The following is a 144179-nucleotide window of genomic DNA, read 5'->3' as shown; positions in this document are numbered from 1 at the left end:
CCTCTTTTTTTTGAAAATAGCATAATTTGTACAGATTTCTGATTTTCAAATGTTACATGCTGCTCATTGGTTCATTGAATGATCACAAATTCTTGCATATTCAACAAAATGTTTGTAAAATGTATGCATGCATAATTCTTCAAAATGCAAAAAGAAAGCACTTATCGATCAAAAAAAAGGATTTGTATTTGTTGGGATTGGCAGCTCTGTTCATGTAATTCTGTGCATGAGCAGAATACTCTCTGGTGAAGAGGAGATAAACCACTACAGTCATGGGTAAAACATAGTTGTTTTTTTATAAGACTTTTGTGGGAGATTAAAAACCCACAATCGTCATAGTCAAAGGTGTTTTATTATTTGTTTTGTTGAAATACTGTCGCTGCCTTTTGTGTGTTCTGAGGTACAGGAGGGTGAATATTAAATAATATAGACCCGTCGAGTTGTAATACCATACAATATCAGAGGGATTGGAAGTTGAATAAAGTTCAGTCTTTCAGCGGAGCAATGGTAGGGACATGACATGCAATACAGAAGTATCCTCTGACCAGTTGTCAAATTTGAAAAGAGTAGGTCAAAGTATGTAGAGGAGTTTTTATTTCATACATTGATGTAAAATACAGCATATGATTTCAGCATGAAGCTCTGTACTGATTAAAAAGAAGATGATTGTAAAGTAAGAAGCTTGACTATCAGGCCAAATTAAAATCCAAAAGCGATGGTTCTGAGTGTTTGTTTCCCTTTGTGATCTCTTTCTCACCAGCTAAATACGAAGGAGAGAAGGACCAGCTGATAAAGGGCATGAAGAGTGTGGAAGACCAGCTTGAAAACATCTTCCCAGGTAACCATGGAAACATTCATCATTTAATAATGATGAAGGCAATGATGATCAGTTTGGAGTGGATATTAGTTGTGCTCATGTTTTTATTTGTCAATACAAAAATATCTACTCGGAAACTGAGTGAGGTTGAAATACTTGAAAAATCATCAGAACTTTCAAAAATAGTTCTAATTTGACAACCAGTAAATTGATGATTTGTAAGGCTCTTGTTCACATTTTTTTTTTATTTGCAATGAAATAAAATGGATCATTGATGTATGTGTGTATTTTATTGATAGGATCAGTTGATGAATTAAGAAAGATCTACAGCACTCATCAGAGTAAGATTACTGAGAAAGAACATCAACTTCAAGAGGTAAGGCTCTATAATGAATAGAGCATATTGTATACATTTACAAAGTAATAATTGAAATGTTTCTTTCTAAAGGCTGGCTCTGATATGACGCAAAACCGCAGCGTTTTTTACGATGACGTGAATTGTAAAATACGCTTCACGTTTCCTATCTTACAACACAGAGCTCAGTGAATAGATACAGGAACTTTGTTGCCCACAGTTTTGCCTTTCATGCACATAAAGAAAAAAAAGCCTTAGCCATTTTTGTTTTTGTTTTGGGGGGGTGTTTCTTTAAAATCGGTTTACCATGTTGCATCTGAACAAGCCTTAAGTTATCAGTTGTGTTGAGATAAATTATTATGACATGCGCATATAGACATACACAAGCACGGTCAAGAGGTCAGATTGTTCAGCTCCAAAAAGCTCCCTCCCACATACAATCTCTATTGGAGGGAACTGTTTAAAGCCCCATAAAATGACCAACCAATCAGGAAACAACTATCCCTACGCTGCTAGCCATGATTTAAAGGGAGTGGGTCGTCAGTTTCCATGTGCACACAGCGAACCCATAGGCCTATCAAGAAATACCCCCGAGTCTCTTCGGATGAGGGAAAAGTGAGATATCATGACTTTGGGGAAATGTAAGGCATTACAGAAGGCCTGTTGCTCATCAAACTGCAGGCCAATCCTGGTGATTGACACATGTTATTGGGTAAATACCCAACGGTGTTGAATTCCATGTAAGAGCCCACTCCTATGCATCTTTAACTTCTTAGGTGCCACCTGGTTTTGGATAGTTGTCGTATGGCAAGCCGTTTTAATATTTATTCATATTTCTTGATATCAAGAATTAAATTTTTTGATATCAAGATTTCTAGCGCAAAAGTATTGCACAAACTCATAATTGATTTCAAGCGCAAAAATAATGCAACAATTCATTCTGATTTCGAGCTCAGAAGTAGTGCAAACATTCACAGTTAATTTCGAGCACAAAACCAGTGCACAAATTCATTGTGATTCGATTTCGAATGCAATAGTTGTGACGAATTCATCCTGCTTGAGCGGTGCGATGTCAAAAGTCAACGTATCGCGAGAATTCAACTAATGCAAGAATTCGGTTGTCAGTTTGCAGTGTATTTACTGTCTCTGTGATATTCCTTGTATAGAAATTTCATGTCATACTGTTTAAACATGTTTATTTAGACCATTGATTAATGTTACATTGAAAATGTTGGATGTGATTTTTCCAGTTGAATTACTTGTTATAAAACATTCAAAAATGCGTCTTTCAAAAATCTAAAGCAGCATCATATCAAGAAATCATTTTGTGATATGTTGCCAATAGACAATGGGCAACCTGTAGCAAAGATTACCCTGTGTGTAAAAATATATTCAAATTTTTACTATGCAATCATTTCAAATGTTTTCGATCACGTCAGTTAAAATACTGTCAGATTTGATCATTTTCAGCAAAAGAACATCTAAATTGACTTACAAAACATGCATTGTAAAAAATAATAAATTGGTAACATATCACAAAATCATGCGGAAGGAATGAATTTTTGATCCAAATTGTGCATTTACAATGTGTAATTTGTAAGTCTTTTTAGAAGTTATTTTGCTTTAAAAATATCACATCTGACGTTACCGTTTCACTTAAAGTTCACGTATATTTTACAATTAATCATTCAGAAAACACATGGAAATATTTAATTGCAAATTGGACAATCTTTACAACAAGATTGTGCAACGTTTATTGGTAACAAATTAGCATAGGAATAAATGTTAAAACGGCGCGCTCAGGATGAATTCGTACAATACTTTTTGTGTTCGAAATCATAATGAATTTCTGCTCAACTCTTGCGTTCAAAATCAGAATGAGTTTCTGCACAACTCTTGCGTTCGAATTCAACTGAATTTCTGCACTACCTTTGAGCTTGATATCCAAATGAATTCTTGTAATACTTTCGAGCTCGAAATCATTCACTATAACAATTCTTGATATCAAGAAATAGGAATAAATGATAAAATGGCTTGCCATATCGTCGTAATTGATCTTTCTAGAGTGACATTTCAACTTCTAATTCCTTGCCTGGTTTCAGTGAAAAAAGTGGCATGAAATATCTTTTATGGATAAATTAACTTTCTAGAGCTACGTTTTGACTTACAATGCTTTGTTTAAGTGAAAATTTAGATTTCAGTGTCTCTCATGGATATAAACTGCTATGATTATGTTTGAGGAAGAAAAATGTGGACAATTTAAGTCCAGACATACTGTTTAAAATAACAAAAAATAGAAATTAGAGCAAGATTTGCTGCCAGTGGCACGGAAGAGATTAATAGAATTCTCTCTGACATAAAATTATGGAAGATCTTTTTTGATAGTGGGGGGAGCGAACCTTCGCTCATGCTGGACCTTCATTATGGAATACTCTCCCTCAATGGATTAAGAATAGCAGTTCTGCTGAAGTGTTAAAAAACAATCTTAAGAAATATCTGTTTAATTTAGCTTATAATTGATTACCATAAACTTTCATGTCTGTACCTTTCCTATCGCACTTTGTATAAATGTATCATGTATGTATTTCATCTTTTGCACAAGCTGCGCCTTGAGCATTTGACTATCAAGTGGATTTGGCGCCTTATAAATCATATGTATTATTATTATTATTATAGCATGGTGCTTTTCTTTGTGTTAGTGCATAACTTTAGATTATGTACAGACTTGAACATACAGACAGAAAAGGAAGATTCAGAATGGAACATGATTGAAGAGTTCCTTGCGTGATTCTAAAGAGATCTTTTACCTCTTTCCACAGAATGAGGGTAAGAGGAGGATACTTCAGGAGTCAGCGCAGAGCACAACAAGTGAGAAAACCGAGCTACTCGTCATACAAGGAGTCCTTCAACAAGCAGCTCGGGTAATTCTTATCATCACAAGTGTTTGTTTTGTTTGTTTGTTCGTTGGTGTGGCTATCTTCTGAACATATGTCTTTGAGAACACTAGTGCAGCGATTTCAATTGAGATTTCTCTTGCTCAAATATTGTTTCACTGTTTACACCTTGGAATGAACATTTTCTATCTGAACTAGGCCATGTGAAGTAAGTGAGTATCTGGCTTGATTTGTTCCTGATAATGCACTGCAGGTTAGTAATAGCTGCCAGTGGCATAGCCGGGAGTAATCATTTCTGTAAATGCATGCATCGGCAGCATTGATATTTCAAACAACATGTTTGTTGTATATAGTTTATAATCATGAAGTTTGTAATGCATATGTACTTTACCACTCTGCTTGCGCTGATTATTTGCTATGAACTTCTTGTGAACACATCAGGCAAATTCTTTATAGGCTTGTTATTTAATATTACTTGGAATTACAAGTTTCTTTTCATTCCTGCTTTGCAGGAACAACAAGAGACGATCCGTCAACGAGACCGTAGAATGCGTGGCCTAGCGAACCAGCTTCATCTCCTTGGTTACAGTAAGACTGGAGAGTTTACCTCCAGCAGGGCGGGTGATTTCATGGAGAAGTCAAAGGAATGGATGGAGGCTCAGAGAGGGGAAGCAGAGAGGATCAAGAAGCAGCATGAAGATAGAGAGAAGGGGGTTGATAAACAGTCACAGGATCTCAGAGCTACCTACACAGGTCTAGAGACAACCATTAAGATGAAGACGGCTACCATTGTGAGTTCTTTTTCTCTTTCTCTGTCTCTGTCTATCTCTCCCTCTCTTTCACTTTCTCTACTCATCTATCCATCCCTCCTTCTTTCTCTCTCTTTCTCTCTCTCTCTCTCTCTCATTCTCTACTCCATCTATCATCCCTCCCTCCATGCATCTTTCTCTTTCTCTCCGGCTTAATGTCTATATTAGCTACTACTGTATAAGCTGATATTTTCACGTACATATATTTTCGTGAATGACAGGCTAAGAGACATTTTTGTGAATAGCACACAGCAGAATTAATGAATGGGCATTGGATTGGTTTGGTTTATTGAGAAAATACATCAAACAAGCAGCTCGCTGGCTGAAAATGTTCAATTTACAAACAAATTAAAAATATAGAGAGATATAAACATATACAAAACTAAAATACATATTGTAAGTCATTGTAAGATGAAATCGAAATTGCAAAACAAAGTTATATGTTTAATGTAATAATATACTTTCATGTTTAATGACCAAGACGGTGGGAAGGAGAGAATGGAGAAGAAAAAAGGAAGTTGTTTAAGCGAAAGAGTTGAGAAAGTATTTAACAATTGCTAAACAAACATTTCTATTACAAAAATTCAAATTAAGCATTAAAAAAAAACCTATTGGACGTGATGAAATTAAACAGTAAAAGTCAAAATGACAGTCTCTATTCCAAATATAATCGTAATGACAGCATTCATCTAGATCGAGAAAGTTGTTCAAATAAGATTAGAATGAGTATTTAAATAACAATATAGTGTAATTTCGAATTAGATATTGCACACGAATTAGATATTGCACATTACATTGGAGAAAAAGACCCAAGTCAAATAATTGGCAGGGGCATAAAGTATTCACAAACTTTCTCACGCCAACACATACACACAGAGACTCGGTCACGTAAGTACACACAAAAATTTCGGCAGCCCATCGCACCACATACAGCTAGCCGTGTACCGTACCGGTATACGGTACATGGATTACATGCGTGCGTCGTGTAATCTTTGCAGTATACGCGCTGGGCGCGAGGCAACAGCATTGCATTACGAACATCGCTAAGGCAGTTACTACATGTATACTAGTACACAAGCACATAATTTTATGCCAATATTTTCACGCTCCGGAATGATGAGGTGCCAATATTTTCGCGTGTTGATAAATTTGCGATAATATGCAAATCATGAAATTTGCAAAAAAAATATCAGCTTACCGGTACCGGTATATAGTATCCAAATCTGTTTTATCAGATTTCTTTGACCTTTCATTGTTGAACAGCTGTTTACCAATAAGTCTAAACCTGTAAATAGTTTTGTGCATCGTGGCATAAAGTTGGATGAACAAACAATTTGTGTAGTGTAGTAGCTAACTAAGTACACTTTGTTTTTTCTTAATTTTTTTATTTGTATAATGCTCAGTTTTGTATGAAATTACTGGAACCCATCAACTGTTCTTCATTTCTTAAGGCATAGGAAAGGTCTACAAAGACCTTTGGCAGGCAACAAACCATACCTAGCAAGAACCGCAAGCTTTTATTTCAAATGTCATGAAGACATTCAAGTATTACATTACATCATAAGCCTATGTCATGATGTCAGTAAGGAATTATGGTTAAACTTAGCAACTATTTACTGTTACACCTTTTTTTCTTTCCATGATGGTAGAATGATAATTCTTCTAAGCTCCAAGAGATCAAGGGAGAGCTAAGCACGATGGGAGAGAGTTCACAGAGACTCAAGGAGCTTGAGAAGGAGAAGAAAGGAGCTGTAAGTCCACTTGGTCATTTATGATTGTCAATCACCTGTTTAAGTCTTTACCTGTTTGTTTTAAGCATTTGTTGTTGTTGTTTTCTTCTTCTACTTCTACTTCTATGGTAATACTCATCAACGCCTGTTCAGCATCTTTTGATAATGGAGTGATTGTATGGAGTGATTTTTTTAAAGTGTCGATTTATGCCCCTCCACCTGCACTGTGCCTGGCAATGTCTCCCAGCTCAGTCACACAAGGTGTGTTGACTCATTACTCGGAAACTTGAACAACACTATCTGTATGGCCTGATTCCTGTTTGGACTGTTTGGAATTTGTCTGTCATCTTTAGTTTTAAAAACAACATTGTTACTATTATTTGTGACAAGTTCACAAGCACAAATCGGTGCCTTCAACTGCACCTCGCAGTAAAATAAAGGTCCTTCCCTGCGTGAGTTTTTGAACACGGACATGGCACTTTTTTTTTTATTTTTTAAATTTGGCCCCCTAAATAGGGGTGCGTCTTATACACAGAGATTTATGGTACACCTTTTCACGATTACAAGAGTGTGTATGCGCCAACATGGGCGCCATTTTAAATTGCGAGTAAAAATTGTAAGTAACTTTTATTTTATGCAGCATGCAAAGTGCATGTGTCGATACGATGTGAGCGCCAGCACAGGCAGTGACGCAACAATACATACGCGTCTGAAAACATTGATGATGCAATGTTTACTCACAAATTAAAATGGCGGCCTTAACCGAGAAGGGGTGTATTATCTGTTGAAACCTAAATTGGCTATTGTTCGCAATTACACGATATATACAACAACAACAAAATCGAAACAAAACTTCAAAATAGGAGAAAAAGCAATCAAATTTGTGTATTGTGGTTTGTACTTATATACCACTATAGTTTAGAAAATATGCAAATGTCGGGGGGTGGGGAGGGGTGAGCTCCACCGGGATGAGTAGGATTAGTAACTCGGGTTACTCAAATGAAGGAGTCATGACAGATATCTGAAGTTCAATTACTTTTATTGCAAAGCAATAAAGCAAAGAAATAAGAAACCCTGCAAAGAACAAACAGAAACAAAATGAACATATCATTGCAAATGATATGATACATACATCATCATCAGACACTAGATAAACATGTATAACATTGTTTCAGCAAAACATTGTCCCTTGCAACTAATGCAAATTTAACCCACAGAAATCAGAAATATTAAAGAGCTCAATACTTTCACTATCAAATGCATCCAAGCTTCAATAATTACCAGTATCCTAATTGTATCAGTCTTCAATCTTAACAAAGGATGCCTAGTAATATGACCTACCTAGATCATTATAATAACCATTAAACATATTTCCAATATCCATAGAAATCCTTTTGTGTTTATAGAACTTTCCATTAAAAGCCACATTTACAGATGATGCCATCATCGAATCAATACTATCAAACCATTGCTATCAAATATTAATAACACACAGCAACTGCTAACTACTAGGAAAAACACTCATCCCAGAAATGTATCTTGGATAATAACCTCCCTAAACAGTAACAGATTCTCAAGGCATAAGGAGAATATTTACATTACCAATAGATTCACTATCATTCATCACCCTATCAGTATCATATCAGCAATATCAGTATTAAACCGAACCACGTTATTTTTGTCGGTATTCAAATACAAACCATACAATCATTCCTAAGTGTTTTCATTTACCCTTAATTAAATATCATATTACATAATAAATTGACTCGTACCCAAGGTCACTTGAAGAACTAGCAAAAACCAGTCGGCTTTCAGCTACAGATACTCGTTCAATGTAGACTCACTGAGGATAAAACAACAATTACATTTTGTAAGTAAATCACTCCAAGAGCTCCACTATGCCTGCATTTACAAGACCATCAACTAAATAATCATCTCACTTAATATATCATTTAAGCTTACAATCAATTTATATTATTATACTAACTTCAATCAGTGTTAAAGCTTCCTTTTTAACAACCCTTGATTACACCTAACAAAGTACGGCTAGTGGGCGCCGCCATCTTTTATGCTTACATTCAGAGAGCCCTCTACGATACTAAATAAACATGGTCGCACTAAAAACATGTTCAATGAACCAACATTATTTTGTCACTAAAATATATATCAAACGGTGCATATAAATCTTCTCAAAACTTCACCCACATGCAACATGATGTATAATTCATATTACCAATGTAATTTCAACCTATGATACAAAGTAATGCAACTTACAATTAAACTTTCTCAACCGACTGGTGACTGCACACCGTTCCCTCAGCATAGCTTTAGATGGCAATGAGCACGTATTAGAAAACCCACGCTCGAGAGTAGCTTACACTCAAGGCGTAACATAAAATCCTTCCGCTAAGATTTTTTTGAAGCGTTAATTCCACATGTATCTCCGTTCATATCAATTAACTAATTTAACATCGAGTAAGGACATTACTACTAAAGACTCCTTCAGTGATACGGTGCTAACAGGTGATTAACCACTCCCCATACGTTAGCATTCCTTCAGTACCTCGCATTCCTAACTTTAGTCTCTCTTTAAAGACCTTGATCTAAAACTTTCACATCCCGACACAAATAAAGACAGAGACTATATGAATGGATGAATTTTTTTCTCCATCTTGTATAAACTAGCATTACTGATTCTATTATTTTCACTTGTACCATAGATCTCTGTGTTTAAGATGCACCTGTGTATAAGACACACCCTATTTTTATGACCAAGACCCAATTTTGTTTTGCTTTTGGTTTTGTTTTTTTGCAGCAAGCCAGATCAGATCTCGTCTTATTTCAGCGTTTGGTATGGTACGTTCGGAAACACAAGCCATGCAGGGAAGGACTTTAATTTATTACAAGGCGCAGTTGAAGTGCTTGTGAACTTGTCACAAATAATAGTAACAATGTTGTTTTTAAAACAAAAAATTACAGAGAAATTTTGCTCTGAGTCCAAACAGAAATTCTGACAGGCTAGATTTCGAGTGGTGAGTCGATATTCCCAGTGTGAGTGAGCTGCATGATACGGGTGACTGAGCTGAAGACATGGGTGAGCTTCAGCCGGCAAATACGTGCTATGTGAAGGCCGGGGCATAATTTATCGAGACTGAAAAAGAAGAAAAAAAGAAACTCTCTTCCCTTCAAATTAGGAACGATTATCGTTTTATTACTAGTCAAACCTGTGTTAACGACCACCTGTCCATACCGAACAATTAAAATCCCCTGTGAGATTTCATGTAGTTAAGAACCTGTACACAACGACCATCTGTCTAACGCAACCACCGGCCACTCATTTTGCTTCCACTGGCCACCGAAAATGCCTACACAACGACCGCCATTGCCAGTCGTATAGCGACCAACAACAGCTGTGTAGCGACCAGCCGCAGCAGCACTTGAACAAGTTAGCTCACAGCTAGGCGATCGTCTGCACTAGCGGCAGCTTACAAAGCTAGATCTAACTATTCAATCCTAAGCTTTCATTAAAACTTCAATCAAAACATTTACCGTAATTACCGACAAAATATTGTTTGTTGCACATTTCATTATAGGCTGTGCCTATAGAAAAAATAGCAATCAATGAATCTTTGAATCAATGAATCACACAGCTAGCTAGGCACCCAGAGGCCTGATGAGTGGGCGCGGCCTGTCTGTCAATCAAATTTTGAGGCCCATTTCTTTTAAATAATTTTTGATATGCTTTCTTTTTTTAAATGCCGGACAATTTTAAAGAAAGAAAATTATGTTTAATCATTTTATATTTTTATTTTGACTAAAAATTGTACTACTCTTTGTTTATTTAATTTTTAAACACCAAAAAATAAACTTGCGTTTGTTAGATTTATCGATCGGCTCTGCGCCTCGTTTTCGCCTGACTGAGCCCTTATAAAGCCACAGAGAATTGTTTGCACACTGGTGGAGGCCTTGCAAGTGCTGTCAATCAAAATCAAAATGGCAGCTAACGCATACCTGTCTACAACGGCCACTATTTGTGTTTCCCTTGGATGGTCGCTATAGACAGGTTTGACTGCATTATTATCAACGTCATCTATTTATGTCTTGAGCTACAGGTGATAGCATCAAAGATTGAGAATCATGCATCTTGTGATGTTTATCTTTCAGGAGAGTGAGCTTAATCAGTTAGAGGGCAGTCTCAATGTTGATGACGTCAAACAAGAGATTGATTCTTTACAGAGAGAAGCAAAGCAGTATGATAAGAGGATGTCTGATCTCACGTAAGTCACCTTAGAACAAGCCAATATCTCCTTAGACCAAGCCAAAATCTCCTTAGAACAAGCCAATATCTCCTTAGACCAAGCCAATATCTCCTTAGAACAAGCCAATATCTCCTTAGACCAAGCCAATATCTCCTTAGACCAAGCCAGTTTCTCCTTAGACCAAGCCAATATCTCCTTAGACCAAGCAAATATCTCCTTAGAACAAGCCAATATCTCCAACTGTCTTTGATTAAATCCACATGTCTTCAAATCAATGTACAGATAAAATATATTGAGCAGCTAAAGTAAGAAAGACATTAGATAAGGATCACAATAATTGATACATCTTAGACCACAAAAATTGAGACATCTGTGACCACAAAATTGAGACATCTGAGACCACAAAATTGATGCATTGAGCTACAGATTGAAGACAATCATAATAATAATAATAATAATAATTGTAAATTTATAATGCGCAGTTTCTATATGTATATACTCAACTGCGCATGACATATTGGATATTATTATTACCCCGGCTTTAGCTGTGCTGCCATTATAGCGCTCTAGCATTTCAAGGAATAAATTCCTACCGGGTACCCATTTACTTCACCTGGGTGGAGTGTGGCAAATGTAGATCAATATCTTGCCAAAGGACATTAGTGCGGCGGCGGGACTCGAACCGCGGACCTTGTGATCGACAGTCCGGCGACGTATCCACTCGACCACAACACCTCTACATGGTGTTGTGGTCTTTGATTCAAGTTAGAAGAGAGAGGGAAACAGAACAAAAACTTGTATGATTAGCAACAGTTTTGTTCTGTTTCCCTCTCTCTTCTAACTTGAATCAAAGACCACAACACCATGTAGAAATACATTTTTGGATGTTTATCTTGCAGGAGAGTGACCTTGATCGATTGATTTTCGCATCCCTCCAGATACCCATTTAATGCCTGTGTGTGGCAATAAGGAAAATATCCAGATACTTTTATATATCCTGCTACATATCTTCCCAGATGATGCTAATGCTATGATTTATTTCCCCACAGGAATGAGTTGACAACCATCTCATCTCAGTCACAAGCGAGAGCTAAACTTGAGATGATGCAGAAAGAGAAGAATACCAAAGAAAATGAGACAAGAAACCTGTAAGTTGTCAGCTTATTATTGTCAGTACAACCAAATTTACGAGTTATGTAAGATATTTTACCAGTTTAGTTTTCTGACATAATTTGCTTCTCTAAATATTGTTTTTAAATGTTGGCTTCTAGCCCCATACTTTCCCTATGCCTGTAACTGCTGTTGCTAATCATACAAGTTTTTGTTCTGTTTCCCTCTCTCTTCTAACTTGAATCAAAGAATAAATGCATTGATTCACAGATCCTTGTTTTGTAGATATATCACATGTCAAATCAACCTAGAATGTATTTCATATATCTTAAATATTGTGTGGCTCTTCCTCTTTTTTCCTTATTCACCTCCCCCCCCCCCCCCAATTCACCCCACCTCTCTCTCTCTCTCTCTCCCTCTCCTTCTCTCTCTTCCTCTCCCCCTTCTCAACTTTCCCTTCCCCTCCCCTAACTTCTCCCTTCTCTTCTTTTTGTATTCTCTCTAATTCTCTAATTATCTTATTAATGTAATTACCATTTCTTTATCAGTGACATTTTTAACAATTCAGTCATTTAACTGCTTATAATAATGTTTTTTAGCTGTTATTTTAAAATTAAAATACCCATTTAATTCATGTTTTTTGTTGTAACCCGATAGGAGAGGAAAGCGCGAGGAAGAAATGTTGCATCTTCTTCAAGTTGATCACTTTCCTACAGAGAACATTGGAACCAAGCTCTCCAAATACATTGAGTAAGAGATTTATTTTAGTTTTCTTTAAAATAATGTGCTTGACTAGTGACTACTGACTTAAAGCACTCAGAAAATGTGGAAATATTTTCTTTATACCGTGTGAGTAAAAAAAAAAAGTTTACACCTAGAAAATTGCTAATTATTTAAAAATTCATCTATGAACAGTAAATTATTATACATCTTATGAAAGAGTGTTTTACCCCAAATCATATATTTTCACGTATATTTTCACGTTTGGATGAACAGGGGGCTTATGGGGGGGGGGGGTTCAAAAATCGACTTGCGCCAAAGTGATGCCTACAGCATGTATTATGTTGGGATTAGCGGAGTGAGAGAATGAATTGAATGTATCAAATGAAATGCATTGCAGAAGCAAAGTCACACACGCACACACACACACACGCACAAATGGTATTTGATATTGGATATGTGTGGCATGATTAATTTTGTTAGGGATGTTATTTGGATCTGCAAAAACCGATTTCATTCCCTAATCCCAATTGTTTTATTCAAACATCCCATGAGCAAATTTGTTGCAAGTTGATTTTTTGCACTCTTGCAAACAATGCCTCCTGTTCATCCAAGCGTGAACACATACCACACAAAAATGATACCAAATAATTTGGGATAAAACACTCTTTCATAAGATGTATAATAATTTATTGTTCATAGATGATCTTAAAAATAATTAGCAATTTTGTAGGTGTAAACTTTTTTTGACTCACACTGTATACTGCTTCTGATATCTTTTCATTTTTAGTATGTTCATGCTATCGTTTATGAAATCTTGTTGAGCATTGATTGTCCATTAAAAAAAGTAATCAAAATCTGCACAATCCTGTTTATCTACTGGAGCAAGAAAAGAATGCATGTAGTTGATTACTTTATCTATTAATTTTTTGCATCCCATTTATCAAGCCAGCATTGTGCTCTTTAAACTTGTCTCCAATACAAATGAGACAAAAAGGATACAAGTACAGTGATTTGTTTTTAAGATCTAGAGCATGCTGCTTAATACTTATTACAGTGTTGTGAAAGTTACGGATGATTGCCAAATTTTAATTTTTACAAGTAATTATCTTTCAAAAGTCTGCAAAGTTGAGCTGGTGAAATGATCGTTTGAATTGAATTTGATTAATTCTAGTGAGAAGACAGAAGAGGTGAAGAGATGTAATAATAAACTTAATCATGCTGGGAGGGATCTCTCAGCTAAGCAGGCCAACAAGAAAACAATCATGTGAGTATTTGATCTTTCTCTTTGATATCTAAGGGCATATTTGAGACCTTCTATTTTTCCTTCCAAATACATTTTAGTAAGGGATGTTCATTTGAGAGTTTAGAAGTACTATAGTGGCTCTACAAATACTAAAGAGGTTTGATTATTGCTACAGGGTGTTTTGCTGCTATTCTGTTATTTGATTTGCTTTTATATTTGCTTTATAAAGGATTTTTTCTTTTATAAGTTTCCAATTTGTTAACTCTTCTGTCTTTCAGGGACCAATTGAAGAAGAAAGAAGATGAACTGAGAAGCAACACAGATCAGCTGATGTCAGCTTGTGGAAGTGAAGATATCGATGAATCTATTAAAAAAATCACTCAATCTATCAACAGTCTTCAGAAGTGAGTACATGATGTCTGGTTACTACCATCTTCACCATCCAATAGAAAACCTGGAACTGAATGATTTGTCCTGCTGCTGATATTTAGTGATGACAGCCACTATGTTGCTCATTTGCCATGAAACTTTACAAACAATATTTGAATGTTGGCTGCATTTCATGAGTTTATGCTATCATAATTATGGCATGATATAGAATCTTGTTAATCTATCTTTGATTTGCAAGAGTTTGGTATCTGATGACATAAACAGAGATTTATCCCAGTCCTTTGAGAGTGTACCGGTATGTGAAAAGAGAAAACAAAATATACCTCATCAGGAAACAAGCCAGAAGTCATTAATTTTTAAAGAATTTGTTGGCTTGTCACACTTATCCATACTTTCAACATTACATTTCTGCTGTTTGTGTGCTGATTGCAGTGAGCATGGTGCATTGACAGGTAGCAAGCATCTGTTTGATCGATACATCCAATCTTTGCAACGAACTGATGCACTCTGTCCTCTCTGTCACCGTGGCTTTGATTCAGGAGTAGAGGTCCAGGAACTCGTTCAAGAGGTATGGTCCAAAGCTACATGCTAAACCCAATGTTGTGTAAACTTACATGTGTATAAATTTTGTTCTCTGTAATAATAATAATAACTAGACTTTAATTCGTCACTTTGACGAATTAGGTGATACGTATGCTCATGTGTAACATAATTAAGCACGCATTTTCACGACTTCATCTTTCGTTTACTACTCCCATTATGGTCTATCCATGAGTCAAGTTTCAACTGTAGGGCAGAGGGAGACAGACCAAGAGAATAAAAGGGAGGCAAGAGAGAGAGAGAGAGAGAGAGAGAGGGAGAGGGTGAAAGAGAAGAGAGATAGATAGATACAGAGACAGACCAAAAAAGGAGAGGGGCAGAACATGAGAGGAAAAGGAAAAAGAGCAAGAAAGAGGAGAGAGAGAGAGAGATGCAATTGACAACAATGCCTTCCAGATGACCATGATTAAAAGTGGTATAGCGCCCCCTTCAGGTATTCGATTGAGGATTATTATATATTATAATTGACATGTCACCTATGATAAAATTTTTGACTATGATAACGTCATGATAATGTTAAATAGTCTACATAAATCTTGTGGAAACTTGTCTCAGCTACAACATACTCAAAAATCAACAAAATCCAAGCAGAAATATCGGCGATATTGCTCAAAACACAGGAATGTAGAAACTAGATTTGAGAAAAAGTCATCTCCCGTAGGGATTAAACGCAAAAAGTAATGGATTAAGTGAAAATAGGGTAATAATAAAGTAAAATAGGGTTGTTTATTACATTATTTGCGATTCTACGTGTTGTAATAATCAAAGGAGATGGTACAGTGAAAGGTCAAAAAAAAAAAAAATTGAAGACAATTATTGTTGGAGACACCCGGACTCGAACCATGGATCTCGAGGATGGAAGTCAAGTGCCTTACCGATATACCCAAACATTTCCCAAAGCGATTACACGTAAACGGGAAATGGAATTCTCAAATCCTTCTTTGCAAGTGAAATATGAGCATAATCCCGGCATCTGATCGAAAAATAAAAGGCACACGTGAGATAGCTTATTGTCTCAGCTACAACATATTCGAAGCTCAGCGAAAACTAAGCTAAAACAATGGAGATTTTGCTCGCGAAAGACAGGAGTGTAGAATCCAGTTTTAAGAAAAAGTCATGTCCCGTAGAGAATACACGCAAAATGTGAAAAATTGACATGCCTCCTTTAATTGCAAAATTACACCATGATGCTTTTGTCAAAATGGAAAAATGTGGATGATATATTCGTAGAAAATTGTCTCAGGTAGAACATATCAAAATTTGAAAGAAAATCGATCAATATTTACAGAGACCTGAAATTGACCGGACGGATATTAATCTTAATCATGATAATTATGAATGAAAAATGGCTTTCCGTTATGAAGATATGATCATAAGTTGATTTTCACAAAATGGCGCCTGGATGACGTCACGATGACCTCGACTCTCTGAAAAGTCACACAGTTCTAAGTTACACTAAGATCTATCATCATTGAAAGTTTCATGATAATGGCTTCATTCAGTCTTGAGATATCCTGCGAACAAATTTGAGGAAGAATAATAATAAATAAATAAAAATCTTGATAAAATCAAAAGGTGATACGTCTACGTACGTATCACCTAATAATAATTTGGAGTTTATATCGCTTTATACGGAATGTGTCTAAAGTGACTCTCACACTCTGCCGTGTAGGCCTACCGTGTGCCACCGTGCGCGAAAATGTCTGCGGACGGTGGAGAACGGCGAGGGCACACGGTGGTTCGTTATCAAAGCGGGCAACACGTTAATAGGGCGTTGGCGCTTATTTACACCCGGTGGGACCCGGCGAAAGTTTTGGGCATGTTCAAAACTTTGGCCGGCTGGCACCGGCCGCAAGTAAGCGGCAATAGGACGGTGTTGAACGGTATGAGGACGGTATGAATACGTTATGATAACGGTCACACTGTATGAACACGTTCACAACACGCTCATAACCCGTTACAGAACGGTGATGAACGAGCAAAAAAAAAATCCACCGTCTGCAACGGGTTGTAAGCGGGTTGTGAACGTGTCATGAACGTCAGCAGTCCGGGGACTCGCTCACAGGACGCTCGGAGCGCTGAGGGGACGCTAAGTGACTGGTAGGTGGCTGCTACAAACCCGGTGCACACGTTCGAGACCCGGTATGGAAATGGCCAAAATTTTCAACAAAAGTCAATCTGGGCGGTGAAGACGGTAGAAGCACGTTCAACACCCGGTATGCGACCGGTGAGAACGGTCAGAAGATGGCAACGAAACGGTGAAAAGATTAATTTTATGAATTTTTTTTGCGGCCGGGGACAAGTTCGCTCAAAACCCAACGTTCTGGACTCTGTTTTTTTTTTAATAGCCCGGCAGGTGGACGGTAGGCCTACACGGCAGAGTGTGAGAGCTCCATAAGCGCTTTACATATATTATTACCCCAGTCATTGGATTCATTCAGGCACAATGTGCACCAACTTCACTCCCTGGGGAGCATTCCTACTAGGCCTGAGTCATCACGGATTTTGCCGAACCCGGGTTTGACTTGAAAATTTTGGCCGGTGACCGGGTACCCGAAATTTTCACCACTGACACTTAAAATTGTGTGCATGCAGCGGCGGAAGTTATGACTAGTTGCTGTTCTAATAATGCGACGGAAAAGACAGTTACTGCTTTCAAAACAATAAAATAATCAATTGAATTAAATTAAGATGCTTTAAAAAATAAATGGATATCGTTTCAGTTGACGGTAGGTGTTTTTATCGCTCTAAAATTGAGGCTGCAAGAAAGGAATCACGCTTCGTGCGTGGTACTGAGTGCGTTCAGAAACGGAAGTGGAAATATGACCCACTGAAGACCGAGCAAGTTAAGAAAGTCCCACACAGAGGACTAAAATGTTGATCAGACTATTACAATTAAATCGTAATACAAAAAGGCATTAATTTAATTGTCAAAATATATCCACAACATAATGGTTTACCCTTGATATTTTGATGAAGGAAAATAATTTAAAGCTCTTGAAATAACATCGAAGTGCCTTTCGTTCGTTCTAAAAATGAGTGTGTAACAGCAAGCTGAATTAAGTTACGTATTAGTTAAGTATTTCAAGCTTGATATGCGTGTTTACATCCATACACGTCATCCGACCTGATCGGAACAATAAGCATTAAACCAATTAAAAAACATCACATAAGACTTTAAGGGACTCCAATTCAGCAAAATTACTGTAAAATAATAATTTGCTTTGACAAATAATACTATAGATATTCATAATATCTTACAGAAATAATGATATTTCATGAGCTACGTACTCGATATCGAGTTCAGCTATCCATCATTTTGAAATGAGACGTAATTGTCATGCAGCGCAGTAGACTGTAGCTGGCTGGCAGCAATTTAGACCCAGTTTGAACCTAGTGTCAGTGCTACAGTTTTGCAGAAACAGAGGCACATACATACACATTGAAGGAAATCTTTTGACAATCATTTTTATACTAATTTCTTCTTTGGAATAAATGGTGTATTTGTTTTGTTTGACACCCTCTTCTCTCTACTCTACTCTACTAAATTTGTTTGTGATTTGTTAACAAGTTGAAGTTGTCCTTTCAGGCTACTTCTTATTTAATTTGTTCTCTTCTTACACCTCTAGCTGCAAGATGAACTTCGCCTGGCTCCAAGCAAGCTAGTAGAAAAGGAACGTTCCATTACGCAGCAGAAGGAACAATCTGATCGTCTGTGGGTACTCAGACCAATTAAGGATGCTGTAAGTTTGGTATTGTTTCCTTTAAAAGTACATGTAACTCTTAATAGTACAGATTGTGATCAACATATGAGGATAATACAAAATATTCATTGACAAAATTCTTCCTAGTCATAGTAAATGTTTTGATGTAGAATTCTGATTGGGTCACTGAGCCTGTCATAAGCTGACAGATCACTATTGATGATGTTAAAGAAACCATTATCTGAACCCACTTTGCTACTCTCTCTCTCTCTCTCTCTCTTTCTCTCTCCAGGTGAAGAAGTTGTCAGAGCGAGAGATCCCAGACCTCAAGCTGGAGCTATCTGCTGTCAATGCTGATATTGAAAAGCTCAATGCAACCATTAGTAAGGTGAGTATTGATATAATAATCACATGTTGGGGAAAATGATAGGAATGTTGTGATGTCGTATGCATGTGTAAAGCCTGGTTTAGATTTGACAGGGGCAAAACCGCAGCGTTTTTTTAATAATGCGCATCACGTTTCTGTATCTTATAATAAGGCTGTGCATAACTGTGTAATGAGATACTCGAGTATACTCCCAGCCTTACAGGCGAATACTCGTCTGCCATTTAAAAAAGGTGGAGGGGCATTAATTGGCCCCCCAAAAGATGACTGTGTATTCAAGTATTCGTCACAGCCTTATCTTGTGACACAAAACTCAGTGAATATGGAAAGGAACTTTGTTGCAAGCAGTTAGTATTCGTTTACACTTTTAAAAAAATGCTGTGGCGTTTTTCAATCTTTTGTGGTGACATATGAACAAGCCATAATGATTCATATCAGATGATGCAGCCTTTATATGACATGTCTCTATATTGGTGATAGTGATATAATCATTTCTTCCTTGTGCCTCTCAGCTGCAATTGATTTTGTCTTTGGTCAATCCTCATTTTCTTTTTCTTGAATAAAGGACTTTTTATATCTCTTTGAAACTCTTCTCATTCTCTATCTATCATTCATACTATCTCAACCTTTGATTTCATCTATTTGTATGTCTCTGTTTAAATAAGTTCTCTTCCAATTCAATCTCTCTCTTCCTGTCTCTCTCTTTCTCTCTCTCTTTCTCTCTCTTTCTCTCTCTCTCTCTCTTTCTCACTCCCTCTCTTTCTCTCTCTCTCCCTCTCTCTTTCTCCCTTTCCCCCTAGCTCTCTCTCTCTATTTTCTGTATAAATACTCTGTCCTTCCTCTTTTCCCCCTCTATGTTCCACTCCTGTCATTTTGTAATTTCATCCATCTGTATGTCTCTGTTTTCTCTGTAGGCAGAACGGACCCTAGGTGTTTTGCATGTATATGGCAAAAGACGTGAAACCCGAGTTCTCATTCTGTCTGTCTTTCTTTCCCATAGGCTGAAGATAACGTCGATGTTGCAGGTTGATGAAGCGATGACAAGGGACATGAACCAGAGTTCTAATTCTGTCTGCCTTTCCATCCCTTGATCTTTCCTTCCTGTAGGCTGAAGATAACGTCAGTATGTTGCAGGTGGATGAAGCGATGGCGAGGGATATGAAACCTGATATCCAGATACTGGAGAAGACCCTCACAGACCTCCGAGACCTAGATCACAAGATTGGAGAACAGGCCAAGTACTTCTCAGGATCTGGTAAAACAATTCTATATAGGCAATTCATACAAGAATTTAATTACAGTTAAAAAGAAATTATTCCTATCCTTACCATGTGTTGTATTTTTTATGCCTCCGTTACGAAGTATCCGAGGCATTATGTTTTTGGGTTGTCCGTCCGTCCGTACCTCCGTACGTACGTACGTCCCGTTCTTGTGATCGCGTTATCTGGAGAACCAGTTGATGGATTCCTGCCAAACTTTGGTCATGTATGTATCTTGCAGAGCCGATGAATTGATTAGATTTTGGGGTCACGAGGTCAAAGGTCAAAGGTCACAGGGCTCATTATGTATGCAAAAACAGCTTGTGATCGCGTTATCTCAAGAACCGATTGATGGATTCCTGCCAAACTTTGGTCATGTATGTATCTTGCAGAGCCGATGAACTGATTAGATTTTGCGGTCACGAGTTCAAAGGTCAAAGGTCACAGGGCTCATTATGTATGCAAAAACAGCTCGTGATCGCGTTATCTAAAGAACCGATTGATGGATACCTGCCAAACTTAGATCATGTATGTATCTTGCAGAGCCAATGAACTGAGTAGATTTTAGGGTCATGAGGTCAAAGATCAAAGGGTCATATATGTATATGAGAAATTGCTTGTAATCACGATATTCTGAGAACCTGTTAATGGATTACAATTGAACTTGAATTTGAAACATTTCTTCTGTTTTGGTTTGTAAAATTGCTCTTTGACGGAGGCATCATTTTCGACTGCGTGCAGTCGAAGTTCCATCTAGTTTAATTATGTGAACATTTTATTTGTCCCAATTTGTTTCTTGAGAATGTGACAAATATTAAAGTTACAGCTAAAAGCCTTACCGTATTTGCAGGCGAAGAGGCCGCAGTGTTGCATAGGCCGCACCCCCGATTTTGACATTTAAAAAAAAAAAAATTGTCGGAGGTGGGATATGAACCCACGCGTACAAATGTAGACTGCCACCACCTTAGACCGCTCGGCCATCCCGACCCTGATGATTTCTCTTGCAGCTTTTTCTTATGTATTGCGTCCATATTGCTCTATGATTGCGCCATAGCTTAATTGCTCGCGCGAGCCGAGAGGATTGAGGGTGCTTTAGCTATGGCAAAAACTTAAATCTAGATCTACCAGTATAGAGTTTGGTTAGTAAGTTATGAATTTATTTACAAGATTGACAAAACTTTCCCCTTCATTTAAAAAATATAACACATAATTGTCGGTAAGACATTTGTTATTCTAGGCAGTTATTCTAGAAATGTCTATCACCTTTCATTGTTGTCCCATATGTACAAATTTGTGCTGTGTTTCATGGTTTTGACTTGCAATTTTTTTTTTTTACTTGCTGCAAAGGACGCACCCCGACTTTTTGATATTTTCTCTTCCAAAAATACTGGGGCCTTTACGCCAGCAAATATGGTAATTCAACCTATCCACCTTTTATTATTGAGTTATGAAAAGCACTGTATACCGGTACCTTTTGCCCGGTGGATGTATTGGACATTTTGAAAGAAGGCAATGAATATTATTACTAGTATGATGAGATTGTTAGATTAGCAGACATGTGATTTGGAATTTCCTCTTTCTACTATGCTGTTATTTTTTACCAACTACAATACAGCTCAGAAGTTATTTGGCATGCTGGATCGGGAAACACGATAGGTGGATGCGGTATTGAGCATCGTAAAATTATTGTGAAAATCATTTTGATTTGTACTCATCCCTATCGAGATTTTTTTTCTCAACTTGATCATCTCGCTAAATCCCTGATGCCGATCGTGTTATTTTCGTTGTAGCTTGTGTTATTATCACAATAGAACCGCAATTATACGCTTGTTGAGAAACTGCCATTGCGCAATATGCTAGCTTGCTTAAATGGCCTGCGCATCCCCAATCATACCGATGCGCGCTTACCACTGACGTCACAATCACTTGATTATTACATCACAAAAGCATGCATGAATGTTCTTTTCATTTTGAGCATAAAACACACGAGACAATGTGTTACGGGGAATTTTTGGAATTGCGTACGCGGAGAGAACATTATATCCAATGATAGAAGTGTAGAAACCAAGAACAGGTGTCTTGGTCTTCTCCACTATATGTCATACTTTTTTCTTCTTTTTTTGGGGGGGGGGGGTGGGGGGGGGGGGGAGGAATGTTTGGGATAGTGCATAACAGAGTATATCGACTGTTAGACTGAAATTTTCAGTCTCTGATATCAATGGTCATTCCAATAAGATTACATCTGGCTCCTCTGACTGCCTCTACGTCCTATGGGGTACTGTGTGGAATAGTTTGGTTCGGCCGGACCGAGATGAATGAGTTCTTTTCCACTCTTTACGTCTTCTCATATTATTACATATTATTTTTAAAAAAGAAATTGAAACAGAAATGTGTACTTTGACTTACGATAGCTTGCCTAATTAGATCCTAAATTAATGTTTAATCCGAGAAAGACCTGTCTGATTTCAGTGAATGAATATTATTTTTGTCCCTAAACATCCAATAGCTACGTACGAGTCAGCCCGGCTTGACCTGGTGATATTTGAATATTCATGAACATGTGATCTGATCGGCCATTGGCTTTGTTTCGGTATGTTGACCCAGATATGTATCAGCCAGGTCATGTCATTGATTACCAGAGCTGCCAACTAGTTTGGATTTCCTGTAATTGGTACAGAAATTAAGGATCATTACCGCAGTACGGAAGGTTGTCTAAAATTGCGGATTACAAAAAAACAATCAAACGAAAAAAAATGATTGATTTTTAAAAAAAGCGTAAATACAATTTATCATATCGTGTGCTGTGAAGTATGGCAGCCATCTAACACTTGCTGAATATCAAGTATTCTCTTAATAAAAGCCAATTTTTCATGGAAAACTGCTATGTTGTGATGACCTGAAAATCAATATTTAGCAAGTTTGTGTGAGTAAAATCACAAAAAATGTCGGTAGCAAAAAGCGAGGCATAGGCGCCGCTTTTCCGGTGATGGCGGCGGCGTCAACATCAAAAATCAAGTTCTTAGTCAATGAAACTTGGACTATAGGGTTATCAAGTATCCTCAATCATGTGAATAGAATTTCAGGTCACTAAGTTAAGGTCAACAAACTTATACTTTGTTGCGGCATCAACATCAAGATTCTGAACTTTTAGCATATTTTCAAATTGTTTGTTCAAATTCCATGACACTTGTACCCAAGGGTTATCATGATAGTATCACAAGTCATATGACACAAATTCCAGGTCACAAGGTCAAAGGTCATTTTAGGTCAGTAGACATGGATTATGTTTTCACAACATAATATGAGAATTAATAAATCATTTTTTTTATTACTTTGTTCATATTTCAATCAAGTTATCGATCATGGTACAATTAACAGTATATAATTCTTCTGGTGATTCTTAGTCAATATTCACTTCAAAATGCTGATTATATTCTAAGGATTTCATTTTTTGGGGCCTGCTAATGGGCCACCCTGCCTATAACTAATGTTCCAACCTCAATTTTTCATCATATCGAAATGCGTAATGCAGGCGAGACCGCCGAGAGTGTTTCCCTTGTTTTAGATTCATAGCGCCGCATAGGAAATTACTGATTTTGAGCCTTGTGATTACTGATTTTCTGTTCTGGAGGTTGGCAGCTCTGGATTACAGTTCGAATACATGAATCACTGGTTCTGAGAAAATTTGATAACTCGTATAAAATAAGCCGATAAATTTTGCTATTGCAATTATTTAATTAAAATTTTAAGAATTTTATATAAGTAAGAAATATACATACTTTCTTACGTCTGATTTATAGATTAGAAAATTAGATCTTTATAAAGAAAAACGGGGGGGGGGGGGGGGGGGGGGGGGAGAAAGTGGTACAAAATCGGCTCAATCTTCCTCCGTTGTGCGAGCCGTGAGGCATACCGTCGGTGTATGTTGAACGTTGACGAATGTCAGTTTTATTGGAGAATGACCCATACCAGACGGTTATTTCTGTCTAATCGAGAGTATACATCATAACATGTACATATCGAATCTAATGTGGGGTTAGAATCTTAGAATTTGTGGATAAATACGGCTGTTATTTCTATTAAAATGATGTCTACAGGGGTGTTGTGAGATTTTCACGAATGTATGAATGTAAGAAAGGGTAAAAGAGAGAAGAGGGGGGGGGGGTAGTGTTAGTGTGACAGGAAGAGAGAAAGAAAGAAGGGAGGGAGGGAAGAGGGAGAGAGAGAGGGGGGAGAGTGAAAGATATAAAGAGAATTAAGAGAGATAGAGAATTGAAAATCATCAACAGAATAAATTAAGGATCCATAACTCCAAATAAAAAATATTTCATTATTATTCTATTCATTCATTATACCAAACAGTTGCCTGCATGGCCCTACAAAATACAAATTTTGCCACAGACCACAAACAACATTTTCACAAACCTGTACCTGTTTTAAAAACAAAAGCAACGCGATCTCGATCAGCCAATGTGCCTCATGGCCCACATAGCAGTTAAAATTTGATATGTAGTACCCACGCTCAGGGATTCCCGGAATTCTAGGCCATATGTGTTACTTTGGAAAACCCCTCTCGATTGGATCTCCATTTAATGACATTGAGTTTGCTTGCAAGCTATGTACATACTGGGGTTGGCAAGCTCTCATATTCGACTTAAAACCAGGGAGTTTAATTGTTTTATTGCAAAAACAAAAAGGAATGTGAATGTGGCATGTGGCAGACAAATGTCTCCCTTTGTATGAATTCACTTGCCCACGCTCCTATCAAACATTTCTCTCTCTCTTTATTCTGTAAAGTTACGCCCCCCCCCCCATGGAGATACTAGAGGGATTTTCTCGCTCTCGCCATGGACCTAATACTTAGGTCTATGCTCTCACCCTGCTCTCTCTCTCTTCTCTGTCACATTTCTCCGTCCATGAGAAATTGATCCGTGCCATTTTTTAAAGATTTTACTATCAAGCATCTAACGTCGTCAACTAAAAATGTTTATTATGTGTGTTTAGGTTACCTGGGTTACCAGCCCACCTGGCAACTTTGACGTGTGACGAGTAGGCAAGACTATCCATGATTGGACGTTTTCATTTATATAGGGGTGGAGACCCTTCTTACGGTAGTCTTGTCAATGATACTGAAAGGGCAAATGAAAGAATCTGATCGCACGCATGTTTTGTGAAGTGACGATCTTGGGAATATTTTTTTTATTTGGTGGAGGTTGTGGAATGAGAAATGTATATCTGGAGTAGGCGAACAGAAAATATGGCAGTGAGAATAAAAGGTATTGTGTTCACAATTATAATTTAAGTGAATGCAAATCGTTCAAGTTTGTGCAACTTTGAAAGTTAGATCTACTTGCTGCTTCACGGCATCAGCACCCAATGCTTCTCCACGCCCAGTGACTTAGCGCCGGCGGTGTATACGTAGGTGGGCAATCAATTATTTGTTTTAACCAGATGTAAACATAAAAATATGTCACAACTTTTACTAGTATTTAACTGTGTGTAATGTTTACACATAAATACTTTCTATTGTGACGTAAACAAAGACACATAAGGAACTGCGCGTACAAATCATACTTATCAAGACTTAGCGCACACCGCGCGATGAGCAAGGCATGCGCTAGCTTGCAGAGGACGTGACTTGTTGCAAATACGCGTATTGATCAACCATGAAACACGATAGACTAACGGGTGATTATGCGAGTATCACACATCTCCTGCATAATACCGATAGAGGAAACCATTCACGAGTGTGAAATCTAGCATAATTTTCATCATGTTTTGTGCGGTATTTCATCGTGTTTCCATTGATATTTTATCGTGAAATACCCATCAGGGAAAATCTGCCCCGCAAAATCATACCCAATAACTTCTGGGCTGTATTGTAATTGATATGTAGGTTAGTGTGAGAATTTGATCACGGTTATAAGATTGGCATTATGTGTCTGTTATTATAATGTATTCCTTGTCTAAGATTTAGCATTTTCATCACTTTCAAAAACTATCTATGTATCATTTTTCTGTGGTATGTAACTAATTTGTGTACATGTGTCTTTCTGTATTACATTGATATGGGCATAAGAGATCATCCAGCAAATAGTATTGATTTATTTAACTAAGTAACTAGATTTGTATTACATAGTAATAACTTTGGGAATCCTGGAAAAAAATATGTCAGGTATTTTTTTGAAGGATAACTGCCAAAGATATTTTACTGCTTTGCTTCTAAAGACGTTGATATAATATGAACTTTGGTATTCATGTGTGTGTGTATGTCTCTCTTCTCAGATATAAGCAGAACTCTTCAACAAGTCAACACTGAGACAGAAGAAGTCAAGATCAAATTGTGAGTCACATTTTTTCGTTTTAATAATAGCTCTGGCCAGGTAGGTGCTCATTTGCTTTAAAAATGATCTGCATTAAACTCATCTGAATTTTTTTCTACTCTGCACCCACACATTCTTAGCATCGTTATGTGCCTTCTCAGTAATGCTTTTTTCTTCATTTCAGGAATACAGTGAGGAGTACCCTAGATTTCAAGCAACGTCAGAGACAGGAACATGTTGATAATGTAAACAAGATGAGAATCAGCATCAATAGCATCACCAGTGAGACACTTCATCTATCTGCTAAGCTTCAGAAGAGAGAGAGACTAGAGAGTGAGCAAGCAGAACTGAGTACAAACAGCAGAACGTTCCAAAGAGAAATAGAGGTAGGAGCTAGGATATGGAATATGAAGTGGTGGTAGTGGTGATGATGGTGGTGGTAGTGGTAATTGTGGGGGTAGGGATGATAATGATCATAATGATGGTGGTCATGGTGGTGGTGGTAGTGGTGATGATGGTGGTGGTAGTGGTAATTGTGGGGGTAGGGATGATAATGATCATGATGATGGTGGTCATGGTGGTGGTGGTAGTGGTGATGATGGTGGGGGGAGGAGGACGATGGTGGTGGTGGTGGTAGGGGTTATGATGATGCATCTTTATACTAAGTTACAGAATATATAGTCTGTTCAGAGCCAGAAGGGTGTTAACTCTGTGATTTAAAGGGATCGTTTAACAATGTTAAATCTGAGATACATGGCCTTATGTGTTATCAGTTACTGTGATATGGTGTAATATCGAAGCCCTCAAAAAATTACGCTTCAAAATGATCAAGAAGTGCCTCAAAAAAATAAAAATCTTTTAGTGACCGGTTTTACCATCCTTGTTTTCCCCGATAGACTGTAGTGTTATGAAAACCGTTAGGCAAACGCAAAATTTGGTTTCGATTTTTAATCATAATTATCTTGATAATCAGACAGGCGATCGGCTTGTAAAAGTCATGGGGTTCCTGACTGACTTAAAGGTTTATAATTATTATTGCAGCTAAATTCAGAATTTTGTTTCAGAATCTGAGACAAAATTACTGGATCCCTTTAAAGGTAATACAAAGTTTTGGAATGGAGTCATGAATTTGTTTCAAATGATCATATCGGAAGCATATGCGATCCTACAATATTCAGTGATCGTTGTCGCGGTTGAAATTGAGTCTAAAGTTATGAAATTGTAAATAATAAACTCTTTATGTTGTATAACTCCCTCTCAAGGTCAAGATATTAATTAAGCTATAAAACAATGTTTCTTGACTAAAATCGACCGATTAGCTATTCCTGTTTGGAAATTATATATCACTACTACATATTCTGAGATTTTCATGGTCGCAGCTACCATTGTACGGCTGTAGGTGCTATTTGAAATTTATCAAAATTTACTGGGACCATCGCTAAATTTTTATATTCAATTTTTCTCAAAAACAGAAGTGTTTTAGGTGCTAAATTTTCTAGTGCTTATAATACATCCACAGGGGCATCCAAATATATAAAAATAGCAAAGAATCACTTTCCACCCGATTTTAAAAAATTCCCAAAACTTTGTATTACCTTTAAGTATATGAGCTAATGCCCTACCGGTCCCAAATAGAAGATGTAGAGAGACTGGTCAGTAAAAGAGAGAGTTGTTGTTTAAGTTGGACTCAACAATTATGGAAAGCCGTTAGCATCTTTGAAAATATTTTGTAAAAGTTATTTTAAAAGGCATAAAATGTTGATTCAAATCATTCATATTTTCTATTCTGAAGGAGATTTCATGTTCTTGATGTGGAATTTATAAAAAGTCTAAAATATTTGAATTTTTGCTTTTGAGTATATTTTATTTTAAGGCTACAAGTGGCTCTCCATAATGATTAAGTCCAACTTAGAGTTAAGTTCAACTTAGAATCTTTGTGAAACACCCCCTGGTCTGTGATAATTAAGGTTTTGAAAGGGCAATACTGGTATAAGATTAATTGCTCACTGATTTTGGTGGTAGCGTAAGAGTGTTGTATTGATACCCCATGAAGATGATGGTGATGATTAACTATATACCTTCAGCTAAGTTCTATTTATACTTCTGACAATTCACAATTCACAATCCAGCATTATTTGAATAATAATCCATTTCTTTGGAGACAGTAGAGAATGTTTATAGCCAGTATATTATTAGTATGATATATATTTGTTATTGTTTACCCTCCCATTTTCTTTCCCTTGTTCCTCTCATAATAGAATTCCAGACAAGAACAGAAACCGATCAAGGTAATTTTATAGTGTGTCCAAGCACCTTAAGCACTATGTGAGATTTGAAAAGTAGACTCTGAATAATTAGTTTTGTATTAAAGCTGCTTATCCAGTCTAATTGTTGTGCGTAATGATAGTAATAATAATAATTTAAGATTTGTAAAGCACACATATCTGACTATAATGGCACCCAAGAATGAAATTACATGAATACAGAAGTGAAAAACCACCAGAATGCTGGTAATAGCAATGCAATAGTCAGATATACTAGTAGCCAAAAGGGAAATTGCATATATTTATGTGTGAAGCGAACCCAGGAATAGTAGACATGTTGAATAGAATGACGTTGGTCAGAACAATCATTAAACTAGTTTGGTTTACTTGGGTATTTTCATTACCACATCCCAAGATTCCGATTGTATAGAAGCAAGTTGTGATAAGATCTTTGTAGTGTTTCTAGCGACAGGTGTATCACCTTTGTGGATGTATCGTAGTATAGTGGTTCATTCACTTGACTCTCAAACCATGGGTTGAGGGTTTGAATCCCAGCCCAACACTAATGTATTTTAGGAAGACATTAATCCATATTTGGCACTCTCCACCCAGATGTAAATGGGTACCTGGTAATTGCCAGAATAATATCAATTGCAGGAAGGACAGCATTTATGCTGATGAGGCTTCCCTGGGTAAACAAAATTATTGTTATTATTATTACCTGACTGACCAGGCTCTCTGGATGTTGTAATTAAGCAGGTTATTTTCACTACACCAGGAGATGTTTATATGTATGTCATCAGAAAGTCAATAATCTCTGATGTTTCGAAATGTAGAGAAAAACCTGTATTTTTACCATGTTCTATACTTGACTTGTGTGATTTATCTTCATCTGGGTAGGACAAGCTTCAGAAGCTAGATCAAGATAAAGCAGCTATCATTCAGAAGAAAGAGAGGGAAATCAAAGCAATCAGAGAGAAGGTATGTATCATACATTTCATTTAATTTGATTATCAAGTCTGGAGCACTTTTTTAAAGCCTTGTTCAGATATGACGCAGTTATTATTTTAGGGTGATGTGCATGTATTAAATACGCTTCATTTCTGTGTTTCATTTCATTTCATTTCTGTGTTATAAGATACATTTCTGTATCTTATAACACAGAACTCAATGAATATAATACACTGTAGAACTTTTGTTGCGCGCAGTTGCCATTCTCTTACATGTATTAAAGAAACAACCATGGTTTACCACTTCATATGAGAACAAGCCTTTATTTTAGAAAGGTATAGGTTGTGCATCTTTTTTCAGTGTGTGTGTCTGTCAGGAGGAGAAAAAAATATTTCTGGTGCTCCATATCCATTTTTTTGGAAATTTTCAGGGGCTACTCTTTCAACTTTCGGGGCTTTTTTTCTCCATTTCTGGGGCTTTTTTTCTGTGGCTAATTCTTCATTAATTCATAAAAGGATACAGTTTATTAAGTTTATTTAGTAGGCTTTCTGTCTAATATATCTTTGATTAAGGTATTGGGATTCCTGCGTTATAATTACCCATTCAAAAAGAAAGCATTTATATAGTTAAATGATAATAATAATAATATGGATATTTATATAACGCTGAAATCCGCCAGGCTCTGACGCTCATGGCGCTGTACATATTACTATCACAAACATATACCTTTCTTAACTAAAATAAAGTAAACTAAAACAACACAAATTATTACGCTACATTGACATGATTAAATAGCATTGTTTAGAAAGAGATGGGTTTTTAGAGCAACTTTGAAGTCATGGAGGCAGTTAAGTTACAAATTCTAAGTGGCAGCTTATTCCAAAGGGACGGACCAGAATGAGAAAAGGCTCTATCCCCCCAGGAACTGCGCGTCTTAGGGACAACTAATAAGGAGGATTGAGATGAACGAAGATGTCTTGTAGGCTTATACTTAACGATCAACTTGATATTATAGGAAGGAGCAGAGTCATACAAGGAATGGAAACTAGCAACAACAACTTAAAAATGATTCAGTCACATACCGGGAGCCAGTGAAGAGTTTTGAAAATGGGGATGATGTGAGTTCTACGAGAAGAAAGTGTGACAATACGTGCAGCAGTATTTTGCAGTTTCTGGAGTCAAAAAAGTTGTGTGTTAGGGAGCAGATAGAAAATAGAATTACAGAAATCTAAGCGTGATGAAATAAGAGCATTTACAAGTTTCTCTGTGGTTGAACGACTTAAGTATTTCCAAATAAAACCTAGATTTCTCAGTTGATATCTGACTGACTTACAAATACTAGAAACATGAGTTGACAATGACATAGACGAGTTTAACATGACACCAAGGTTGCGACAATGCAAGGAAGGACTGATTACAGAATCTGATATAGATATATTGAACGACTGTATCTTAGCAAGATTTGATTTCGAACCAAATAAAATTAGTTCAGGTTTACTGTCATTCGGTTTGAGTGAGTTCGAGTTCATCCAAGTTTGCACATCTTTGACGCAAGCTTCGAGTAGTTTGACAGTCCGACTTGCGTCATTTTGATTGGGAAGGAACAATTCGTAGATCTGGATGTCATCTGCATAGCAGTGATACTTGACATCATGCTGCTGTAAAACTTGCTTGAGCCTAGTGATGTACACTGAAAACAGTAACTAAGTTTTAATGCATTGATTTGATGAAAGAACTGTATCATAGTAAAAGTATTACTAATTGGTAATGTCTATGTTTTTAAATGACCGTCTGATTTTTGTGTGAAAAGTTTACTATGTTTACTTTGAAAAATGATCATCTAAATTCAGTGCACAACTATACATGGCCAGAATAATAACAATCTAATCTCAGGTTTCATACCTCTATTCACAAAACTATAGAGTGGTGAAGTGTGACGTCATCAAAAATCTGATTTTAAAATTTCTCAATTTTTTCTTCATTTTCCGAAAGGGCATCAAAAATAATGTCCAAATGTCGAAAACCAATTGAATATGTTAAGTATTGGCTGAGATATGACCACTTGAATAAATATATGCCCTATGGGAACTCAGTGTTATATGCTCTGGCTCCTAATGGTTAGGAGCCAGAGCATAAACCAGAACAAAAACCATTTTTAGGATAGTTGAAATTGTAAAATTAATTATTCGTAGAAGTATGTACCTATATATCTTTCAGATTGATGAGGTCCAGCAGCAGCTGAGAGATATCCGTGCAGGGACTTCACACATTGCAAAGTAAGTCCATCTACTACTTCCATTTACCTCTCTTTAGGGGCCTTTCATTTCTAATGTCATGTTTGTTTTGAGAGAAACTTTCTGAAAACTTTCTACACTTCTAGCAGTCTTCCTTCATTGATTGTTGATTGAATTAAATTAGAATTTTGTCATCAAAGGCACCTCAAAATAGGTGCTAAGATTTCAGCAGGACTATTATAACCCCTAATAAAGTATATATTGGGCGTATCATTTCCGATGAAAACGTTTGTTACCTCTGATCATCTTCCCAACCCCCAGGGATATTAATCACTTCCTGTAGTACTCCTAACCAGTGTTTTAAAATACTTTTCTATTCATGAGAGCGATTTTTTTCAGTGATATTATTTCTGTTAAATTTACCAGAACACTTTTGGAGTTTTTAAGAGCTAAATCACACACCGCTACTTTCTTCTTTTGTTTTCTTTTTTCCCCTTTTTTTGTTTGCTGCTCCTAACCTCTCTGTATTTGTGTTGTTTATTATCAGGTATGTGACGGATGGGAAGGAGTCTAAATTGGATGATGTAGAAAAGAAGATTATTGTCCTTAATGAGAAGTTGACTAAATTGGGTGAGGATCTAAGTCCAATCGAAGCTACCATTAAACAACTCACAGATGAAATCAGTAATCAGAAGGTATGCTACTTTATTTCTTTTCAATTCATGTAGATCAATTTAATTTCTTCAGCCTCAATCTATCCTGTAACTCAGTGTTTACTTATCATATTCTGGGTTGGTGGGTTGGTTTGTTGGGGTCTCTTTAGATAGCAGTATGATAGTACTTATTTCAAGATCTTGTGCCAATTGTTATAGTGGGAACCATTTCTATTGCAGTTATTGCTTTAATTTCTTCATCAAGATATGCTATGTCGTCATATGGGAATTTTGTTGGCAACTTTTGTTTTTGTTTCCCATAATACGAGCTTAATCAATGGGTAGGATCTTTGACCAGGGCTCATATTCATAAAACCTTAGTAAGCCAAGTAAGTACTATAGCCTATGTAATTAATTGACAACTAGCGCAGTAAGGTTTTATGAATGTGGGACCTGTTAATTTGGGAGTATTCAAGACACTTCAAGAAACTGATCTTATGGAATGTGGGGTTAGTGCATATCATGGCCATCTCTTGAATGCTCTACTCACTAGATGTAAACTGTTTAAAGTATGAATGTGTGATCAGTGCATGGCTTGCCCCCCTCCAGGTGAAAGAGATGGAGTTACGGAATAACATGCTCCTCTTCAAGTACCGTCAAGATGTTGAGAAGAAGAGCGGTGAGATAGAGAAGCTTCAGGAGCAACTAGGTGGTTATAATCCCATCACAATTGAGAGAGAGAAGACAGAAATGGAGGGAAAGAAAGCTGGTCTTAATAAAGAGGTAAATAATAATATTCCGCTTTTATATAGCGCTTAATACATCTATGATGTCTCTAAGCGCTTTACAGATATACTATTACCCGGTCATTGGATTCAATGCTCACCCACACACACTGTGTGTGTAATATCCACTCCTGAGGGAGCATTCCAGCTAGGCGTTACTTGACGCTCAAAAACTGTTTGACCAACAATCAGGGTCGCATCCTACCAGGTACCCATTTAACACCTGAATGGAGAGTAGCAAGTGCAAGTTTATATCTTGCCAAAGGATATTAGTGCCATGTCGGGATTTCGAACCTTCGACTTTCACATCTCCAGTCAAGCGCCTTAAACCACTCGGCTACCACACTCCTGCATTCTTGTCCCTCAAACCCTTTTTTGCCTCTGTATCACACCAATATGAATAGGGCCATGATGACTCAAGGGTCACTCACATGACAAGGCGTATTGAATATAAACTTATTGGCAAAAAAAGAAAATTCCATTATCAATCTCTCTCTTTTTGTTGTTGACATTATTGCACTCAAACTTTATAAATAAAAGAGGGTTACGGTTCATTAGAAATAAGTTGCTTTTGTTTTCTATCACATTTGAAAACATGCTTCTTTGTGAAAAAAGGGGAAACTTGCGCTTTGAGGTTAAAATCCAATAGAATTAAGTTAAAAGCCAATAATTTAGACCATTTTGGTATGAAGTCACTCAGGTGACTGACCTAAAATGAACCTCAGATAGCAAATAGTGTATGCCATGTTGTTAAAGTGCGGGTTCATAGAAAATCACAAATATGGCAAATAGTGTATTAGTAAAAACTGGTAAGCTAACAGATGGCCATCGTGCAAGTTTTAGGTCAACTACATATCGGGTGATTTATAAAAATACAAATAAGACAACCTCCATAGCATCTGGGATATGCCAGAGATTGGCCGGAAAAATGACGATGTTTTAATGCCGTCACAATATGAACCAACCCTGCCCAAGCAGACGACATCCCATAAAGAATGAACATAATTGCAATGCTTTTATTTCTCAAATTATAATGAGTTTAGTGTATATAAATGTGATGGAATTTTACACCATTCAAAATGGAATATGACCCCCATTCTGAAAACTAAATTATTTTGTTTATAAATACACAGGATAGGGGTTAATGAACAATCGAAGAAACCACGCTTTCAAATTAAAACCACCGGAATGGATAGCATGGGTGTAATTTTGTTCCCTCTTGAAACGCCGAACATGCCGCGGTGTATGCAGCTGAAAATACAATGGCGTCTTATTTTGTTTACAAGCGACGGATTCCTTTTTCTTTTTTTTCCTTGCATTTTTCATCAAAATAATACCATGCATGGGGTTTAGAGTGAGATTAAACATTTCGCCTGAGGGTATTGAAGTAAGAGAAATAACTGAAGAAAAGATGACAAAACAGGCACTGAAATTATGTGAGATGTCATTGGCCATCGTCTGCTTGTGCACATCATGTTCAACATGTGATGTCATATCTCATCAGCGACCGGAGAGCTTTTCAGGTGCTATGTCGGGGCTGTATCTAAGCGTTTTGTAATTGTTAATAATCATTACTTCGAATGTTTCCAAGCATTGGCTTTCGATAACCTTGGCCAATCAAAGTGTCACCTTTGCAATAATGACATTAAAGTTAGTTTTTTAAAATCAATGAATCTTCTCTTTAATGCCCATTTCCCAAATTCTCTCTGATGAGTCACAGTATCATGTAGAAATCTTCATTGATATTGTCTCAGGTACGTACAAAACTCTTCCCAAGCCCATTGTTTTTTCTCTTATTTACATATATTTTCCCTTTTTTTTAATTCTCTAATTTGAAAGACAATTGCCTTTCTTTAGTTTCTCTCATTTTTGTACACTAACATCTACATTTAACACATCTCTGAGGAAACAATTGATGCTTATTTAAAAAAAAAAACATCTCTCCGTTGAGTGCAACACTATCATATAGAAATCTTCATTGATATTGGTCCCGGGGAAATACACAAAATCGCTTCACAGACTACATTGTGTTTCCTCTTTTATTTATTTTTCTGTCTTTCTTCTTTTTTGCTAGAAAAATCAGCTTGATGGGAGATCTACCGAGTTGAGGGAGGCGGTCACTAAACAAGAGAAGGAGCTAGAGAGTGACAAGTACAAGAATGCTGAGAAGAACTACAATGATATGATGATTAAATGTAGGGTGAGTGGATACTCATGTGTTGTTAGCATGGAGTAATTTAGATAGCTATATATGAATGTTTACCACATTTGAGATTTTTGCTGTCACAATATACATTGTAGAGGTCTTTTAATTTCTTTTTTGTTGTTTTTTATTAAAATATAAATAAAATTAGCCAAAATTTGTAATGAAACCACTGATTTGGAGGAGAAGAAATCATACATTTTTTATGCCTCCGTTACGAAGTAGCCGGAGGCATTATGTTTTCGGATTGTCCGTCCGTACGTCCCGTTCTCGTGATTGCATTATCTCAAGAATCGACTGATGGATTCCTTCCAAACTTTGCTCATGAATGTAACTTGCAGAGCCAATGAATTGATTAAATTTAGGGGTCACAGGGTCAAAGGTAAAAGGTCACAGGGCTCATTATGTATGCAAAATAGCTTGTGATCGCGTTATCTCAAGAACCGACTGAGTGATTCCTAACAAACTTTGGTCATGAATGTATCTTGCAGAGACAATTAATTGATTGGATTTTGGAGTCACAAAGTCATAGGTCAAAGGTCACAGGGCTCATTATGTATGCAAAAATAGTTGTAATCACATTATTATTAGAACAGATGGACAGATTACCATGAAACTCAGGACATGTATGTATCTTGCTGAGGCAATGAACTGATTAGATTTTGGGGTCATGAGGTCAAGGTCAAAGGTCATGGGGCTCATTATGTATGCAAAAATAGCTTGTGATCGCAATATCATTAGAACCGAAGAATGGATTACTATCAAACTCAAGACATGTATGTATCTTGCAGAGCCAATTAATGAACTGAGTAGATTTTGGGGTCATGAGGTCAAAGATCAAAGGGTCATACATGTATATGAGAAATAGCTTGTAATCAACGATATTCTGAGAACCTGCTAATGGATTACAATCAAACTTGATTTGAAATATTTCTTCTGTTTTGGTTTGTAAAATTGCTCTATGACGGAGGCATCATTTTCGACTATTCTATCCAGTTTGTGTGTATTTGTGAACCGTGTTAAAAAATATTTGTCTATTAACAGAATGAGGGCCTGTATAGGGCCTGTACCACAAACCTAATATGTGATTGTAATATTGATTAAGAATTTGTTATGTTCAGGACTTATTTTCTGTGAATTTTTGAACCCTCTTTATGTACAAACAAGTGTCTCTGTATTTCCATTGTAATTCATTTCAACAAATGATTCTGTCTTTGATTCTTACAGACAACAGAGGTTGCCAACGAGGATTTGGACAAATACTACAATGCTCTAAATAGGTAATAAGAACTTAGAAGAAAATGAGATGGAAATGAATTATTAAAGACTTTATTTAGAATAAAGAGAGAATGAGGATTAGATCACTGCTCTTTGATATAAAATTCAACTTACAATTAGTCAAACAAAAATTATATCTCCAATCTTGCTGCAATTCTTGCAATGGATTGTTTCTATAAGATATTAATCTGATGTTACTAAATATTGTAATGTTACAATTGATTAAAGGAGATACACGTACAATTACTCATAAATTTTTACGTGACAGGGCCCTGTATATATAACAAATATTTATCAAAGCAAATTAATGTAAATTATCCTTATTTCAAATGGAAACACAATTGACCAACCCGTTGAGTATACCTTTCTATCTCTGAGTTTGTAACCCCTTGCTAATGTGTGGATTCTGTATTAAGCCTATGGAAACCAGAGAACGCATTGGGTTGAGTCACTCTATTGCAATCTGTCCAATGTGAAACTTAATTGTTATCGAATCATGGAAAATAAGACTAACAGTTGTGTCTGTTGCATTTATTCAAACACTGATTTAGACCTGTATCAGAAAATGTTGAAGGGTTGCGATGTACTTGACAGCTTTTGAAGACAACTGCTGTTGAACTTGGTTCATGGTGTAGTTGTAAATGTTTGTTTGTTTACTTTTTTTTTCTTTGTGCAGTGCTATCAACACTTATCACATACAGAAGATGTTAAAGATCAACAAGATTTTACAAGATCTCTGGCGCAACACATACAAGGGAAGCGGTAAGAACTTGAGGGCTTCTTAGAGTTTGTTTGTAGAGGGAACCGTGTACTAGAGTATATGAATCATTAAAGATATAGACCAGTAGTGGTAAAATTGCGGTTCAAGGGTTTTGGGTGCCAAATTGTTTAAATATTGCCTTCAGAAGTTTAGATGGCAATACTTTATCCTAAATTTGCACACAAAAAAAGAAATATATGCCCAAATGTTCCATGTTGAAGTGCGCATACGAGGCCTGATTGATATGATAATTTACCCAATATATCAATGAGTAGGCAGTTTCCCGGCATTTGTATCATCATGTATTAGTCAATACATATTCTTTCACATGATTGGCAATAAGAGCTTCCATTTCATTTTTGATAGGGAGGCGTTTCCAAAACTGGAAATTTTAAGCTATGGCGTTTATTTTTTAAAGCATGTAAATGAATGGCACCTGCGCACAACAAAGTTCCTACACATATTCACTTAGCTGTGTGTTATAAGATACAGCAATGTGAAGCTTATTACACTTCACATCATCATTAAAAAAAACAGCATTACATTTTGCTGCAAAATAGTGTTCAATTTGTGTGGAAATTACTTTTTCATATAGAATAACAACGTACCTGTACATATATACTCATCCTGTGATGCACCAGTTTTGGTGTGCCTGCCCCTCTCGAACTTGACACGTTTACACCAGATAAATGAATACAGTCACAGGTCTTGTATACGGGCACTTTAATCATGCTTCCTTTATTGTCATCGTTCCTTGAAGAAAGTTTACAGGCTTACAATCTTACTCTCGAATATCGAATAAGCCGTTAACTTGATAGATGACGCCGATTTAGCTGATTAACTTGGAAGTCGCTTTACATGTTGCCGTAAGATGTTGCCGTAAGAACTATAAAACAAAGCCAAAGAAAAGTATATCAATTGATGCCATGTTAACCTTTCAACTTTGGTATTAGGTGTCTAACTTGACCTTAACATTCTGGCCCAAACCATGCAAATGTGCGGAAATAAAATCGCAAACTTAATAATAAATAACAAGCAATTAACTATTGCTAGCAGCTACCTATCTTATAAAGGGAACAGTGCTTACTGAACAAATACCTTGTTATCATTATGAGCTAGCATTCTTGTCAAGCATAAACTACTAAATACATGTATCATAAACAACCACAATGTAATATAAAATAACGTACCTAAACTTCATGCTCTTATTATTAAACAGGTACCGGTATGTCTGAGCAACAAGATTGGAGATTAAATATAAACAACTTAATTTAAGTACTAAAACCTTCATTATGTAATTTTCTACCCCGATAATTATAATATCTACACTGTATGCATTTATATGCATTATGCACAACTCGCTAATAAACTATGATTTTATAAACATCTTATCTTGTGAGTTATGTATTATGTATTCATTGAAAGTGAGTGTGAATGTACTTCGCCCTCTACAGTTCTGAATAATGCTATATTATAACATGGGCAATGGCATGCAACATTCTCATTATCATCAAATAATCTGTGGTATTTATAGTTAAATGACGAAACCTATGTCACAAACACTGATAATACAATCCAATCAAATAACACATGTTTAATTGCTTACCACTGTGCAGACCAAATAATATGGGCAGACCAAGTAGTTTAACTTTACAATAAAAACAGGCTAACTTTGCCGTGGTTTTACATCGTGACGTACAATTGTGCTTCTCAAAATGGGTTGCTATGAGAGTATGGAACGCTACATATGCAGGCGTATGGAGTATGGAGTACTGACAGTTACATTTGGGGTATGATAAAGTATCATAATTTATCATAAATGCATTCATTACCATGCCTTAATTGTTACCATTCTATGTTCCTTTCTCTGCTAGATATTGACTATATTGAGATACGCGCTGATGATGAGACGGGAGCATCTACCACTCAAAGGAGGCAGTACAATTACAGGGTTAGTATAGATCACATTGCCTTGTCCCTATATATGTAGCACATGAATTTGATAACAGTTATCATAGTATCATGTTCATAACAGTCTTCGTAGTATGTTCACATATTCATAACAGTCATCTTAGTATGTTTGCGTGTTCATAACGGTCATCGTAGTATGTTCACATATTCATAACAGTTATTGTAGTATGTTCACAAGTCCATAACAGTCATCGTAGTATGTTCACATGTTCATAACAGTCATCGTAGTATGTTCCCATGTTCATAACAGTCATCGTAGTATGTTCACATGTTCATAACAGTCATCGTAGTATGTTCGCATGTTCATAACAGTCATCGGAGTATGTTCCCATGTTCATAACAGTCATCGTAGTATGTTCACATGTTCATAACAGTCATCGTAGTATGTTCACATGTTCTTAACAGTCATCATAGTATGTTTGCATGTTCATAACTTTGCCGTTTTAGGTGGCACACCTAATGAACTTGGCTCTATATACATCAAAACGTATTATTTGGTTGAGGTGAGTTTTTGTTAGCGTATTTGTTTTGTTGTATATTCTGGACCATGCAAATGTAGAGTAATGAGAATGTAATATCTCTTGATTTACTCGCGTGGACGTATGGAGTCAAGAACTTAATTGGCTGATTTTCTTCATACTCCTCCACAAAATCTGCAGTGCTCCTGTCTGCCATTTGTCTTGTAAGTTCCATGTGCCTCTTTTGGTATTATGTGATATATAAATAACCTCTGCCTCAGCTTTATGCAGTATAGACTATACAGTGTCAGTGACTTTCCTTCAGAACAAAAAAAGTGTCTTCAATTCATTAGTTGTACCTATATATGGAGACTCATGTTGGATCAAAACAACCAGGAGCAGTACTATAGCGCAGAACCTGCGTCAGGATCTACAGTGTGAAGGAGTCGCTGAACACTGACGATAGGCGTCTGCCGGATTGCGAAGGATCACCTTGCCATCGATCTGGACCCGAAAGCCATCGACTGGAGCCATCGGGTCGGCAAGCACCGGGAGCCCATGAAGCCAAGTGGATTGGTCTATACCTCCCCTCCCCCACACCGATTATAGTCAAGCTAACTAGCTACAAATATTGACAGATGCTGATCGCATAAAGACGGGCCCTGGAGATTACCGAGTTTTTGACTCCTTGTGCTTTTTGGTGCCTTTTTATACAGTACAATTCTGTCCCATTTTGTTTTATAACGATATGGTTAGGGTTTTTATCCTCAGTCATGTTTTGTTTGGCAATATTTAAGTGTTTGAATTTGCCAAGCGTACTTCCTTTTTTGTGTTCAGTCCCGTTCACGACTTTTCATGTACTGGGGTTTTCAGCTAGTCGGCTGTGTGTGTGTGGCTCGACTTGTTACAGAATTTATTGTGCATACCTTGTGTTTGAATAACGCTTTTTGATTCCTTTGTCCGTATAGTGGGTTTATTTCACTACTCGTTAATGTATGTTGGTCTCATCCCAATCTCAGCCAAGCTAGACACAACTTACACGCCTGTTATAAGACTGCTTTTTGTATCGACTTATTTCTAAGAACCATCATGTACAACATTACAATGACACTGTTTTTATATGAATAACCCTCTTGAAGGTCTTGGTCCTGACTTGCATGTTTATAACTCATCCACAGAATGTCCGTGTTTTTTACCTTCAGAATTTAATTCTCAATCTCTGTTTGATTCTAATATAAGTCATCTTCTTTGTATTGCCAGAAGCTTAGGGAAAATTTTGAAAATATATCACAATTTTTTTCAATGTTGCATCATTCTTTTGATTTTAAAGCTATCTCAGAAACATGGATAAATAGTGCCCCTTTAATATCCTTTTCTCTCGATGGTTATACAATGTTAAATGCTGATAGATTACATGGACGCGGTAGTGGTGTGGCTTTATTTGTTAAAACTGGTGTTGTCCAGTGTGTCCCAGAAAAATGAGAATTATCAATGTTTTATCGTAACTTAATCACAATTATAATTAAAAAATGACACATATTTGTAAAGCTTATAGCCTCCTCTTCCATTTGATGCATCTCATATAATGCATATTTCATGCATGGGTGATTAAAAACAATTTGAAGAAAGGGTACCAAAAAGTTATTTGGCGAACGGTATCTGAATTTCAAAGAAAAAAAATCACATTTCAAGAAAGTTCATTTTCTGCCCTTTCATATGACACTCAACCAGGAAAAATGAGCCAGGAATAACAAAGTTCTGTTTGTTTAAAGTAATGCTTGCATTTCCCTAATTTTATTAAACGAATCAGTTCCACTGGCTGTCTGCCCTGATAACAAAGTAGAAAAAAAGACTTCATGCATGGCTGATCGTCAACGAATCAGAGTTGATTGTTTGTTGCTATGGCTGGCAGCCAGTGCAAAGGAATTTGTTAATGATGGAAATATCAATGATTCTTGTACCAATAATGACATTATACAACGTTACCTATAACTGTTTTCAAACTTATGATTTGTGTTGATTACTTCCATTTGTATTTCCTGCCATGAACGATGTCCCTGCCATGTTAATTGTCATGTACTGTATGGTCATGTATGTGACTTTTTTAGTTTTGTTTGTATAAGTAAATCTCTTAACTACTGTTCGGGGAACTATGCCTCCACAAGGCCATTTTTTTGTTAGTTCCCTATTTATTGTATATCTCTTTATATTGTTTTTTATTGAAAATGGAAATGAATAAAAATAAATCGAAAATACACATGTTCATAACTTACTTTGCCATATAACCTTGGTGCTTTATCTAAAGCAACAATTTGGGGTACAATTTTAGGAAGATTTTAGTATCTTATAGTTTCACTTCGATTGGCTGACAGCTATTCCCATCTCACTGTCATAACTATCAGTAATCTGTTACTAGAATAGTGTAGATTTAGATATGAATCTAACCCCTCTGTTAATATTCTGGATTTTTATAGCACTTGAAAATAATTCTTTGATGTCTCTAAGTGCTTTAAAGATATACTTATTACCCCTTTTATCTGCCATCTTGGGAGAAGACGGGGATGCATAGTTTTTCTCTCTGTCTACTATGTAGTAAAATTGTTAGGAATAATGATATTGTTTTTTTTTATATTACTAGGTTGTCATGATGAAAGGAGACGAAATTCTGGATATGAGAGGAAGATGCAGTGCAGGTCAAAAGGTCAACAACATTCAAGTGTTTCTTCTGGGCCCTGTCTAATAACACAGTTGCAATCAATTCAAATCTATCACAAACTTGATGTCAGCCCTGTGTAATAAACAGTTGCGATCAATTCAAATCTGTCACAACTTGATGTCAGCCCTGTCTAATAAACAGTTGCGATCAATTCAAATCTATCACAAACTTGATATCAGCCCTGCCTAATAAACGGTTGCGATCAATTCAAATCTGTCACAACTTGATGTCAGCCCTGTCTAATAAACAGTTGCGATCAATTCAAATCTATCACAAACTTGATATCAGCCCTGCCTAATAAACGGTTGCGATCAATTCAAATCTGTCACAACTTGATGTCAGCCCTGTCTAATAAACAGTTGCGATCAATTCAAATCTATCACAAACTTGATATCAGCCCTGCCTAATAAACGGTTGCGATCAATTCAAATCTGTCACAAACTTGATGTCAGCCCTGCCTAAACAGTTGCGATCAATTCAAATCTATCACAATCTTGATGTCAGCCCTGCCTAATAAACAGTTGCGATCAATTCAAATCTATCACAAACTTGATATCAGCCCTGTCTAATAAATGGTTGTGATCTATTCAAATCTATCACAAACTTGATATCAATTACAGCTCTGTAGTATTAAAGAGATAGGCATAAGGACGTAGTAGGTTTGTGATTTTTTAGAGGAGTCTTTTGACCAATTCAAATCAATCACAACTCTTTGTCAAACAGGGTCCTGTTCAAAATAATAGTAAAGATGGATATGAGAAACAGAAAAACTATTATTGTTCTTGTTTGCTGTTGTATTACACATTCCAAAAGAAAATGAGGTCATCTATGTTTCCATATATACACCTATGTGTGTAATGTACCTTATAAATAAACATGTGTGGCTTATCTTGGCAATTAATCTGATGCATGATTTTCCATGCATGTAAAATGAAATTTATCAATATCCCATGTTAATTTTTATTCACATATTTGCTAACATTTTTGTTTTGAGAATTTATTGATATTTTGTGAGCGTTTCATCATATTTGTTTCAGTCACTGTTTTCTAGTACAGTCAATTCTGTCCTAGTGGCCATGTGTATTGCCTCCCTCTAGAATGAAACGTGTGGAAGAACCTGCCTAGAAAGGTCACCTGTCTACAGTGGTCTCTTTCTGTGTCTCTTAGTTGGCCTTCATAGACAGGTTTGACTGTATTTGAAATTGGCATAAATTGTAAAAATGTTGTACCATCTACCACAGGTGCTCGCTTCTCTCTTGATACGGCTTGCCCTAGCAGAGACGTTCTGTTTGAGTTGTGGAATCTTGGCGCTAGATGACCCCACTGCAAACCTTGATAGAGACAACGTTGAGAGCTTGGCACATGCACTTGTAGAGTAAGTCTTAGTCCTCTCGTTGCTCTGTCTCTTTCTGCAATCCTTTTTGACTAAATTTTACTTTTTATACAATCTGCTTTTAAACCTCATACTGGTCCTTGGTTTTTAAATGTAGTTACCTGTAGGTATATGGCCCGGTAGAGTTCATATATATGTGTGGTATTCTGTCTTTAGAAGTTTATGATAAATAATTGAACAGTATTCATGAATAAGCTTCAGTGAAATTTTGAGGACCTGCAGTTCATTTATAAACCTTTAGCGATGACTAAATATCAGTCTTTTAAGCCCTTGTGTGCCATATGCATATTAAATTAGTTTATAGACGCCACTTTTCCGGCAGCGGTGTCAATATCAAAAACTTAATCAAGGTTAAGTTTTTGAATTTTTAATATAATTTTGAAAGTATAAGTTCTTATTCAATGAAACTTGGACTAAAGGGTTATCAAGTATCCACAATAATGTGAGGAGAATTTCAGGTCACAAAGTCAAGGTCAAAGGTCATTTCAGGTCAACAAACTTAAATTATATTGTGGTATCAGGTTAAGATTTTGAAATGTTATCAGAATTTTGAAAGTTTATATTCCTATTCCATGAAACTTGAACAGAAGGGTTATCAAGTATTACCAATCATGTGATTAATCTTTTAGGTGACAAAGTCAAGGCCAAATATAATTTCAGGTCTGCAAACTTAAGACTTTGTTAACGTTGTGGCATCAACATCAACATTTTGAATTGTTAGCATAATTTCAAAATTGTTTGTTCAATTTCCATGAAACTTGTACCCAAGAGTAATTAAGTATCACAAAACATATGACACAAATTTCAGGTCACAAAGTCAAGGTCAAAGGTCATTTTAGGTCAGTAGACTTGGATTATGTTTTTCACAACTTAATATGAGAATTAATAAATCAATTCATGTTATTTGTTCATATTTCATGAAAGTTATCAATCTCGGTACAAATAATAGTAAATAATTCTTCTGATGATTCTTAGTAAATATTCACTTCAAAATGCTGATTATATTCAGAGGATTTTATTTTGGGGGGCCTGCTAATGGGCCACCCTGCCTATAAATAATGTCCCAACATCAATTTTCATCATACTGAATTGAGTAATGCGGGCATGCAAGACCGCCAAGAGCGTTTCCCTTGTTTACTTCTTGATATTTAGACCAAAAGCATACCCAAATTGTCACAATCAATTTTGTCATGCTTTCAAAAGTTGATCATTTGCTCTCTATATTTGCTCCCTTCTTCCCTTGCAGCATCTTAAAGAGTCAAGAGAACCAAAGGAACTTCCAGCTGCTGATCATCACTCACGATGAAGAGTTTGTTGAACTGCTTGGTCACTCGGACTATACCGATAACTACTATCGAGTCACCAATAATGCAGAGTACGTATTCTCAACATAGAGCTATATCCTATATATTCCTTCATTTGAGAGGACTTAGAAGTTTGTAGGATTTATTGCCTTGCATGATGAAAATATGACTCAATTTCTAAAATACAATAATTGTAATGCAAGTGCTTGACACTACAATAATTTAACATAGCATCTAGATTGTTACAAAGAAAAAAAGGATACATTGTACATGTAGTTCATGCGGGGGGTAATAAACCTTGGAATGTTCAAAATAAAACTAAACCTAAAAAATGAGGAAGAGGTGATCGAAGGAAAGAAACTGCAATATTTAAAAATTTTATGAAATTATGTTTGGAAGTATTGTACATGTGTTCTACTTCAGAATGAAGATCAGAGGGACTGCTGACTAGCTGTGATTTAAAGCTAAATGTCAAGCAACCAACGTCTTACTTGAACACTTGCAATTCTTATCTGAATGCTGTCGGTACTCTTTTTGGTCTTTTGGAGATACTGGGCAAGATAATGCAGATGACCATATTAATGTTTCTTACTGTCAAAGTAATTTGATTCTCAAAGGGTGCATTTGTGCTGAACTTTTCAGGCCAGAATAAGACTTTTGTTACGCGTTTAGGTCAAATCACGGTTGCGTCCTTTCTCATTTTCTCGTAAACGCCGATAGTAAACTCACAAAAAGGTGCGTTTTGGATCAGCGTTTCACCAAAAAGACTGTTTCTGGGGAAGCATAAATGCACAATTATTTGTAAACGTGTTTAAATGACGTCATCATAAACGTGTTTCGGTTCACATGAAAATCTATAACTAGCAGGACCAGTAGAAATTCAAAGGATTTGTAGGGGGGGGGAGGGGGTTGTAAATTGATATAATGTGCTAACAAAATTTTTATTTTAAAAAAAAAAAAAAATTAAAAGATAATTTCTCTTTTTTGTGTACTTTTATTCTTTTACTTCTTCTTACACGGGGTAGGCCTAACCTGTTGCATTATGCATTTTCTACACCACATTTTGTGAGTTGACCGTCGTCTGCTTTGTATCTCCTTGATTACACAGTGCTCCTGCCTATGCAGTGCAGTGCCTACAAAGCATATTAGACAAAAGCTCGCGCCCAAACTTGACTTGCCCTCCCGGGGTCAACGTAGCATGCGAATCCAGATACAGAGCCTGAATTCCCCTGGAGAAGGGAGCATAAACAGTACCGCGTGGAACTGCTTTTACGATGAGCGTTTCAAAACACTCATTCTGCCTTCAAAATTAAGCACAACCTTAAATGAATAGCATTGTTTGTGTTTTCATTTCAGTTACAGGTCCACTATTGTGAAGTATGACATCGCCACTCTACAACCAACAGAGCCGGTTTAGCTACTTGACCCAACAATATATTGAAAATCAAGTTTGATTTTCTGCTTGCAAGTAAATACTTCTATATAGTGTGGCTTCCTGTGATATTGAAAGAATGAACCTTGATACAGATTAGTAAATGATATAGTCCAATACCAGAAAAATGAAAATGTATGATGTAAAAAGAAAAAAAAGATGCAGAAACCAATAAACCAACCAATAAATAAATAAGAACAAAGAATTTCTGGTTTTAGACTGAATAAAATAACTTTCCATTGTAACATCCTTTTTGAATGCAAAATCTAAGTAGATTATAAGATAAGATCTCTTCATTAGGCTGTAAGAGCATTTGTGGGAAGTTTCATGCAAATTATTGGTAGTGGGGTATACAGCATCTAGAAAACGGTTGATTTAGATCATTCTGGGCTCTATAAGGGGTAAGAAAGAAATACCTTTTCAAGATAACTTGGAAGAAGCTTTGTTGAATGTCAAGTAGTGCGCTTAGTGTGATAGACTTATGCTCCTCGAAGGGGCTGTGAGGTTTGTGAAAATGTCGAAGAAACAGTAATAAATATAATGAGCATGACTAAAGCGAATGGAACTCTGTACGGAAAAAAATTTCATTCAGCTCTCACCCTACTAGGTACGGTAAGCATGTTATGACGACCTTATGTGGAAGAGATACAGCCAAACTGCTTCTACATGTATGTTCTGAAATATGCACTAATTTATGGTTCATGAGAAATGAGGCCAAATTAGTGAAACAATATTCTTCCATTAGAAATGGTATTTTCATGTATTATGTATCTTTTGATCATCTAGAAATAGAGTGAGGAGACTGTACCTGATAGTCTTCTACCATTGGATGGTAATCTTTGATTAATCCCTCTTAGAGGTCCTGTACCTGTCTTACAAACAGATGTGGTTGATAGAAATTGATAGTAACTCGATATTAAGCGCACTTATGTGCTAAAGGGATTAGATATTTTGTAATTTTGTTTATTGCTTGTAGGACTTGCAGTCAATCCAGATCAAACACAACTCGTTCTATGATGAGGTCTAGATTTTCCTTTTTACCTGGCTATTGATATTGAGGGATAAACCACATTTATCTTTCATGTTAGACATGTCATTCAAAGCAACCCATTTTAGAGTCAGTACACTATAATATGTATCACTGTTTTCCTAAATCTCTTTTTTGCCTGATATTACAAGTAGCATTTTAGTGATGAATTTTTAAGTAACTCAATATATTTTTGTCAATTTTTATGTGTTTATTTATTTTTTACTTTGTTTTATAGTAAGATGAAGATTAAGTACAGTATGAGATTTAGCTAATGTGCCGATTCATGTGCCAGCTTTCATTTTGCAGACTCCTTTGTATTTTTCAAAAATTATAATGATGAAATTATTCTCCTACGAACGTTTGTACATTCGTTCTACTCCCATCCTCACAACTGAGGGTCGGGGGTCATGGATTCTTTCACCAAATGCTCTCCACTGTCTCCTCTCTCTCTTGCCGTTTTTGTGCATTTTATGCAAGGCATCCTGTCCACTGCTTGATATCATCTTCTATCTCCTTCTTTCCCTTCTTCTTGACCTTATCCCGTTGATTTGACCCTCAAGGGAACCTCCTTACAACTCATATATCTAGGCTCTTAAAAAAAAAAAAATGCAATGGTATAGGACCAGCAAATTGACCATATTAAAGTAATCTTTTAACAATGTTAAATCTGAGATGCATATGGCCTTATGTGTTATCAGTGTCTATGATATGGTGTAATATTGAAGCTCTAAAAAAATTGCACTTCACTGAAAATGATCATGAAATGCCTCAAAAAAGTAACAATCTTTGAGTGACCGGTTATACAAAACCATATAGACTGTAGTGTTATAAAATATGTTTTTTTATTTCCAATCATAAATATCTTGATAATCAGACAGGCGATCGGCGGGTTCCTGACTGACCTACAGGTTTATAATTATCATTGCAGCTCGAGCTAAATCCAGGAATCTGAGACAAAGTTACCCGATCCCTTTAAAGATGAAATGTTTGCTAGTATTCTTTATAGTTACAATAAAAACCCTCTGTAAAGTTCATCATACAATTCCCCTTTTTTAAAGCAAGAGTACATGTATAAAAAAAAATAATGTATAGATGCTGCTTGTAAGTGTTGGCTTGCATGGTGATGTAGATATACAGTAGGCTTGCGGGTGCACCATGTGAGAGAGAGGGAAGATTGAGGAATCCTGACGACGGATAGTCAACCTGTTCCAAACGTCGAGCCACTTCTGCCACTCATCCTCTCCAAGCGCTATAGTTCTCCATAGAACTATAAGCTAAGAAAGATAATCAAGTCTTTTTGAAGACTATACCAACAGTCCTTTTCAGGACACCCTCAAGAAAGATTACCGAGAGTCCTTTTCAGGATTCCTCAATCCTCCCTCTCTCTCACATGGTGCACCCGCAAGCCTACTGTATAAAATAATATATGTGTAACACTTATTTTTGAAATAGTGAGTTTATTTGTTCAAAAATATACAAAGGTATAAATTACATGACTTTTTCTTTCTGAAAATCACTTCTACCACTATGTTACATGTAAATATTCATAAATGCTTGAAGCTTGTGTTAAGTACTGATATGTTAATGTTACAATTAGAATACATACACAAAATCTATTATGTCAAGGCACATATAAAAGTGATCATTTGATAGTCATCTCAACCTGATACAAATGATTTTCAAATAGTATACTCAAAACGAGACTTCAGTGATATACACATCAATACATTTTTTCTTCAAAATTGCAGTTCGTAAAGTGGTTTTTTTAAAGATAGTCTTGATGTTGTAAATCAGAAGTATGAAAGTTTTCTTGAAATATATGTTAAATTATATAACAAATGTTTCCAAGAGGTAGAGATGAAAAGAAAGAAACATGCAAATGTTAAACCTTGGATTACAATAGAAATTAAGAAAATGAGTTCCGGTAAACATAAATATATATTATACAAAAAATGTCTTTAAAATCCCACGACATATCACAAAACGACTTATGTAAATGTTTGAAATAGATTTAATAACTTAATACATGATTCAAAACGTATGTTTTATGATGATAAGTTTAAGGATGTGGTGAACAATGCAAAGAAAACATAGAATGTTATAAATGAAGTTTTAAACAAAAGCAAAGTAAGCATGATGTTAATTAAATTAAATATGAAGGTAAATCTATAAAGGATAAATCTCAAATTGTAAATTTATCAAATGATTATTTTAGTACAGTTGGACAGAAAATTCATGATAAGTTGGATGGTGCAGGAACTACATCATTTAACGGTTTTTACTGGGTTTGTGAGTCTCAATTTTTTAACCCAAATGTCGTGAACAATGCAAAGAAAACATGTAGAATGTTATAAATGAAGATTTAAACAAAAGCAAAAGTAAGCATGATGTAAATGAAATTGAATATGAAGGTAAATCTATAAAGGATAAATCTCAAATTGTAAATTTATCAAATGATTAGTTTAGTACAGTTGGACAGAAAATCATGATAAGTTGGATGGTGCAGGAACTACATCATTTCTATTTTATTTTAAAAATTTAAAAATTTCTATTTCATTTCAATTTCTATTTTATCAATATTTAGTAAAATTTTAGAAAAAATGGTTTATGATAAATTAATATCTGTTATTGATAAACACAATACATAACAAAATCAACAACTGGGCTTTAGAAAAGGATAGAGTACTACACATGCATTGATTGAAAAGAAACATAGTGATAGGGCTCTTTTTAGACTTGTCAAAGGCGTTTGACTGTATTAACCATTCAATTTTACTAAACAAACCGAAATATTTTGGAATAAGGGGGAATGCAATACAGGGGTTTGAAAGTTATTTGTGAAATAGCAAGCAATATGTAAAAGCCTTGACAATTTTAATTAAGAATATAAAAGTATTTCAGTAGGTGTACCTCAGGGATCTAATCTTGGGCCACTTTTATTTTTGCTTTATATTAATGATCTGCAATGTGTTAGCAATATCTTATCATTCATTCTATTTGCAGATGAAATAAATTAATTTTTATTAGGTAAAGACCCAGTTGCATTAAGTAATCTATTGAATTCAGAAATGAAAAACATGCAAACGTGGTTTACAGCCAATAAACTCTACATCAATCAAAACATGTTTTATGATCTTTAAAAGTACGAATTGTAGAATACAACATTATGAAATAAATATTGAACTTTAATGAGTATAAAGAGAGAAACCTGTACTAAATTTCTTGGCGTAATCATAGACAAAAACTTGATCTGGAAGAAACGTGTAAATTACATTGCTTTAAAAATATCTAAATCCATTGGAGTGTTAAAGGATCTATGACATATTTTGAAACACATTTTACCACTGAAAATTTTAACTAATTTGTATAACTGTATGATTTAGCATTTAGCACATACCCAACAATTATTTAAAGATTAAAAATATTGAATATTTTTTATACAAATATATTACAACTAGCATCTTTTATGTTTTCTTATTCTAAACAATTATTACTTCTATAAATGTAATGCTTCCTGGGAAAAATTTCAATAATTTAAATATATTTGTGGCTTACACCCAGTAAATAAGATTGATTGATCGATCTGTGATTGAAAAAAAAAGTCAGAAAAATTACTTTGATGACTATTTTGAATATAATAGCAACATCAATAATTATAAAACAAGAAATTCCAATAAAATGTAAGTACCTTTTTATCATTTCAACTTTTCAAGAACCACAGTAAGTTTTAAAGGTCCACAGTTTTGGAATGGCTTGCCAGATGAACTTTTATGTTATTTATGTAGTTCTTTATGTTTTATATGATTATGCTGTTATATTATCTGTCTGTTTGATTGTTTAAAAAAAAAATTCTCTTCAAGTGTGGTAATATAGGGGATTAGCCTTGACAGGCCAATGGCCTGTGTTGATCCCTTGCATCCACCATCCTTCGTCATTGCTTAGTGCCATATCCATAAATGTGTTGTACTTATATTGTTTAATTTATACTGATTTGTTTGAATATCTTCTAATGTGTGTTTAAAGAGATGTGAAATAAAATTGAATTGAACTTTGTAAGCTTTCCATCTATACATGCAGCTTAAAATGCCAAAAATGCTAAGGTTTATAGTAAACATAGAAATGAATCTTTTAAAAAATGCCATGTTTTCAGTTAGACAGATCAGAGAAGAAAAAAACTGCGCTTCCATGTTATTAATAAACAAATGTTATTTCAATGATACATATACATGTAATATATCCTTCTTTTTATTCACGAGAGCAGCTTTTCAAATTGTTGATCAAATAAAATAAATTGCCAAGCATTTTTGTGTATTATTTCCTTTTTTACAAAGTATAGTTTGAATGTTGTGTCGTGAGCTGGACAAGATACATTGTAATATGGGTTCAAGAATGTAGTCAATGAGAAGCGTTGAAATGGATCACGTGTGTGTGCATTATTTTTACCATATACACGGGACCTTTCTTGACTTTATACTCATATTGTAGACCCATCTTATAAAACAAAGAATACATGGTTTTAGCCCGTGCATTTGTGTCACTGCAATTTGTTAAGTCACAATGAGATAGACAATGAACTCTGCAAGTAACATGCGTGCAGTGCATATTCACTAATGCACTCACAATCATGTATTATTTGTATAATAATTCATGGTAATAATTGATTTCTTGAAGAATTGTTTACTTACAAACCATTCTGGTTCACCGATACACATCTCTATGATGTGTATCATATCATACATGTATGTTTATACAGAGAATAAACAAAGTACTTCATTTTGCAAATTGTGTGTAGTGGACAAATAATATGGAATAAACAAAATATTGGCAATTCCTTGAATGCAAAGGAGAAATCTAACTTTGGCCAAGTTTTGTTTAAAGGGAAATCCAATCTTAATTATAGACAACTACTCGATTAAACTAAACTAAAGAAAGCAGAAAAACCAGAGGAACAGACTGGTGAAAATTGGAATGAAATCAGACAAAAATTAAGAAAGTTATAATCACTACCGTATACAGAATATATTCAAATTAGCTGATCGGTAATGTCACTATGTGATGGAGTGCCAGACTACTTACATTTGTTTCAACTCACAAATTGATTAAAATGTCAATTTTTGAAAATTTATGATGCACAAGGGTTTTTTCTCTCTTTTTTTTTTCTCCACCTAATAATATTATATCCGTAATTTATTATGAGTAGTGCTGAGTCCAAGGGAAAAGGTACTTTAGGAGACAGATAAATTGATGATATCTTTTGTACACCACATACGGGGGAGTCGTCCTATGAGAACGTCTCGATCCACTGACCAAACTGCCAATTTGAGATTTTCATGGATACATTGATCTCGTATATTTCAAACATTCATAACTCCCTTATTATTGGCCTGATTTATTTCAAACTTTCCCCTTTCTGTTTCTCTTATTTTTCTGCTTCCATATAATGAAGTTCTTGACAATGGTTGGATTATCCTTTAACAATGAAAGATGATAGATGAAAGATATATAGTAAAATTCTCAATGAAGATTCCAAGGTGATCACAAATGTCTTTCAAGACTAAAAATGTCATCTTTAAATAAACCTTTTAGTTTGAATTATATTTTACATGTACTACTAATATTATTTTAAAGACATAAATAGGAAGATATGAAGACATGCATGTACCTTCATTTCAATTTGCTTTCAATAGTACACAGATCCAAATGTTTTCAATATAGACATTCACATCAGCTGTCAAGGCTATATCTTAAAAGCCAGAGGGAATACTTTCAATAATGTAATTTTTATAATTAATATATCTTTTTAAACACCAGCACCTTTTCAGCTGCTATCATCCGATCAAAAGCACTTTACAGTATATATTAATACTCCTATCACTGAATCAAATTAAAATTGAATACAAGATATCCATGAATACTAGTGAAGTGGATAACAAACGTATTTATCATTATAAACAATAATCAGGACGCTCCACAGTGATCCTTTGATCCTCTTTCTGTTGTCTTTCCATGATTTAGATTCATTCATTTCAAGTCACATAGGTTTAACTATTGCTATGCATACAATCTGTATACTGGAAAAAAAAGGGTACACCATCTTTCTTTGGCACTGTTTCCAGAGAAGAGCATGGAAGACCACTTCTGAGATATCTGGTAATTAAACCTGTCTTTCTTTAGATGGTATATCGAGGCGTTCTTCTATACCAGGTTGATGTAATGCTGCCTACTGTGGTAATGCTTGCTGGCATTGTAATAGGCGGGTTCTTGTTTATGGTTATGATCATTGTAGCTGGATGTAACTACGTACAAATTCAAAAATTCGACTACACTCAACTCCAAGAAAACCCGCCTCGAGGAAACCCATGCATCTGCATGAATAGGTTTATAAGATGATACAGAAATCGATCAGATATATAAAGACACGTTGAACTGGTCCTTTCAGACTATCATTAGTTCCTTCATTTTGTAGAAATTCAAAGTGAATGCGATATTTCATGGAAAGAAAATATACAGACAATAATCAAATGCGTAAGGAAGAAATTTGACATTCTTTACAAGTTGAAAGAAAATTTAAACTTATCAGCCAAGCACTCTGAAAGAAAGCAGAAAATCGAGCAATAGAACTGGTGAAAGTTTGAACGAAATCGAACCAAAAGTAAGAAAGTTATGAAATTATGAAAATTGTAATCACAATTCGTATAAGCACTTCATTATATTGGCTAAATCGGTAATGTATATGTGACGTAGCACCGGATACTATATAGCTTTCCCTGTTTTTCCAACAAACAAGATGACTAAATATGTCAACATTTTTCGAAATTTTTAACTCTGGGGATATTTTCTTGTTCTAGAGGACCTACGGTAATATGCTATTCATAATATATATCTTAGCAGTGCCCCAAAAGAGAAAGCACTTTAATAGAAGAAAAACAGGAGTTATATTTTTGTGCACGACAAATAGTTGTTTTCCGTCACATTCCACGCTCTAAATTGCTAATTTGAGATTCGCACAGATTAAAATTATGTCTTATTTCAACATTTATAACTTTCTTAATATTATTCCGATTTTGTTCAAACTGTTTATATTACCCCCCCCCCCCTCACTTTATCACTATGATTCTATTTTGTACTTAGATTTCTGTAAATAATGTTCACTTATTATAACTTGCATATTTGTTTGTAAATTGTATTTTCATTGTTTTATTTTCTGTTATAATGTAATCACGGCCCTGCTGAAAAACAGCTTTTGCTGAATGCGGGCACAATTGTATTATGTTTTTAACCGTGAATAAATAAAATATACCATACCATACCATACCATTATATTTCTGTTTTAATCCCCAACAATACAAAGGTTTGATTGTTTGATTTGTTCCTAATAATCTACCTGTGTTATGGCATAATACTTTCATTAACAGTCTCACGTATCTTATGGAGCACAACATTTTACTTATTTTGTTGGTTCCACGATTAATTGACTGATTGATTGGTTTTCATTCTTTCCATATAAATCATCACTAGTATGAATTTTTAACATGTTTATGCACATTATAATCATACATTGAAAAAAGGGTCCTCATAAGCAAGCTTGAACTGACGTCCTCGTCATTAAGTAAAACATGTTCTGTCGATCCTAAACCCTCATAATGGTAGGCCAATTAATCCTTCTATCATTTCGCAAGTTTTTTTAATGCTTATTTTTTATTTTACATCCCAAATCACTCAAGAATATGTTTAGTGAATTAAAAGTACCGGTATAATTTGAGATCGAAAATTTCCACACAGTGTGTGTGGTATTTTTTTCACACAGTGGCTTTAAACTGAAACTCCCATATTTTAGAGCAATCAAGATTTTGTATAAATAATTTGACCACGAGTTCTACAGGCAGACAATGTGTCAGCTATATTTAAAGATGGTTAATAACAATAGTGATCCACCAATATAGGAAAGTCTATTATAATAATATAGCTGCGGCCCCAGCAATCAAGTGCAACTATATTCTACAAAGAGGACTGTACTCTATGGAAGAAGAAGCAGAAAAATATTTAATTAAAAGGAGAAAAGTTATAAATGTTTAAAAATTAAGTTGTCATCAGTAAAACACAAATTGACAACACTTTGACTTATTATGTGAGGTCCTTTCTAAAACGGCTCTTAACAGAAATTTCATAATCTTTTATTTTCTTAGTTATTCATGACGGAAGATATGTGTTCCTCCGATTGTATAGATTTATATTTGCAATTATTACATTTAGGGTGAATATATGATCGGGAAATTTCTGAATATTTTTAGTGCAGAGCAAATGGAAAGGACTTTCTCGGGATAAGTTACAGAGTTTCCAATTTCTGTTTGATTGATCCCAACTTTAAAATTCATAAATTTCTTATTTTTCTCACACTTTCACTGATCTGTTACTCTCATTTTTCCGGGGGTCCTGGTGTACGTTTGTTGTACAACGAAGGTATGCCAGATTGGGTTTTTAAAAGGGGGCACAGGCCAGTGAAATACAGATCAATGAAAAGTAGTACAGGTCACCCGAACTCAAAAGGTGGCTCAACAGGAAAGGGGGGGGGGCGTTAATCATCGTAATTTTATTACCATTTCCACCGCCGTACACCATCACCACCACCCAGGCACGCCGGAAGCAGTTTGGAATGGGGGGGGGGGGGGGGGGGGCAAACATCTTTCAGCGGGCACCACCATCACCTTCTCCTGCTCTCCTCTTCCTAATCATCTACATCTTCATCTTTTTTCTTCATCCTGCTCCTCCTAACTCATCATCATCATCATCATCAACGACAATATCACCACCATCTTCATCAACATCATCATCATCATCATCATCATCATCATCATCATCATCAATGGCATTATAATTTTCATCTCCTCCTTCTCCTCCTTCTCCTTCTCTTTCTCCTGCTCTTCCTCTTCCTAATCATCTACCTCTTCTTCTTTTTCTTCCACCTGCTCCTCCTAACTCAATATCATCATCATCATCATCCTCCTCCTCCTCCTCCTCCACATCATCATCATCAACCGTTCAACCGCATCATCAATCATCATCATCATCTTCTCAGCTCAGCTCATCGTTGATTTTAAAGAGCGCCATCTCTATTTCTCAAAAGCACAAGTAGGTTTGTTGCGAACATAAACAAGTTTCTAAATCTAATCTAAGGAAACGTAAACCCACTTAATATTACTTGATCTCTTTTAAACGAATCCCTTGATTGGGTTGATTGGATTTGATAAATTCAGTGGAACATTGGGATTAGGGTTGAAGAGGATTTTGAGATTTTCACCAAGAAACTGTAACTGTTTGATCGTCGCGTCACTGAGGCTGTGCGAGCGGAGCTGAGACTGAGATCCTGCCGACACTGGCCGATCAAGATCTCGTGGGCGAAGCAACTGAATGAGACAAGGAGCGGAGAGCTCGAGAGCTGAGCTGAGCACACAAGATCGAACGACACCTCTTATTCCGCACAGTTTTTTGGCTTTTTAATGCTGCATATAATCCTGGTGAGCTGGAATTTGTTTGAATATTGCACATACACACAAGGCATAAGTATTGCCTTGACATTGCACATATGCTATGCTATAGTATACATATCGCCGATGGGGTGACAAAACCTTTGTAGGCCTAGGGGCCTAGACTAGTAGAGTCTAGATCTAGATCTATCTCAATTTTTTGAGATTTTGATTTTTTTGCATAATTTTGTACCTAATGGCCTACGACACCACCTGATAAATCCATGGAATGCCTCCTTCTCTGTTTTTTCACAAATTCCACACAAACACCCTTAAACTTAGACCGAATTTTCCGTCTCTTTCGTTCGTTAGCCTCTTATTGGGGTAGGGTCGGCTCTCTCTTTAGAGACGGAAGCCGTTTATACACATGTCCTTGCTAACGCCACGGCCAGAAATGGATTTCGATTTTGACCCATAATTTCCTAAAAAGGGACTATTAAACTGATTATTTCAGTCAAGTTGGTAAGTGGAACTGATTTATTATAGCCTAGGCCTAATTTACAATATAACATGCTCGAGGTAAAATGACATTTTGGGGGATTTTGGGGGCAAAACGCTACGACCAGGACTGGCCGTGGCGTTAGCAAGGACATGTGTATAAACGGCTTCCGTCTCTAAAGAGAGAGCCGACCCTACCCCAATAAGAGGCTAACGAACGAAAGAGACGGAAAATTCGGTCTACCTTAAACTAAACCTCGTAACTTTAACCCAATTGATCATTAGGCCATGTAAAATTGATTTCATGTTGATCGTCCCCGCCCGCTTCATTTTTTCCGCCCGCCTCCTTTTATTTGATATTTGATTTTTTTTTTTTTTTTTTTTTTTTTTTTTTTTTTTTTAATTAAAAAAAAAAAAAAAAAAAAAAAAAAAAAAAAAAAATCGAGTACAACTTGTTTTAATTCTTTGTCAAAAATAAATATAGAGTTGAAATTTGATCTATATATATATGTGTTCTCAGTGTTTTTCTTTTCAGGAAAGAGAGAGCATTGGATTTTGCCCTTAACATTTGATACAGTCAACAAATCTTGGTAGTGGTTTCTGGCATATACTCCCATTCTGGCACTCCTTTGGTAGGGTATATGCAGCATAGCTGGATTTCGATTTATACATGCATGGGTCATCACCCTTGGTACTTTCAATGTTGGAGTGAGGATTTAATACTTGGCATTCAATATCATGACGTGATGGTAGTATGCATGTCACTTAGTTGGCGTCCTCTGCTTGAGGCAGCTTCCTGTAGTGCAGACTTGGATAGACCAAAGCTAGCCTGTAGGTACGCCTTCAAGGCTTCCAATGAAAATGTTAAATATCATGTCATTCATGTAGATCTACATAAATGTTAAAACAACAATTACAAAATCAAAACAAAAATGACAATATATTTACAAATTACATATTTAAAATAAAGGCAACATTTAATATTTAAAATAGACAAAAAGAAACCTGTTGAAGAAAGCCAAAATTGATATTTTAGGGCAAATCAAACTGACTACAGCAACGTTGGTTGATGTACATATTCAATTACTATTTGTACACGCGGCAGCCATCTTGGGAAAAATATCAAATATCAAATAACATGGTACACCCTCCTCCTCTTTTTCAAAAAATCCGGACGATCAACATGTAATCAATTTTACATGGCCTTATGTTCCTGTTACCAAGGATTCCAGTATCCTTGTTCGTCTGTTTTTTTATAATAGTTATTTATTATTAGTTAATCGTTCTGGTTAGTTGAACAGAGACAGATTGTTACAAGATACAACTTCAATAGATTGTTATTGATTGTTATACATGTACTTATTTTAATCTTACAGTTACAGGTACAGCTTAGAGTTAGATAGACAGCAATAACCATCTGATTTGGGTCATTTCTTTAATAAAACTGACATTTGTTGTCATTCCCCAATACAGATGGCAACCCAGAGATCTCGTACCGTGGGGGTAAATTAGAGCCACAGCGTAACAGCTTTTCGTTACCGACATTTCTCCCCCGATTTTCTTTATTTAGATCTAATTTCCTGATTTCTACATCAGATGTAAATTAGGTCGGTCTATATATCTCCTAATTACAGTTTTCAAAATTTGCTAACCTATTATAGAATGTGAAATTTTCGGACTTACTTATATGAATTATCCAATTTGTTCCTCAGAACCGCGAAGCACTTACGTTCATGCATTCGAAATATTACCCGGCGGCCGATATATTTCCGGGTCCACCTACCAAAACATAGCCAATGGCCAATCAGAGCACTCGTTTCGTGGGAGTTCGTTGGTCAAGCCGGGCCGACTCGTATGTAGCTACGGTAGCTATTGGACGTTCGAAAAGAAAAAATTAATATTCATCAACTAAAACCAAGACGGATAATGTTGACGACGAGACTTTCTCGGATTAATCATTAATTTAGGATCTAAATGAGCAAGCTATCGTAAGTCAAATAAGCTATATATATGTTATTTTTAATTAGACTCTAATTATTGTCATATTGCAGCATGTGTGAGGATGTAAAGAGTGAAAATCTCGTAGCATATCTCATTCATCGCGGTCCTGCCGAACCGAACCATTGGTTCCGTACAGTCCCGATAGGACAATCTTCAGTCTCTATAATCGGAGGTCTAGTGGAGCCAGACGTAGTCTCAGTGGAACAACCGACGATTAGAGAGACTGAAGTTTTCGGTCTAAGAGTTAGATTGTTATGCTGTTATCAACCTTACATACATGTATGCAGGTTACATGTTACTCTTAGAGTTTAGATTGTTTGTACGTAGGCCTAGTATAGTTTAGTTATAAATACTCTTTGTAAGATTTGTTGTTATTATACTCATCATGTTTATACTCCCTATATATCTATGTAACATATGTTTTATGGACCTCTGCCTTGTGTAGATGAGTCTGAAATAAAGTTCTGAATTGAATTGAATTGAAATCCCCTTTGAAGCTGCACTGACAAAACCTCGTAACATAAGATATGTAATTCCTTTTCCTACACACGGCCTAACACAGTCAGTAGAACTACCGAAGTTAGTGTATTCAAATCCTCGTAACTTATTCAACCAAATTCTCGTAACTCATTCAGAGTTGAAAGTAAGAACTTGTATCTCAATTTGAATAAAAACTAAAAACTCATATCTCAATGTAGATAAACGCAAAAACCTCGTAACTCACTTTCAAATATAAAAACAATTATTTTACTGTATTTCAACAATGACATTAAAAATTGTATAAATATTCCAGTTTGAAAAAGAAAGGACGGTGTCACAGCACTAAAAGGAAAGTTTTTTTGCTCTCCTGAAAATTCATGATTTTTGAGATACTAGGTTTTGTCACCCCACCGACGATATATTGGATAGACTAATCATAATCATAATTCATATTCATACACATTCGTTATTCATAGACCCCTTCTACAAATATTTAATTTTCAATTTCATTTTGAAAATTAGATTGATGTTACTGTTGTTCCCTCTCAAGTTCCTTGATACTTACTTGATGAGGTAATCCCTGAAGCAGCTTTTCCAAGCTATACTGGGATGGGATGTGTTGTGACAGCAGGTGAAGGTGCAGACAACAAAAGGGTGTACAATTGTTTTATACAGTAAAATAGTGACGTGCAAGTAAAAAAAATCATGCTGCTATATAGTTTACAGCATTCTGGAACCTATTTCCACATTTGTCTAGGCATAGCTGCTAAGCAAGATAGATTTACTTGCCTCAGTAGCCCGACGCCCGGTCCTCGAAACCAACGACAAGACAGTCATAACTTTATTCAAGACATACCATTAATTTTGAAAGTAAACTGCTCAAGCAAAGACATGTTCTCGCTATGTAAGATGTATAAGTTACCGATATTCTATGCTAACTTACTCACATACTGGTGCGAAATAAGATATGTTCATTTCCTGAATGTAAGAGACATATGTAATGAAATTCTGTGGTATAACAGTAACATCAAACATGAACGAAATGTTTGATTTTTAAAAAAATGGAATGTAAATGGAATCTGTAAAGTTAGTGATGTATTTGAATACGGTCAATGGGTGTCAAGCAACACTCTCTTCGAACGTTTGGGTACAAGTTCTTTATTAGATAGCTTCACACTTTCGAAACTAAAAAGAGCTTTTCCAAAAGTATGGGTAGAACAAATAAGAAATACCAATTTTAATCCAATTGCCAAAGAAGTTTCTGAAGGAATGTTTGAGATATCGAACTGCGACTTCATTAAATTAAGTCTCATGAGAGCAAAACACTTTTATATTCTTTGGAATGAGTTCAAAAAATAAAATCCTCCGGTGTCATTGTTTTGGCAGGAAATACTGCAACTACCAATCAATTTTGAGTGGAGGCATGTTTTAGATTTTAAATTAAAAAAGTTCAAAGACAACAGAGTAAGACAATTTAATTTCAAACTGCTTCATAAAGTTTTACCCTTCAAAGATAATCTTTACAAGTGGAAAATTACATCCGATATGCTTTTTACATATTGCAATGAATCAGAATCGTTTATACACATTTTGCTAAGATGTCGCCAAGTCGCAGTCTTTTGGCAAAAAATTCATCATCTGGTAACGAACTTGTTCCAAAAAGATATTGAGTTAGGAGAAAAAATCATATTAATTGGTTTCAACATTGAAGACCCGGAGTTTCTGCTCATGAACGTACTAATTGTTTACGCACAATATGCAATTTATAAGGTGTATATCATCTTAGAAGTAAATCCTTCAATAGTCATTCAATTTGGATGACTTTCAAAAGCGATTTTATGTTTTATGCCAATTGGCAATACAGAAACCAAGAACAATTAATAAGTAATATCAAGATGAATATTTCTTAGTTGAACCTTTAACGCATTTATATTTCCCTTCCACTTTCCTTTTGTTTCCCCTATTTTATTATATCAGTTTGTTGATTGCGAATATATATATATATATATATATATATATATATATATATATATATATATATATATATATATATTGTAATTAAACTCTATATGCAATGTTGTTAAAATGATATAAAGTAATAAAGTGCCTCTTATGAGGAAAAGAGAAAAAAAATACTTTATTCGCCATCTACAGAGATGTCTCTGATCTTCCTAAACTGTTTCACGAAGAGCTTATTAAAATATTGATTAGCTAGACATCTTGTGAAATTGATACTATCGGGGAGAAGAGGAGCCAAGATATAGCCTTACTTAGTCGCAATTCCACCGGATTTAAAAAAGTAATTGAAGGAAAACTGCTAGATCTAATATTTAAATGAATTATGGTAGGAATAAAAAAGATTGAAAATAGTACCAGGGAATAAGAAATGCAATATAGTCTACTTTAAAATTTGTGTAGATTATACCTTAGAAATACTTGTATAATATGATTAGCCAAATTTAGGTAAAAAGCATCCCTTTATTTGAAAGTTAAAAAAGATCTTTTGAATTTTCTGTTAATAAGTGTTATTGTAAACAAAAAATAAGACTCACATAACTGAAAAATGAAAAATAAATCTTCAAAACGATGCAAATTTTATGTCTGGTTTATGATCTCCTAACACCCTGCTCACCTTGAACCCAATATTCATGGTTGAATAAACATAACTAATCAGAAAAGGAAAACGTAACCAAGACTCAAACTTTATTAAAGTAGTGTCAATACTACTATTTAATTGGGCTTTCAAGAGGAACAGGTTCCATTTAACCTTCTAAAATGATTTACTGACATTGCATTCTAACTTGGTTTTCTTTCAACTTGTGCTCAGCTCAGTTAACCTTGCAATAATGGACCAACAGGTTGTCATGAGGTCATTAACCAGTGCAATATATGTACACACAGCAAGGACATATGTATCTGACCGTCTGTCACTCTCAGTGCACTAGAGAAATGCATATCTTGTAATTTTTAAATGTGGCCAGTTTGTCTTTAAGACGTTCTGGTACTCATTCAAGCATGAATTGACAGATACCTTTGATTTTCACAGAAATATCACATCATAACCACAGGCATAGTCCATTCTTGGTAAATTGGTGTAAACAATTATGATGAGTTGCTTGGGGGGGGGGGGGGGGGGGACTTATTCAAGTTTGTTTGTTGTTTTTAGTTGAAATGTAACAAGATGTTACACATTTTCTGTTCATTTGTCAAAGATATTACTTACTGACTTGAACAAATGAAGAAATTAACTTCAAATGGCACTTTTCTATTATTACAGGGACCACCAGCAGCAGGTTTAAGGATGTATCAAGCATAGAGACACGTTACGATGAGACAGACAAGCTTACTAGCTGCAGGCTGTCAGCCATGGAACAGAGATGTCTGTGCTGCCTCAGGAGATAGATTTGCATACTGTGCTACTCTAGCTGTCTATATCTACCAGGTAAGCTAAGAGCCCCAAGATGACGTGCTCGGCTTGAAATTAATCAAGATACAGCACTGTGTTCATGGTCGTGGTGGTGGTTATTTGGCGGGAGGGGGAAGGTGGCAGAAAATTAATTTTCCGGTTTACTTTGCTCATAGGGGGTCATTGACACCAGCACAGGTTTTTGGTGCTCCTTTCAATGTTGTAATCACAAGTTATGACTAGGATAACATTGCCACAAGCCCACAAGTATGGTAGAAGGTCCTAAAGCTATGTGGGTCCTTGCACACCCCGCTAATGCACCCCATGCAACATGTTTAGTGCACAAAACTCCTGATGTGAGTGGGCAATGAGGATTCCATCGAGGTTTGCCAAAAAGAATTAGTTACTTTTCTTCAATTTTTTTTTTGGGGGGGGGGGGGTGAAATTAGCAGTAGATAGAAATTGGAGTGAACTTCCCATCCGTCAGCTTAAAGTAACTCTGTAACATTGTTGAAGGTTGATGAAAAAATGTGTAATTTTTGTATGAAATGTTACTTATTATATTCCTTCTACTGTACTTACCCTCTAACATGCAAAAAATCCTGAACAAATTCTCAAACCACAAAGATATTTATGGTTTTCTTTGAAGGCGTCACTGTGCAACACCCTCTAACAGTAAGTTCTCCCAACCGTTTTTCCATGAAAATAAGACATAAAACAGGCTTTTACAAATCTTTCGACACTTAAATGTCTGGAATGGTACAGAGCTAATTCATTGCTTTGTGACGATTTACATTCACCTCAAATTGAATAGAATTAGAATTCTGGAATCGATCAGATCAGTTTTTCCCAATTTGTATCATTGATAATGGTCGGTTTTCACTCAAACTTTCAGATTATCTTTAATTTTACATCTAGCATTGAAATCACTTACTTAGCACCATATTCTCTCATCTGAACAATGTTACCAAGTCCCTTTAAAAATGCAGATTTGCATCTCTTTATTAAATACAAACATGTACAGTATACACATTTATGTGTAGCTTAAAGACCCTTTCAGTTTGTCCCCCAAAATTTGACACAGGCAAGGATATTGACTTGAAAATGTTTGTTATACATTTTTTGTCGTAATTTTCTAATGATTTAACTTCGGATACGTAAGTCCAAGATAAGTAGAAGAAATTTGCCTCCACCACCAAACTAAATGACTTATGGTAGAGCTCCTGATTACAAAGCTTTAGGTCCCCCCATTACATTGCACGTTCATTGTTTATTTATACCAGGATATAATATGTATTTGTACTTGCAATGTCAGTTGGAAGTGGATTACTTTATAACCAAGAAAAATAAGCACCAAATGAAGCATGTAAATTTACTTTTTACTTTAAGACTACATGTACCGACTGTACATTGTACAGCAAGTGTGAAATGAAGCAAGTGAAGTATAAAATGAGTGTCTAGTTTTAAGACTACCCTAAGAAGGAAATGAAGAAGAGCAAGTTGGATGTATGTTACTGGTAACATATTATTTTATTTTATGTTTTGTCTGATTCAAGCTCTAGTAGTGCTATCAGCTTGATGAATTTCACAGTCATAAGATAAAATCAAATCCGAAGTGTGGTAGGAAAATCTAGAAAACCTAGAAAAACATACAACTTGTAATAATAATGATAATAAATTATATTTCTATAGCGCATTATACAAAATATGTCTCTATACGCTTAAAGTATAAAGTTAGATTCTTAAATGTAGAAGTGCTTTGAATTTGACTTTTTTCCCCCTATTTAAAAAAAATGTTATCTTTTTTTAAAAACAAAGTTTGAAGTAAATTAGAAAAATTCGCAAATGCATGACACATGTTTTGAATTGATACTGTGTTTTTGCACATGAATAGACGACCACTTCAGAGAGGAAAAAAAAATCAGTCAGTTTTAGAATAATCACTGCCAAAGTGATGGAGGTGCTTCATGAATACCTTCTGTTTGTCCTCTTGAAAACAATACTTCCACTGGTGTATCATAGAATGTACCGTGGGTGCATAAATGAATAATGTTTACATTATAACTTTCATGAACACATATCCAGCAATCATCTTGATGGGTTTTTACAGATTTGTACAAATGACCTTTAAATCTGTCTGCCCAAGTGCAGATCGTATCTCCGTAGTGGCTTATTGATTTCTACTGTACTTTGGATCATGTTCCGGGGTGGGAGGGGGGGGGGGGCTGTGGTTGAAAAATACATATGCACATACATGTTCGTATATATGCAGAATTGTCATAATGACAGCCTGGCACAAAAGCTTGACATTTCAACAATTGATAGTTTCATGACATTAAACAACCATTGTAATTAATGTCCCTGATTTTATGAATCTCTGTTACAAACTTTTTTGTCATAATGATTACCGGTAGTGTCATATTGTTGTCAACACTGATTTGATTACATAATTAGTTTAATTACCACCACCACCACCACCACAACCGCCACCACCACCACCACCACCACCACCACCACAACCGCCACCACCACCACCACCACCACCACCACCACAACCACCATCATAATCAATTTATCTGTAAAGTTCTTGGTGACTTTAATTTGTACTGAGTGCTAGAAGTATGTAAATCCAGAATTATTCATTATTTATCAGACTTGGCATAAACGACCATTTGTTGATCACTTGCCCATGATAGATGATGTATGCCTGTCTATGCTGTGATCAGCTTCATCCTTTCTGTGCTAAGAGAAAATGCCAAACCTATGGCAACAAATATAAGAATGTGCTAAAATATCAGAATCATTTGAAAAGTGTAGACTGTTGATGTTCGGCAAATTCAAAGGAAAAAAAAAATCATCTAATCTCTGGATCAAATCAGTGTAAAGTGTATAGTCTCAGTGATAATGATATTTTTTTAATGTGACTCGACCTAATGTACATGACAAAAATCTCATTTGGATCAATAGTAGCAACACTTCAATACTTAATGAATGTACAGTATAAGAGTGCATTATTTTGACAGATTGGCAGCTACATTTACATATTATCACAAATGCCACAAGATGCCTAGCCTTACACTGTAGCAATACCCGGTACACAGCGACAACAAAAAAAACCATGAGAAAAAGAACAAAAATCTGTTTTATTTATAGATATATATACACGTAATATCTTTTTCGGTGAGGGTCATTGATTTTAATTATTAAATGGTTTATTTCGTTGCACCCTTCCCCCCCAAAAAAAAGCATTTTAAGACCGTCAATACTACTGGGCCAGAAGGGATCAGACCGCACTGGCAGGTGGCTATCTCATTAACTCAGCTCTCAACTAACATAAGAAAAAGAGGATCATAGGGGACCAACAGGCACCAATTGGGGAAGTTTTAAATATAGAGGGAGCAAGTAGCTACAAGTAGGACAACAGGCTTTAAAGCAACTAACATAAAATGTTTGAGCTGAAGTGATGGCAACTCTTGTGTCCTATGATCCTTTGATTTATATTGATTGACAACAATTACCCAAAGTTGGGTTTTTCAAATGTCATGTCCTCCAGTCAAGAGTATCAATGTTCCCAAATTGCTGAATTCTTCATTTATGGGAGATAATATTTCCATGTAGGCCTTTAATATATGTAATTGACCCATGGATCTGAATTTTTTGCCGTTGTATAAATGTAGGCTCTTCACCTAGAGGCCATTTGTTAGGAGCCATCCTGTAAGTGACCACTGTCGGGGAAATTTCACTGAGCCTTCACTGCAGTGTGATAAATGTACCGGTAGTTATAAATGGAATCACTTTTGAAGAAATTCACATGTGTGAGCTGAGCTATTCATTAGGTATCCATGGTAACCAGGTCTGTTTTTGTTCAGCTTGGCTACACCAAATATTGATAGAGAGATGGTGTAGAATTGCAGACTCTTGTGGAAATATAAGAGGAAAATGTGTGACCTGATATAATATGCAGACAGACATGTAAATAATAGAAAGAGAAAGGAAGAGGGATGGAGAGACATACATAGAGAGAGAGAAAGAGAGTGAGAGAGAGAGATAGAGACAGAGACAGAGAGAGAGAGACAGACATACAGAGAGAGAGACAGACAGACATACATAGAGAGAGAGAGAGAGAGAGAGAGAGAGGGGGGGGGGCGGGAGTGGGAGGGGAGGGAGAGACAGAGAGAGGTACACGTACAATGTAGAGAGAGAGAGAGAGAGAGAGAGAGAGAGATATGAAAAGGGCTAATATTTCTAGAAGGATCAGTTAGAAACCCAGAATTTTTAAACATCGTTGACAAGTCAGAAACGAAAGAGAAAGGGAGGGAAATACAGAGGGAAATACAGATTAAGAGAGAGAGAGAGAGAGAGAGAGAAGGGGTGGGGGATAGATGAGATAGAAAGAGCAAACTGATGAACAAAACACAGAGAACAAAGAGAACAATGTTTGAGTTTTACTCTTACCTGTAGCATGTTCGTAAATTGGATGTCAATATTTGATTGAAGCTCTTCAGATTTTCTTGAGTTTTGGTATCCATACCAACAACAAAAAACAAATCATTTTGCAAGTATTTTCAAGTACATGTAAATTACATGCATATGTATGTAGACATACAATTTTTGTATCACAATGAAAACTATATTTGTATGTTGGAGTATGTGGAATCTATTGTTTAGTGATTGGATTTTTTTGTTCAGAAGTTGCTGCACAAAATCATCCAAGTGAGGCTCAAGAATTTGTCTGTTAAAAGCAATAAGCTTTTGTCAGACTATCAATTTGTCTGCTTGATGCTTGATGTTTGAGTGTAGGTTTGAAATGCATTGCTTCTTAGACATGTAGACTTAATCCTGTGCACAGTGGTACATCACTGCACCCTTAATGATAATGATAATACTACAGTGCTTATATAACACATATCACTGCCGTAGTGTCTCCATGCGCTTAAAGGAAGAAGGATATATGAAAGGGAGAAATAGGGGCTGTTAATGCCAGACTGTAACTCAGTCAAAACGCTTTTTAAACAAGAACATTATAATTAAGGGGAGTAATTTTAAACTTATAAATTGCAAATGCTTTCTTTTTATGAGATGAGATACTGGTCAAAAGTGCAGGGGCAGCGTAATTAAATGACCGCTCCCCATAACACTTGGTCTGAACAACTGGACACTTTTTTCTGAGCTGATCTCAAATTGCCCCTCTCAGCAACACCATTTATTCAGACTTTGGCCTTTTACATGAAATTGAGCATATACACGTACATGTAACATATCTTCAGGGTACAGGGTAACATTCAAATTGAAAACCTATTCACTGTCAAGTAAAGCCTGCATTGTGTGTGTGAAACTACACTGTTCTACTGCTACTGCTCTATTTTAATCATGAGGTGCCTAATATGCCTATTGGATTTATAAATAATTGAATGCACTGCAACGTTGTACTACATGACTTGCATTCTTTCATCACTCTAGTAGATTAAATAATTAAATTCATCACACTGTATAAAAAATGTGCATTAAATTTCTATTTTCTCAGAAATTACAATTTATTTTATTAGAGCGTGTCTTTAGCAGTTTACCTTTAAAGGTAGTATCCCTTTTGCCACTATGTCATCAAATTCTGTAGAACTTTGCAGGAATTATGAATATGTCACATACATGTATATCCTATCTGTGAAATTTAAACGTCAGCAGTGTCTAGCTAATATTCAAATTATGCAAGGAAACCTGTTTACTTTCTAGACTTTACTGTCAGTATTGAGTATGACTTCTCTTTTTCTTTGATAAGGCCATTAAAAAAAATATACATGTTTAGCGTCCCCGCCCGCTTCCTTTTTGGGGGCCGCCTCCTATTTTTAAAATTAAAAAAAAAAAAAAAAAAAAAAATTTAAAGAAAAAAAACATGAAAAACACTCCAAAAATGGAACCATTTCTGATTAAAAAAAAATTAAAAAAAATGTTGGCGGCCATCTTAAAAAATAGCCCGACTGTCAGGGAAATTGTACTGAGCAGCCATTCTGAGCGGCCATTTTGAGCGGCCATTTTGAGCGGCCATTTTGAAAGAAAAAAAAGGGCCTCCTTCCTATTTTTTGAAAAAACAGGACGCTAAACATGTTTTTTTTTTATTTGGCCTAATAACATACATTCAGTATAAGGGTCTGAAAATAAGACGAGCGTGCTCCCTCTATTCAATTTGATAACTAACTGTCGTTACTTTCCCACTTAACACATGTACATGTATATACATTTTCAAGGCCTGCCATTTTGAGGGAAGTTCTAAACTAGTATTATCTTTCAAATGCCATTTGAACTTAACGTTTCCTTTTTTTTGGCCTGCAAATGGGACATACATGTACATGTAGTACATGTACCTCTAACTCTTTGAGAGAAATGTATTGTCAACCCTCATAGGGGGAGGGGGGGGGGGTGTAAATGGATGAGAGTGAAAAGGTTAATTTTGAAGGTAGAGGATACTTGAGGGAGATATGAGAGATTTAAGTGCTTGATTGGTAGATTTATTGAATTAGCACAGTTGCTTGTTGTCACTCACCGCTGTAAATGAATTTAATCCATCAACATAGGTATATATATGAATGTCTGTTGTGGTATTAAACTAAGATGAAGTATGATGTAGTGAAAGCCTGTATACTTACATGTATAGTCCATACAGAATTCATCAGGAAAGTTTAAAAACACAGGCCTACATTCAAAGGCTTTCCATAAATTCCGTACTAAATCTCTCTCAGCTAGGTAAGTCTCAGCTCAAGTTTGTTAGTCACAGTCTGTCATATATGACAAATATGAAAATTTGATTTTGATTTATGATTTGATTTATTTACCAACAGCAATACATTTCATACAATAATTTACATAAACAAGAAGAAAAACCATTGGTTGGTAAAAGGGGCCAGATAATAGCACATGTGCTAGTCGAGCCTAACCCCTTAAACAGCTAAACAAAGTATTTTGGTACAAATCACTTTAGAGAACGTAAAAAAAAAAAAAAAAAAAAAATGAATTTACTTTTACAATCGATACTTAAAAAAACAAAAACAAGAATCAGTACTCAACAATTTCTTACAATATACAAACTAATAATGTAAAATATGAATTATGAATTGTGTACACTTGATATTTCATTCATAACTTGTTCAACAAATGACTTAATTGTAACAGAATTCCAAAACCTATTTCTAGACCTTGTCAATCTGACATCAACAGGTAATCAATTCCAAAATTCACTGCCCACAAAAGACAATGAAAATTGACCTTGTGTGGTTCTTAATTTTGTAAGACGTAATTGTCCACCTTCTTTTTGTCTTGTGGAATAGCTATGTTCTATAATATCACAGTACTCTATCAAAATATGAGGGAAATTTTCATTGACTAGATCAAACATGAAAGTAGAAATGGATAAATAGTCCATAAGACCATAATGTCACAATAATTAAGGTTGCCTTTCCCAATATAGCCGGGCATTATAGTTTGCTCATTAATTGTTTTTGTCTGTCAGGGAATGTTACATAATTTGCTTCAATCATGCAATAATGACAGCAGGAACAATGAATCCACCTCACTTCCAAGTTCCAGGAGAGCACTACCTTAAAGCATTATTTAGACATGACATGGGTGAACCGTGGCATTCAACAACTGGAGAAATGGAGCATGAAGCAGAATTTAACTTTCAAAAGAACCTGTGTGTGATGTAATGTATGTAATACTTTGAAAGTAAACAGATTATCTTTTAATGTTAATCACACCACATTAAATCCTTCATGACAATTCAAACGATTACTATTTTACTTTATTTAAATGAAATATATTTGTTTCTTCTTCTCTCATCTTTCTAGCTGGATAGGGTCTACAATGAATTCAAACTGCACTCCATCGTAGCTGAGCATCGCAAGACAATCACAGCCCTCGCTTGGCACCCTAAAAACTCTGACCTCTTCGCAACATCGGGAACAGACAACCGAATCATCGTGTGGCATGTCTCGGAGCAGAGGATTGCATACTCCTTGGAGGGGACGAGAGCTACCCCTACGTCTCTCAGCTGGTCCATGGTGGATGATAACATCCTGAGCTTCTGCAGCGGGCGTGGCCCATTGTTAGTCTGGAACATGCAGCATGCTAACAGCATCACCCCTCACAAGGAAGCAGCTAACTTTGGTTCAGAGGTCACCCTAGTCCGATTGCATCACAAGCAGATTGGAAAGCTGGTCACTGGACATCTGAATGGAAGCCTATCCTTCTTTACAGTGGGTGAGTACAGGAAAGGAATGGAGGTGACCCGACATTTGCTCCTGCGCTCTATTTCCTCAAAGGTATAGGGTTAGGGTTAAAGGATTAGGGTTAATGTTAGGTAAAGTTTTTGTTCCAGGGTTGAAGTTAAGAATGTTAATGTAGGGGATTGACACTGAGCCCTTGTCGCAGGAGCAAGTGTTGTACATTTGTATTTTTTGGAAACCTACATACCATAACAGCGGTAGATCAGGGAATTTAATTGCATTTAATTTCACAAAGTATTTTTTTATTCTCCTCTACTTGTTATTCATTCTATTATTGTTTTTATGTCATTTTCCTGTCCTTTATTTTTCTTGTCTACCTGCTTCTGCTGCACACAAATATAATTATCTTTTCCCCACTTGCCTTCCCTCTTTTCTTTGTCTCACTTGTCTCTGTAACACACAGTAATTATCCAGCTCTATATCCCCTTGTCACTTTTTCTTCCCTCCCTGTTTTTTTCTAAACACTGTCTAGAGCTGTCTTATCCCCTGATCTGCATCTCTCTTTCATCCTTTAATCTCCCTGTCTCCCAGTGTCACTCCCTCTGTCTCTCCATCTATCTCTTCTTCTCCCTGTCTCTGTCTCTCCCTCTATATCTCCCTCTCCCTGTCTCTGTCTCTCCCTCTATCTCTCCCTCTCCCTGTCTCTGTCTCTCCCTCTATCTCTATCTGTCCCTCTCCCTCTATCTCTCCCTCTCCCTGTCTCTGTCTCTCCCTCTCTCTGTCTCTCCCTCTGTCTCTCCCTCTGTCTCTCCCTCTGTCTTTCCCTCTATCTCTCCCTCTCCCTCTCTCTGTCTCTCCCTCTGTCTCTCCCTGTCTCTGTCTCTCCCTCTATCTCTCCCTCTCCCTGTCTCTCCCTCTATCTCTCCCTCTCCCTGTCTCTGTCTCTCCCTCTATCTCTCCCTCTCCCTGTCTCTGTCTCTCCCTCTATCTCTCCCTCTCCCTGTCTCTGTCTCTCCCTCTATCTCTCCCTCTCCCTGTCTCTGTCTCTCCCTCTATCTCTATCTGTCCCTCTCCCTCTATCTCTCCCTCTCCCTGTCTCCGTCTCTCCCTCTCCCTCTCTCTGTCTCTCCCTCTGTCTCTCCCTCTGTCTCTCCCTCTGTCTTTCCCTCTATCTCTCCCTCTCCCTCTCTCTGTCTCTCCCTCTGTCTCTCCCTGTCTCTGTCTCTCCCTCTATCTCTCCCTCTCCCTGTCTCTGCCTCTCCCTCTATCTCTCCCTCTCCCTGTCTCTGTCTCTCCCTCTATCTCTCCCTCTCCCTGTCTCTGCCTCTCCCTCTATCTCTACCTGTCTCTGTCTCTATCTCTATCTCTCCCTCTCCCTGTCTCTGTCTCTCCCTCTATCTCTACCTGTCTCTGTCTGTCTCTCCCTCTATCTCTCCCTGTCTCTGCCTCTGCCTCTCCCTCTCCCTGTCTCTGCCTCTCCCTCTATCTCTCCCTCTCCCTGTCTCTGTCTCTCCCTCTATCTCTCCCTCTCCCTGTCTCTGTCTCTCCCTCTATCTCTCCCTCTCCCTGTCTCTGTCTCTCCCTCTATCTCTCCCTCTCCCTGTCTCTGTCTCTCCCTCTATCTCTACCTGTCTCTGTCTCTATCTCTATCTCTCCCTCTCCCTGTCTCTGTCTCTCCCTCTATCTCTACCTGTCTCTGTCTCTATCTCTCCCTCTCCCTGTCTATCCTCCCTCTCATATAATTTCAGACCCTTCAGATAGAAACACGAGCTATGTCAATATTGACATTAACTGTCTTCAGTAGATGTAAAAGTGTCTATGTAAACATTGCTACTAGTCGGTCCAGAGTATAAGCATGTCTTGTATGCCTGTGGTCTTACACGTAGTGAGTTCATGTTTTAATAATCCTTGATGATATGCACACAATTTCCAGATTCTAGTTGATGGAGATGTCATGTTTGGTTAAATAATATAGTAGATTTGACTAGATATAAACTGTCGCATTGCTCTGAAATTGTCATTTCTGATGGCATTTTGTAATTGTCTGTTCAGTTACATGTACTGTACATAAATGATATACACACTGTATTTCTCAAGAGAAAATATATTTTATCAAGCAAATTGCAATACAGTCCTCATGAATACTGCTACTTTTGATATTAATTTTCACATTTATTTTACTCTTATTAATATACAACTGCATACATGTATGTATGCCTGTTGGATATTGAAAGAAACAATCTAACACTTTTGTTGATAGCATGAATTTAAACGAAGCGTAGTGTTAGTTTAGAAATTTCTGTTCAAAGAGACTATATCACACTCATTTTTCTCCAGCAAGGTATACATTACCAGTTTGATAACTAAAACATAATCTTGCTGAAATTAAGGCCTGCAGCAATCATTTATCACTGTCCATATTCTAATCAAAGTGGATTGAAATGCTGTTTTGCATTTGATTTTGTGTTTGAAATCTACATTACTTTGTAAATACCTGCAGCCAGTGTATCTCATGATTTTCTAAGATTACGACGCAGAGCTTTCTTAGATGGAATGGCACCCAGGGGATCTGATGATGTATAAATGAATTCATTGTGGATTGACTTGTACATGATTGGGGTTTGCTGCCTTGAAGCTTACAAGTAGTCATCCAAAGAAAACTGATAATTATGGACAAATTATATATGGATGGAAAGATTTTCTCTTGAAAAACACAAAGAATTTGCTGAAAAATCATATACATGTACATGTAGATATAATGGAAAGGCTTTAAATGGGATTTTGTGGCTAGCTTTGTCTTGCATATATGACGTCACAAATCCTGACGCTCTATGGAGGACCGTTAAAGGCAGAAAATCTGGATCTCAAAATTAACATTTTTGAGAGCTGATTACTGCAGGCCTTGAACATATTTTGAAGAGAGAAGTTGTTATATTTGATCAGTAAGGCTTCCCCTTCGCAATGATATGAATTTTGCATCAATTCAAAACACTTTTGATTCTTTGGGTGACTACTTTAAATTGTCTAGGTTTAGAACATGCGATCTTCAGTAGATGGTAATGTGTTGTACTGTATTGCCAATGAATGGTTGAATTCCTGTAGAAGTGTCTTCCTCGGTATTAGATTTGCCAAGATATTTACATGAGGAAATGCACACTCATTTGTTAGCCAAAATTTTACATGCAATTTCTTGTTAAGATTTTGCAGAAATTAGGAGGAGGGGGTTATCCCTCTTAATTGATATTTTACAAATTGATACAGCACGTAGCCTACATGGCCTGTCAGAAACTTCTCAACAAAATTTGATTGTCCACTTAATGTACACATGTATTAGAGATTCAAAACTGATTAAAGTACTATTTTTGTTGTCAATCCTATTTAGCCCGGGGGGGGGGGGGGGGGGGCCTTTGGAAGCCCCCCCTCGACATTTTTCGCGATCATTTTTTAACGCAAGAAAATCTTGCACTGAAATTTTGTGACTTTTTTCTTTTGAGTCTTGCGCATCTTTTGAAAGAAATTTTTTCGAACCTACCATCACAAAGTCACGTGTCCTTTTGTCTTTGCATGTCAGCCCGAAAATTGCTCATTTTTTTTTATTTGTGTACAAAACATATGGAAATCTCATTTTTCAAATAAAGAGATAAAACATTGGTTATTTGGTCTTGTTTAAAGTTTAGGTGTTAATTTTGGGGTCAAAATAGTTGAATTATAGTTAGAAATGAAATAAAACAACAAAAGCAATAAAATACATAAGTTAAAAAAACAAAGAAATACATAAGCAATTATCAAACCAATAGATAACATAAGGGATAACCCTGGTTTTTCAATTTTTTGTGTTGTATTATTATTCCAAATGGTCTAACAAATATATGTAGTGAGAAAGAATGCTTAAATATTAATAATGTCTGATTTCTGAGCAAAAATGTGAATTTGATGACCTTATTTGCATAAATTACCATAAATATACAAATGAGTGAATTTTTCAAAAAATTGAAATTACCATAGTATTCTATACACTTCACTTGACATGTATGCAAATTTTTGCGGTGATCGGTCGTTTCACGGCCGAGATCATAGGGGGGGGGGGGCCTTAAATCTATTGTTTTGATATATACAATATTTGTCTGGGACATTGTCTGATTCTAAGTCTCAGCTAGTCTTCTTCAGAACTAAGCTGAAATGATTTCATTAGTAACATCTTTGCGAAACAAATGCACCCTTCCAGTAATTATGCAGATAGTGAGCATGTGTGTTCATTATGGTTCCCACATTATATCTCTTTTTCAATATCACAACTAATGCAACCCTGCTGGGCCTTTTGCATTAATACCTAGTTTGTGATATCAATAATGTTTGAAGTATGTTAGTCATGTTGCTGAATACAAACTACATGTATATATATTAAAACACAGTTCAGACGTTACTAAACATCCTTTGCATGGCAATTTTATCCCCTCATAGAGATGCTAATTTATTGTTTGCACTTTTTAATACCCAATATGATTAGATAATGAATCTTATGATTGAAGATTGTCTCAAAATCTTTACAGCTGTGTTTGTTTGATTCCAGATGCTCTCTTTTCCACTTGCAATCCACATGTATTGATTGTGGATGCCTGGGGGCTTTATGGCGTCTCTTTACAGATAGGCTTTGGAAGTCTTTACAGATTACTAGTATCTAGGGAGCAGAATAAAATGACAGCAATACTGGATGAATAGGCATCTATAAATAGTGATATCACAGGGTAACAGAATTAGGTCTCTAGAAGTTGACCAGAACTCAGGACAAATTGACTATGACATTTCAAGGCAAAGTATTCCTTGAGTAATGCTTTTTAAAGGCCCTCTGCACTACTTGTAGCTACTTGTGCCCTCTATATGACAAACAATGCCTAATCGGTGACCATTGGTCCCCCATGATCCTCTTTTTCTTATGTTAACTGAGAGCTGAGTTGATGAGATAACCACCTGTCCAGTGACCTTTTAGGGCAGTCTAATCCCTCCTGTAAACTATGGCAGATAAGCTTTAACATGCAGCATGGTACTGTATTGATTTGTTAGGATGAAGTATGCAGAGGCAAGGACCATAATTAGGATTATTCAACTCACTGTGTGGAATTTTGGTTATTTATCTTGGTTTAATAGGTAAAGAGGCATAAAATCATACTGTAGTTCATTCATTCATTCATTCATTTTTATTTTTTCATTTCCAACAAAATACAATACATAATAACGAATACAATGTAAAATGTATACAAAACATAGTTACATTGGTAATAAACAAATCTTAATAATAATTTATACATTTTAGGAAGACAAAAAAATGAATTTTAAAACTTAATTGCATTTATACTTTGAGAAAATGGAGAGGTCCACTGAAAAGCAAAGCTTGTAAATTGTGGACCCCTCAGATAATAATGAGTGTGAACAAAATATTGAATACATAATCAATTAAAGAAGAATAGTGGCCAACAGAGAACATCTATTAAAACACGTAATGACTGTAAACAAGAAGACGTAACAAATTACATGACGAAGAAAGAACAGAAAAAAAAAAGGGGGGAAAAAAAGGAACAAAAATGCGGGCTGCGTTTGGAGGGAAGGAGAGTGAGAGAAAAGGAAGGTTGTAGAGATCGAGCACGAAATAGGGAGCGCACAAAATCCTTGGGAGAGCTGAAACAAAAAGAGCAAGAATAGGCATAGTTAATTTGATATCATGCAGGGCGCGACAAACCCGCTTGCCCGACGTCCCGGGGCAACCAAATTGAGCCGTCGGGCAAGTAAATCAAATTATCACTTGCCCGATTCGGGCAAGTGATACTTTTACAGTAATTTCCTAGTGTCCAAGAACTCTACCATTCACCCGTCAACTTCTTACCCGTCGTCAAAATCCAGAAGCAAAAAAGCGATCGTTCCGATTTCGAAAAAACTTCACAGACAGCTAGCCAGCTCAGCTAGCTCAGCGCGCATGCAACAGTGACACTTCAAGCCATGAATGCCGCTAGCGCTCCGCCTCCACGCACGGCCGGTGTGGTAGGCGATTTGTTCCGGGTTCCGCGGAACAAATCGGCGCGCCGATTTGTTCCTCGGAACGAATCTACTGGATCGACTCGTTCGCAGATACGTTCGAAAGCCGCCGTTCTTATCCGACATTGGCCGAACGTTTCTGCTTATATAATCGCGTATATTTGTATTACTTGTGTCGAATAAACATGGTAAAAATAAATTTTAGCTTTATCTTGATTCTGTGATGATCGAAGCCCGGTAATAGGTGGTTGACGTAACACGATATCATATAAAGCAGCATTCAAACCAAATTAGAAGGCCTAATTAAAAAACACCCCGACATCTGCTTTTACAGGCAAACTAGGCCTATGGCAACAACTGCCCTTTTTGCTAGACTACCCAGTCCCCGTGGCTTCGCGACGGCGCTGTTTGTGGTCAATCATTGGCCGCAATTATCAACATATTTGAACAACGGGAATCTGCATTTCTATACAAAGTTCTCAAATTGGCAATCGTTGGTGTAGCTAATTTGGAGAAGTTTGATTGGTTGCAAAGGCCGACCAGAATAGTTCATTTTGCTTTAGGGGTGTACCATGGCGTGTATTCAATAATACGTGAGCACGCACGCTCTCCGATGAGATTCGGAACGGATCGGCGGCTAAATATCCCGCCGATTGGTTCCACGGAATGAATCGCCTGGCCGGAACCGATCGCCTGTGACTAGCGGAACGAATCTACGAATCCGGAACAAATCGGCGGGTACATATCCAGGCGATCGGTTCCGGAGGAACCGATCGCCTGCACGGAACAAATCGCCTATGACACCGGCCGGTGTGGTAGGCGATTTGTTCCGGGTTCCGCGGAACAAATCGGCGCGCCGATTTGTTCCTCGGAACGAATCTACTGGATCGACTCGTTCGCAGATACGTTCGAAAGCCGCCGTTCTTATCCGACATTGGCCGAACGTTTCTGCTTATATAATCGCGTATATTTTTATTACTTGTGTCGAATAAACATGGTAAAAATAAATTTTAGCTTTATCTTGATACTTTTGTATTTATTGTTGCAATGAAAACCAATATTATTTTTTTTGAAATATTACTTAATAATAAGGCTTATAACCTCGTACAGAATTACCCGCGCGCGGTACGAAAAATAAATAAATAAATAACCTACTGACTAGTATATGCGCATAGAGTACATGTATATCATATGCATGCACGCACGTGCATGCTCTTTTATACTTTTTATGGATGATCAGTTAATCACAAGTATTTCCTTACACCACACTGACTGGCTTCACAGTTTCTACATCGAAAGCACATGAGAATAAAGATAACCACTCCATGCAGGCCAGTTACATGGGCAATGAGAACATTATCTGAAATTTCAGAGAATGAGGCCTTTCTGAGACTGAAGTATTCTAATTTTTTTTAAAAAGGGAAAGAAAAAAAAGTGTAACTTACAGATGGGACACCCATCACAGATTCAAAGGGCATGCTTACAAGGGAAATGCATAAAAGGTACAAGGGCCACTTTGTCAAAGTATAAGGTGCACGTAGCAACTGTGACAATTGATATTAAAATGGCACTTGGAATAAGTAAGGAAAGGGTGCGCACTATACAGCGGCGGATCCAGGATTCGAAAATAGGGGCCGGGCGCAGCCCGAAAATTTGAAAAACGGGGGGGGGGGGGGGGGGGGCAGGCGATAGTTTTCTGATATTAGGCCTACATGTACGTGAAAATGTACGTGAAATTAGTGGTTTCCAAACAAGGGGGCGCAACAGATCTGCCACTGTATGTAGCGGAATGGGGGGGGGGGGGTATAGACACACTATGCTATGGCTCTGTTTAACACTAACTTTTGTCGGCTAGTACCAAGGGTTGAAAATTCAACAAAATATGTCGGGTTTTTCTTTTATTTCTTTTTTTTTATTCTGCCGGACACGTCTTTTACTTGAGGAATTTTCTTTCTCTTCATTTATTTTTTTTTTTTTTTATTGGTCCTTCTTAATTATCAGCTCGACCACTCATTTCTTTTTGTGTTGACCCCCCCCCCCCACCCCACCCCGCATCTCTTTCATTTAAACTAGAGTCTACATGTACATCATGCATGCAGCCCACATGCATAATTAGATTCTGTGATGATCGAAGCCCGGTAATAGGTGGTTGACGTAACACGATATCATATAAAGCAGCATTCAAACCAAATTAGAAGGCCTGATTAGAAAACACCCCGACATCTGCTTTTACAGGCAAACTAAGCCTATGGCAACAACTGCCCTTTTTGCTAGACCACCCCGTCCCCGTCGCTTCGCGACGGCGCTGTTTGTGGTCAATCATTGGCCGCAATTATCAACATATTTGAACAACGGGAATCTGCATTTCTATACAAAGTTCTCAAATTGGCAATCGTTGGTGTAGCTAATTTGGAGAAGTTTGATTGGTTGCAAAGGCCGACCAGAATAGTTCATTTTGCTTTAGGGGTGTACCATGGCGTGTATTCAATAATACGTGAGCACGCACGCTCTCCGATGAGATTCGGAACGGATCGCCTGGCCGGAACCGATCGCCTGTGACTAGCGGAACGAATCTACGAATCCGGAACAAATCGGCGGGTACATATCCAGGCGATCGGTTCCGGAGGAACCGATCGCCTGCACGGAACAAATCGCCTATGACACCGGCCGTGAGCTAGCTAGAGACAGCTAGCGCGATCGTACCAGCTGCGAGCTTATTCGCGCTCTCTCTCTCTAGCTCTGCAGGCCGCACCGACAGGCCTTTGCTATTCTCTGATTGCCGATTGGTTGAATCACGCCAAATATGACGTCATTATTCTAGGGAAATGAACACGTGCGAATCGGAATGGAATAAACAACAGGGATTTTCTAGTAAGTACAAAAAGTCAAATGTTTGATATTTATTCATAATGACTGTTAATGATTGTGAACATATTATTTAAAACTCGCTGCTCATATAAATCAGATGAATGTTTTTGTCTCGTTTTCAATTTATTACTGCGGTCTCAAGATCCGACCGAGCGAGTCATTTTGATAATAGTATCGAGACCCCCAGAATATAAGCCGTTGTTGTTTTGTTTTCATGAATTTAGCGACGTTGTTTAGTCTAGTTTTCGCATACTTATCCGAGATTTATCGTAAAATATCTTCAATATTATTATTTAGTAAGAATTTACAAATTTTGGCATGATATTTATAGCAGTGAATGATGAAATAAAAATGTCCGTACTTTATTTAAAATAGTTGATTACCCATTATTTACATGACGTTTCTTGATGGAAGAGTTGACCCAAATTATTAACAGCTGAAAATTAGCCTACGTTTCCAAATGACAGCGGCTTGCACAGACACACATGTGATGTTGCACCATGGTACATGTGGCTACCATTAATGACATGTTTGTATCATATTTTTTACAACAGGGTCATTATGCTTTTTTACATGACTGAATATTAAAAACTTAAACCTGCTTGAACCATTCTACCTTGCCGAGATTCATGTGAATCTGATTATTTATGGAGAATCAATAAAATGCGTTTTTTAAACCTTCAACCATCCTTTGTTGACCATTTTCTTTGACATATTAGGTTATTATTCAGTACAGTTACACTGTACATGTATGTGCATTAATTTGCTATCTAAAACACTAACTTATCATTACGAGATAATAAATGCTTTAACCTCGAGTCCTTTTTCGCTTTAAAGTTTTGGGCAAGTGGAAATATTGTTTGGGCAAGTAAATTGAAAACCCACTTGCCCGACAGGGCAAGTGGTGAAAAAAATTCTTGTAGCACCCTGTCATGGCATTGAAAGCATTGTATTTTGTGTATTTTGTGTGTGCACAGTTTAGTCTTATTAGGGACCCATTTCAAGGCTTTCACAATGTCTGACTGCAATATGCTCATTATTGCTTTAATACAATAAAATAATACATAACTGATTCCATGTTGGCAAGGTACATGGACATTTTGTCTGGGCCCTAAACCGAGTAAAATACCACATTTCTGACATTACATGCTAAGTATAGTATTGATTAAATACATGCCAAGAACATTAGATTGTGATTGCAAATATTCCTTCAGAGTTTGTTTTGTGGAGCAAACATGAATTGCAGTCAATATTGATCATTTTGTTCTCAGTATGGAACGGATTAGATAACCCAATTCACTGCACTGCATTCAAGTTCAGTTCATTAATTTTGATGTTATTTGATATTGTAATAACTTTTGGGAATTCTTTTATAAGAAAATGGGGAATTTAAAGACTGCAGGGTAGATGTTTAGTCTAGCCTAAATTAATGCTCACGTAAGGCCAGGGCCAAGTCATACACACATACGATTACAGTCTCTGGGAGAAAGGAGTTATCGAACAATGGTTTTTAAGTAACTGATGTTTATTCACAAGAAACATGGTGGTGATATCCAATATATTTACTTGCCACAACCTAATAACAGCTACATTTAACTCACATTTATACTGGTTCTTGCCCTTTGGCTTTGATGATGCTGCCGAGCAACATCCTCCCAGCTCCTTCTAACTCTAAGGTCTAACAAAATCTGTCTGCCTAAAAACTAGCTCGGCCTCAGCTCCAAACTTTTTACACACTCCCAAAAACCTTGCCCAAATTAAAGCTAGTCTCCAATTCAGACCTCTCTTTTAAATCGTTCGAGCATCCAATTTCTGTAACACTATGAATGTTTTTATGTATTGTATTTTACACTTGTAAAACACTGCCCAATTTGGCTGTTTAGGCTGCGATGCACTGTTGTTCTTATAATCTCAATAAAACCATTATCAATTCAATTGAATTCAAAAGTACATTTATCTAAAGTAATAATTGTGTTATAGTTTTATAGACTTGATAGAAATTCATTCTTTTTTTTTTGCTCAATGTTTCATAAACAAAGAGATAAAGTACATGTAGGTTAATTAATCGTCATATTGGATGAAAAACCACCAAATGACACTGATTAAGTTTGAATAGAAAATTGTGAAATGGAAACTAGTCTACATCAGTACATGTTACAAGAAAGAAATGTGTGCATACATTCACTGGTACATGTACATGTTCAGTACGCAGGTTGTTTTGTTGAATTTTCAATGTTATCAAGAATTCCTTCCAGCTTTGCATTTTGTATTGGACATGTATTTATAGGACTTGTTATTGCTGCATTTAATCCTTTTGATGTATGACAAAATGAGCTGACAACATTGATCATCAAAACGATTGCATATTGGACAGTCTGATGTGAACAAGAAAAGTTCTTCTATAAACATCAGAAGTCTATGGTCATGAAATATATAGTAGCTAGTAATAGCTACATGCGTAATGTATACATGTATCCATCCCAGGGGATGCTCAATGTGTGCACAAACTAATACATGTCTGAAGATAATGTTTCATAAATACTGAACATACAACTTTAAGGATACCTAAAGAATAAGTGTAGGTATTCTAAAAAATGAGAATTCCTTACAAAAGTGTAAACGAGATCTACATGTATAAATGAAGATATTCTTGGCATGATGTAATGCCTTTTAGCATGAAATTGGGGCAGCCATTTTCTTGATTTGAAGTACCAGGCGAACTTGTACATGTATCATGCACCAAGCTTTTATTTTAGTTGGAAAGACCTTTCAATCCAATAGCAAAACTTTTTTTTTTAATGAGGGAAAATCATAGCTGAGAAGGTAAAAATCATATTTGGTGAAAAATATATAACAGGGTAACAATTGCAATTCATTTATTTAGAAAATTAAAATGTAGCAGTTCAGAAAATCTATTTCATTTATGAGAAACCTTCACCCCAGAAGACACCAACTTATTTATGCAATTCTGCTTCTGGCATTTGAAGTACAAAGGATAATAGCAGGTGAATGAAAAGCCTCATCACCACACACACCTGGGAGGAAGCATCCATAACTTTTAATACATTTAGTTGATAAACGACCTCGCATAGTTCGTCACATTATCAAGAAGAGGTACATTATTTTTGCTTTAATACCTCTCCCGTACACTTTGTAGATTGATGGGCAAGATCGAATACAATAAAGCTCTCCGAACAACTTAGGCCTATATCTTGGGGTGGGGTTTCCTTTAAAGCTTATCTGCCATAGTTTACAGGAGGGATTAGACCGCCCTACAAGGTCACTGGACAGGTGGTTATCTCATCAACTCAGCTCTCACTTAACATAAGAAAAAGAGGATCATGGGGGACCAATGGTCACCGATTAGGCATTGTTTGTTATATAGAGGGCGCAAGTAGCTACAAGTAGTGCAGTGGGCCTTTAATTGAACTGAAGACATGCATAATGCAAGCCTCTTTGCTGTTACTTATTTTTGTTGATGCCAATAAATTACACAGTTGGGCAGGTGGCACTAACACAATACCCTTTATCTTCTACTTGAGAACTCTATGTACATGTACCTAGTACACTAGTAGCTTTATTGCTAGCGGATGAGTAATTCAAGCTGAAATTAAATGCTCTTGAGCAGTCAAGTTGCTCAATGGTGATTGTATTTGGTAACCTCTATTCTAGAGCCATATTACACTGTACTACTGCTGTTTTTATTCACTAACTGAAACATTCAGCATTGCTATGGTGTAGGCCACAACTAAACTTTTTTTTCTCTCATAGTCATTCTCATAGTCATTATTGTCATGAAGTGATGATACAAAGGAACCTTGCTTGAGTGCTTATCTATTTTGTCAGTATTATAGGCCTGCTTGTCTGTCTCAGCTATGATACATTTTGCTAAAAAATATATTTGAGAGCTTATCAATCTCCAAGTATCTGTACATGTATCTGTCCGTACGTGACGTACTATCACCAGCATCTGGTTGTCGCGTATGTAGATGACACAAATTTATTTTTGTCTAAATTCTTCTGAATCAATGTAAGATCAATCAGATAATAAGAATTTGGCTATAATTTGGTTTAATGCATGGAAGTAGAAATTACTGATTAACCTGTGTAAGTGGCATATTTAAAAATAAGTTAGATCACTGCAACATGTTGTGGTGCCTACTTCATGTACCTACTGTATATCTTACATTTCTCTTTGAAGTTTAGTTCTTCAATAACTGGCTAAGCAACTGATAAGAATTCACAGCATTCTTATGTGTATTAGAACTTGTGATGTTTAGTGCTGTACAACCTCTTTCTGTGTTGTACGGCTTGAATGACTTCACTAGTTAGCAGATATATTGAGTATATGCTGACTTTTCTCTCTTTCCTTGGACACTTTAATAAGATGATGGTATTAATTGGTTGTGAAGAGGCACTTGTGATCTGATTCTTTTGAGAATAATGTCTCTCTTTTCTTGGGAATCCCTAGATAATGCTTATGTTATGTAATCTCTAAAGAAACCCTGCATCATCTGTATGTCTTTGCTTTTAATCATATTTTGTGACAAGTATTGATTTAATACTCTACACAACTTTTCCTACATCAAGGATTGCGTTTTCCAAACGCGTTCTCCAGTCTGAATCAGAATCTGAAAATGTTTTTATCATTACTTGTAGATTTCCAGATCACTGCTCAATTAAAGTTAATGCAAAGTTTTGGGAAATTTTGAAAATTGGATGGAGAGTAATTCTTTAAAATTTTGATATGAATGCCCCGGTGGATGTATTAGAAGTACTAGAAAATTTAGCCCCATAAACACTTCTGTTTTCGAGAAAATGAATAATCAAAAGTCACTGGTGCTCCCGGTAAATTTCAATATTTTATACAACACCTAAGGCCATTCCATGGTAGCTGCGATCACGAAAATCTCTTATTATGCAGTTCTGATATAATGTATAATTTTCAAACGGGAATAGCAAATCGGTCGATTGTAGTCATGAAACATTGTTTTAAAGCTAAGGTAATATCACTCTTGAGAGGGAGCTATACAAAATAAAGAGTTTATTATTTACAATTTCATCCCTTTCAACTTGATTTCAACCGCATCAATGATCATTGAATATTGAAGGATCGCATATATGCTTCCAATATGTTCATGTGAATCAAATTCATGACCCATAAGCAAAACTTTGCATTACCTTTTAAATCTATTTAAAATTTTATCTTATGTTCAGGTAAGAAGTGTTCCAAGCATGTACTCCAGCCTGAATCTGAGGATGAAGATGAAGATGATCCCGTGGTCGCCTTGGAATGGGATCCCTTATCTGATGATTATCTTCTGGTCATCAACGAGCAGGGTGACATGAGGATGATTGACAGCGTGTCAATCAATGTCATCATGACCTTCATCTTACCTAGCACCGCCTCCAGTGTACGCACCATGGCATGGGTTCCTACGGCACCAGGCATGTTTGTATCAGGAGGTAAGTCATCATGACCTTCATCTTACCTAGTACAGCCTCCAGTGTACGTACCATGGCATGGGTCCCTACGGCACCAGGCATGTTTGTATCAGGAGGTAAGTCATCATGACCTTCATCTTACCTAGTACAGCCTCCAGTGTACGTACCATGGCATGGGTTCCTACGGCACCAGGTATGTTTGTATCAGGAGGTAAGTCATCATGACCTTCATCTTACCTAGTACAGCCTCCAGTGTACGTACCATGGCATGGGTCCCTACGGCACCAGGTATGTTTGTATCAGGAGGTAAGTCATCATGACCTTCATCTTACCTAGTACAGCCTCCAGTGTGCGCACCATGGCATGGGTTCCTACGGCACCAGGCATGTTTGTATCAGGAGGTAAGTCATCATGACCTTCATCTTACCTAGTACAGCCTCCAGTGTACGCACCATGGCATGGGTTCCTACGGCACCAGGCATGTTTGTATCAGGAGGTAAGTCATCATGACCTTCATCTTACCTAGTACAGCCTCCAGTGTATGCACCATGGCATGGGTCCCTACGGCTCCAGGCATGTTTGTATCAGGAGGTAAGTCATCATGACCTTCATCTTACCTAGTACAGCCTCCAGTGTATGCACCATGGCATGGGTCCCGACGGCACCAGGCATGTTTGTATCAGGAGGTAAGTCATCATGACCTTCATCTTACCTAGTACAGCCTCCAGTGTACGTACCATGGCATGGGTCCCTACGGCACCAGGCATGTTTGTATCAGGAGGTAAGTCATCATGACCTTCATCTTACCTAGTACAGCCTCCAGTGTACGTACCATGGCATGGGTTCCTACGGCACCAGGTATGTTTGTATCAGGAGGTAAGTCATCATGACCTTCATCTTACCTAGTACAGCCTCCAGTGTACGTACCATGGCATGGGTCCCTACGGCACCAGGTATGTTTGTATCAGGAGGTAAGTCATCATGACCTTCATCTTACCTAGTACAGCCTCCAGTGTGCGCACCATGGCATGGGTTCCTACGGCACCAGGCATGTTTGTATCAGGAGGTAAGTCATCATGACCTTCATCTTACCTAGTACAGCCTCCAGTGTACGCACCATGGCATGGGTTCCTACGGCACCAGGCATGTTTGTATCAGGAGGTAAGTCATCATGACCTTCATCTTACCTAGTACAGCCTCCAGTGTATGCACCATGGCATGGGTCCCTACGGCTCCAGGCATGTTTGTATCAGGAGGTAAGTCATCATGACCTTCATCTTACCTAGTACAGCCTCCAGTGTATGCACCATGGCATGGGTCCCGACGGCACCAGGCATGTTTGTATCAGGAGGTAAGTCATCATGACCTTCATCTTACCTAGTACAGCCTCCAGTGTATGCACCATGGCATGGGTCCCGACGGCACCAGGCATGTTTGTATCAGGAGGTAAGTCATCATGACCTTCATCTTACCTAGTACCGCCTCCAGTGTACACACCATGGCATGGGTCCCTACGGCTCCAGGCATGTTTGTATCAGGAGGTAAGTCATCATGACCTTCATCTTACCTAGTACAGCCTCCAGTGTACGCACCATGGCATGTGTCCCTACGGCTCAAGGCATGTTTGTATCAGGAGGTAAGTCATCATCATCTTGGGAAGATTTCCCGAGCAAGTAGCCCGCTATTTGCGTCTTTTCCTGCCAAATAGCCTACTATTTTGTGATCTGGCTAAATTCCAGGATCAGAAATAGTGGGCTATATGGCAAACTCGAGCTGATGAAGACAGCTAGGCCTTGAGGTTTGTTTTTCATCACAGCCAGTGGCTGAATTGTGAAAAGGTTGATATGCTAACAAAGAAAAATCAGATATTAAAAAATAATTGTACAAAAATAGGATAAATATGATAAAATTAATGAAATTCAACATGATTGTTGTTCAATAATGAATGATATGAAAGAGGGATGTTGTTTCTGTAAGATATGTAGTACTAAAAAACAAAGAAACAACAACATTTATTGAAATCATGCTAAGCATGTACACAGTAAGAAGTACAGATTACTTGCCTTGTTCTTTGCAGTATATTTTATTGAATACATGCCGTAAATGTAAGTAAGGCATGATATTACAGTTGATAACTTGATATTATCAAATTTTGCTGTAATACACTATAATTTATTGTAAAAAGTGCAGAAAACATGCAATTTGTTTATAAACTCATGTACATGTAGGGTAGCTTTTGTGTAGCATTTTGCAGAATTTCTGTGATCTTGTTTATCCTCTTCTCCAGATGCCCATCAAGGGGTCCTGCGTCTGTGGAACGTCTCAAAGCCCACGCCCATCCTCAGTCTCAAACTGAAATCCACCGGGTTTCATTCCCTCTGTGTCTTCAATGCATCCCCCCATGGTACCGGTGACTATGACTCCTCCTCCTCCTCACCGTCTCATACCGGTAATCATGTATCATCAACCAGTCAAGCTGTAGCTCCTAGACGAACCAACGATCATCATAATTCCTATGCCCTCCCGCCGGGCCATGCTGTATGTACCTTTGATGATGGAGGGGTGGGGCTTTATGACCTGGGGAAAAAACGATGGGACTTCCTTAGAGAGTTGGTGAGTTCTTATCAATTGCATAGCTGTCTATTAATTCTCTATCTTGTTTTTAATAGGTGAAGAGTTAGACTGCAAGTTCAACATTACGTATTTGATTTGTCACTGTTTGTAGGATCATATAGAGACTATTGGGCGTTGCAAAAAAGTTGCGATTGATTGCAAGTTGCAAAAGTTGCGATTGATTGCAAGTTGCAAAATTTGCAACTGATATTTGCAATTGATTGCAACTGAACTTTCTTGCAATCCCCCACTAGTCTCCTAAATTTCCTAGGAATTTGTTAGGATTAAAGTTTAAACAGTTAAGTTTTAACAATTCAATTAAGTTAACTAGACCTAGCTTCCACCCCCCCCCCTCTCTCTCTCTTTCTCTCTTACTAATGGGGCGTTGCAAGAAAGTTGAGTTTGATCAATTGCAAGACTTACGCTTGATTTGGGGGATTCAAAATTGATTGCAACTTTTTTTGTTTGACTGCAAGTTCAACATATATGTATGCGTTTTGTCACTGTTTTGTAGGGTCATGTAGAGACTATCTTTGATTGCAAGTTCAACATATATGTATGTGTTTTGTCACTGTTTTGTAGGGTCATGTAGAGACTATCTTTGATTGCAAGTTCAACATATATGTATGTGTTTTGTCACTGTTTGTAGGGCCATGTAGAGACAATCTTTGACTGCAAGTTCAACAAATATGTATGTGATTTGTCACTGTTTGTAGGGTCATGTAGAGACTATCTTTGACTGCAAGTTTAACATATATGTATTGATTTGTCACTGTTTTGTAGGGTCTAGAGACTATCTGTGACTGCAAGTTCAACATACATGTATGTGTTTTGTCACTGTTTTGTAAATAGGGTCACATAGAGACTATCTTTGATTGCAAGGTCAACATATATGTAAGTGTTTTGTCACTGTTTTGTAGGGTCATGTAGAGACAGTGTTTGATTGCAAGTTCAACATACATGTTTGTGATTGGTCACTGTTTGTTGGGACATATAGAGACTATTTTTGATTGCAAGTTCAACATATATGTATTGATTCGTCACTGTTTTGTAGGGTCATGTAGAGACTATCTTTGATTGCAAGTTTAACAAATAGGTATGTGTTTTGTCACTGTTTTGTAGGGCCATGTAGAGACTATCTTTGACTGCAAGTTTAACAAATATGTTATGTCATGTAGAGTCAATCTTTGATTGCAAGGTCAACATATATGTATGTGTTTTGTCACTGTTTTGTAGGGCCATGTAGAGACTATCTTTGACTGCAAGTTTAAGCCTGATAACCCTGATCTCCTAGCAACCGCATCATTTGATGGAACCATTAAGGTATGGAATATTAATTCCTGGACAGCTGTAGACTCCTCCCCAGGCAATGAAGGCATCATATACTCTATCTCATGGGCACCTGGTGAGCACTACCCTGATTAATTCCATAAAACATCTGGTCCATGCATCTAGTTACATAATGTAGTTATACATGTATATAGTAGTACATTGCTGCTTTATTATTGGGAAAGGAGTAAAATAACACCCAGATAACTAATGTACATTACCCTAACAAAAATTGCCTTAGGTCAGTTTCAAACATCACAGATTGATATTTCCAGAAAATTCAGAATTTTGAAAAAGATTATTACAGACATTTTAATGACAATCTACAGATTAACAATATAATAATATATAAACTATTAACTTAATATGAAGTTTTACAACAGTTAAGTTTCAAATCAACCATTCATCAAATTCATGAAATATGTAGTTTCAAATATCTTCGTAAAATGAATGACCCCAAAACTGACCTTCTATGTCATTCTGTAAAGACAAACCTATATATTTAATATTTCATAAACTTGATAAAGGGTTGATAGGAAAATCATTTGTTGTGTAAGTACCTCATATCAGTTCATTTATTATATCTTTAAATTGTAAATATTTTTAAATGTCTATAATAATATTTATTCTAAATAAAAAGTTCTCTGGAAATGTCATTCCCTTACACTTTGAATTGATACATGTAAATAAGAAATAATATTTGTTCCATGTTTATAATCTTGCACTATAATTAACAGTAACTAATTGGCAAATATCAGTTGCACTTCTTCAGTTACATGTACCTGATGTATTATTTTATTAATTTGCATTTCAAAGTTTAATCAAATTGTGAATTAAGATGATAATTTTGAAGTGGAGAATTCTATTCAATGCAATTAATCCTTCCCATAACCCAGATAGTAACATCTTTAATAATATCATGACCTCAAATTATTCCCTTGGAATATACCGCTGGTATTCCTTTTTTCTTCACTCCACAACTAATAATTCATACCAATCTGTAGCACCCTTTTATTTGTAATCAGAGCTTAGAAAAGTATAATCATATATATGTAGAATTAATTCTACTGCATTTATATTGTATGCAGTTTGTCTGCCAATTAGTGAGATACCTGCTACTTAATTTTAATCACCTCTTCTGCACTGTGACATAGTATTTGCAGTATTTGTAATTAGTGTTTGAGTGTACACCAGATATTCCTTATAATATAAAACCATCTTATGTTCTATATTTGGTATAACCAACACTTATTCTCTGTATATTTGCTGCAATATGTAGTGATCACTTTATCCTTTATTTTGAACATTCTCTTCAAATTTACTAAGAGCTCTACATTTTGCGTTCTTTCTGAAAGGTGAATTGAAATATTAGAAAATTTGTATTTCAAACAAATTCATATGAAATTCCAAATTGATGTTCATTCTACAATTGTGTGATTTGAGAATCAAAGCTTGATAGTCTAATAGTAAACAAATGTCTTTTAAAGACTGCCTCTACTTTCTCCATGTTACCAACAAGATTTGAGAAGAAAAGAAGATGGACTTGGATTGAGCATTTTTGTTGTTGCTGTCATGGAAATTACTGGAAATAATAAGTATGCTAAAATCTATGTGCTAATCCCTTTTCTGGCAATTCATATGCAAACTCAGACCATGCAAGATATAGTGGCTTATAGTTTGGTCTTAAGCAAATTGTAAAACAATGGAATACAAAAAAAAATTGTGATAAAATAAACAGCTTTTCTACAATTTCTATTATTCTATAATGATCTTGGTATTCATGATCTGCCTGTAATGTATATAAAAAATAATAGTTTCTGAATGATTATATTATACCAGCCATTATGACTATCCCTATTGTGTGTTTGATTCACATGTGATTCCCTTATGTATTGTTTTGTCTTGTCAGCTGATCTGAACTGCTTAATGGCAGGAACCTCAAGAAATGGAGCTTTCATCTGGGACATCACCAAGGGAAAGATCATTAAGAGATATACAGAGGTGTGTATTAAGATCATTAGGATGGTAATGTCTTTCGCTCGTTCAATCCAATCCAATCCAATCAAAATCCAACAAACATTTGATGTACCACATTTTCCTTGCAGTTACAAAGCGCTATGCACATTGCCAGTGCCCGATAACAAAAAGTAACAAAAGTGTTACCCCTCATTAAAACTTTTTTCATCAGCAGGCCCCCATATGCTTGGGCCACTTAAACAATGTCATGTAACCTTACCAAGAAATTAACTTTTCTTTTTAGCTGCAGGTGTATTTTGAGTTTCATCTATTTGTTTACCAGAACATATTTTTATTTTTATTATTTTAAGTATTAGGCACCACCTGTGCCTGTGAAGGGAAAAGCAAACTGAATCACTGCAATATGTGGGTCTCTCATCCTGATATTATTATAATACTCCTGATTCTATTATTTTAAGAGGTAAGAGAGGTAATTAATGAGAGAGAGAGAGAGAGAGAGAGAGAGAGAGAGAGAGAGCTTTGGCTTACTTCAAGCTTATAATTACTAATGTATTAATGGACCCTGAGGGGTTAGTTAATACATGCATATAATCTATTTAAGATTAACATTTACTCTAAATTGTTAGAAAATGTATAGATGATAGACTACTAACATTTATTCCTTTACAAGCATTTGCATATCAAATTAAAATTTGAACTACATTTTAGCAACATACATACATACACCTGTAGCTGCATGTAGAGACAATCCCAAGCCTCATCTCAACTCAGAAGGTGACATACCAGTATTATTGATGAATAGATGATAGAGTAACATATATTCTACATACACATTGCATACCGTCCATATCCTTTCTTATCCAGCATGGGCGTACTAGTATCTACTCAGTGGCATGGTGTCACAAAGATTCAAGAAGAGTAGCCTCATGTGGAGCTGATAACTACTGGTAAGATACATCTCATATTCTCATCAATATTTATCATTTACTGTCATTGCTACTCAAACATTCAAGATTCTTGAATCATTATTGTCAAGATCTATTCTTTATTTAGTTGTTCATCCTACCCCCCCCCCCACGAATATATATGTAGCTCATAAAGAGTTTTGTTAACTTGATTTAAGTTAAGTTAAGTTGATTTACAAACTCAGGAAATACACCAGGGGAGTGTTTCACAAAGACTAAGATCGACTTCAAGTTGGACTTAACTATGGCAGGTCATTCATGCCACTGTTTTCTCTCACCATTTACTGGCATTGGTCTCTCAAGGGACGTACAAATCATGGTCACAAATCTACAGAATTTATATTTTTTGATTACCGGTACTCATTATCGAAGGAAACATATAATGTAAAGATTATAATAGTGAGAGCAACCAGTGGCATGAATGACCTGCCATAGTTAAGTCCCACTTAAATTCGATCCCAGTCTTTGTGCAACACTCCCCAGGAGCATATGATCATGGAAAGTTGTTGCTTGGATGAATTTGAAAGCTATATGTGAACAGAATGCCTATTTAAATAGCACACTCCCGTGGCACTGTATTTCTTTGGAATGTAGAAACAGGAGATGTAATGAGGTCATTTGATTTGATTTTGATTTTGATTTTGATTTTGATTTTGATCCAGTATTGTACGTGAGATTGATGGTAAGATGCTTCAGAGATACAAGCATCCATCAGCTGTGTTCGGCTGTGATTGGAGTCCTAATAACAAGTAAGAATATAAGATTTAGACAGAGAGAGAGAGACATGGACAGTCCGCATAACAAGTGAGATAAAGAGATGAGGAGGGACAGTTATAGAGAGATGGAGAGATGGGGAAAGGAGGGAGAAATAGATGGTTAATGCTTTATTGATATAAGCATCCATTGACATTTTTTTGCTGTAATTTGGGTCAAGTAAGAAGAAAATGTAACTAGCAGAAGATGCACCAGGACATAGTTGAAGACATTGAAATGAGCAGATGAAGAGACTAAAAGGATGGGAGAGATTGGAAGAAAATGAGAAAGGGGAGAGAAAGAATGAGAGAAAGAGAGAGAAAAAGAGAGAGGGAGGAGATGCATGATTTTTGAGAAATGAGGGAAAATAAAAAAATGGATTCATACTTATGATAGTGATGGTCGAATCCTTTAAGGTATATAAATGCTGAATTCACTCTTTCATGTTTCTAGATAAAAAAAAAAAAAAGAGACTACAAATATCTTAAGTATGTGCAGTTTAGATATTAACTAAACAAACATAATTTGAAGTGAACCGATTTAATTGTTTGTTGTTCACATAAAGCACATTTGTAGATTGCAAGGTAATGTACATGTATGTATAATTTACTAGTACCCATTACAGATAACTCTAGACTTTGCTCATGTACACCTTTGTCTATGCAGAGACATGATAGCTACAGGGTGCGGTGATGGTAAAGTAAGAGTATACTACATAGCGACTGCTAACGATCAACCTTTGAAGACATTCCCTGGTCACACAGCTAAGGTGTTCCATGTGAGATGGTCTCCTCTAAGAGATGGCATACTATGTAGTGGCTCAGATGATGGGTGAGTTGGAACACAATATCTTAAGCCTGGTTCACATATGCAACAGTGAACTGCAGCATTAAAGGGATAGTTGAGTTTTCGTATAGAGATAATGAAATACTGAGTGTCAAATTTGAAAGAGCATACAATTTAAATGACAAAATCATCTTTGTTTGATCAAGATTAGTTCAGAGACTGCTGAAATATCATTTGTGATATTAATAGCCATAATGATGACCATGTGGTAGGAATACTCCCCAGGGATAGGAGATGGTGCACACTGTGTGCATGAAATAATCTGATCACTGGGGTAATAATGATATCTGTATAGCACTTAGAGACGGTATTCCATATTAGGGGCTATATAAATCCAGATTTATTGCTATTATTAATATGCAGAGGATCTCTGTTGCACACATTTGTTGTTCATCAAAAAAAATATGTTGCGGTTCATATCTGAACAAGCCTATATTGATTTTGAGTGTAATACAACAAAATGAACAAACTATTCTATCGCTAAAGTTAAGGATCAATTTTGAATGATGCATAGGGCCTAAATCTACTGTTATAGTACAGAAGAAGGTTTTAATGGAATGCCTGCAACGATGATTCTGTAGGAAAATAAAGTAGATGACAGGTTTCTTCCTAATGCTTAGCAATCAATTATAGCTTTGTTTACACAAATAACACAATTTGTTTTTCTAAATCATTAATCACATGACTCTTTAAACATTCTCTAAGTGAAGACATCCAAAGTGCATTGTACATCCAACTTTGAACCCATTAGGGGTTCTTAATTACCGGTACATACTTTAAATGATTTATACCACATGCAATATTATGTCCATAAAGAAAGTTATGGGGGCATTAGTCATTACTTGGCAGCAGATGTCCCCATTTGAAGCTACTCTCCATAATAACTAATGTGTTGTCAAGCATTACATTATTCTCACTTTCTTTGAATTCCCTGGTTGTCATGACAGGACAATACGTATATGGGACTACACCCAGGATAGCTGTGTAAACATCTTGGTAGGTCATGGAGCTCATGTGAGAGGTTTGATGTGGAACCCTGAGATACCTTATCTTCTCATCTCAGGCTCGTGGGATTACACCATCAGGGTCTGGGATACCAGGTAGGAGCTTACTATCATTGTTGAATGCACAACCTAACCCTAATCCTAACCCAATCCCTAAGCCTAATCCTAATCTTAACCTTAACCCTGACCCAGAGATACCATATCTTCTCATCTCAGGCTCGTGGGATTACACCATCAGGGTCTGGGATACCAGGTAGGAGCTATCATTTTTGAATCATGGACCTAACACAAGTAGGTCCATGGTTGAATGCAGTACCTAACCCTAATCCTAACCCAATCACTAACATTGAGTCCTAACCCTAGCCAAACATTTAACTTAATCTTAACCCTAAACCTAATCTTTAAACCAAATTTTAAGCTGCATTTAGGGAAGGCAACTTTATTATCACTCGCGTTCGTCCGGGTTCGGGACGCCTACTTATCTCTTAATCCCCCGTTCCCGGACGCGTATTGTACGCTGGCGGTCCCTTGGCGTCCCTTGCTCGCGTCTATTGTTGTCTGTTGGACAATAGAGCAGGCAGCCAGAAAAGAAGCCATCCCGTCCGCTAGGACCGCTGACAATCAACCTCACCGCTATCCAGCCCCTCTCTAATCCTTTCTAATCTGGCGTCCCCTGACAATAGCTGACCCGTCTAGAACGCGTTAATCTGGTGTTCCCTGACAATAGTAGCACCCGTCTAGCTCGCGTTTAGAATAAGATAGTAGATTTTCATAGATGAATTTTCAGTCTTGAAAGCAGAGCTAGAGCTGCAATCCCCCGGGTTGATTGATAATGATTTGTCCCAAAAATGTGTCGCGCGCTAAAATAATAAACCTAACCAGCAACGCCTCAAGTCTTTCTACATACAGCTGCATATGAGTAAAAGCTTCTGCGACACTGCAAATATATAAATCATATTTAGTAGTGTCTGTATTCCCCCAACCTATTAATCAGTACTGCATTGCGTGGATCAGCAATTCGCGCAAATCACAACATGTGGATAGCCCCCTAAAATGCGGTCACGTGATCTGAGCCCGACAGCGCTGGTAAAGACGCAGCACACTCGAAGGCCCTCGAAGGGCGCTTGCGATAAGCCAAAAAAATCGTTACAAAATCTCTGATTTCTTGATTTTAAGCGCTTTTTTTGGCGAAGCCGTGTTTAAAACATGGCTAAGCCACCGCATGCTTTGGAAATATGGCTCTGATTCCGCACTTTTGACAGCAAAATTTGGCTTTTGGGGTGGATTTTTGGAAGTGACATCGGGATTTCCTTGTACTAGTGAGTGACGCTGTGTGTAGTGCAGTGCACTAATATGTAATTTGCGTGTGTTGTGGATGCTGGTTTGATATCACGATCGGATGCATGTATGTGTGTATGCATAGCCTGGGGTAATGCGCACGTCTTTGAGTGGTGTACATCCCCTGTGTTGTGTGTAATGTGCATGCGTGCGCGCCACAGGAATTGCCAACACGAAACATTGGCACAACTATGCATACGCTCGTTCTCACAGCCAACCTGTAGCCACGTTCGCACAGCCAAACTTAAGAAACCCGTATAAATACGTTCTGCTTGGCCTTGGCAGCTCTGTGAAGTCTGAGTTTTATGTAAAATCACAGCAGAAAATTCAGTGTTTTTACAAAATAAATATAGAAATCAAAATTAGGATTTACATTGCATGTACTACCTACAAGTGAAGATGTAGATGTAACTTTGCCTCCCTGTTGTTTTACTTTTCCCTTTTGTTGATTTTTTTTATTCTATGCATAATCAGGCCTCTCGCCAAGAAATTAAAAAGGCGTGGCGCGACACTAGGGAAAATTTGACCCCGCCCCCCTAAAAAAAAAAAAAAAAAAAAAAAAAAAAAAAAAAACGTTTACAAGTATAAAGAGTAATTTGATTAATTGTTATCCCTTTATTATGTTCCGGGTCATTGTCATATTTACCCTTGCACTAAATAATCTCAATTATCAATATTTATAGTATGTTGGAATTTGTGAAATTTGTTATCCAATGTTACGAAGAAAAAAAAATGAATATGATCATAGTTGTTTGATTTTTATCGAGCTAGACCAAGTCATGTATTTAAAGCTGTAATTATTTTCCTTATATTAAAAACAATATTGCATTTTCTTATTTTCACAAAATTGCAGTACTCAAATTCTCTGCCTCAAAATGACATATACACCCGTCGACTCCGAGACACCAAAAATAAGAAGAGCTGTCGACGTGTTTGTACGCCCGCGTCATTAACATGGCCAGTTCATATTTTTAATTTGCTGGAAATTGTTCTTTAAAAATGAGAAATTCACGAGTTTGAGTAGGATCTCACTATATGATTGTTAAATATCAAAATTTTGAGCTTTTTTTATTGCCCGATATGAAAACATGCAGCCACAAATGAATTTGAACATTTTGATTGACTGCATAGTTGCTTAGTAACCAGACATACTAGTCAGTTCATTCATGACTTATGTAAACAAAAACAAAGCCATTTATGGGCCGAGTGAATGAACTCAAGTGAATGTGACAGAGAAGAGAGCGTGAGAGAGGTTTTCCCACGCTCATCTTTTCAGGGGAAAGGGGGGGGGGGGGGGGAGGAGGAGATAACTTCACGAAAGAGACAGCGCAAGAGAGAGATAGAGAAAGAGAGGGAAATGTATGATGGAGAGCGCGCAAACATGAAAGGGCTAGGCCGCCAAGAAGGGATCGGAGCTGAACAAAGGGGAGACATTAGCATTTTGATAAGATTAGATCATCGACCAAGGCCACGTGATGAGTGATGGCTCACTCGATCGTAGTTGGTAGTTGTAGTTGGTTTCTCAAATAAATAACAGATAGTGATGAAATGTTCCAGAATGAGTGAAGTGAAGTTGTGGGTCTATCTTTGCCTTCCTGTTGGTTTTACTTTTCCCTTTTCTTGAATTTTATTTTGTACAATGCATTTTCGTATTTAGTCGCCCTTTTTACCTGCGGCTGCCATCTTTCCGTCTCCCGATCCTTTCTTTCTTCTTGAACTCTAATATTTCTTTATTTATATCTTCATCACCAGGCGCGCACGCAGTGAGGGGGAAGGGGGAACCCCCCCCCCCTCATTTTGTGTGTGTGCTTATGGGTGACCCCAAAAACATCATTTCCTGGACCAAAAAAAAAAGTGCTCTTACCCCCTCCCCTGCCTGTCAGTACAAAATTTTCGGCGCAATTTAACCCCCCCCCCCCCTGCGAACAAATCCTGCGTACGCCCCTGTTCATCACTTACTTCATCTAATTTTGTAATTCCATCTCTTAGATTTTGTTTTCAATGATTAATGATGATAACGTTATTATATCGTTTTTCAGAATTTCATTGAAATTAAAAATTTGAATTGTGTTCAAGACTGCGAATTCATTCTTTAATACGTCTCCCGATTTCTTTATCTTGAAATTCAATATTTTTTCCTTCACCTACTTTATCTGCCCCCTCTAATTTTTTAATTCCATCTAGTCTTTTAAATAATGTTTTTTTTTTTGTTCTTCTTTTTTTCTTCAATTAAATACAAACTTTATTTTTTCATATATTTTTTTCTCGGAATTGAATTGAAATTGGGGAGGGTGTGCATATTTATTCTTAAACAAAACAGAGAATGTCATAGATCATTGGAGAGTGGGAGAGAGAAAGACCGAGTGAGAGGGGAATTGGAGAGAACGAGGGAAAGAAAGAGGATGCAAGAGATGATGGATGTTGAAATTCTTATTTTAATCCTCTGTATATTTACGAGAAGTAAAAAGAGTTCTATTTCTTATTTTCAATCTAAATGGTCCGTATATGCTCTAATAATTGAACAATGTTGTTCTCATGCCACATGGCATTGCTCTTTATCGTAGTCTAGTCACAACGGGAAACAAAGAATGACAGATTTATTATGACATTCCCGCTCTCAGAACAAAGGCGCGTAACGATGTTAAATATACGCGATGTTTTGGAACTTTGGTGTTGATTGACATAACGCCTCATTTCAGATAAGCAATCGACAATAGTTATAATGAATAAATGACACATATTTGTAAAGCTTAGATCCTCTTCTTTCATTTGATGCAACTCATATAATGCATATTTCACGAATGAGCGATTAAAAAACAATTTGAAGACATGATCCTTTGGTAAGTTCACTTTCTGCCCTTTCATAAATTAAACCTCGGCTCAATCAGGAAAAATGAGCCAGGAATAACAAATTTCTGTTTGTTTAAAGTAATGCTTGCACTTCCATAATTTGATTAAACGAATTCGTTTTCACTGGCTGCCTGCCGTAGCAACAGAGTTATGGAAATTATGGAAATGCAAGCATTACTTTAAACAAACGGAACTTTGTTATTCCTGTACAAATATGTGTCTTATATTTATTATAATTTTGATTAAGTTATCATAAAACATCAATAATTCTCCGTTTCGTTTTCTCATGGGACGCACTAGCTAAAGAAAGTGTTGATTAAAGAAAGAGAGATAGTGGTAAGAGGTAGAGAGATAGTGGTAGAGAGAGATTAGAAAGGTGACTGGATGAGAGAGAGGGAGAGAGGGCTAACAAAAAAAGGGTCGTAGAGAGGGCCTGGAGAGAAAGATAACAGATAAGAAAGGAAATAGTGTTGATTTGAGATACAGATGGATTTACTACTATCGAGAGAGAGAGAGTTTCAAGGTGTATTCCCGAATTAAAAAGGGGAATTGTTGGATCTGTTTTTGTTATCGGAACAAAAATTCTCCTCACCATTGTCCAGTCGCAACAACGACATACAAATAATGACAGATTTATTATGACATTCCCGCCACAAGTCGGCGCTCTCAGAACAAAGGCGTAGGCTGACAATCTTAAATATCGCGGTCTGTCTGAACTTGGGTGTTGATTACAACATTTCCAAGATACGGTTATCAATCCAACTTTCTACTTCATTTGTGCCTTTTCATTGCACCTTTTCATTGCACCCACGAAAAGATCAATAGAAATGTCAGAATGTCTATTACCCTTCCCAGCTCAATGGGCGGCACAGGGTATGCAAATTAGAAATTGTTCTAGCGCTGCTGGTCGCTACAAGGCGGCCGCGGCGTAGTATCATTCATTCAAAATCAGTTTTCATAAGACCAAACGTCCAAAATGATGACAAAAGATGACATATAAAAATACATAACAGTCTCGTAGAGTAAATATTTCAAAGAACAAAACATGCATGTCTACGTCCCTCTACCTCTCTCTCCCTCTCTCTCTCAACCTCAAACAACGGACCTCTGCATCGATTGCGATTCACACAATTTTCATTTCATTTACATTTCATTTAAAATGGGGAAAGCCTTCCGATCGCTAGAAGGAAGGAATTTTACTGGCAAGGTGATTAAACGAATTCTTGCCCCTCTTAGCGCGACAAATAGAAACTCTATTCCTCTCAAGAATTATGTAATATTATGTAAGATAATCCCCCCATTCTCGTCCCTTTCATTGGGTACGCGTTTGGGACGCTCGCGTTCTCTAAACAAAGGAGGGTACGCGATGAATGGAGAAGGTTTTAATCCACCATACCTTACGCGTTAAGGACAGTCGCGTTCTGCTCACAAAGGAGGGGACGCGATCGTCCTGAACCCGGACGAACGCGAGTGATAATAAAGTTGCCTTCCCTTATGTACTTTACTTTACAAATCTTATCTATTACTATTTATGATTACCTTTTAATACATCTATCTGAAATTAGAGGCTATCTTTTAGTATATCTATCTATTATAAGGGACTTTCTTTTATTATATCTACCGGTATCTATTATTAGGGACTATCTTTTATTTCATCTATCTATTATTAGGGACCATCTTTTATTATATATATTAGGGAACTTTTTTTTTGGTATATATATATCTATTATTAGGGACTATCTTTTATTATATCTATTATTAGGGGCCATCTTTTATTATATATTAGGGAACTTCTTTTATTATATCTATCTATTATTAGGGAACATCTTTTATTATATCTATCTTTTATTAGGGACAATCTTTTATTATATCTATCTGTTATTAGGGACTATCTTTTTTATTATATCTATCTATTATTAGGGATGGTGCCTGTGTTGACAAGGTATTAGATCATGGTGCTGATGTGTATGGTCTAGCCATGCATCCAAACAGACCCTTTGTACTAGCATCCTGCTCAAGAGATTCTACCGTTAGGATCTGGTCTCTGACATCACTGGTGATGTCATCACAGATGAGAATCATTGCGAAGAGACCATGGCAAGAGATCATCACGACAACAGGTAAGAATTAAGCGTTGTGGTGTAGTGCATAAGCCACCCGACTCAGATCACAAGGTACTGGGTTCGAGTCTCGCCACAGCACTAATGTCCTTTGGCAAGACCCAGGTATTAAATGGGTACCTGGTAGGATGCGAAAGTTAATGTGGTTTGATGAGCAAGTGTGCGCTTGTAAAATGGTGACTGGCTGGAATGCTCCCCAGGGAGTGGAGAATGTGCACAAATTGTGTGCGGGTAAGTCTGAATCCGATGACCGGGGTAATAATATATCTGTAAAGCGCATAGACACATTGTTGTATCGATGTATTGGGTGCTATATAAAAGCGGAATAATATGAAGAAGCATAATTATGCAGTAAGGAAGTATGTAACCACTTCTGGGTGGCAAAGTTCTTTAATGACAATCGTCATGAAAGAACTTTGAATAATAAACTTTCACTAATAGCGGTTCGTATTATCCAATTGTTTCAGGGAAACAAAACAGGTTTTCTTAGTTAAAATGTAGGGACTGAAGTATGGTGTATATATTTCTCATCATTGATTTTGATCAGAACAAAGTGACCAAAAGTGTATTCTTGGTACCCAGTGGCAAATGCAATGTCTTGTCAAAGAACATGAGTGTCTGTCATGGCTAGGATTTGAATCAAACCAGTTGCTCTAAGTTGTTCTCTTGCTCTAAGGTGTTGTGGTCTAGTGGATAAGTCCCTCGACTGCAGATCACAAGGTACAGGGTTCAAGTCCTGTTGTGGCACTAATGTCATTTGGCAAGACATTAATCTACATTTGCCACTCTCCACCCAGGTTTAAATGGGTACCTGGTATGCGCTAGTTATATTGCCAGCTCGGCTACAAACGGGGTAATATGTGTAAAGTGCCATGAGCGTCAGAGCCAGGCGGATACCGGCGCTATATAAATACCCATATTATTATTATTATTATTAAGTTTTCTGTACAACCTCTAACAGACTATAACATCAAATCTGGACTCTCCTTCACATTGTTTCTTTAGACCGTGCCAGTAGTCCTAGCTGACTGATGCCAAGGAAGGTATCTCAAAAGCTCCAGATAGAATAATTCTGTGGTATTTAATCTAGACTTTCATTAATGATTTCCCCCTCAGATCATGCCATGGCTGTTAACACAAGCACTCTGATGTCAGGCAAGGTATCTCGAGATCTCAAGTCAAGGATAGATCATTACCGTGGTAACGTGGATGTTGAGACGATACTCAGATGGTTCTCTAACCTCTTTGCAGTGAGTGCTTCTCTAGGCTTTCATTTCTCACCATCAATCTCCAAATTTGAATCTTGTCAGAAAACCTTTGCAAAGTTAATTGTTATCATAATTAGGAATAATCTGTACCATATTTAACATGTTAACAAGATCAACTTCTACTTCTAAGTATGAAATTAAAGTAGATTTTTTTTTACACTTTTAATAGTTTTACAATACTACAGAGTCTTACATTTAATGAAAGGACATAAATATAAAGGACGCTCATATTATTTTAGCAATTATCCCGGTATAACCGGCTGGCAATAAGCCTTATTTACTGTTACCTCAGACAGCCAATCAGTGCTTGTTATATTCGCGCCTTTTTCCTTTCAGTTTCCGTTTATATTGATTGATGTCGGCTTTCTGTTTCATTCTTGCGTTTTACTCTGATGAGTGCACGTCGAAAAGCTTTAGTATGGCTCTTTTCCACGCTATTCTCCAAGTAATTTTTAGTAAAGATAGTCATATTTATGAAAATTAAAAACTACAGCATAGTGGCTGGTAATGGTTGGTATGTTAATGTTTAGTCACCAGGTGGTACAGCTAACCTATGGGAGCTAGTGTCAGTCGTCAATGGTCAAGATGATAGCCTTCTACCAGAGGAATACAGTAAAGGTATCATGCACAGAAAACATCTCATCAAGTTCAGATCAGTAAGTTACTCCATAGATTTGAATTGAATGTTTTTTTTTAGAATACTGAAAACGGCAGCCTTAGGGCTGAATTATATTCAGTATTATTTATGAGTAGACATTTAGAATAGTTGTATAATTTGAATGAAATTGAATTAATGACCATAGTAAACATGGTCTATGGGAGAATGATGCAGTTGTGAGAGCATACCATAGTTTAGTTTGATTTTCTCTCTATTATCTTTGCAATGCAGTCTGATGCGATGGAGCTGGAGCTGGCCAAGCTAGGAGGGCGGGGTGCTCAATCGTCAAGGTTACGAGAAGAGAAAGTGAGAGAGGCTGCCAGGCTACACATGAAGCTAGGAGAGGTTCAGAGATATTGTGAACTCATGGTGGAATTAGGAGAAGTAAGTGAAAAAAAATACACTGGTGCTCGAGCGAATTAGCCCCCGAAAATCAGAAAGGAGCCCCTGTAAATTTGCATAGAGTTCAATGCAAAACAAATTTTCGAATGTTATTTTCATGCAGGCAAGCTTGAAAAGTAGCCCCCGAAAAAAAAAAAAAAAAAAAATTTCCCTGGGAGTTGTTCAAACTTAATTTTCAAATCCAGCACCACTTAGCAATAAATCATTGGTATGGAAAATATAGATATTGATACTTTATTTTTCAAAAGCAATTTAGAAGAGTAATGACTGATATTTGATTAAATGATCATGTTAGAATTTGGTAAGATAGTACTATCAACCCAGAATTTATGGGTTGTTCCAGAGAAAGAGAGATAAAGAGAGAGAGAGAGAATTAGGAAACGGAGGGGAGTAGGAGAAAGCTTCTTACGTGCAGGATCAAATCCAGTATTTGTTATGACAAGGTTTATATTACATGTAACTGAAGGATATTACCACTCGTGTGAAGATTTTATCTTAAAGATATAGACCGGTAGTGGTAAAATTGCAGTTCAAGGGTTTTGGGTGCAAATATCCATTCAATATTTGTTTAAATATTACCTTCAGAGGTTTAGATGGCAATACTTCAACCTAAATTCGCAAAAAAGCAGAAATGTATGCCCAAATGTTCAATTTTTAAGTGCATATATTTATCCAGGCTGGATCGATATGATAATTTACCAAATATATCAACTAGTAGGCAGTTTCCAGGCAAAATTTGTATCATCACGTATTAGTCAAAACATATTCTTTCACATGATTGGTAATACGATCTTCAATTTCATTTATTGAGAGGGGGCGTTTCCAAAACTGGGATATACCTTTAACCTTACAAGCACCTGCACTTTACATTATCACTGACTATGTCTTCCTGCTTATTTTGATATCAGTGGGAGAAAGCCTTGGCTGTAGCACCTGGCATTTCTATGGAGTACTGGAAGCAGTTAGCTGAGAGGTAAGATAGTATCCATTCTTGGTTCAATAGGTCTCTATGCTCACTGCACTGTTCTGATCGTTCGTTCGTTCGTGTCTCCTTAGATCAAGATAGTTATTTAAAGTTCCTTAATTAAATTGAGTTAAATTAAATTAAGTTCTTCCATCGCCCGATTGCTGCAATGGCCGTTTCATTAACAAGGGCCAGGTCTTCATCTGTGCAACCCGTTCCGCCACACTGCAAGATGTGGTCCATCATCTAAGTCTCTCCGCAGTCGCAGAGAGTATCTTCTTCATGGGCATAGCCCCATCTTGCCATATTGACCTTACTGTTCTGATAAAAATGTGCTTTAATTGAAGTGGGAGACCGACATCTTTGGTCAGCAAACATACCATGTACGGTCAGCAAACATACCATCTGCTAGTTCTGTACATTCACTTGGCTGAAATGTATTTGATCTTGTTATGTGTGATGTGGCACATACCTCTAGATTACATAATATCAGTAGTTGGTTAATCTTATATTAGCCCAAAATTATTAAAAAGATGCTCATATTGGTTAGCATGAAGCAGGGTTTGCACGGTTATGGAAAAAACTTGGAAAGTCATGGAAAAATGAAATTTTCTGTAAAGTTGTAGAAAATGAAATATAAATATCCCAAAGTCATGGAATGTCATAGAACTTGATCATGGGTGTGGACCGTGTGTAGCTATGGCAACCTTCATGTTTGAACAAGTTAGAAATTGGTCGGTAGTTCTTTAGGTTCTCCGCATCCAGGGATAATTTCTTCAACTTCGGGACGATGAGAGCAGTATTGAGAGGTTCAGGAAAGACACCAGTCTTCAAAGAGTCATTTGTAATGTCAGTGATGGCAGGAAAGAGACAGTTAATACTTTCAATACAATTGTCTTGGAAACAGGTGGACTTCACAAGATGACAGTTTGTTGTCTTTTCAGAAGCAAGAAAACCTAAGAACCTTATCTGACCCTGTCTTGTGTGTTGGTAACACTTCTTTGGCTTTCTCAATGGTCATTTTGTCATTTTCTTTGTACAGTTCTTGTGTGTTAGCACTGGAAATAGTTTGATGATAGTGTCTTTTCTGAATCTTTTCAACGTGCTGAAGTACTCCTTTGTAGAATTCTGAAGTTAGTCCTTCATGACAGCAGAGCGATGCTTGGATGTTCTACAGATTCTTTCCTTGGCACTAATATTTGTCTTAACTCCTTGAGTGTATCATTATACCACAGGACATGAGGACACATTTGTACATCCCGCCTCATTTCTGATTTACATCCATCTCATCTAGGTTTGTGTGACTTGCAAATGACTGCGCAATATCTGACTCAAAGTTGTCAATATTAATGTGTCTAAGCTTTCGCACTTGAATACGTTTGACAGTAGATCGTGGTTGTGACATACAAAGTGTGAATGTTATTGCTGCATGGTCTGATGGCATAGAATGAATAACTTTCACCTCTTTGACATACTGATCATCTTCTCGTACGATTACAAGATCCAAAATATGTCATTTGGAGTGTGTAGGCTGAGAGACTAACTATTGAAGTCCACTCAAATCCATTAGATCTATGAAGGTCTTGGCATCTGTGTTCGTCGAGTCATTTACATGTATGTTGAAATCGCCACTTGATACTAATGGGTCATCAGTAAGGTCGCAGATTCAAGGAATTTGGAATACTCTGTAAAGAAATGGCTAGCCGGAACTCCACGAGGGCTAACGGGAGGTCGATAGATGGCAAAGAGAGATACGGTATCTTTGTGAGTTGACCTAATGGTAACTTCTAAACATTCACATGTGTCAAAGGAATAAGTTTTGGCTTGACAATCGATGAGGGTGCGGAGAATCACACAGATTCCACCTCCTTTTTTCCCTTTACGGGGTAGCTAAAGAAACTTGAAGTCCTGTAGAGTATTTTGTATATCAGCAATGGGAGTACTGTCTCAGCTGTCACCGGTTGACCACGTCTCTGTGATGGCGAGGACATCAAGATTTTCAGTTATGACGAAGTCTGAGATCTCTTTGCTTGTTCATCATGGAGCGTGCATTCCATACTCCCACTCTAGTAGGAAGGTGTTTGAAGACCTTCTGATCGCCTTTGTGTGGAACTGATTTCAGTGACGATTGTGATTTTCAAACACACTGAGAGTTTTTTGGATGCTCCTATTGAGTCTGTATTGTCATTGTCGAACTACATCTTTTGAATTGAATGGAATTAAATTGATCTTTATTTCATTCATCATAAAAACATCATAACAAACATTAAATACAAAACATAGCGTACAATTTAAAGAGAAACATTTACAATAGAATACAACAACAAAAATATATATGAATGTGGAGACAGCTAGGAAAGCCAAGGCTTGTTTGGTGCTGCCACCAAAACGGTAATAAAGTATAATACAGTATTATATTGTTGTTTGAGAAGGTGATGTAAAAAAAGCAAAAGGAACAACAAAAAACAAAAACAAAAACAAAACAAAAACCAGACCGTGTACAGAATCAATCTTTATTTATTTTGTTGGATTAAAAATGATTTATATCTCCTTTTAAAAATGTTAATTGATGGACTAGATTTAATATCTTGTTCCTTCTTTGCTCACTTCCTTGTATTGCAGATATGCAGAGAATCTGTCTGCTGATGAGAACCTAGATTGTGTGCCTTATTACCTCATCACTCAAAACATCCGTAAACTGGTCCAGTTCTATTGCCACCGGGGTCAACTCAACGATGCCCTCCTGGTGGCGCAGGTGGCCAGTGAGGACCCGGTTACCATAGAAACAGGCCGAGGTGTTGTCAACGGGAGAGCAGCGGTGCATGAGGAGGGACAGAGAGTGAATGGATTGCAGGATGAGGAGGAAGGAGAGTCAAACAAGTGAGTGCAGCTGCTCAAGAAGAAAGGGCTCAGAGGTGTTCTAGAGTGATGATGGTTGTAGTGGTGGAGGTGGTGATGACGATGGTGATGGCAGTGATTTTTTTTTGATTTTTTTTTTTGTGAAAAAAATGATGGTAATTATGGTGGTGTTGTGGTATAGTAATAATGATAATCCATACATGCCAACATTTGAAAATCAGAAATCTGTACAAATTATGCTATTTAAAAAAAAAAGAGGAACAATCCTAACTCTCCTATTCAATACTACAGACAAATTTGTACAGGAAGAGGAACACCTGCATTAAAATGATAATTATCTTCTCCCAAAAAGAAGAATGTCCCTCTTTAATCTGAACAGTTGGCATGTATGATAATCTCAGTGATGATAGTAATGGTATTGGTGATATCAGTGGTGATATTGAGGTGATAGCGGCGGTGATAATGATGGTGATGGTGATTTAAACTGAAAGTGGTGATAATGCTTATGGTAATGTTAGTGATGAAGGTAATGGTTTTTGTAATAATGACAATGACGACAGTGGGTGTATTATTGAAGGTGGTTATACAAATAATGACAGTGATGAATCATAGGGTCAATATGTATGCTTCTTTTATACCTGAATTAATATATTTTACATGCTAATGGAGAGAAACCATAAAGTAGATCAAAACTTTTGATTCCAATGATTGAGAAATCATCATTTATATTCATTTAATTATGGAAGTACCATTCTTGAATTATGATTGGAATAAGGCTAATACAGTCAAACCTGTCTATAGCGACCGCCCAAGGGAAACACAAAAGTTGGTCTTTGTAAACAGGTGGTCTTTGTAGACAGGTTCCTTTAGTACATGTTTAAATGAGAAACCATTTTCAAGGAAAAATAATGTGGTCTTTGTAGACAGGTGGTCACTAAAGCAGGTTTGAATGTAGTTATAAAGTGCTGTTCTCCCTGAGGATACAAAGTGCTAAGTATCTACTGGTATACAATTTCCTTCATGTGGTATTTCTTTTTACCAATTTCCATTTTCCAGGTTACTCCTATCTGTAACAGAGCTGACGGCTAATAAGTTCTTTCATAACGGATCACCTGTATTAGCTGCATGCTGTCATCTTGCTGCAGGTCAAACAAGGGTAAGTAAGCAACTCAGGGAGGGAGGGAGGGAGGGAGGGAGGGAGGGAGGGAGGGAGGGAGGGAGGGAGGGAGGGAGGGAGGGAGGGAGGGAGGGAGGGAGGGAGGGAGGGAGGGAGGGAGGGAGGGAGGGAGGGAGGGAGGGAGGGAGGGAGGGAGGGAGGGAGGGAGGGAGGGAGGGAGGGAGGGAGGGAGGGGGAGGGAGGGGAGGAAGATGAAGGGGGAAGGGGAAGAAAGAGAGAGAGAGAGAGAGAGAGAGAGAGAGAGAGAGAGAGGGAGAGGGAGATTCAAGCAGAGGTCAAAAGAAAGGAATGAAATTGAGTGTTTCATGTGGAAAGAGAATTTATGATTCCTCATTCTTTCTTTCTTTCAGCTCGCCTTGTCCAAGTTAATCCGAGGTCATGAGTTAGAGCTGGTGATATCAATAGGAAAGTCACTGAAAGGAGAGAAGAATTCAAGTCTGGTTACCATGGCAATTGAGATGCTATCCAGAAGATGTGAAGGACAGGGAAACTGGTGAGTTTCAAACAGTGTACATTGTATTGCGTATTTTCACTCTATTCTTTTTACATGATTTTGAATGCTCTATTGCACAAGGTAGACATTTTTTGTTTAAAACCCTAAACGAGCAAGGCCATTTTGAAAATAGCCTATCTGGGAAGGGGATCTAGAATGATTTTGCTTCATCCCTTTGATCTGGATATATGACGAATTGTGAACAACATGAATGAGTATTTTATTATCCATGTGCCAATGGAATTTGAATCCATTATCTCAAAGTTTGCGTATACACCACTGTACAACAAGCCTGCATTTTGTACAATTCTTATCATGAGTCGGCATTTCAGCTTTGGCCACACATATGTAAAATGAACATCGTCTGGAGCCAGAAGGGCGTTAACCCATATACTTAAACATAGAGTTAACCCCCTTCTGGCTCTGAACACACATTATACTAGAATCACTTACCAGGGCCCCATTTCACAAAACTTGCCACCAGTGACAAATGACAGCTTTGTTTAATATAAGCTAGTGAAATCCTTGCTTCTGATTGGTTATCAGCAGATTTGTCACTGAGTTTTGTCGTTTGTCGTTGAAAAAAGACTTTGTGAAATGGGTCCCAGATCTCCACTTACCCTGTATCATGTGAGATGTTTTGAGTTTACCTTGCTAATTACCAGGGTACCATTTCTTGTTCTCAACAGGGATCTAGCGTACAATCTAATTGAAGACATACCTAGTAACCATGACCTGAAGGTCAAGCTATGTGCAAGGTGTATCGGTAGTGCTGCAGAGATCAACCACATACATGAAAAGGTAAAATATATACATGTACAAACCTTCAAATTTTAAATTTCATTCAAATTTTATTATAAAGACGGTCATTAAGTGATGCATGCAAATTGAATATGTGTTGCTCCCGATAACCTTTTAATGTCTTTCCGCCTTTCAGTGTCTTTATCATCATGACTCCTCTCTTCTTTTTCTGTATAATTTTCTTGCATTTTTTTTGCTTTCTAAGTGTATTATATTTCTCACATTATATTTAGCCATCATCATCTTGTCATCTCTCTTGTCTCTCACTCCTCATTTTTACTGGTGTTGCACAAAAAAGCTCTCTTTCTTCTTCTGTCTTTATTTTTTCCCTTCTAGATATGTTTTGCTTATTATGTTTCTTTGTATCCCCTCTCTGTGTGAGTGTCTCTCTCTGTCTCTCTCCCCCACTTTCTCTCCCCCTCTCTCGCTTTCTTTATTTCCCTGTATTTGTTATTTTGTACAGTACACTTAATATCGTCCTTGTTTTCACGAAGTGACTGTAGTGAGGAAAATCGTCACGCAAAGTGAATGCAATTTTTTTCACTACCGTCACTTCATGAAAACAGCGACGATATGTGTTTTTCCTTCATACATTGTAGCTAAAAACTATACAAGATAAAAGTACTTTTGATGTAAATATCCACCTTATGTGATGAATTTATTTTGCTGATCCCACAGGCGGGTTTCCCCCCTCTGGAAGACTGCAGAGAGAAGGCCCAGAGCATGGTAGATACAGGGAATGTGAGGGAGTGTGTTTGCTACTATTTACTATCCTCTACACCAGAAGTAGCAATGTCTGTGGGTCTGCCAGAAATCAGGAGTAAGTTTCCATTCGCCCTCCATCCATTTTTACATTGATTAATAATTGATACCAATAATAAATACTAATGCGAATATGAATCCGTCTTCAAAAGTGGAAAGATTTATAACATTCAATGTTAACCTCCTTTTGGGTTCAGATTAATTATGTTCTACTTTCACAATTGTTACTAAAACCTCTTGACCTTGAATTCTAGGGGATAAGTACTTTCCATTTCTTTGCATAAAGTTTGTTCGTTAGTGAGCAGCTGCTATCAAAGCTGTACTTTTGATAGAGTGATTTTAAGCACCTTGGTCATTTGACCTTACTAATATTACTAACTAATATTATTACATTTAAATCTGCTTTAGCGAATACTGTATAGAAAGACTACCTGTCTTTTAAACATAACATTTTTTGTTCCCCTTTAATATGGGTTCTCATCGAAACCTGTACTAAAAGAACCTGTCTATAAAGACCACTTTTCAGATATCCCTCGAGCCATCTTCTACACAGGTTTCACTGTATATTATTTTTATGCCTCCGTTACGAAGTAGCCGGAGGCATTATGTTTTCGGGTTGTCCGTCCGTCCGTACGTCCGTACGTACGTACGTACGTACGTCTGTACGTACGTACGTCCCGTTCTCGTGATCGCGTTATCTGAAGAACTGGTTGATGGATTCCTGCCAAACTTTGGTCATGTATGTATCTTGTAGAGCCGATGAACTGATTAGATTTTGGGGTTTCGAGGTCAAAGGTCAAAGGTCACAGGGCTCATTATGTATGCAAAACGAGCTCGTGATCGCGTTATCTGAAGAACTGGTTGATGGATTCCTGCCAAACTTTGGTCATGTATGTATCTTATAGAGCCGATGAACTGATTAGATTTTGGGGTCACGAGGTCAAAGGTCAAAGGTCACAGGGCTCATTATGTATGCAAAACGAGCTCGTGATCGCGTTATCTGAAGAACCATTTGATGGATTGCTGCCAAACTTAGGTCATGTATGTTACTTGCAAAGCCGAAAAACTGATTAGATTTTGAGGTCACGAGGTCAAAGGTCAAAGGCTACAGGGCTCATTATGTATGCAAAACGAGCTTGTGATCGCGTTATCTGAAGAACCGATTGATGGATTGCTGCCAAACTTAGGTCATGTATGTTACTTGCAGAGCCGATGAACTGATTAGATGTAGGGGTCACACGGTCAAAGGTCAAAGGCCACAAGGCACATTATGTATGCAAAAACAGCTCGTGATCGCGTTATCTCAAGAACCGATTGATGGATTCCTGCCAACTTAGGTCATGTATGTTTCTTGCAGAGCCAATGAACTGAGTAGATTCTTGGTTCATAAGGTCAAAGGTCATGGGCTCATTATGTATGCAAAAATAGCTTGTAATCACAATATTTTGAGAACCTGTTAATGGATTACAATTGAACTTGAATTCGAAAAATTTCTTCTGTTTTGGTTTGTAAAATTGCTCTATGACGGAGGCATCATTTTCGACTGCGCGCAGTCGAAGTTCCATCTAGTTATTTTTAATATTACATATTGTATATATTGGTACTATTTCAGTTTCAGCATTACAGGACCTTTATTTGTGTAGTTTTTAAGAGTGAAGTCTAATTTAATGAAGTACACACCATCTGTTTGGAGCCATAAGGGTGTTAACCCATGTACTTTAACACAGAGTTTAGCCCTTCTGGCTCTAAACAGACAATGTAAATGAGACACAGTGAGGCACATCTTTTTACATCATACATAATATTCAAGTGCTTTGTTTTATTGTTCTGTCCTATTGTTTTGTTACAGGTAAACTGAATCAATCTGACTGGGTAGTGGGTGATGTTTACGACCTTCTGCAGTTAATGGGTTGTATCAGAACAGACAGGATTATGATGCAGAGTGTGGCACAGTAAGTCCTTTTGCAAGTAATAAGATAAGTGATAAGAATACCCATCTCTTCCCTGGCAACTTCTAATCTATTACATTCTGATGTTTTCATTCCATGTTTGACAAGATTTTCAGAGGAAGATCTGCATATCATTCATTATATGTACATAGTTTGTATTGCTTTTGTCAAATCCTATCTGCTTTTGTCTTGTGTTTGTTGATAATTTTGTATCGGTCTAAATCTGTTTTTGTTTTTGACAATATTTTTACTCTTTGGTGCATTACATCAGGTACAGTTTTGGTACATACATGTATAGAAATTAACTTTTGTTTATTTTCAAACGACTTACTTTTTGGGTATTGTGTACTATTGCTCTTTAATGATCTTGTACCTTGTTTCTCCTGTTGTGTTTCAGGCAGCGATGTGAGCTGGTGATCCTTTCTTGCTATGTAGGAGCTCTAGTAGCCATAAGAAGAGGTTACCAGTCTATAGTAGCTCCGTTATTCAGTCTAGCCTGGAGGCTTATCAAGGAAGGTAGCTTTGGTGAAGAGCTCCCTCTAACAGACGCACTCGTCCAGGCAGAACTCGCGGCTTGGAATGCCGTATCTGGAAATAACAAAGGGTAGGAACAGTTTCTGTTTCCTTTCAGCTACTATAGGAACAGGGGAGTGTTTCACAAAGACTAAGATCGACTTTAAGTTGGACTTAACTATGGCAGGCCACTCATGTCACTGGTTGCTCTCACCATTTACTGGCATTGGTCTCTCAAGGGACGTACAAATCGTGGTCACAAATCCACAGAATTTACATTTTTTAATAGTTCATTTTTGAAGGAAAAAAGTGTTATCTAAAGATCATAATCGAGAGACCAATGGTGAGAGCAACTATTGGCATGATTGGCCTGCCATAGTTAAGTCCAACTTAAAGTTGATCTTAGTCTGTGTGAAACACCCCCCAGGTTTAATGAAGTAAATCTTTTTTTTGACATAATAAAATTGTTCTCCAAATGTTTTTTTGAGAAAGCTTTTCTACTATTATCAAAGGCTTGAAAGTCAGTTAACATCGTGTTGAAATATACAACGAGAACAATCACATTTTTGTGCACATCAAGACATGACTTTTGCAAATGATACCCATCTTACTTTGCTTCACATGTTGGGTTAAAAGTAAGTTTGGAAAAAAAGAGCATTGTGGTGGGTGAATCGGTCTTGTCAATGAATTTGTAGCATGATATGAAAGGCTTTTCCAGTAACTACAAGACATAAAAAGTGCCACTTATTTATGCAGATAAAAATACATTTTGTCAGTTTTTAGAGAATTACCATATGCCCATGTGTTATGTCAAACAGTCTCAACAAGAAATTTTTCTTCATCTTTTGGAAATGAGTTACATATTTGACATAAAGATTTATATGGCACAAGTAAAGATCCTTGTAATTTGTTTGATTAATTCCATTTTAGAGTAAATGTAAAGCTTCCGTAGTCACTAGATCTTGATGTTAGTGATTATTAGTATTTTCGCGGTAGAGGTTTACGGTACACCATGTGTAAAGTCCTAGAAGGACTAAGGAAAGTGGATAGAAAATAGAAGTGAAATAGAAAGGCGAGAAAGTGGAGGTTGGAAGGAAGAGTATCAGATGCTGTTGATGTGAAATCCTTCCTCACCATTCTACTTCCGACCAATCTTCAACCAACTCCACAACCAGCACGCCAACCACCAACACTTCACCAATCCATCCATCCGTCAGCCCGGACGCCACCTGCAACCACCCAACCACTCCTACTCAAACAAGCACTACACGTTCTCAACTAGCCACTTCACCCACACAAGCACCGCCCACGCCCACACCTCGCTACAACCTACGCCACCAAGCTACTCACCTGATCCCACCGAGACCTGCCCGCCGAAACCGCCGACCAACACACACAGAGCGACACCACTAATAGCCGTCCTCACCGCCGATCGATACACCCACTCAACAGCCGACACACCGCCCGCTACTCCGCCGACACCAACCACACGACGTCCGCATAGCCGCCGCCCACTCGTTTCCCGCCAATTCACGCAACCGAGCGCCACCACCGACAGCTGCCTGCCAATCCGCCGAGCCCGCCGGCCCAGTGCTTTCCCCCAAGTCCGCACTCACGCCATTATAAGGACCGCCGCACGCCTAGCGAACACTCACTCCTGAAGACGGACAGTCAACCTGTCCGAAACGTCGAGTCTACTCTCCTGCTCCTGCTCTGCAACTCTACTCAACTCTCCAACTCAATCCAGTCTTCTACTCAAACCTCTCATCCTATCTACAACTTTCTGGTTTACAGTCCTTTTCAGGACTATACTCACTTCCGAAAGATATTATTATTATTATTTATTCGGCAAAGGAAAACATTACATATCAGTGTACACAATACAAAATAAGACATAATTATCAACCATTGGAACGCCAGGGACAGAAAAAGTTAACTAAATTACTGTGGCATAAAGCCTCCTGTCCCAATTCCAATGGATGATTTACATAAAACAGAAATAAGAAGTTTAGCCTTGGGTTACCTTCAAAGTTGAAAAGTAATTAGGGCCTATTAAACAATTATAAGTGATGTAATTAAATGCAAGATGCGGTATCATTATTTCAGATACATTATATAATAGTAATCAATTACAAACAAATGTATAGGCTAATTAACATTTGACACATTGAATAAGTGTAGGAGATGTTGCTGTATAGGGCAACATATTAAAATATAAAATAGCATATTAAATAGCATATTATAACCGTATCTCCCCTGACAGCAAGGAATAGAAGATACTATAGAAAATGAAAGGAAACTAAAAGAGACAAAGGGGGAGAGAGAGAGAGAGAGAGAGAGCAAAGAGAGAGGGAAAAGTAAAGCAAACAGAGAGGAGAGAAGTACATATTTATCAGTGATACATTTTCTTGAAATCAAAATTACAGTGTATATTTAGGCCTGTACCATAACAGGATTCGACTTGACCACACAATCCCAATATATATATATCCCATTCAAGGTTACAAATATTCATAACACTGACCTATACCAAAAGATAAAATTCCAATGAAATATATATAACCCATTAAAGATACAGGTTACAAATATCTATAATACTGACCTATACCCATGATACCGGAAGAACAGTTCCATAACAAAAGAACATCGTTATTTTGCAATTATAAACACGTGCGTGTTAACAATATAATAAGCGGGGGAAATATTAAGGAGGAAAAGAAGCAAGAAGAGGCGGAAGCAGTAGAATTTAGTATTCAGTTTAATATAAAACCACTCAACCGCATATTATGCTCCAGCCTCCTCTCCCCTCTTATCCTTTCAATTATTTAAATCCCACACTGGCGGAGGTGACACCCAAGCGCAGCAAGCCAGGTCGACAAGGAAGTCTCGACCACCCCCGTGCGCAAGGACTCGGGGAGTTCGTCCCAGTAACGAGGAAATGCGTTAATTGCAGAGCCGTGCATCCGTTGAGTCCACGCCCGGAGATGAACGAACCTCACCTCATCAGTTCGACGAGCATTCACTAATATGGCACGCCCGACAGTGCCGCATTCAATAACACGGAACAAAGATTTAACAACATAAGAGATCAAGCAATATTTTCGGCGGGATTCAAGGGATTGCCAATTCAGAAGTTGGAGCCTATTCTCGTAAGACATTTGTTGGCGTCTTTGCCTAAGGGCAACTCTAGTAGCTCGACGTTGTATCGTTTCAATTTTATTCGAAAGTAATTTTGTGTGTAAATGCCAAACTGGTTGTCCATATTCAAGTATGGGTATAACAAGAGACTTAAAAATAGAAAAGATGGTGTGAGGAGCCAGTGACCTGGTGACTGATAAAACAAAGCCCAACATACGATTTGCTTTGCGGGTGATATATTCTACGTGGTTGTGCCATGTTAGTTTATTGTTCAGCATTATGCCGAGATATCTAAACTCTGTTACTGATTGAAGTAGGGTATTGTTAAGAGTATAATTTGGGATACCGGGCTGTCTGGAACACGTGATGCGCATTACTTTCGTCTTTTTTTCGTTAATGCGCATTTTATTAATTATACACCATTCATTGAGTTTGTCCAGGTCATTTTGGAGAATGTGCATATCTTGAACATTTGAGATGGGTCTATAGACTAATGTATCATCTGCAAAAAGTACACATGGCGATATGGTTTGGGTTAAAATGTCATCAATGAATAAATTAAATAGGGTGGGGCCCAACACACTCCCCTGGGGCACACCTGATAAAACAGGAAACCAAGATGATAGTGCACCTCTGTGAATAACTCTTTGCTCCCTATTACACAAAAAAGACCTTATCCATTGCCATAATAATCCTGAAATAAAATATCTTGAATTAAGTTTTTGCAATAATACATCATGAGGCATTAAATCGAAAGCCTTTTGGAAATCGAGAAAAATCGCATCAATCTTTGGAGGGGATGGTACATCTAAGACACGTAGCCAACGGTTTGTAACGTTTAGCAATTGAGTGACGCACGATTTACCTTTAACAAAGCCATGTTAATTAGGGTTGAGTAAACAATATTCTGTTGTATGGTGTTGGATTTCGTTCGTTATTACTTTTTCAATGATTTTACACACTACGGATGTCAGTGCAATCGGTCTATAATTACTAGGTAAGGAGCTATCACCAGCTTTATGTATCGGGGAAACATTGGCCTGTTTCCAAGACATTGGCAATTGACCAAGAGACAAAGAAATATTAAATAACTTGCATAAAACGGGTGAAATTGGAACAGAACACATTTTCAAGAGGTTTGGGGTTATGTTATCCAGACCAGGTGATTTATCATTACGCAGGTTTCGTATCACCTTAGAGACATCACATGTAGAAATATTGACATTCTGTAAATATGGTACGAATGCACTGTGTTCCGACCTGGGTTCGGGAATATCATTACAAGTACTATTTGGAGTGAACATGGTACTTAAATAATTGGCAAACACCTGTGCGATCTTGCTCGGTTCATGTTCGGGTAATCCATTGTTGTCAATTGAAAGGGGAGCACGGTTTTTCCTCTTACTACGAACAAATGCAAAAAACCTTTTCCTATTATCGTCACTATCTGATAACAATTCATTCAAATACGAATAATACGACTTGTTTATCAATACTTTCACTTGGTTACGAAGTTCCCTATACGCCTGCCAACTATCGTTGGTATTCAACTGTTTCGATATCTTAAACATTCTATTTTTCTTACTGATCATTTTCTTAATGTCAAGTGTTATCCAGGGGCTTAAACGGTTATTGCGGCTTTTTTTGCGGGGAATACAATCACGAACCGCTGCATCAAAAATATCCATAAAACCATCCCAAGAATTATCAATATTATCAGTATCCATAAATAAATCCCAAGGAGCATAATACAGTATGTTATTGAAATGTTCTGTGTCAGCCTTGTTATATTGTAGATAGTCACGCAAAATTTGTTTTGGCGGAGACATCTTTTTCAACTTGACCTTAAAACAGATCGCATGGTGGTCGCTCGTTACTGGATTTGCTTGAGTGCACACATCCAAAACCAAATGCGGGCGATTAGTAAATAGAAGATCTATTATTGTCCCTGTGTGAGGATTGTCGGGTGATCGCCGGGTGACGTCATCGACCATCTGAGAGAGATCCATTGATGACGTAATGCGCTCAAGATGCTGGACGATTGGAAGTTGCTGATGGGCCCAGTTGACATTGAAGTCTCCCGTAAGGATGATGCCATGGTAGTCTGCTGATGCAACCTGTAGATCATCAACGGCCGTCTGGAGGTGATCCCAAAAATCGGCTGGGGCGTTGGGCGGTCGGTATAGAATACAGAGAAGCCACTTGACATGAAAACGTGACGCAATATCAACACATAACATCTCTATGTCATCCTTCTCCAAATCTGCCCTTCGCTTCGGAGAAAGCTCTGGTATAATGGCAGCCAAAACTCCCCCACCCCTTCCGCTGGGTCGATCTCGCCGAAAGATTTGGTATTATTATTATCCGTCGAAACCTGCGTTTACGGTGTCTTGCTGTGTTAACCATGTTTCTGTGACGTTTATTATATCGTATGATGTTGACTGTAGAAAAGATTCGACTTCCTCCATCTTATTTCGAAGACTTCTCGCATTAAAAGTGATACCAGAAACTTGTTTCAAAGTTTGTCTGTTGTGTGTTTCATGATTGGAGGGACCTGGGTGTGGTTGAATGTCGCCATGAGACAATATGTGGATATTGAAGGTTGCAGAGGAGTTGCTATAGTAACGGATGGGACAGTGTAGGTAATGAGTCCGGTGATGAGTGCGACGTGCTGAATGTAATGAAACTGGATTTGAGTGTAAGTTTCCTGCAGCAAAGACAAGTAAGAGCAAGCATAGCGGCACCATGGTGACCAACATAGTTGGTAGTCTGTCGTTCATTATTATGCAAATGTCCCAGGTGTGTATACTGGAGCGATATGTTCGTACAGAATTCTACGGTAATGTACGTTGAATGTATGTATGTAGATCTCTAAAGTTGTATGTAGACGAAATCGAGCACAGAAGACACAGAAAACGTCAAAAAATCACACGAAATTCAGTAAAAACTCACATGTATTTGAGAACAATCCAGTCTAAAGATGAAAAGTGAGGTGTTCACCGAAGATAAATAGTAAGACACAACAGGAACCGCATAAAAATCATGAAAATAACCGGAGCTCTCTCTCTCTCCCAACATCAAACATCAAAACGATCCAAAACGAGGCGTCTGAAGCAATCCTACGTCTATCTATCCTTAGTCCTTCTAGGACTTTACACATGGTGTACCGCAAACCTCTACCGCGATTATTCATACCACCATGCAAACCTTCAAACATCAACCTATTAGTATTTTCTTCTCATGTTTATTTGCCTGTACTTGAAACTGTTGGGGGAAAAAAATTACAAATATAATCACCGGCCCCTTCACATTCATAAGTCGACCTTATACAATCATATTACATTTCAGGCATTTTAATATACCCCCCTACAAAAAAAAATTGATTACTAGTAAATAAATAAATTTTCAAAGTGTGATTCCACCTCTAACATGGGTTTTTCTATATTTCTTTGCATTTTTGTACATGTTGTTCTAATGAGACAGCCCTGAGCAGCCCAAGTGTGCCCCTCCTACTCCACTTCAAGAAGACATCTACCATAACCTGATAAGACGGGGAGAATCCTTGACCTTTGACCTTGAAGCAGGTCATGACTTTGTGACGGGTTCTCACCTTCCTAGTCATTCTGATGTTCATCATTCTCTGCTGACTGCTAATAGGATACAGGTCAGTAGAAACAAATTTTAAATCCCCTCTGCACTACTTAGAGCTACTTGCGCCCTCTATATAGTAGAGCCGATTTGATGAGATAACCACCTGTCAGTGACCATGCAGGGAGGTCTGATCCCTCCTGGCCAAACTAGTACAAAAAGATTTGGTTAAACATGATTTAAAACAGGTCGTATTAATCTGCCAAGTTATATTCTTGAAGAAATTTTTTTCTATTCTTGTGTCTGTTTTTAGGTGGTAGTCTCTGCACCTAAAACTCTTGACTTTATGTCATCTTGTTACTTTGAATGTTAACTATTAAATTTTCCTTAAAATGATCCAAAGTTTGTAAAGATAAAACCAAATTATTCCCTAGTTTCTTGTAGTAGACACTACATAACCATACCACAGGACTTTTGATTTAGTTCAGGAAGATTGAAAATGCGATCAGATTTTCAGGGTATCACTGTCAGTCATTTTAGTCCAAGAGGAGTCCCTAGTTAAACAAATATTTACATGGGTATGCTTAACTTGTACAAGTGTAGAACTATGAGCCAACTTGAACCAAGTGCTCTACTAAAAGTAAAGTGTAATGATCTGATTTAATTATAATTTTAATTATTCTATATGTTATGGGTTTTTGCAAATATATATATTGTTGTAGAAATTATTGGTTTTTGCAAAGATATATATTGTTGTAGAAATTATTGTTTTTTTCTTCTACATGTCTACAGGGTCCCACATTCTTCCTGGATGACGGCAAGTCTGTGATCTCACTGAACAGCGCCCTCATGTGGGCTAAAGTGTGCATGTTCTCACCCATAGGGTCAGGGACACCTATTAATCCGTTCTGATGGGGATACAACTACAAAGCAGATCTAATCTCCCTGTATCTGCACCACACTCACACTCCTATGGCTTTAGGATGATGTACAACTCAGAGATTGGAGGTCAAAGGTCACATTCATGATTACAGTTCATTCACCTCATGTTTTGATTTACATATACTGTTGTGTGTGAATAAGGCCGCTTCAATAGCGAAATGCAGTGGCACGAAAAGGTGTCCAGAATGCAAAATTTAATTCAATTCAATTCAAATTTATTTCCACTCAAACAGTAGAACACAAACACAAAAACAATTGACAATACACAATAAATGTAAGCACAGAAGTAAAAAAAATTACTTCTAATTCACAAACGTCACCAACTATGTTTACTTTTACTTTTCGTGCCACTATGTTTCACTATTAAAGCTACCTAAGAGAGTTGCGGTGCTGCTCATACTCAGTGATGTAAATGGATAGTTTGTTTGGAATGGCTAGTTGATGAATGGTTTGTGCATGGGCACGTCTACTGCTACGTGTATGGCGGGGAAAAGGAGATGGAATCTTGTATCAAAATTTGAATGAAGCATCTGCAAAACTTGTCTTGTGCAAAAATCTTTCATATCCTACAAACAGGGTACAATCTTTCAAACATTCCTCTATTCAATGTGTTACAAATTCAGGAGAATTATGTATTTCAAGTCTAAGTACAAATATGACGAAATCTCTCATGTGATTTTGTGAATAACATTATTATGTTTACCCTGACGCCTTACAGGGGCAAGAAACATTTTTATGCCTCTAGCATTTTGTGTTCAGGTTGTCTGTCCATCCATCCGTCCCTCTTTCTTGTTATCGCGATATCTCAAGTACCACTTGAAATATGAATTTCAAACTTGATGATAGTATGTATCATCATAGGATGACGATCTCATAGATTCGGGTTGATAGGTCTTGGGTCAAAGGTCACCGAGGTCAACTTACGAAGTTCCAGGTATTGGCCACATTATCATGAAATCTCAAGAACCACTAGAGATATGAAGCTCAAACTTGTTGATAGTATGTATTACCATAGGAAGACGATCTGAATAGATTTGAGTTGATAGGTCTCAAGTCAAAGGTCACCGAGGTCAAATTATGAAATTCCAGGTATTAATAATAATAATAATAATAATAATCTTTTAAAGTCCACTCCAAATTTTATTAAGTTAAAACAAAAATGGTGATTCTTTTTGCCCATTTGATTGTGAGCCCGCCAGCGACTGAGCAGCGCCAGATCGATGTTGCTCTTTCCCTTATTGTTGAACGCCAAACAAGGTAGCAGCAACTCCCGTCTTTTAACGTCTTTTGGTATGCCGCGGCCGGGGTTCGAACCCACGACCTCCCAGTTGTGAGGAGGACACTCTACTGACTGAGCCAACACACCGGTTGTATTGGCCACATTATCATGAAATCTCAAGAACCACTAGAGATATGAAGCTCAAACTTGTTGATAGTATGTATCACCATAGGAAGACGATCTGATTAGATTTGAGTTGATAGGTCTAGGGTCAAAGGTCACCGAGGTCAACTTATGAAATTCCAGGTATTGGCCAAGTTATAACAATATCTCAAGAACCACTAGAGATATGAAGCTCAAACTTGTTGATACATGATAGTATGTATCACCATAGGAAAACGATCTGATTAGATTTGGGTTAATAGGTCAAAGGTCAAATGTTACTGTTCTCATTGAAATATCACAGCTCTTTTGATTGAGTCTCTAAGGAGATGCTCCGTAGAGAATATGATTTTGAGAAAATAAATACCCTCAGAGGAGTGAATGGAATTAGAGTCCGTCCAATCTAGCTGATTATAAAATTGCTAATGGAATACTGTGTTTCCTATGTAAATATAAGACTAAATGTAGTTATTTTCTAATTAAATTGTATTTTAAATTCTGTTGTGAAGTGAAGCATTATGCATTTAATTCAGTCATTTTTTGATCTACTTAATAAGGAATTGTATGTGAAGATTGGAAATATTGGAGAGATGAATTCATGGGCCATTATAGCTGTAGTTTGTAAAGTCGGAATTAAACCAACTCTAAAATGAGTACCGGTACTACTTGACTTTCATTGAATGAGAATCATGTATTTATGACTTGCTCTATGTCATTCTAGGGGTGTTTCAGAAAGACTAAGATCGACTTTCAGTTGGACTTAATTATGGAGGTCGTTCATGCCACTGTTTGCTCTCACCCTTTACTGGCCGGCATTGATTATCAAGCGTAGACAAATCATGGTCACAAATCTACAATATTAACATCTTTTGATAATTCATTATTGAAGGAAAAAAATATCATCTAAAGATCATAACAGTTAGGGCAACCAGTGGCATGAATGGCCTGTCATAGTTGTGTCCAACTTAAAGGTAATACAAAGTTTTGGTTCAGATGAACATAATGGAAGCAAATTAATGCGATCCTACAATATTAAGTGATCGTTGTCGCAGTTGAAAATGCGTCTAATGTTTTGAAATTGTAAATAATAAACTCTTTATGTTGTATAGCTCCCTCTCAAGGTCAAGATATTAATTAAGCTATAAAATAATGTTTCTTGACTAAAATTGACCGATTAGCTATTCCCGTTTGGAAATTATATATCACAACTACATATTCTGAGATTTTCATGGTCGCAGCTAACATTGTATGGCCATATAGGCGCTATTTGAAATTTATCAAAATTTACGGGGAGCACCGGTACATTTTTATATTCAATTTTTCTCGAAAGCAGAAGTGTTTTAGGTGCTAATTTTTCTAGTGCTTATAATACATCCACAGGGGCATCCAAATATATAAAAATGGTAAAGAATCATTATCCACCCAATTTTCAAAATTTCTAAAAACTTTGTATTACCTTTAAAGTTGATCTTAATTTTTTTTAAACACCCCCAGGAGTTGTATCTTTCTTAAAATGTTTGCATGAGGCTCAATGTTTGTATCCTATTATAATTAAGGCTTAGTGTGAACTTAAATGTATATATAAAACTACGTAGCAAATACAGTGAAATAACTTGCACCACCTAATCTGAAGCACCTTGAAATTATATGCTGAATGTAAAAATGGATGTACAAAGTTGTATATTTAAATTTCTTTTTATATGATTGTGTATATATTGAATTTATATGATTATGTATAGAGGAAAAGAAAGCTATTGAGATATATTTATGTATTTTCTTGTATTTTCTTAGCATGCAAGTGCCAAAGGTGTAATTTGACTTGGTTTTATTCAGGAATCATATATACTAGCAAATGATGATGAGAACTAAATGTTCTATGAAATACAGCTCAGTTCAACAACTGCCTAGGGTTTGCGGGATTATATTAATGAACATGCATACAATGTACTTAAAGTGCGTCTGTGTCTGTAGCATGTATACTAACTGTATGTACCATGATGTACTGCATTGACTCAGTTATCACAAAAATATTCAGAAAATACCACCTTCCCACCACTCCTAATAAATGTTTCGGTTTGTCTAAATATGGGAAATGGTTATATCTCAGAAAATACCACCTCCCAACCTTTCCTGAGTAATGTTTGGGTTTGGCTAACACTAAGGGAAGTGGTTATATCTTACAAAGTTGAGAAGTGGTACAAATGCTCTGAGTATGCTTGATCTCGAGACTGAAGTGAGTTTATCTGCGTGGTTTGCGTTTGGTCTACCATCGTATAATGTTCAATTTAATAGAAGCAACTCTTTTCTGAGAAGATAATTCTGTTTGGAGCCAGAAGAGCGTTAAAGATAAACTCGAGTTCTGGTAAAAAAAGAAAATGAATTCTCACAGAATCTAACGAAACTTACACTGAATGTTCAAGATTACAAATAAATGTCATGTGCCAAACAATTTTTGGAAGAAAATGTATACTGGCTGAGTAATGAGCATAGAAAGATAAGGAAATCAGGGTAGTACCAGCCCCGACACCATGTGTGTTGTCCCATATACATCTTTCTGTGTAAGTGATTGTTACTTTACCAAGACTCGATCTGCCAAATTTATGATGATTTTGATGACTCCAGAACCTTGCAGAACATACCATTACTTACATGCTATATGAACAACTTTTCTGATCCATTTCACAATGCAATCGCATTACCAGAACTCAAGTTTATCTTTAAACTCATATACTGTAACACAGAGTTATTGTCCTTCTGGCTCAACAGATGATGTATGTATATGAGCTATTAGATCCTTTTTTAATAGGCCTAGGTCATAGGTCATAGGCCATAGGTCATAGGCCTAGGTCATAGGTCATAGGCCTAGGTCATAGCTAGGATTCAGGAAGCAAAGCTCACCAATCTAACTGAATGTTTCAAGACAGCTAGTAGTAGTGTATTGCATAATATACAGTTAGCTTCTTTCATTGAACGTGATTCTAACGCCATTGTGCAGATCATACCCTGTAGATCATTGCTAGTCATTTAGCAAGTTGTGCTCAATCTTTGCGTGTGTTTTACATGGTGCTTTCCAATTAAGTTTGAGAAAATTTCCCAAATACCTGATTATTCAATCGATCAACATGTGATACACAACTAAAAATAAATGTTCATTCAGTGACATCCAAATTATAAGTGGGTTAATTTACTATGCATCTTATTCATTAAACATCCATCACTAATGCTACCATGAAAGAAATATCAGGCTTTATAACTAGAGCATGACATAAAATGACCTTAGAGTCATAAAGATGCGCAGCAATCCAACAGTGTATAACTGAATTTGTAACATCGATCGTTATATGCTTGAAATTCAAGGCATCTCACAAAACTGTCAAAATTAAAACACTATCTTTGCTGCTTTCTTCAAAATCATCTAGTTTCCAGTTTCACATTTAACTTGATTGATTGTTCAGACACATGCCTTCTTTGGAATGCACATACAGTTAACTCTGAATAAATCAAAGTCGCAGAAGTTGGATTTTCCTTAAGTCAAATCAGTTTTCTTTTATCTAACTACATTTATGTTTTTTTTTTTTTTTTTTTTTTTTGGGGGGGGGGGGGCAGTCTCAACAGATTTTACTTATGCAGAATACACCAGTTTACGGTTACATCAGTGCGCATGCGCAGACAGGCTGACCTCAGGTTATTGGCTTTGAAACAAAGCCTGAGGGTCAGTGGTATTGCGCCCATGCAAATGATGATGTGCGCGCACAACGCAGTGCGCAGGCAGTGATGTCATCATTTGCATGGGCGCAATCTTAATTTATGCATAAATCCATGACCTCTAGGTCATTGGCTTTGTTTACTCGCCAATTAAAATGGTGCCCCTAACCGTCAACTGGTGTATTAACTGTATTTTTGATTGACTTCAAAAGTGATAATTAAGTGCATTTTTTCCTTTGACTGAACAGACAAATGTCTGATCTGCTAATAAAGCTGAATATCTGAAATTAACCAATTTTCATGTGGCATGATAATAAAAGATATTAATTGAAAAATACTTTTTGATGGTTAGTATGAATGTAATTACTTTCACATTTGGGAATCAAGTATCAAATATTAAATTAATAAAATCTTTGAAATAGCTTGTCAAATGTAACTTGTTCTGTATGTTTTCATGTGTGATGTGTTGCATCTTAGAGATTTCTGTACTCACAAAAATGGAAAGAACATCTTTTGTTATGAATTTGTACAGGCAAATGAAATTTATTATCATCTGCAAGTATGCTTGAAATAAAATTAAAACACCAAATTATTTTCTGATTTAGTCACTTTGAAATAAATGAAATATATGTTACATGTTGAAGCATCTACTCATGCATAACATAAAATTTACTTCAAAAAAATTGGAGACAGAGAATGAAACATATCTAAATGTATAAATTAAATACTACAGATAATATCACCTTGCACAAGTGTGAATACATTTCAATGGTTAAGAACACAATAGGAAAATCATAAACACAAATTTTGATCCTTTTCCTATCCTCATTCAAGTTCATCCTCCTGCTTCTTAATATATTTTGTCTCCACATCCCTATAAAATGATCAGCTTTGGTACATGCACAGGTTTTGATAGCGCATATACCCTAACATTCAACAAATTAATATCCACAATATCATGCAAATGATAGTGAAAGTTCATATTGAAGAAGTGAAAGATTCAGCAATTTGTCAGAAATGGTAACAACACTTTCAATTGAATTAGAGGCATTAGAAATTACAGTTTTGGACCACAAGAAAATATATAATCTGTGATTCTAACAAGGGCAAATTGTAAAGGTTAGCAAAGAATATGAAAAAACCGTATAAAAATACCAAGACAGGTGCCTTTCAACTTTACAGCAAAGGGAACGAAGAGGAAATGGAAAAGTCTATTAACTATTTGACAGGATCTACAGAGTTAAATTAGAGGATACATACATGTATATGTATGGCCCCAGCAGGGTATACATTATTCATCCACAAGGCAATGACGAACAGTTTATGGTTAAAGGTGGAGCATAGCATTCCTTCTAATAATGCATGAATGTATTTTTTTACAAGGATATTTACAATCTTTCACAGTGTCAAGCATTTGAGATATTCACATCGAGATACTTGATCCAAACAAAACTTGGCATCTATTTAATAACAGTTGATTTTGGAATAACTTTCTTATAAAGAAAGTAATCAAGAATCAACCAAATGCTCCATTATAAGTTATTACTTATAGTATACAAGTCTTTCAACACATCTTAAATACTTATATTTGACATTAAGCAGCCACATGTACATCTTCTAGACATAAGAATTATATAAAACTGAAGAAATTCAATAAAAGTCTTTGAACTCATTTTCAGCATGTACTGTAGTTTCTTTAAATATTTGTCATCTGCCACAATTGTATAATAAGCTTTAAATAGCAAAATATAGTGGCATGAAAACATGCGTCCGGATCGCAAAATGCATAAATGTTGAAAATGATATTTTACTCACATATACACTGTAGAGTGAGCTTGTAAGTACACATGTACTATCTCGATTAGGTTTGATGTTTCCTAGACATTCATTGAGATATGTAACTTTTAATCAACAAACGTCCCAATTAAACTGTAATACCTTTTGTGTTCTGTACACATCTTTTCATGCAACTTCATGGCTAATTATATCTGTAATGGTAGTACAGATGCATAAGAATAGGAGACACTTGATTCTGTCGATCAGATGGCTCAACACAGGAGTGAAATGTTCTTTAAGAAACCAATGTTCCATTATGATCTTCCACTGATGGGAGGCAGGACGTTACTTGGTGACATGCTCGTCGGTCTGATGACCTGTTGGGTCACATGATCAAGCTGATTGACCTTGATCTCCTTGAAATGAACGCTAGGTGACGAGGCTTGGACGGGGTTTGCATTGCTATCTGTATGGTGGAAAAATAATGAAGTCATTCATCAATTACACAATACAGATTATTTACACAAACTATCCTTAATTCAAATTTTGGCCCTTTAATCAATTCCATATCCTTTCATATTTACACATAAAAGCAGAAATCCTTCACAAATTTTAGACAGGAGTACAAAGGTTTGCCAAATCTCCTATCATCATCTTTTTCAGTTTTAGAATTCATGCTTTGAATTCATTTAAAGTACATGTAGGCCCTTAATGTAGAACATAAAATATGTCATGCCAAGTTGAGTTTACTTCTTCATCAACATATATCATGAAATATTTACTGGTAAGATATCCAGAAATGTGATTACAACAGATCCCTTTTCTTTCCAGAGGGGGAAAGAAATTGAAGGGTCAGAAAGAGTACAATCTGACACTTTATTGTCCAAAACAGCTTGTATTAAATTTGCTGATCAATACTATGTGAAAATTTTAGATCATCTCATTATTTTGTTTTCTTTCAACCTGAATAACAAGCAATAACTTGATGTAACATTTCAATTTATTTATTTGCCCAATGTCATGCAACATGGATATTTGGTTTGCCTACATGTAAAATAAAGGCTCAACGTTTACAAAGAATAGAAATGATGAACTTACTTTCTTTGATAAGATATTCCCTCTGTGCGGGACTATTCTTAGCCTGAGAAGCAGAGTGAGGTGTTTGGGGGATGGGTCTCCTCACACACTTCTGCCCTATAGAGGGCTTGATGTTGAATCGTGCAGGGTCTTCTAACCGATCCTCCTGACGGTGCTGGATGTGTTGTCTAATGATTTCTTGAGCCTGAGAAAAACAAATTAAAATAGGATGTTGATGAGACAATCCTGAGAAATAGCTATTTCTCTACTAGAGTCTGGTATGCAGTTCTTCTTGAAGACTATAATCATATGTATTGTACCATAAAGAGTACTTCTGACAAAGTTGTTATGCAAAGAAATTTATCCAATATACATGTATGTGTATATAGCATATCTTACAAAAAATAGAATGTCAAATTTTACTGATAATGATGTTTTGTTGGAAAGGATGTAAAGCAGAAGCCTCCATGGACAGAAATTCTGATCATTAAGAAGTTATACCAGTAAAAACTTACAAAATAAAATTATAATAATTTTACATTCAGGTGTAGTTTTCAATTGGTCTACCGGTACCCTGAATTCAAAATATAACTCTAAATATACTCCAAGAATTGTTAACTTTTGTCAGTTTCCTTTAAAATTTATGTATGTTCTAGCGCAAGATCTATTGCAAGTAATGCATGCTTCTTGTGGCTGATCAAAGGTTGATACCTAACAAGTGTTTAGCTTTGAAGACAACCACCTGGCTTTGTCCAAGTATTACTTGTCACATAGAAATGCATGAACAGTATTAAAGAAAGAGTCCTTACCTTTTGTTGACATGTTATGATGTTTGGTTCTGTTTCAAACTCTGTGATCTTGAGGTTTGTTTTGACCGCCATAGCAGCTGTATTCCTGGCATGTATAGGTAAGGTCTGCTGATAATGATGATCGGTGAAGTCAATATCACGGTCTAAAGCTAGCCGCTTCAATCTTAGAGAGAGAGAATGGGTGGAGAAAAAAAACATGAATGAATTTATAGTGCACTGAACTCCTTTTTGCATCATGAATCTTATAAGAAATTAATAACAAACAAAACAATAGGAGTAAATTAATAGCTAGTCACTTTAGGATTCATGTTTACCAATCATATTTGACGAGGTATGGCCTACTGGACTATGGAATCATGCAAAAAATCATATTCTGTAGGCTTAATTGACCTAGACACGACAGGCCTGGTTAACAATGAACAAGAAATATAGAAATTTGGAAAAATAAAAAAACACAAATCATAATTTGCCATGCAAGCAATTTCTCTCAGACATTTTACATAATTATCGTTTGGCTCCTGATGGGTCACTGAACAGTATATCTAAGAAGAATTAGCTTCTTTGAATCACCCCCCCCTTCCCCTGTGTTGACTACTTCTGTTGTTTTCTAATGAATCTCATAATTTGAAACTAAGAACAAATTTTCAATCATAGTGTAGACAATTTCAAAAATCGAAGTGAATATTCTGTTCAACCATAATCAAAACTTTCTACTTGGTTTGTCAAGTTAACACTGGCTAGTAATAATAATATCTTACTTCCTGTTTGTGAGCTTTGTGTAGAGATATTGAACAAGTAATTCAGCAGCATCAGGTCTACAATGAATAGTCCCATCAATCAATTCATATGGAATTTCTAGACCTCGCTTCTTGAAGAAAGTACGAAGCAAGGACCAGTTGCCCAACTTGCCCTGGAGCCCACTACTGTTGCCGTAGGAATGCATCTGGATGTCTTCAGGAAAGTACCATGAAAATATCTCAGCAACAAGGTAGCCATTGGAAAAATCTCTGTGTAGTAAAGAGAGAAAAGGATTTAGTACAGAGAAATTAAAAATAATGTTATGGATGAACTTGTATGCTACTAATTTTCTTTCTACCCCTATCTACCGTTATTTTTTCTTCCATAATTTCTTTCTTCTTTATTTTTGGTGACCATCTCTTTCCTTTTTCTTTCCCTTTTTTTCTCTATTTTTCAGAATGTTATTTTTTTAATTTTTCTTTTCCATGTTGATATCTTTCTCCTTTTTTCTAATCTAGAATCTGACTATTCTGTTTGCTTGAAATTTACTTTAAAAAAGTGCTCTCTCACTTTATATTTCATTTTCAGATTCACATTAATTTCCACCCCCTCTATTTTCCTTGATTTCTCTTTCCTTCTTCCCTTTCATTATCTGTTTTCTTAATTTTTTTAAAGTCCTATCTAGACTTTATTTCCTTTTCCTACTAAGAAGCTTTATTTTTTTTCCTTTGTTTTTATGTTGGTTTTATAATTTTTTTTAATTCAAGTTCATCTATTCATCTGTCTGTTTTATCTATACTAAAGACCTCATAGTTATACATGTAGCCTACATGTAGATCTAGTTAGATTTTGTTTCTACCTTTTTAGGTTTTTTCTTTAGCATCATATTATGGTAAATTTCTGCTTTTCTGTCTTTTTCAATCATTCCTTTTTATGTTCCTTTTATTTTCTGCCCACTTTTCCTTACTCTCTTCCTTTCTCTCGATCTCTGCTAGAATCTGCTCTAGACTAACTTATTTTACTCTCTTCTTTTAAATGAATATAAATATGATGATCATGATGATGGGCAGCCCAACTAGTAACTTATCATTTATGTATACCTATTAAAGCTTCGACTTGAAATCATCAAGGCCAATTAAGGCCCTGTTTTTTTTTTAACAGTACAGTAGATGTATGTTAGCTCGATCCTTAATAAATAAATAATAATAAAAACGGAGCTATAAAGCGCTTTCCACCAAGGTCTCTAAGCGCTATATTAAGTAACAAACAACTGAACAAAATACAATCGATGTTACACGATTACTTCACATAGGCCTACTTAAATTATTATTGATATTAATTATCAAAGTTTTAAACAAAAAAATACAAAAGTGGACCTCATCATAATGATATCAATTATTGTAAAATATCTCTAGTATTTTAAGCATCGTGAATGGTCAAAACGCATCACATGACGTGCACCTACTAATTGTTGGTGCATGCACGATCGTGCCAAAAAAGCGCTGTCAAAAGTGGTATTGCACGCTAAAGATCGATATCCAGTTCAGTGTATGCGTAGAGCAAGTAAGCAAGGTCTTATCTGTTCATTTTATAGGTTCCTCTCCTAATACTAGACTCTAACATTGGATCTAGACTTTCGTTTGTTTTGATTTTCATGTGTTGCTGTAAATGCACCTGACCCTGTTGTGCGTAATGTAAATGCAATGTACGCTCGGTTTCTTCAGATGGTGCGCACTGTGAACTCGCTGCAAGTGGCTCGTGAACAGAGGCTGCACCGATCTAAAGAAACCTCGCGATCGCGTAGGGTCTGCACTGCATTCACCACTAACGAACGCTGGGCCGTGCGCATGCACGTTATGTTTATAATTTAATTTAATTACATTCCTTGTATTTTGTAAAGAGAAAATGTGCTTAAAATTCATACAAGCTAGCTTAGAGATTATCAGAATTAAAAAGGATTGACCTCACCTAATGTAAAATGCATGAATCATGGTTAATTAATATTGTGCACATGCACATGCACACCTAAATTATTTAGATAGACCTAGATCTATCTACAGATAACGACTCACCTTCTGACGTTTTTGATAGGAAAAGTGAGATCCAAACTTTGAATCCATTTAAAAACATCTCTCGGTAGCTTCGTTGCCATTTCTGTAGATTCAACAGTTAGTGCCCGATCCTAAATCTCGAGATTACCGGTACTAAAATGAGTAAAAATCCACTTGGACAGAGCTCGGCTCAGAATAAGTCAGAGCCTCTGAAGTTTATCACCGATCTCTAGTCTTGAGGCGCGGCCGAGCTTCCCGGCGGCAGCTATACGCGATCGAGCGAGCTAGCACGCGCACGGACTTCTCGTATACCTACTGTACACTCGGTTTGTTGACATGACTACGAGACGACCGGTGGGGGGTGGGGGAGGGGGGGGGGGGGGGGGGGGAGGGGAGCGATCGAGAGGGTTGAAATTTTTTTAAAAGCGCGCCAGCTACGTTGAAACGTAAGCGAATTAAGAGAATCTGAGTAAAGTAAAGAGCTAGAGACCGGTCTTGCTGTGGAAAAGGTAATTACAAAATTAGTTATATTTCTAACCTATAATGATGCATAATAATAAACTTGTGTGATATATTTTGTCTGATAGTAGGCCTATCCTGAAAACTTGTCAAGACATTATTATTCAATCGGCAACAACAAGTTTTTCATCAATTCGTAAAACGCAGACTCGCAGCATCATTCACTGCACTGCATACATGCCTAGACGCAATAGTGCAATGCAGCTGCAGTGATGTTTCAGTGTGCAGTGCATAGGCTAAAATGTCTATGAATTGTGAAACTAATGTGAACTGAGTCGAGGTGCAGTGCAGTGCCAGCTCATGGGGCTGGGGGTCACTCCCAACATGACTGACTACGTACCTGCGTCCTGAAAAAGCGTAGAAAGGATGTCTTTTTCAGCTCATATGGCGACGTTGATACTTGAGAGATTCTAACTTAGCTTAGGCAAATTCATAGAGTAAAGGAGCCCGTAATCGGCCAGCTCCAGTTTTCGGCCGATTGGTTGGATGCAAGGTAAAATCACTCTAAAATACATCGCATAATAGCATAACACATATCCCACACATACCATACCATGCCAGTGTCACTGAAGAACCACCTTTGCAATGGAAAATATATCCTAAAATATCACATTTTAGCGATGTAATCGCCGGTCCCGCTACCCAAATCTGAAAAATCGAGTATCTTACGCGTGTCTGTAAGAAATATGGGTACCATAAAATGAGCTTTATTTCAAGTATTTTTCAGATTTAAAGCCCGATTTTGTGCTAGTCGCAAGCTCAAAAGTATCTCATCGCATGTATTAAATCAATGCAGCCGCACACCGCGACGCACACACGATATCTCTGTCTAATTCAGATTCCAACTTCCGATCACCGCTGTGCCCGTCTTCGGCCAGGCGAGCACCAGGGAGCTCCGGCGTGGGATACCTGCTCCGCCCGCTTGTGCTGTACATCAGCGCGGAAACGCACGGCGCGCGCGAGCGCTTCCTATTGACTTTGTACATGCGGCCGTAAACTGAAACGCTCGGCCGATAACGGGCTCCAAAACAGTGAAAATTGAAATGAATATTGTCATGGCAATTCGTGATTTTTTTCTGGGATTCTTTTTTTGTTTAAATAATAATAATATTTGCTTCATGATTTGAACAAGAAATGATAATAAATAGGAAGTAAAGAGTCCTAAAAATAGGATTTTGTCTTAAGTGGCCGAAAACGGGCTCCTTTACTCTACAAAAAAATATACTCGCAAAATTGACTTGAAAACAAGTCTGATCTGAACCACGTCAGGGGCACTCCAGCAAAGCGTAGAGAGTCAATGCTAATGCATATTGACCTATAGCACTGCATGCTTGCTGTGAGGCAGGTATTATTACACCCATCGGCCATACACAAATATACACACCACACAAAATCGCATAGGTCTAATAATAATAATAAATAATAAAAACGTTACTTATAGAGCGCTTACCACTGAAGTCTCTAAGCGCTATACACACAAAATAGACTGATATACAATTACATCTTATACAAAACTAAAAATGCAAATAAACATACAAATTATATGGAATACACGTCCAAAGTGAACAGAGTTAATTAATCATCGGTAATCTGTTCCAAAGTTCAGCAGAAGCTTTGCGAAAGGAGCGATTACCATAAGAAAGAGTTGACACAGAAGTAGATACGAGGTTTAATTGTGAAGATGACCGTAAACCTCGATTAATTCTTGCAGATAAATTGGTGCCAGTTCATGAATGCATTTATAAGTTAAAACTAAGATTTTGTACATAATGCGGTACGTCACCGGCAACCAATGCAATTTGCGAAGTACTGGGGTGATGTGTTACAAGCCTGGCAGCAGAGTTTTGGATTCTCTGGAGTTTTGCAATGTGCGAGTCCGGACTGTACACAATCATGTCGATGCAGCTGTAAGCAAAGTTTAACACTAAACTTACAATTTGAATTTTTAAATCATTCTTTTTAACATCAGTAAGTTAAAAAAATATATTTTACTGCTATTTAGGTGTCATTAATTGTCACTAAAGTACCGATTTTGAGTGAAATCAGTTGAGTTTTGTACAGTGGTGTTTGAAATGTTGAGAATCAAAGGCACAGCTTTTACTACACAGCCAGGATAGTGATGCTCCTATGTGTGGTCAGGGGCAAATTTGAAGAAATTTCTTTTTGACTGCTGTACAACCAAAGAAATGGGAAGAAAACTGACCAGATATTTGTACTAAAAATCATACATGTAAAAATGTCATTAGACTAGAGACTTTCGGCATTCGACAGCTGTGACGCGCACAGGTGCGTAACCTGTGTTCTTGAAACCGAAATCGTACCTCGCACACACACTCTTCCCGGACCACGAATGGTCCGTGGTAGGAAGCTAGCTGGCTGGGAGTTTACCAAAACAACACTAGGTGTTAAAGGACAGCTTTTTGTCAGAGATACTTTGCACTTATTTATTGAATCTTTGTGACATGAATTTTGGTAATAAATGGTCAAATGAAATCAATTCAAATGTAGGTTGTAACTTGTGCAGAGGAATGAGAGGAAATCTGTTTAAAAAGAAAACACTGGAAGGGCTTGTGATTATAAGAGTAATTTTTACTAAGTTACTAAGTTCAAATATGAAATGATGTGACGTGTCTGTCATTAAAGATAAAGGTGAGTTCTGGTAATGCGATTGCATTGTGAAAGAAAAGGTGTGGAATGGATCAGAAACAGTTGATCATAGCATGTAAGTATTGGTGTGCACTGCAAGGTTCTGGAGTCATCAAAATCATAATAAATTTGGCCGAGTCTTGGTAAAGTAACAACAAGCACTGTACACAGAAATCTATATATGGGACAACACACATGGTGTCGGGGCTAGTACTACCTTGATTTCCTTGTCTTTCTATGCTCATTTCTCAGCCAGTATACATTTTCTTCCAAAATTTTTTGGCACATGCCATTTATTTGTAATCTTGAACATTCAGTGTAAGTTTCGTTTGATTCTGTTAGAATTGATTTTCTTTTTTTACCAGAACTGGAGTTTATCTTTAACATGCTTGTTTATATTGTATTTCTAAGGAATAAGGGAGGAACTATATCTTCATTGGTGAAAGCAGAGAGAAGACAATGCTATAACCTCAAGACAGAAGGATAGAGAAAGAACCAGAGAGTATTGAAGAGCATATTCAGAAGACCAGTCCTACAGTACAAGCACCATGCCAACTCAAACCAATGAACCTCATATTGTGGATGTCTGGAACACGAATTTGGAAGATGTATTCAGAAAGATTCGCGTCATCGTACAGAAATACAAATATGTGGCCATGGTAATAACTGTTTTCATTGTTGAGAGATAATCTTTGATAAGCATTTAAAGTTATGGTTTAATGCTTGTTGCAGTCTATGTAACTTTGATTTATATCATGATGTTCTTATTCTAAAAATACTTTGTTATACTGACAGATCACATATTGGGTATGGGGACCAGAATAAGAGTACTGAATTGTTACATCTACCCAGTAATTATGTATTGTAGTCAAATATGGACTTTAGCCTCTGATACTAAAAAGCGTTTGGAAAGTTGCGAAATATGGTTTTTAAGAAGAATGATGAAAATCCCTTGGACTGACAGAGTTAGAAATGAGAAAGTTCTTACAAGAGCTAGAGTGCAAAGGAAAATGATACGTGAAATGAATATTAGGCAGTTAAAGTTTGTAAAGAAGGCCTAGAGATTCTTGCTTTGACAGGGAAAATAAAGAGGAAAGAAGGAGGATACTTTGGATGGACGGTCTGCAGAAAATGTTAGAAGAGAAAGAACTGGGAGTGGTGCTAATAGAAAAGGGTAGGAGCCGAGGGTTGTGGAACAGCATGATCACCGAAGTCGATCGAAATGGCACTTAGAGAGAGAGAGAGAGAGAGAGAGAGAGAGAGAGAGAGAGAGAGAGACATGTACATGTACAAATTTTAGCACAATGAACAAGCAATCAGAATTGTTGATGTTAGTGTGTTCTTCTTGTTCATTTATATTAAATATTTATTATTGTTGGTATGTATGTAGCAATGATTGATCTTTCTTACCTTCCATCCTCCGTAGGATACAGAGTTTCCTGGAGTGGTTGCCAGGCCCCTGGGGGAGTTCCGTACCAACTCAGAGTACCAATACCAGTTACATCGCTGTAACGTAGACTTACTCAAGATCATCCAGCTTGGTATCACCTTCTGTGATGATCAGGGTAACTTTCCAAAGAGTGGCTCAACTTTCCAGTTCAACTTCAGGTTTAATCTCAGGTAAATCACCAATCTACAACAAGGCTTGTTCTGATAAGGATCAGTAAACCACCCCAAAAGAGCCGCCCAGGTTTTCTTTACATGTTTATGGAAGGCAAATGAGCACAACAAAGGACTTGAGCTCTGGTATAAGATACAGAAATGTGAAGCGTATGACACTTCTTCACTTTATTCATTTATATATCTTTCACTTGTCTTCCCTGCAGCATCATTTTATTGACAGGATTAAAAGAAGTAACGAGGGTTAAATATCCTCCTCTTGTTACTTACAGTGCTGGGAAGTAGCAGTGTATTTTATATAAGTGATATATTGTTTTAATCATTTCATGCCTTGTGTGATTATACTGTTGTACACTATAAAGTAACGTAGATGTAGATGTAAATGTAGATGTCTTGTGGACCAGTTCAGAGATAGCCCATGTACAAATAACCTCTAAATATCCACAGATATTTTTAAACAGTTAACTTCCACTCGGCACATTTTAAAATAATCCCTGCCAAAGTGGAGGTGCTTCATGAATACCTTTTTTTTCTCCTCTTGAAAAGAATATTTCCACCTGTGTATCATAGGATGTACTATCAATACATTAATGAATAATGATTTCATAACCTTCATGAGCACGTATTTAATATTCTTCTTGATGGGTTTTACAGTTGTTTTTATTTTTATTTTTTACAAATAACTTTATCTGCCCATGAACAGATAGCATCTCTGAAGTAGTTCATTAGAAGTGCTTGTCATTATTTTTCTTTACAGTGAAGACATGTATGCTAAAGATTCGATAGAGCTTCTCTCTGGATCAGGGATTCAGTTCAAGAAACATGAAGATGAAGGTATTGAGGTGGATCACTTTGCAGAGCTTCTGATGACGTCAGGGGTTGTGCTCAATGACAGTGTCAAGTGGGTCACCTTCCACAGGTAACTCATCCCTGGATGATCGGTTAATTGCCTAAAAATCTGCTCCGGCAAAATAAAACAAGTTTATGTGTACTCAAGTACCAGGGACCCGTTTCGCAAAGCTTTTTTCCAATGACAAATGACAAAAATCAGTGACAAGTGTGCTGCTAACCAATCAGAAGCAAAGATTTTGGTAGCTTATGACACAAACTGTCATTTGTCACTGATGACAAGTTTTGTGAAATGGGCCCCAGGATGGGGATAAAAATATAAACAAAGCATTTCAAAGACCCCCTATGTATACTCTGATATATACAGCATACAGATTTAAGGCACAAGCTCTACTAATGTCATTTTATTTTGCTGTGGCAATTTTTAAAGCAGTTTACTAAGTCATGGCTGTATGAAGAAGCACGATTTTTGATTTCCAACAATGGGTATACCTTTCATTACGAGAAGGTGGTGGGGTTGTGGGTCATTGGCAGTTTTTTTCCTTCTAAGTTTAGCCTCTCGAATCATTGTACTGTTATAAGTATTGTGAAGCTTACATTGGTTGAATGGGCTCACTGCCAACTGTTTGATGAGAAAAAGATATAGTTTCACTAATATATTACTTTCATTGACTTTACCAGTCATTCTTGCAGAGTCACATGAAATTTTGTGATCTTTCCATATGGTTGACACAATGTTGATAGCGGCTTGTGATAGATTCCAGAACTTTTTTCCTTCTCTCTTTCCATATAAATGAAGTGAAATGAAAGCTTGAAGCACTTTTCATACAGTGTATATTGTTACTCACTGATAAACATCTATGTGCAATCTGTTTCATTTATTCTGAGCAGTAGTTACGACTTTGCCTACCTGATCAAGCTGATGACAGCGACCAATCTGCCCTCTGAGGAATCTGAGTTCTTTGAGCTTCTTAGGATCTTCTTTCCACGTATCTATGATGTTAAATACCTGATGAAGAGCTGTAAAGACCTCAAGGGTGGTCTTCAAGAAGTAGCTGATATTCTGCAGGTAAGCTCAAAAACTTTTAACCCTTCTTCTTCTGAGACATTTGAAAGTACACTATTGCTTTTTTAGTCATTTGAGATAATTAACAAAGTAAACCTTAATACCAGAAGCTTTTATGATACGACACCTATGCAAATTGTTGTTGACAACCGTTTTTTGTGGCAAGAAATGTTTGCTGATTGTAAAATTTGAGTGTTTTGATTAATAAATTTTGTGGCATGGCATCCCTTGCAAAAGTGATCTAGTAATCTTGTACACAAAAGTTTGTGGTTTAGGAGAGTTGTTTTGAACCCAGAGTAGCAGTATATAAGAAAGAATCATTCATGTACATTCAAAAATGTGTACACATCTACCTCAGGTGTCATCAGAACTATTAATATCCAATTTTGCTACCAACATGTACATGTACTGACAGTCAACATGAGTAGTGATACGGATAACAATTTATATTGACCAATATCCTTGGAATTCTTGGTGGTCATATAAATGTGGCATCTCATTACAAAAGAAACATATTGAATATATGTCTGGCATAGACATTAGTACCTGCCTTCATGCTGGCTGGAAGGTAAATTTGTTTGAGAAAGAGCATACAACATTTTACAAAGGAATATTAACCAAGGTTCAAGACCTTATGGCATAGTATATATGGCTATGATATGAAGAAAATTCAAATCTTTTAACTAGTATTAATGATTTGTATGATCGATGAGATTTTTCTCTTGTTTTTGTAGATCCAGAGGATAGGACCTCAACATCAAGCCGGAAGTGATAGCCTCCTCACAGTACAAACATTCCTTAAAATGAGAGAGGTAAGCAGATCTGGTGAAAAATGGTTGATTTTCTTCAGTTTCCCAAAGTCAACGGGCAACAAAAATGAACTGAAGGGCAAATAAATATAAGGGTCAAAATTGAAGACTAAGCCATCTGATTTTGATACACTTACTGACAATGTATACCTTATATGTTTCATAATTTTTCATGATTCATCCATAAATATAATCTCAAAACAAAAGGTTTATGTCAATATGAGAAGTCTGCAGTTGGAAGTTTTCCTTTTGTTACACCATGACTTTAGTTGCAATGTGAAATATTTAAAAAAAAATGTTGGAAATTTGAAGTTCTCTTCTCTTCAAAATTTATTTTGGGGGATATTTAGTGAGTAGGAATTGCTGTGTCGTGCCCCTTCCATCTATGCAGTTCAAGGAAGCAGGAATTTGCAAATGTAGGATTTAAATGATCTCCCTTCTATAGCTGGACGGACATTGGCACAAGTCTTGCCAAAAGAAATGTGTGTAGTGCTGGGTCACGAACCCATGACCTATACATCTCCAGTCATGTGCTTAAACAACAAATCTGATAGCTCTACACCTCTCTCTTTGTATATCATTATTACAAATTGTATTAGTTATAGATGTTTGCTTAGATTTTAGTTGAAAATAAGCAATATTCAGCAAATGTTGTGATGCAAGCCCAATTCTTACAGTATTTTAGAGGTTCATTAAAATGTCATGGTCATGGTCATGTCTTGATAAGAACAATTATGCCCAGTCTAAAAGGGTTTAAATAGAGGACTTCCTGATTCAAATAAGACTACCACATTCATGTGATTTGTCATTGATAATGTTGAATTACAAATTAAAGTGCTTAGAATCATAGCATTTAGCGCTATACAAATGTGACGATTATTATTATTACTATTGTTGTTGAATAATTTCTTATTTTGTTGACCTGTTTTTCTCCAGTGCTATTTTGAAGACAACATTGATGATGACAAGTACTGTGGTCACCTGTATGGTCTCGGATCGGCTTACATGCAGAATGGTTCAGCATATACAGAAGAGAACAACGCAGCTCCTGCTACTACAGCAACGTAACCCTAGCCCCAAACACTCCTCCTCCTCCTCCTCCTCCTAATCCAACATGACCTTTGACCTTTTAACCAGGGTGCTTCATTGTTTCTTCCAACGTCTGAGCAACCTTTGTTTTCCAAACCAATAGTTTCATTGAAATATGAAGCTAAGGACACGGTTATATTGTAAGGACAATAATTTAGTGTTAAAGACTTGGAAAGATTTGTATGATGAGCTACAGGTTGGTGTTATTCAGCATCCAGGTCGATCTCCCTCTCACATTATCATGACCTTTGACCCTTCAACATATGTTTGAATGTACAATGCTCAGTGCTAATGGAGCTGAAAACATGGGTATTTTGTTTATCAACAAATGAAGAAAATGTTTACCTATGCTATAATCACTTTGTCTTTAATCAAGCATTACAGGTTACAGAGAACACACAAAATTTGACAGGAAAAAATGTCTGGCACTGTTAATTATTACCGTAATCTAATTTCTTTTTGATATTCCATGACAGGCATTAGTTCTTACAGTATCACTGATAGTAAATGATAAATATATGCAATAAAGTTCCTTGCCTCCTTTAGTGTTGCACTTTAAGATGATTCTATTTGTTTTTACGATTTGGAAATAGAAGAAGTTTTGATCCTCCTTCTACTTTCTTTTTCCATAAAATCATGGAAGGGATCATCAACTCTAGTGAAAAGAAGTTTTGTTTTATTCAGTTAAGTGGAACACGCCCATGTATGTTCAGAAAGAGACAACTTACCAAGAAAGGTGAACAAGTTCTTCAAGAGATTAATCATAAGTGCGTTCCATATTTGTCAGCATGATTATGAGATTAGAGGTTTCCCCCAGACACAACACTTTCGTAATTTGTGAACTACAGTTGGTATTCAGTTCTTATCCACAATCTATGAAGAAACAAACTGTTGGCATTTAAGTGTGTACAAGATGACTTAAATCTAATGGTGTAGCAATGAATGTTTTTCTACTGAATGTAATACAGCCAGAATGCTGCAATGGTATTAATGACCACATTCACCTATTGCCATTAGCATTTGTAAAACTTCATATATTTGATACAAGCACAATTTGTGACCACATGTACAACACTGCTAGGTCGGCAAAGGCAGAGTTTTGTCACCTTGCAATTTACGAACGCAATGTTGCAGGGGAAATAGGAAAAGTGTTTGCTACACTACATGTACCTTTGTGACTGCTTGTGTTTCTGTACATACATGCTATACTTTTATGTGTCATTCATTGTTCAAATCATGACATCATCATCTGTTTGTAGCCAGAAGGGTGTTAACTCTGTGTAAAATGATATGCACTAGTGCCCTTTTGGGTCCAAACAGATGATTTGGGGTACTGTGACATAGTATGTATCTCTGCTTATAGGCAAGCCAAGAGTCTTGAAATGGTTCCCTGTTGAAACAGGTTTTTCTTGCAATACTTTGAAGAAGACCAATCATCAAAATTATGCTCTATATGTTAAAGGTAAAGATCAGTTTTGGAAACGCCCGCCTCTCAAAAAATGAAATGGAAGCTCTTATTACCAATTATGTGAAAGAATATGTTTTGACCATTACGTAATGATACAAATTTTGGCGAGAAACGGCCTACTAATTGATATATTTGGTAAATTATTATATCTATTTGGACCTGATAGATATCCTGCACGTGTCGTGTAGCCCCATATACATCTTTCTGTGTGAGCGCTTTTAACTTTACCAGGATCTTATCATTTTGATGATTTCAGAACCTTGCAGTACACACCAATACTTATATGCTAGGTGATCAACCTTTTCTGATCGATTCCACCACGTTTCTTTCACAATGCAATCGCATGACCATAACTGGTCTTTATCTTTAAAATGTTAAACTAACTTTAAAACATTGGCTTCAAGATTACACATATGTCAAGAGATATGGTCTACATACCCAGATTGCACTCTGCATTAGGGGAAAGGGAATAATGACTACTTGTGAAAGTCAATGCACATGTATGAAAGTTAACTTCGAATTAACCTTCTGATATATAATATTTTTTACCTGCATGCCGATTGAGTGTCTCATATTTTCTAAATAAATACAAATTATTTTGAGGCGATTGGTCCCCTGTAAGTGCTACCGGTATCTGATTGTTACCCTGCACCAACCATGGTCATTATGTGTATACCTTTCTACGTATACTTTGCCTTATTGTATCACAGTGCTGTTGTTTCATTGTACAATTGTTGAAACAGACATGTAATGAACAAAGGCTTCAAAGGAGCTCTCCACACTCTCATTTATCCATGCGAACGATCTAATTATCTCAAGAAAAGGTGAA

General features: G+C 36.8%; 4 protein-coding genes and 1 long non-coding RNA gene across 6 annotated transcripts in view; 3 read left to right on the top strand and 2 right to left on the bottom strand.

Moving 5' to 3' along the window:
* Positions 1 to 48354, top strand: part of LOC105445688 (DNA repair protein RAD50-like) — a 53818-nt gene extending 5464 nt beyond the window's left edge. For both annotated transcript variants that reach the window (XM_030981188.1, XM_030981189.1), the window contains exons 2-30: positions 761 to 838; positions 1117 to 1193; positions 3992 to 4093; positions 4579 to 4857; positions 6525 to 6626; positions 10770 to 10882; positions 11914 to 12012; positions 12632 to 12724; positions 13869 to 13961; positions 14219 to 14344; positions 14763 to 14898; positions 18560 to 18673; positions 18927 to 19022; positions 20127 to 20274; positions 26564 to 26621; positions 26786 to 26987; positions 28860 to 28889; positions 29766 to 29846; positions 32034 to 32092; positions 32598 to 32745; positions 33313 to 33486; positions 35563 to 35688; positions 36919 to 36971; positions 37646 to 37731; positions 39604 to 39680; positions 42797 to 42859; positions 44116 to 44249; positions 45514 to 45642; positions 46928 to 48354. In XM_030981188.1, coding sequence (XP_030837048.1) covers positions 799 to 838; positions 1117 to 1193; positions 3992 to 4093; positions 4579 to 4857; positions 6525 to 6626; positions 10770 to 10882; positions 11914 to 12012; positions 12632 to 12724; positions 13869 to 13961; positions 14219 to 14344; positions 14763 to 14898; positions 18560 to 18673; positions 18927 to 19022; positions 20127 to 20274; positions 26564 to 26621; positions 26786 to 26987; positions 28860 to 28889; positions 29766 to 29846; positions 32034 to 32092; positions 32598 to 32745; positions 33313 to 33486; positions 35563 to 35688; positions 36919 to 36971; positions 37646 to 37731; positions 39604 to 39680; positions 42797 to 42859; positions 44116 to 44249; positions 45514 to 45642; positions 46928 to 46988 — 3099 coding nt within the window. In that variant the 5' untranslated portion in view covers positions 761 to 798 and the 3' untranslated portion in view covers positions 46989 to 48354. The remainder of the gene's footprint in view (positions 1 to 760; positions 839 to 1116; positions 1194 to 3991; positions 4094 to 4578; positions 4858 to 6524; positions 6627 to 10769; positions 10883 to 11913; positions 12013 to 12631; positions 12725 to 13868; positions 13962 to 14218; positions 14345 to 14762; positions 14899 to 18559; positions 18674 to 18926; positions 19023 to 20126; positions 20275 to 26563; positions 26622 to 26785; positions 26988 to 28859; positions 28890 to 29765; positions 29847 to 32033; positions 32093 to 32597; positions 32746 to 33312; positions 33487 to 35562; positions 35689 to 36918; positions 36972 to 37645; positions 37732 to 39603; positions 39681 to 42796; positions 42860 to 44115; positions 44250 to 45513; positions 45643 to 46927) is intronic.
* Positions 38438 to 39424, bottom strand: LOC115922338. Its single transcript, XR_004063435.1, has 2 exons — positions 39336 to 39424; positions 38438 to 38615 (listed from the first exon to the last, which is right to left on the bottom strand). It is a non-coding gene; the product is annotated as an uncharacterized LOC115922338 (long non-coding RNA).
* Positions 48355 to 57142: 8788 nt separating the features above from the next.
* Positions 57143 to 121983, top strand: LOC755377 (WD repeat-containing protein 17). The gene is made up of 25 exons (XM_030981187.1): positions 57143 to 57548; positions 63754 to 63918; positions 71721 to 72132; positions 86211 to 86459; positions 88726 to 89051; positions 90288 to 90456; positions 92290 to 92381; positions 93222 to 93304; positions 93985 to 94071; positions 94742 to 94906; positions 95869 to 96021; positions 102034 to 102233; positions 103350 to 103483; positions 104032 to 104157; positions 104391 to 104543; positions 105470 to 105534; positions 108148 to 108405; positions 109441 to 109540; positions 109912 to 110054; positions 110744 to 110855; positions 111534 to 111675; positions 113467 to 113569; positions 113964 to 114170; positions 120701 to 120881; positions 121598 to 121983. Exons 2-25 carry the CDS (start codon positions 63805 to 63807, stop codon positions 121715 to 121717), a joined length of 3894 nt encoding a protein of 1297 aa, XP_030837047.1. The 5' UTR covers positions 57143 to 57548; positions 63754 to 63804; the 3' UTR covers positions 121718 to 121983.
* Positions 121984 to 127438: 5455 nt separating this feature from the next.
* On the bottom strand, positions 127439 to 133591 carry LOC590721 (spermatogenesis-associated protein 4). The gene is made up of 5 exons (XM_030981186.1): positions 133306 to 133591; positions 131254 to 131502; positions 130496 to 130658; positions 129708 to 129891; positions 127439 to 129075 (listed from the first exon to the last, which is right to left on the bottom strand). The coding sequence occupies exons 1-5, from the start codon at positions 133383 to 133385 to the stop codon at positions 128924 to 128926; spliced, it is 828 nt and encodes a 275-aa protein (XP_030837046.1). The 5' UTR covers positions 133386 to 133591; the 3' UTR covers positions 127439 to 128923.
* A 99-nt stretch (positions 133592 to 133690) lies between these two features.
* Positions 133691 to 142441, top strand: LOC581282 (CCR4-NOT transcription complex subunit 7). Its single transcript, XM_781293.5, has 7 exons — positions 133691 to 133793; positions 136861 to 137108; positions 137876 to 138069; positions 138827 to 138988; positions 139810 to 139987; positions 140719 to 140796; positions 141730 to 142441. Exons 2-7 carry the CDS (start codon positions 136998 to 137000, stop codon positions 141859 to 141861), a joined length of 855 nt encoding a protein of 284 aa, XP_786386.1. The 5' UTR covers positions 133691 to 133793; positions 136861 to 136997; the 3' UTR covers positions 141862 to 142441.
* The last annotated feature ends 1738 nt before the right edge of the window (positions 142442 to 144179 follow it).

This window comes from Strongylocentrotus purpuratus, unplaced genomic scaffold (genome assembly GCF_000002235.5).
Source record: "Strongylocentrotus purpuratus isolate Spur 01 unplaced genomic scaffold, Spur_5.0 spur5_scaffold_11, whole genome shotgun sequence".
Lineage (NCBI taxonomy): Eukaryota > Metazoa > Echinodermata > Echinoidea > Camarodonta > Strongylocentrotidae > Strongylocentrotus > Strongylocentrotus purpuratus.
The sequence above is the reverse complement of the archived record's forward strand: the minus strand, read 5'-3'. Positions and strand labels throughout refer to the sequence as shown.

Bases quoted from the DNA above. Each gene is read 5' to 3' on its own strand.
- LOC755377 (XM_030981187.1), top strand. From the start codon at position 63,805: ATGAGACAGACAAGCTTACTAGCTGCAGGCTGTCAGCCATGGAACAGA. The intron at 86,460-88,725 runs GTAAGTCATCAT...CCTCTTCTCCAG, and splicing joins AGGCATGTTTGTATCAGGAG to ATGCCCATCAAGGGGTCCTG. The intron at 94,907-95,868 runs GTGAGTTGGAAC...TTGTCATGACAG, and splicing joins TGTAGTGGCTCAGATGATGG to GACAATACGTATATGGGACT.
- LOC590721 (XM_030981186.1), bottom strand. From the start codon at position 133,385: ATGGCAACGAAGCTACCGAGAGATGTTTTTAAATGGATTCAAAGTTTG. The intron at 129,892-130,495 runs GTAAGGACTCTT...TGTTTTTCTCAG, and splicing joins TCATAACATGTCAACAAAAG to GCTCAAGAAATCATTAGACA. The intron at 129,076-129,707 runs GTAAGTTCATCA...TCCACCATACAG, and splicing joins GGAATATCTTATCAAAGAAA to ATAGCAATGCAAACCCCGTC.
- LOC581282 (XM_781293.5), top strand. From the start codon at position 136,998: ATGCCAACTCAAACCAATGAACCTCATATTGTGGATGTCTGGAACACG. The intron at 138,989-139,809 runs GTAACTCATCCC...TATTCTGAGCAG, and splicing joins AAGTGGGTCACCTTCCACAG to TAGTTACGACTTTGCCTACC. The intron at 140,797-141,729 runs GTAAGCAGATCT...GTTTTTCTCCAG, and splicing joins CATTCCTTAAAATGAGAGAG to TGCTATTTTGAAGACAACAT.